General features: G+C 39.8%; 4 protein-coding genes, 2 long non-coding RNA genes and 4 pseudogenes across 6 annotated transcripts; 5 read left to right on the top strand and 5 right to left on the bottom strand.

Annotated features, from left to right (window-relative positions):
- Positions 1-33,979: 33,979 nt before the first annotated feature.
- On the bottom strand, positions 33,980-39,005 carry LOC104439974. Its single transcript, XM_039309804.1, has 5 exons — positions 38,877-39,005; positions 35,290-35,413; positions 34,635-35,141; positions 34,376-34,531; positions 33,980-34,293 (listed from the first exon to the last, which is right to left on the bottom strand). Exons 1-5 carry the CDS (start codon positions 39,003-39,005, stop codon positions 34,187-34,189), a joined length of 1,023 nt encoding a protein of 340 aa, XP_039165738.1. The 3' UTR covers positions 33,980-34,186.
- A 21,635-nt stretch (positions 39,006-60,640) lies between these two features.
- Positions 60,641-62,022, bottom strand: LOC104437819. Its single transcript, XR_724469.3, has 2 exons — positions 61,276-62,022; positions 60,641-60,891 (listed from the first exon to the last, which is right to left on the bottom strand). It is a non-coding gene; the product is annotated as an uncharacterized LOC104437819 (long non-coding RNA).
- Positions 62,023-62,083: 61 nt separating this feature from the next.
- LOC104439968 (vacuolar-processing enzyme) lies at positions 62,084-65,697 on the top strand. Its single transcript, XM_018871236.2, has 4 exons — positions 62,084-62,414; positions 62,903-63,103; positions 63,691-63,897; positions 65,253-65,697. Exons 1-4 carry the CDS (start codon positions 62,175-62,177, stop codon positions 65,433-65,435), a joined length of 831 nt encoding a protein of 276 aa, XP_018726781.1. The 5' UTR covers positions 62,084-62,174; the 3' UTR covers positions 65,436-65,697.
- A 71-nt stretch (positions 65,698-65,768) lies between these two features.
- Positions 65,769-68,053, bottom strand: LOC104430547 (annotated as a pseudogene).
- A 4,016-nt stretch (positions 68,054-72,069) lies between these two features.
- On the bottom strand, positions 72,070-75,242 carry LOC104437340. The gene is made up of 4 exons (XR_005549590.1): positions 75,033-75,242; positions 74,086-74,498; positions 73,819-73,989; positions 72,070-72,125 (listed from the first exon to the last, which is right to left on the bottom strand). It is a non-coding gene; the product is annotated as an uncharacterized LOC104437340 (long non-coding RNA).
- Positions 75,243-85,814: 10,572 nt separating this feature from the next.
- LOC108958831 (xanthine dehydrogenase 1-like) lies at positions 85,815-88,334 on the top strand. Its single transcript, XM_039308538.1, has 3 exons — positions 85,815-86,336; positions 87,213-87,968; positions 88,301-88,334. The coding sequence occupies exons 1-2, from the start codon at positions 85,902-85,904 to the stop codon at positions 87,324-87,326; spliced, it is 549 nt and encodes a 182-aa protein (XP_039164472.1). The 5' UTR covers positions 85,815-85,901; the 3' UTR covers positions 87,327-87,968; positions 88,301-88,334.
- A 547-nt stretch (positions 88,335-88,881) lies between these two features.
- LOC120291973 (probable beta-glucosidase btgE) lies at positions 88,882-92,839 on the top strand. Its single transcript, XM_039309803.1, has 3 exons — positions 88,882-89,211; positions 92,427-92,490; positions 92,598-92,839. The coding sequence occupies exons 1-3, from the start codon at positions 88,882-88,884 to the stop codon at positions 92,837-92,839; spliced, it is 636 nt and encodes a 211-aa protein (XP_039165737.1).
- A 2,343-nt stretch (positions 92,840-95,182) lies between these two features.
- LOC104438343 lies at positions 95,183-97,661 on the bottom strand (annotated as a pseudogene).
- Positions 97,662-101,894: 4,233 nt separating this feature from the next.
- Positions 101,895-104,084, top strand: LOC104440394 (annotated as a pseudogene).
- A 3,079-nt stretch (positions 104,085-107,163) lies between these two features.
- Positions 107,164-110,040, top strand: LOC120291972 (annotated as a pseudogene).
- Positions 110,041-118,815: the final 8,775 nt, after the last annotated feature.

Below are 118,815 nucleotides of genomic sequence, written 5' to 3'. Positions count from 1 at the left end.
GTAGTTTTATCTATATGTATGAAGGTGAAATTTTAATATTTAAATACAACACTCTCCTTCAGAAGTAGATTGGATTTTGGCCAAAACTAAAGTGTGAAAATATACCTAGAGGAGGCAAATAGAGGCTTGGAAATATTTGAATTCGAGATTCCTTATTTATGCTTTGACACAATGAAGCATGTTTTAGGACTCTTGCCAGTTGTTTTAAGAATTTAAATTGTTAGACGAATACAGTGTTTTACTATTTAAATATAACATTTTATTGACTTCTAGCGAAAAGATCGAAAAGATGTAAGTTTCTATGAGGATTGCGATATATCCTTTCTTTGTGGATTCTTATTAGGTCCAATGACGATGTAAAAGAAAGTTTATTCGAAATGAACTCCATATCAAAAGCATTGGAACTAGCAAATACTAGCTAGAGCTCAAAACCCCTCAAAACAATGCTACTTTTTTTTTTTTATTTGGTTCTACTCTAATCCTACTCTAACATTCACTCTTAGACTTTTGCCCTACCTCCTTGCAGGGCGTGGGAGTCGAAACCCATTCCGAAAATGAAATCGTCCACATCCCAATCCCCCCTGAGAAGGTGGGGATTTGAACCCCCCACCTCCCTCTTCCAAGTTGGAAGGGTGCAATGCAAGTTTTGAAAGCTGTAATTAGAAGTTGATAATCAAACGGTTGACTCGAACTCCTAAGTTTGAAACGGATCAGACAATGCGTGTAGTTGTCGGGTGAGTTTGCTGCATGCGAGGAGACTCATTGTAAAGGCCCAATAGGCATTGGGCCTATCGTTGCTATGGGCCCTTAAAAAATCATTATAATATGGTCTTGGTAGCTAAAATTGGGGAAATGCGCCCTTTTTTTTTCTCCTTTATTAAGATTTTAAGCGTAATACAAAATAACGGTAGGTCTTAAACGTTAACAATGCGGCTCGAGATGGAAATTTGGTGTGCAAAGACGCATTCTCTAACATCTAATCTCAATAACACGTGAGCTAACTATACTAGATTGCTGATCCATATGTCAACTTTAATCTGAATTAGGTTGTCTAAATCTACGCATATGAATATGGAGATGGCCCAAAACTACAAAACTTAGGGCTTGAAATGTTCATCAGCTTAGAAGCTGATAATCAAACAGTTGACTCGAACTCCAAAGTTTGAAACGGATCAGACAATGCGTGTAGTTGTCGGGTGAGTTTGCTGCATGTGAGGAGCCTCATTGTAAAGGCCCAATAGGCATTGGGCCTATCGTTGCTATGGGCCCTTAAAAAATCATTATAATATGGTCTTGGTAGCTAAAATTGGGGAAATGCGCCCTTTTTTTTTTTTTGGAAAATGTCATAAATGGTCCCTATACTTTTGCTTAATATGCAATTTCATCCCTGAACTTTCGATCGGCTCAATTTGGTCCATGAACTATTGATAAATGTTCAATTTAGTCCATGAACTTTTGATCGGCTCAATTTGGTCCTTGAACTATTCATAAATGTCTAATCTAGTCCTTCGTTATTGTTTTTCCTTTTTTTTTTTTTTTTTTGTTTTTCTCTCTTCCCTCCGCCGGAGCCGGCGGAGGGAAGCCGGTGTCCGGCGAGGGTTGCCCTCGCCGGCGTCGCGCCTCGCCGGCGTCGAGCGAGGGTCGCCCTCGCCGGCGTCGCGGGTCGCCCTCACCGGCGTCGAGCGTCCTCACCGGACGCAAGCAAGGGCAGCCCTCGGCTGGTGTCGGTGAGGGCTCCTCGCAGATGGGGTGAGGGAGCCCCTCACCCGATGCCGGGTGCTCCCTCGTTGGCGTCGAGCGAGGGGCTCCCTCGCCGAGTCGATCGAGGGGCTCCCTTGTAGATCCGGCGAGGAGCACCCCGGCAAGGGAGCCCCTCACCCGATGCCGACGAGGGCTGCCCTCGCCCGGATTTGGGAGGGCGGTCCTCGCTCAACGCCTGGGTGCTCCCTTGTAGATTTGGCAAGGGGCTCCCCTCGTCGGCGTCGGGCAGCCCTCGCCCGACGCCGGGGTGCTCCCTCGCCTAACGTCGGCGGGGGATCCCCTTGCCGATCTGCGAGGGAGCCCCTTGCCCGCATCGGGTGAGGGCTCCTCGCCGGGGTGCTCCTCGCCGGATCTGCGAGGGTGCCCCTCGCCATCTTGGGCGAGGAGCCCCTCGCTCGACGTCGGCGAGGAGCACCCCCGGCGAGGGCCCCTCGCCCGACACCGACGAGGGCCGCCCTCGCCGGACGGCTTCCCTCTGCCGGAGCCAGCGGAGGGAAGAGTGAAAAAGCAAAAAAAAATTAAATTTTTTTTTTAATTTTTTAATTTTTTTAAAAAAAAAAAGGAAAAACAATAACGAAGGACTAGATCGGACATTTATGAATAGTTCAGGACCAAATTGAGCCGATCAAAAGTGTAGGGATTAGATTGGACATTTATCAATAGTTCAATGACCAAATTGAGCCGATCGAAAGTTTAGGGACGAAATTGCACATTAGGCAAAAGTATAGGGACTATTTGTGACATTTTCCCTTTTTTTTTTCTCCTTTATCAAGATTTTGAGCGTAATACAAAATAACGGTAGGTCTTAAACGTTAACAATGCGGTTCGAGATGGAAATTTGGTGTGCAAAGACGCATTCTCTAACATCTAATCTCAATAACACGCGAGCTAACTATACTAGATTGCTGATCCATATGTCAACTTTAATCTGAATTAGGTTGTCTAAATCTACGCATATGAATATGGAGATGGCCCAAAACTACAAAACTTAGGGCTTGAAATGTTCATCAGCTTAGAGCAATTCAACCATGATGGGAAAGCTATGAATGGGTAGTATCCGCCAGGCCCAATGGGGTCAGAAATTTTGATGGTCGACATCTGAAATCGGTTCCCCACCCTCATGGCTTTGGGTCCACTAGCAATGCCAAAGTTCCTTTAGGTTATAGGGATGGCAACCGGCGGAGGTTACCCAAACTGGTCGAGTTTGGTCGAACCATTCGAGTCGAGTATTTTCGATTGAGAAGGAACTTTACTATAAGGTTTTGATTAGGGCCAGACTGCTATGCAAGGGGCAACCATCACTGCTCAAGATTTACTCTCTCATACTCCACCGATAGACCCTCTCTCTGCCCTCCGCGATTTCATGCACAGCCACCTCGACAACATCCTACTCCACCGATGGACACTAGCACCTCTCAGTCCCTTTTAAAATTGAGGGGACCAATCTCTATTCCCAAAGATCCAATCCCCATTTATCAAACGTACATACAAAGCAACTCAAATAAGAAAACTGCTTATTTGGTAATGCTTAACAAATCAAATCAAATCAAATTGAGGTAAATCACATAATCTCAATTTAGGCAGTTAAGTATTCAAATCAATGTCGATTCCTAAATTTTGACTATTCTATTTAGTCATTTTTTGCATAAGAAAATTAGAGATCTACCCTGACTCTAAACAAAAATACTATTAGGATTCACATTTCGTGTAAGTCATCCATCACATGCAAGTCACACGGTTCTCACACAATATTATCATGGACCATCATGTGCACAATCAAGAGTTTCTAGAAGCTCATGGCTGGCTATCTCACGCACATATCCCCACTCCATTTCATGCCAATATCTCTTATTTGAAATAAATCTCATCATTTTCACTAGGATTACAGAGAGGAATTGGGATCTCAATAATCATTTTCTTTTGGCCAGATTTTGGCCACATTCTAATTTAATTTATTTCATATTTGATGCACGAATTGGAGATGACTCTGCTCTTTTGGTCAGACTCTTGACTCGGTCATATATGGATTCGGGCTGGATATTTTTAAAAGGGATTTAGTGAGTTTGAGCCGAAAGAAGTAAGAGGAGATGAACTTGGAGAAGGTGGAGTTCTTTTGAATGGGGGGGTCGTGAACTAGAGGATCACGAGGTGACGGAGAATAAAAGGGAAGCGTTGGCTTTTGTTCTCTTACTGCAGACATCGCTTGGTGAAATTTAAAGGCAAATGTACTGAGATGAGGTTGGGCGATTCAAATAGAAGTAGAAAGCAGGAGACACGGTCAAAGAGTTGGAGATAAAGATAAGAGCGCCCATCAGCTAAGTTGGTAGAATTTGATGCTTTGAATGAGGACGAAGATGAGAACAACTAACTAACCAAATCTGATTTGAAATTTTAAAAGAGCAGTTTCAAGGACAGATTCTCAAGGGGATGTCTCTCGCGCATGACTTTTGTACATTTAGGCTGCCTTTGGTAGCTAGAATGAAAGTCATTTATCCTATTTGTGTTTAGTTCCCACTAAAGATAGGATAAACTCGGATATAATATGATATAGCTCAGATAAAAATATTCCATGGAAGAGATGGGAAAAAATGGATAAGATTTTAATGTATGTTCTCCATGTGTGATTGATTGAGTAATTTTTGCATGTATTGGAATAGTTGTCTTTGGATATTAACGATGAACTTTAAGAAGACTATGTTTGATACCCTCATAAAAATTCTTTGATTGTCATGTTCATATTGCATATCATACACACGTTTAGAAATTAGGTCACATTCATAATTCATACTTTAAGGCATTAATACTTAGGGCAGTGCATGTTAATCTTAAAATGCATATAGATTTAGAATAAGGCATAGTTTTCATTAAACAAAAACCAAACAAAAATGTCGTTAGGACCATATAGATTGCATGTAGATTTAAAATTACTATGTCTCATACCATGCATATCATACAATGCACGTCATTTAGAATTAATTTTTAATAATCATATTATATAGATAATTTTAGTTATTAATTGCATTATATGCATTATCCACATTGTATATAGTTTTTAGTTTTTTTTTTTTGGGTCGGAAGTATATAGATTATATAACATAAAAAACTCTACACAAGTTAGCATTGCATCACTTAATTGTTAGTCACATGACAATTTCATGGTAGTTCATATGTAGAGTCTTAGGTCTTAAATTTATAGTCTTTATCTAGTAAAATAAAATAAAAAACATTTGATATAGTTTGCATCATAGAATTAATCCATGGTCAGTTTTATATATGCTAATTGACTTAAAACTGCATATATCATATATCATGCATTTAAAATATGTCATCTTGCACATAGAATTTATATTGCATTTTTACTAATCCTATAGTTCTTTTTTTTTTAAGCTAAAATCCTATAGTACTTTAGGCCAAGCATATTTAATTCATGCAATTTGTAGACTTTTAGGGTCGTTTGTCTTTTTGTTAATTCCTAAAAGTAAAAGAACATAAAAAAAAATTGAACTTAATTACGTCATGTGGATTACATTAGTTAGGAATATTAATTTTTAAATCTGCACATCGCTTGTAATTTAGTAGGTCCATGTCATTTAGAATCAATTTTAATTGATATCTGACATGAGTAGAACTTGGAATTAAATTCATGACATGTAACTTAGAATTAATATCTCACACTGGTTTTGTTGAGCACTTTACTGAACTTATATTTTGTTATGTTCTTTGTATTGCTCTCCTCACGATGAACATTGTGTTGGGAGAATAATAACAATCCCAACAATATCAAATTAACACAACGGAATAAAATAATCTCACATCTTGTGTAAACCTAATAGGAATCGATATAGTAGAACAAAACAAATACCAAGCATGCAATCACAAGGCAAATCTTTTATGTGGAAAACCTCCTTAATGTGAGGAGATAAAAAACCACAGGACCCAAGTCCATCCAAAAATCCTTAATATTAACAAAATTGGGTGAGCAAAGTTCTTCTCTAGTAAATACTAGAGGTACATAGTAGCGAAGACCTCAAGAACATCATTCTTGGCAATATGCATAAATTTCAAGAGATCAAGGATAAATCTAATCAAAAAGCACAAGTTTTGATCAACCCACGAAAAACCCAATGTAGAGAGCTTCAAATGAAAATCAAATAGTTCAAATTCGGGAATAGTGCGCCACAAACACGTTGATAAAATTCCAGTTCAATCGGGTCACGAATCAACCTCTTATGCTTGCTTGATATAAATCAAACTAATTTCTACACCCCAGATTTTTTGTTTTCTATTTTTTCTTGGTTAATGCAGTTTTGCTAATTTCTTTGCAGTTACCATTTAAAAGATAGTGAGAAATCCTATTTCTCCATATGACTTATCATATGGGTTCAAGCCTTTTAGGGCTTACTATTCATTGAACTTCCTCCACATAAAAGTAAACTAGGCTAGTAAATCTTTCCCTCATGATGATGTGGAGGGATTCATTATCCCTGCTTTTAATTGATCACGTTTAAGCTTCTCCCTTGGTAGAGTTTTCGTCATCATATTGGAACTATTTGTGAAAACTAGTACGAGCACCTAGAGGGGGTGAATATGTGCAAAAACAAATTTTGCAGAGTAAAGTATAAAATTTTGCTTTTAAACCAACTCTATTTAGCAATAGATTATGAAAAGGAAATTAGACTCTAATAAACAGATGGAGTTAAGATCAAAGTAAAAGAGCTTAGGAAAGAGAATAAGAACACAATGTTTATAGTGGTTTGGCTTAATCCAAGCTTACATCCACTCTTCCGCACTGACAGCCTACCGGTTGGATTTCACTAAGAATCAAAAGAGTTGTTATAGTATAGCTCTTCCTTGATTCCACAATGTAAAGACTCTGCTGCACTTTCTCAACATCTCACATAAGTATAAACTCTCTTTTAAGTACAAGTTCACGCTCAACAATTGAATTGACAAAGAACAAGGAGCTTCAGACTTTGGAATTTCTTTATCGCGCACACACTTGAATAACTAGAACATCTTCCTTATATACTCCTCCATGCCATCATAACCGTTGACACTTACCAAAAGAGCTCTTCCAATCTACCCATTGGACATAATCAATTAGGGAGATTTCAAGTTATTTAAGGAATATGTCGATAGCCCACCAATCCTGCTCATCTATACAATTAGGATCTAGGTTTCCATAAGTAGAACCTTCCAAGTATGCTTCGTCAATCAACATATCCAAAATTCATGAATCAATCTCAAGATGAATAAAGGATTCCAAGATGCTATATCTAGTCGAGAGATATTCTTTAGTCGATAAAATCAAATCCATAAAAAAATACTTAATTCTTGATAAGTCTTATTTGACGGTCTAGAAACTGTTAATGAGGATAGACTTTAAATCTTGAATCTGGCGGTCCGGCAGTCTGAAGACTTGCAACTTTGACGAAAGAGTCTGCAAGTCTTCAGACTAGACTGATGGAAATGTTTTGTTAGCTTCAAAACACGCAAGGAAGTTTTCTCCAACAATCTCCCCCTTTTTTATGGTGACAAAACTTTCATTCAGATTTGGATATCTTTGACCTACAAAACAATACTCAAGCAAATATGGATATCTCATAAAAGATAATTGGCTTAGTAAAGACATAATCAAATCTACATCCACAGGAAATAAGTTAGTACTGTAAATAAACAGCTATCTCTGCCATGAAATACCCATAGTGCTTAAGATAAACAAACGATCAAACAATCGAAATCCAAATCCAGTCACAACCACAACCAAACCAAACAAAAGTAAAGTTAATCAAAAAGTTAAGAGTTAAATCTCAAATCTGCAACATCTCTCCCTCTTTTTGTCAGCATTAAAAAGGTAGAGACGAAAAGAGGATGGAATTAGGATTGTTTTGGAACACAAACAAGCTGGAAATTTCCCATTGACTGGACAATCCCTTCTAGCTTTTTCAAATCCTCCTTCAGTTGAGCCACTTCTTCACCCTTGGCATTTGCTTGAACTTGAAGAGCAAGGACATGAATTTGATCATGCAAGGAAATTGAAGAGGCTTGACCTGCATTCTGCAAGTTCTGAATTTCGCATCCTAACGCATAAATTTGGCCTTGCATCTCCATAAGAACATCAAGCACTCTGCGAAAGTCTGCTATATTATCAATCTGAGTATTGGCCTTTGCATGATCAGTCTGAGGAGTATTGGCAGATGATGGCATTTCTGCATGAGCACCCAGACTTGGCAATGAAACCTCATGACCTTCCTCAGGGAAATGAGAGGCATAGATGTCTTCTGGATCTACAAGTGAATGTCTAACATCTTCACTAGTAAAAGCAATTGAAGATGTACCTCTTTTCTTAGTAATTCCCCCTATTTCATTGCCTTCAGGCGGTGAGAAGTATTCTTTATGCTTTGTCTCCTCTTGTTCACCTCTGCCCTCTTCTTCTTCTGCAGTCTTTTCTTTTTCTGCTTCTTTTCTCAACGATTCTCTTTCTCCACTTCTTTGCTTTGACTTTTCTTTGTCTTGATCCCGTCTCTCCTCTGTCTCTAGAATAGGAGACATAAGTTTTTCAGTGTAAGAGCGGAAATTGTGATATCATCCTCATCCTCTTCATCCTCCAAGATGAGTGCTCTTCTTTTCCTAGATGGAGTAATCATGGGCTCCTTCCCTTTCCGTTTTGCAGCCGAAGAGATTGGGTGAGTCTTGACAGGGGTTTTCTCCTTGAATCTATCCATTGCCTTGTTAAGTTCTTTCAGACGCATTTTGGAAACCATTTTCAGTCCCACCACCATTTGATCGCAAGTTCGAACACATAGAATCCTGGGAGGCTGAATATTCAAATGTTTGAATAACTTAGTGACAAGTGTTGAGTAAGGAAGTTGGCCCTTGTCTTTCACCATCATTCTATACATATGAAACATGATAGTGTGTGAAAGAGAGAACTTTTTGCCAGCGTTAATGGCATACATCAGCTTTGTCTTCGAGTTTAAAACATCAATTTTCAAAGTCGATTTGGGTTTGAGGTAGTTGATCACTATCTTGTGAAGCAAAATATTTGAGGCATTCATCCTCAAATATGAAATTCCTCCTTTCGCCATTCCATCCCGAACAAGCTCTATCGTCACACGTCCAATAGACACACTGATTGGTTGGAATTTCCTTCTTTCTACCCCAATCACATCAGCCAATGTGTCCATGTCAACTACATAGTCCTGATCTCAAACACTGAATGAGAATCTATTTGTATCCAAGAAACTTAGATTAGAATAAAAGTATTCGGTGAGTTCAGCATGAGCCTTTGTTGTCTTAAAACAAAATTGTTCTAGTTGAAGAAGATTGATTTTCTCTCGTAGCTTAACATTAAGAGAATTAAGAAAATCAAAATCCACACTTCTAGGGTTGATCATCCCACGCTTTAGTAACTTAGAGTACAATCGCTTGTGTTCTTCCGAGCGAAACAAATCTGTCTTTTTGCTTCGAATATTTGCCGCAACACCCATTTTAGGCTTAAAATGAGTGTACATCTTATCATCATCATTCCCATTAGGTTGACTCAGCCCTCCAACATGTGGATCGCTTGAGATATTTGCAAATGCTTCTTCTGCTGACCTCGCAGGGGCAATTCCCAATTGTTCCATCGTGCGTAAAAAGTGGGTTTCATTTCGATATCATTTCTCTTTCAAGAATTCATCAATATAGTTCAAGGGAGTACCACCATTCTTCAAGGCACAGTAAAGCTTGAAAATAAAAGCGGGCTTTTGAGTTCTTATTGGTTCTGCATCTTTAATAATTTTTTCCTCTTCTCGATGATCAATATCCTGAGGTCTAGATGGAGGAGATGGACGCTGTTGAGAATGTTGTGGGTTTTACTGCTGTCTTGGAGATTCTTCTTCCTCAGTGAGGTCAAAGTGCGTAGGATCCTCACGCATGTGTTGTGGTCCTCTGTTTGCGATCCTTGAAGACTTTCTTTGGAACGACATTCTTCATAGTCTTTGAGAGATTTCAAGCTTGTTTCGCAAGAAAGGTGAGAAGTTTTCGAGGATTAAACAAGAGAAGAAAAGAGAATTTGAAGATCTGTGCTTTCTTAGGGTTTTTTGAGTAAAACGAAGAAGAACCGACAGTATATAAAGCAGTCGAAACAAGGTATATGGAACGACGCAAAAGGAAAAATAAAAAATGCATTTTAAAAAATAACCGCCTTTTTGAAAAAATAGATAACCCTTATTTCAAAAGATAACTTCTTTTTCAAAGAGGAATGATTGTAATAATCACAGTTTATGTTTTTAGCATGACAACTTTGATGAAAGAAATGGTGGAGGGAAGCGTGATAAATGGCCGATACTACTGGAAGGATTCCTCTTTGGATAATAGGTGAAAACTGGGGAAGATAACATTAATCAATTACAGATTAATAGATAAACATACAGTTTCGAGATTTTATCTGTGAGATAAATAGAAATAACTTATAGTCGTGATTCTTGATTTTCTGAGTCTGAGTATCTTTAGACTTTTTACCCCGAGTATGAACTTCTTCAGACTTTAAGATGTTGAATCTGGAATGAATAAACTCGAATTGACTTTTCTCCAAAGGCTTTGTAAGAATGTTCTTTGAGTCAATGAACTATATCAAGACTTCTTCATTTTGAATATGACCTCTAATTAAATGATGTCGAATTTCTATATGTTTGTTCTTGAGTGAAGAATTGGATTCTTGGTGAGATTGATTGCACTGGTGTTGTCGCATTTAATTTCAGTGCATGAATCTTCAATTCCAAAATCTCTTAATTGTTGTTTTATCCATAGAATTTGTGAATAACAACTTCCAAGAGCCACATACTCTGCTTCTACTGTAGAAAGAGCTACTGTATTTTGCTTCCTTGAGAACCAAGATTATGTCATATTACCAAGCAATTGACAAGTGCCCGAGGTGCTCTTTCTATCAACTCTACATTCTGCTAGGTCTGCATCTGAATATCCAAGGAGAGTAAAGTCTCATTCTTTAGGATACCAGAGACCTAAATTAGAGGTTGAAGTAACGTATTTGATGATATGTTTAGTAGCACTCAAATGAGATTCTTTAGGGTATGATTGAAATCTGGCACAAATACAAACACTAAATAGAATGTCAAGTCTAGAAGCAGTAAGATAAAGAAGTGAACCAATGATGCTCCTGTATAGCTTTTGGTCTATTTTCTTTCCTCTTTCATCTTTATCCATCTTCAAGGAACTTGACATTGGTATATTAGTTTTTTTGCAATTCTTCAGTCCAAACTTTTTGACAAATTTTTTAGCATATTTATCTTGGTGAATGAAAGTTCCCTCTTTCAGTTATTTCACTTGAACCCCAAGAAAGAAGGTTAATTCACCCATCATGCTCATTTCAAATTCATCTGCATAGACTTAGAGAATTTCTTGCACAGATTTTCATTAGGAGATCCAAAAATTATATCATCAACATAAATTTGAACAAGTAAGAAGTTTTTGCTTTCTCCTTTGATAAACAGAGTAGTGTCTACTTTACCTTTAACAAAGCCATTTTGAATTAATAACTTACTTAACCTGTCGTACCAAGCTCGAGGTACTTGCTTTAAACCATATAACGCCTTTTTTTAGTCTTAATACAAAGTCTAGTTTCCTTGGGTCTTCAAAACTGGGAGGTTGTTCCACATAGACTTCCTCTTGAATAAATCCATTTAGGAAAGTGCTTTTGACATCCATTTGGAATAACCTGAAATTCTTATAACAAGCAAAAGCAAGTAATAATCTAATTACTTCTAACCTTGCTACTAGTGTGTAAGTCTCATCATAGTCTATCCATTCTTCTTGCGTATATCTTTTGGTCATGAGTCTTGCTTTATTTCTTATGACTTTTCCTTTCTCATTCATTTTGTTCCTGAAAACTCATTTAGCTCCAATAACAGATTTACCTTTTGGTTTATGAGTCAATTCCCAAACATCATTGATACTGAATTGTCTGAGTTCTTCTTGCATAACTTCAATCCAGCTTTCATCAGTTAGAGCTTCTTTTATGTTCTTGGGTTCTATTTCAGAAATAAGAGCCATAACATTAGATTCTTCACGCATTTTGGATTTTGTACGAATTCCCTCATTAATGTCACAAATAATGAGTTCTTTGGATGACTAGACTTGCACTTCCAGTTGTTGGTTGATTTGTCAAACTATTGATCTTTTTATTCATTTAATTCTTCAATGATCATTCTTTGCTGGTCTTCTGAAGTCTGAGCTACTTCTGGAGATTTAAACTTTGTAGAATTTGGAGTAGGTTCATATTCTTCAGGTTGAATCTGAATCAATTGATTTTGCATAAAGTCTTAGAATTTGACATTCATTGATTCCTCCACGGAGTGAGTCTTCTTGTTGTATACTATGTAAGTTTTGCTGGTGGTTGAATATCCAAGGAAGATGCCTCCGTTTGATTTCTCTTCAAATTTACCAACTCGATCATTTATATTTTTCAATATAAAACATTTGCATCCAAACACATGAAAATAGGAAACAATTGACTTCTTTCATTTGAACAACTCATAGGGAGTTTTCTCCAGAATAGGCTTTAAGAAGACTCTATTAATAATATAGCACGCTGTAGAAACTGCTTCAGCCCAAAAACGAGAAGAAATGTTACTTTCAATTAAGAGAGTTCTAGCTATTTCTTGCAGTGATCTATTTTTCCTTTCCACAACTCCATTATGCTCTAGAGTGTATGGTGAGGAGAACACATGCTGAAAGCCAGATTCATCACAGAATTTAGCAAAGTCTTGATTTTTAAATTCACTTCCATGGTCTGTCCGTATACTTGAAATAACATATCCTTTCTCATTTTGAACTTTCTTAGCAAATTTTATAAAATATGAAAATGTTTCAGACTTACTTGCCAGGAAATATACCCAAGTGAATCGTGAATAATCATCCATAATTACTAGGCAATATTTCTTACCTCCAATGCTCTCAGTTCTTGTTGGTCCAAAGAGGTCAATATGTAAGAGTTGCAGTACACGATTAGTGGACACTTGATTTATTGATTTGAATGAATTTCTTACTTGTTTTCCCAACACGCATGGTGTGCATAGATCAGACTTTTGGTATGTCAGTTTGGGTAGTCCACGAACAAGCTTCTTTGCTGAGATTTTGGCTATTTGCTTCATGTTGATGTGTCCAAGTTTTTGTGCCATAAATTCGCTTCCTCTTGAATTGAGATTAGACATTGGGATTTATCTAGTTTGATATTCAAAAGATAGATATTCCCATATCTTCGCCCCGTGAAAGTTTGAGAGGAGTCTTTACTGGTTCCTGAACATATTCCTTCTTGAAAATTGATTTTGAAACCTGTGTTGCACAGCTTGGTTGATACTTAGCAAGTTGTAGTTGAGTCCTTCTACTAAGGAAACGTTACTGATCGTGAGACTTCCAATCTTTACGGTTCCGTATCTCACAATTCTGCCTTTGTTATTTCCTCCAAAAGAAACTTTTTCACCATTAACTTGCATAAGCTTTATGAAGCAACTTGAATCTCTTGTCATATGTCTTGAGCATCCACTATTCAAGTACCATTTAACATTTTTCTTGATAGTGACTTGCATTTAAAAAAGAAACTCAAGCTTTCTTTGGTATCCATACTTTCTTTGGTCCAATGGAGTTAGTGTGATATACAGTCTTTGCCCAAACCTTCCTCACGGGTTTCCAAATCATAGGACATTCTTTCTTAAAATGTTCTGAGCTGTTACATTTAGAACATTTAATAGCATTGCGGCCTACAAGTTTTACAAAAACTTTTTGGAAATGATTTTTGTAAGAATCTTTTGTAGGTCTTTGTTTAATTCTTTCCTTTATCTTAGGAAAATCAATTAGAGAATGGTTTTAGCAGTCATTCACAAACCTGATTTGTTGAAGTAAGGTCTTTGTGCTGAAAGAATCTTTTCTAATTTCTTAGATCTTATAGAAAACCTTTTGGAAATACTTGAGATATCATTTTTCAAAAATGCATTTTCTTTTGAAAGATTGTCTGCATTTTCTTTCAAAGGAATAACATTTTTATCCAAATTTTTGACTTTTTCTTTCCAAACAATCTCTTGTTGCTTCAATATTGAATTTTCTCTTTTTAGTTCGGAAATCCTCTTGAGAGAGGTTTTGAGACTAAGACACAATTCATCAATATATTTAGAGACTTTAGTAGGAATTTTTAAGTTACTTACCTCGATTTCACTATCTAAGTCTGAGTCTGTCTCAGAGTCTGAATTTGATTCTGATTGTGCCATGAAACAAATATTGGCATAATCATCATCACTTTCCTCACATTCAGTATCACTCCAAGTTTCTGCTTTAAGTGCTTTTCAATATTTCTCAGTTTTTCCTTTCTTTCTCTTCAGTAGGGGACAATTGAGTCTGATGTGTCCCTTTTTCTTGCATTCAAAGTAGATTACATCTTTGTTGGATTCATCATCCTCAGCTGATTTATTTTGTAGCATTTGAGAACTTTGTTTCTTCGAATTGAATCTTCTTCCATTTCTATTAAGTTTTCTGAACCTTCTTATCATGAGAGCAAGCTCTTCATCATCCATATCGTCTTCAAAATATGCGACATCAGAACCATCATTAGATTTTAATGTAATGGATTTCTTACCTTTGGGATCTTCATCTTTGTTGATTTGCTCCACTTCATAAAACTGAAGAGTGCCAACCAATTCGTCAACAGAGAGTGGCATGATTCTTTGTGTTTCCCTTATTGAGGTCTTTATGTGATTCCAATTTTTGGACAGTCCACGCAGTAACTTGTTAACCTTCATGGGTTCAGAGATTTGTTGACCTTGATACTCAAAACCATTTACAATTTCTGTAAAACGACTAAACATGTCAATGATAGATTTTCCTAGTTTCATCTTGAATGCTTTATATTGACCGAGCATAATATTAATTTTGGTTTCTTTCACTCGATCGGTTCCTTCATAGGTGATGTGCAATCTATGCCAAACTTCTTTAGCTGTTTCACAAGAAGATATTATGTTATATTCGGTAGGAGATAATGCACAATATAATGAATATATTGCTTTTACATCAAGAGCTTGTCTTTTGGTTATTTTTTCTTAAGTCATTTCACTGGACTCAACAGCTTCTTTTCCTCATTATGAGATTGTTGCAGCTTTAGGAATGATTTCTCTTTCTACCACGTCCCATTCCAGAGGATCTTTTGATCTTATGAATGCATTCATCTTGTTTTTTCATATGTTGTATTCATTCCCATCAAAATAAGGCGGTCTAGTGTTGTTTTGCCCTTCAACTAGACCTGGAGCCAACATACTAGCCATGGATCGTTAACTCTAAAGTAAAAACACTTCAACTTAAATGAGTACATAGGCTCTAATACCAATTGTGAAAGTTAGTACGAGCACCTAGAGGGAGTGAATAGGTGCGAAAACAAATTTTGCAGAGTAAAGTATAAAATTTTGCTTTTAAACCAACTCTATTTAGCAATAGATTATGAAAAGAAAATTAGATTCTAATAAATAGATGGAGTTATGATCAAAGTAAAAGAGCTTAGGGAAGAGAATAAAACACAAGGTTTATAGTGGTTCAGCTTAATCCAAGCCTATGTCCACTCTTCCGCACTGATAGCCCACTGGTTGGATTTCACTAAGAATCAAAAGAGTTGTTACAGTATAGCTCTTCCTTGATTCCACAGTGTAGAGACTCTACTACACTTCCTCAAGGTCTCACAGAAGTATAAACTTTCTTTTGAGTAAAGTTCACGCTCAACAATTAAATTGACAAAGAACAAGGAGCTTCAAACTTTGAAATTTCTCTATCGCGCACACACTCGAATAACTAGAACGTCTTCCTTATATACTCCTCCATACCATCATAACCGTTGGCACTTACCAAAGGAGCTCTTCTAATCTACCCATTGGATAGAATCAATTAGGGAGATTTCAAGTTATTTAAGGAATATGACGATAGCCTACCAATCATGCTCGCCCATATAATTAGGATCTAGGTTTCCATAAGTAAAACCTTCCAAGTATGCTTCGTCAATTAACGGATCCAAAATTCTTGAATTAATCTCAAGATGAATAAAAGATTCCGAGATGCTATATCTAGCCGAGAGATCTTCTTTAGTCGATAGAATCAAATCCTTAAAGAAATACTTAATTCTGGATAAGTCTTCTTCAACGGTCTAGAAACTGTCAATGAGGATAGACTTTCAATCTTGAGTTTGGCGGCCCGGCAGTCTTTAGACTTTGACGAAAGAGTCTGCAAGTCTTCAGACTAGACTGATGGAAACGTTTTGTTAGCTTCAAAATATGCAATGAAGTTTTCTCCAACATTATTATGGTATGTATGAATTTTCTGAAGTTCCAATAGCTTCTCATCTAGAATATCTCTTATCCAAAAATATCTAACATCAATGTGTTTCGATTTAGAACGAAAAGATGAATTCTTATCAAGATAAATCATGCTTTAATTGTCACAAAATAACGCATACCTCTTTTGCTTGAATCCGAGTTCTTCCAAGAACTTCTTTAGTTATAGCATCTCTTTACTAACTTCGGTTGTCCCAATAAATTCAGCTTATGTCGTAGAAAGTGCAATGCATTTATACAATATTGACTTCCATGACACAGCCCCTCCGGCAAAAGAAATCAAATAACTATGAGTAATTTACAAGTATCAATATCTCATGCTAAGTCGGAATCTGTGTATTTAACTAACTCAATTTTCCCGGTCTCGAAATTTAGTTTCAAATTAGAAGTTCCTCAAAGATACCTCATGATTTACTTTACTGCATTCTAGTGCTCTCAATCTGGATTTGACAAATAATGACTAACAACACTAATTGCATGTGCTAAGTCTGGACATGTACAGACCATTGCATACCCCGAGCTTCATATAGCTGAAGCATATAGAATACTTTCCATGTCTTTTTTCTCTTTATCAATCATAAGACTTTGCTTTTCATCTAAATTAAAGTAAGTAACACGAGAAGTACTAACCACTTTAGCCTTGTCCTTGTACAATTTCTAAATAATCTTCTTGATGTACTTCTCTTGCAACAAGAACAACTTCTTAACATCTCCGTCTTGGGTAATTCTAATGCTAAGAGTCTGTTTCATTGTGCCCAAGTTTTTCATGGCAAAAGACTTGCTTATCTATTTCTTCAACATCAAAGTTTTTCTTTTTTTTGGATGAACACGCAATTATCTGATGAAGTTTTCTTATAGCCCCGTTCTATCGTATAGGCATAAACTTTTTGTACCACTTAGTGCTTGCTTTAGACCATAGAGACTCTTATTTACCTTGCACACATAGTCCTTGTTTCCTTTCACTTTGAAACCCTCTAGTTGTTTAATATATATTTTCCTCCATTCACCATATAAGAAGATTGTTTTGACATCCGTCTACTCAATTTCCAAGTCTAGGCTGGCTGGCAAGCCCAGTACCACCTGGATAGAAGACATTTTCACCATCGAAGAAAATATATCATCAACATTAGTACCACTTTTTTGATTGAATCATTTAACAATAAATCTAGCTTTGTATCATGGTTATGAAATCTGTTTATCTTGTTTTAACCTATACACCCACTTATTCTTCAAAACTCTTTTGCCTTTAGGCAATTTCACCAGTACAAAAGTATGACTATCATAAAGTGACTGAATTTCACTTGCATAGCATCAAGCCATTTACTTTTGCAGAGTACTTTAGTTCACCTACATCAGTCAATAATACATACTTATCTTTAGAATATTTGGTGGAAGGTCGTCAGCCTCTAACAAGCTTTTGAACTGGAACTTCTGATGGAGCATCTAATGGAGCTTCTAGTTCAAGAATAGCATCATTGGTTCCAACATATTCTGGAACTTGTGCATTGTATGGAACATTAATTCCTGCCGCTCGTCATTAATTTGTGCAAGAATATGTGTGAGAGAAATTGTATCCAAGTCAATCAAATCATCACTAACCTGTGGCACTAAAATCATTTTTGATTTTTCAATATCCTGTATTGTCTGATCTTCCATAAATACAATATCTCTATTTCTTACAATTTTCTTCTCAACTAGATTATAAAATTTGTAACCAAATGTATGATGTCCATAGCCAATAAATATGCATTGTCGTATTTTCACATTAAGTTTAGACCTCTCATCTTTGGGAATATGTACACATGCCTTGCACCTAAAGCACGTAAATAATCATAAGAAACATCTATCTATCCAAACTCTATCATGAATATCAAACTCTTGAGGAACGCATGGAATAAGATTTAATACATGTGAAACTATGCTTAAAGCCTTACCCCAAAAGGGTCCGGTAACTTTAACTGTAAAAGTAAACATCTTACACTTTCAACCAGTGTCTTGTTCATTTTTTTGGCTAAGCCATTTAATTGAGGTGTCTTAAGATGTGTCTTTTGATGCCAAATATCTTGTTTTTTGCAATATTTATTAAAATGTCCAATATATTCTTCCTTGTTATCAGTTCTAATGTAATTCAACTTCTTTCCAATTCGTCTCTCAATTGAAGCTTGAAAGTACTTAAAAGCATCTAATACTTGATCTTTAGTTTTCAAGGTGTTAACCCATATTTTCCTTAAATAATCATATATGAAAGTAACAAAATAAAGAGAGTCACTAAGGGTGCGTTTAGTAACATTTATGTTTAAAAATTGTTTTTGAGAACATAAATAGAAAAAAATATTTCTGCTTCGGGAACAATTTTTTAACAAAAAACACGTTTGGTAAATTTGTTCCAAAATATAAAAAGAATAGAAATATGTTTGGTAAATTTGTATAAATTTTTTTATTTCTTTTAATTTTTAAATATTTTTATTTTATTTTTCTATTTTCTTTCTTATTTTCTTATTTTTTATTTTTTTTCCTTTTTCCTTTTTTTCTTCTTTTGACCGGTCACCGGCCTCGGCCATGGCCGACAACCGGCCGACGGGGCCGGCGGCCTCACCTAGGCCGGGAGCTCGATCTCGCCCAAATCCGGCGAGGTCGAGCTCGCCCCGGCAGCCGATGCAAGGTCAGCCTTGCCTTGGCTGGGCGAGCTCGAGCTCGCCCAACGGTTGGCGACGCCGGCTTGGCGGTGGCTGGTGACGCCAAGCCTCGTCGGCCCTTTGGGCGAGCTTGGCCCGGCTCGAGGCTCGGGCGAGCTCGGCCTCCGCGCGGCCAAGGTCGAGAACCCGCCAAAGAAAAAAAGAAAGAAAAAAAGAAGAAGAAAAAGAGAGAGAAAAAGTGTTCTTAAATTTTGTTCTCGTAAACAAGAAACAAAATTTTTTGTTTCTTGTTTCTTTTCGGATGTGTTTCGGAACAAAAAAATAGATTTGGAACAAAAATGAAATAAACGTGTTTCTCGCCCGGCAAAAGAACAAAAAAATTGTGTTCCAAGCGAAACAAAAGCCAAACAAACAGGCCAAGCCTGATTTTGTCTTCATAGGACCACAAACATCATAATGCACTAAATCAAGTATACTTGATTTTCTTGAAAGAGGGAAGTTTTTGAATGTAACTCTATTTTGTTTTCCTACTAAACAATAAACACACTTCTTCAGCGTTGAACTTTTCATACCTGAAAGGAGTTTTTTTTTTTGACAATATTGATAAGCCCTTCTCACCGATATGCTTCTTGTATGGCTCAAGGTCGACGACCCGGCCAAAGAAAAAAGGTCGCGGAAAGAAAAAAAAGAAAAAAGAAAAAAAAGAAGAAGAAAAAAAGAGAGAAAAAAGCGTTCTTAAATTTTGTTCCAAAAAAAATAGATTTGGAACAAAAATGCAAATAAACGCGTTTAAACAAGAAACAAAATTTTTTTTTTTGAAAGAGGGAAGTTTTTTAATGTAACTCTATTTTGTTTTCCTACTAAACAATAAACACACTTCTTCAGCGTTGAACTTTTCATACACGAAAGGAGTTTTTTTTTTTTTTTTTGACAATGTTTCTCAGCGGAACAAAAAATGGATTTGGAACAAAAAGCCTGCAAATAAACAACGTTTCTTAAATTTTTTTCCTTTTTTGTTCCCAGGAACAAAAGAACAAAAATTGTGTTCCAAGGAACAGAAACAAAAGCCAAACAAACAGGCCCTAAGTGATTTTGTCTTCATAGGACCACAAACATCATAATGCACTAAATCAAGTATACTTGATTTTCTTGAAAGAGGGAAGTTTTTGAATGTAACTCTATTTTGTTTTCCTACTAAACAATAAACACACTTCTTCAGCGTTGAACTTTTCATACCCGAAATGAGTTTTTTTTTTTTTTTTTTTTGACAATATTGATAAGCCCTTCTCACTGATATGACTGAGCTTCTTGTACCATAACTCAATTGTCTCTTCACTGTCAACTATATTAATTTTTTTTGTGAACAACTTTGTCTACATAATGTACAACGAAAAATATTTTTTACTTCTAGCAACAACTAGAGAACTTTTAGTGAGCTACCATCTACAATCACTAAAAGTGTTGCAATACCCCTCATCATCTAGCTTGCCTGTAGAGTTCATATTCAAACGATTATCAGGTATGTGCATAACATTATTCAATACTAACCTTGTGCCATTGCTAGTCTTTAGGCATACATCACCAATGCCTACAAAGCCAACCCATTGTTTCTTATCTTCATAAATCCAAAGTCACATGATCTATACGATATAAAAAAATTCTTATGAGATGTAGAATGAATAGATGCACCACTATTAATTACCCAATTGAGCTCATTATATACAAAATTCACCGCATCACCATTAAAGACAATGAGAAAGTCTTCTTTAAGTGTAGTAACATGGTTGCCGTTATCATCATTATCATTTTTCTTCTCTTTATCTTTCTATTTATGTTTCTCCTTTTTAAACTAACAGCAAAGTGTTTGAATATGTCTCTTCTGATGGCAATAATGGCACTGTATATTAGCAAATTTATTGTATTTGCTCCGACTTTTATCTCTCCTTTTATCTCTATTTCTTGAAGCTCGAGACTCACTTCTTCCTTTTTTCTCAACAACCATGGCATCAGAATGTGAAGAGGATAATCCATGTATCTTTCTTTTCATCTCTTCATTCAAAACACTACTCTTAGTCAAATCCATGGTAATTGTACCATCAGGGTAGAATTAGATAAAGACATTTGAAATGTCTCCCACAAGTTTGGCAAAGTACCAAGTAACCATAACGCTTGTATCTTATTGTCAAACTTGATTCTTATCACAGCCAATTGATTTATAATTTCTTGAAAATAATTTAAATGATTAGTCAAGCAAGTACCATCTTGATATCTTAGAGCCATTATTTGTTTTTATCATAAATAACTTGTTATTCCCAGTCTTTTGAGTATATAATTGTTTGAGCTTATTCCACAAACTATGTGCACACGTGTTTCATTAATGATCTAGTTCAAAACATTATCATCCACCTATTGCTTATTACAACCACACACTTGGCCATAAATTATAGATAATTTAGCATCAGTTTTATTTTTCAATTTCTCTTCAGCAAATACGGGCAAGTAATAATCCTTCACATATAAAATGTCTTCCATATTTTCTTTCCAAATATGATAATTCAAACCACTCAATATAACCATTCTACTCATATTCATTTCCATTATTTAATACAAGATAGTAACATCAAGCAATAACCAAAGCTCTGATACTGCTTTGTTAGGAGAACAATAACAACCTAAACAATATCGAATTAATGTAACGGAATAAAATAATCTCCCATCTTACAGAAACCTAATAGGAACCGATATAGTAAAACAAAATAAATACCAACCATGCAAACATAAGATGAGTTTTTTAAGTGGAAAACCTCCTCAATGTGAGGAGATAAAAAAAACCACAGGATTAGAGCCCACAAATTTTTTTTCACTATCAACAAAATCGGGGGAACAAAGTTCTTCTCTAATAAATACTAGAGGTAAATAGTAGCAAAAATATCAAGAACATCATTCTTGACAATAGGTAGGGGTGCAACGGAAACCGCCCGACATAAATCCGGTCTTAGGTTCCTATTTTGGAACCGGTGACCGATCAAGGATTAGAACCGGACCGACCGGACCGGACCGAAAACATGCATAGTTTTGATTAATATAAATGTAAATATATATTAGTTTCTAAATTAATTTACAATACCCATTACCATATTTATTTTTCCTCAAAGGTAACCCTTTTTGCGTTTCTTTACACTCACAAAAGTCACATCAAATTTTACAATTCTTATTTTTCTTTTCCCTCTTGCAGAAAAACCCTCTCTTTATTTTTTTTAGTTTATGCTCTCATATGTTATCACAAAACCTCCCTTTCCTCAAATTTTACAACCTAATTCGGACCATGAATTCTCACTTTGTCTATCTCAACTCTTTCCCTCTCAATCTCAAAACCGTAACCCTACCCCTTGCTCGCTGACGCCTTGCCCAACGTCCCCAACGCCTCACCTCACACCCCACTCACACCAACGCTCGGCTCTCTTCCTCCGAGTGCCTCGGATTTCTCTTCCTCCTCGGAGTGCCTTGCCGCAACATCTCACCTCACACCATCCGATTCCAGCCGAAGGAGGAGGAAGGAGTCAATCAACTTTTGGAAGCTATTGAAGGCCTTGACGTCGATCGGGAACTTCTTTACATGGCTATGAACCCACTTAAAATAGACCGCTAGTAAGAAACCTTGCCTCCGGTTTGTGCTCCCATATACATTTGCTCCAAATCAGCTCAAACTTTTTAGGCTTACTCCCCATGTGCATCGAGTAGAGTTCGTTTGTCGTCGGCATGGCGGCCGTGAAGTTCTGGTTCTCTATGAACCGCCGGAAAGTTGGTTAATGCATTGGTGGTCTCGGAGAAGGACATGGGGTATGATGCGGAATTTTAATTTTTGTTTCCACAAAGTGGACGTTTATAATTTAATAAAGTGTCACTTTGTTGGTCACAAAGTGAATAAGAAAACTTGACATCATAATCTCGTGCATTACTTTACTAGTAATTACTATTTTTTTTTAAATGAAATGAAAACAAGTGATGGTTCATTGGAATTGGACCGGACTCGGTTCTCGGTTCCAAGACAGCCGGTCCGGATGGGATCCTCCCGGTGTTTTAACCGATCACCCCTAGAAGATGGGCTGTTGATTTTCTTCTAGCGTCTCATTTCCTGAATCTAATCAAAAGAGGAATATGGGAGGGACACATGTTGAAGAGGGAAAGTGTAGGCGTCTGAGAAGGAAATGTGAGAAGATGTGGCTATGAGCTCGTTGGACTTTGGGTTTAAATGAGATTAATGGGTTTGAGATTAGCTAAGATTGGGAAAATTGCCCACAAAGTCCTAAACATACTGTACTTTTGCTAATTCAGTTCCAAACTTTTCAACTTTACCAATTCAGTTTTAAATCTTTTAACATTTTGCCAATTGAGTCATTTCAACCATTTTTGGTTGGAATTTACTGATGTAGATGCCAACTATCCTACATGGCATGGCCGATGCTAATGTGAACAAAATTTATTATTTTATATATATTTTTCGAATTATTATTATTATTATTATTATTATTATTATTATTATTATTATTATTATTATTATTATTATTATTATTATTTTTAATTTACTTTTCCGTTGCCGTCCTCAAGCAAGGCTTGCCTTCGCCAAGGACTGGCGAGGGTCGACTTTGCGAGCCTTAAGCGAGGGGCGACCTCGCCGATCTTGGGCAAAGCTTGCCCTCACTAGATCTGGCAAGGGCAAGCCTTGCTTGTGACCGGCAAGGTCACCCCTCCCTAGATCCCGGTGAAGGTGACCTCACCTGAGGCTCGCGAGGCCAACCCTTGTGGGCCTTTAGGTGGGCCTTAGGCGAGGCTTGGCCTCACTACACTTGGAGAGGATGAGCCTTGCTCGAGGTCGACAAGGTCGCCTCTCGCCAAATCTTGGCAAAGGTGACCTCGCTTAAGGCCGATGAGGTCGACCCTCACTAGTCATGGCCTCGGCTAGTCACCAGAGGCTAGGTGACTGGCCAAAGCAAAAAGAAAAAAGAAAAAAAGAAATTAAAAACGTAAAAAATAATTTAAAAATTCAAAAATAATATTAATAAAATTTGTCTACATGAGCGTCATTGTCCACGTTAACAAATTCTTGCCAAAATTGGCTAGATGAACTTAATTGACAGAAATTGAAAATGTTTATAATTCAATTGATAAAGTTGAAAAATTTATGACTAAATTGACAAAAGTATAATAGATTTAGGATTTTTGGACAATATTTCTACTAAGGTTGTTAAATTTGGGCCGGCTTAGACCATAGAAAGTTTGGGCTAGTCTGAATGAGGTGAATCGGGGTTGGGGCTTGCCATAAGTGAGTTTAGGCCTCCTCTCGGTTTAGGCAAATTGGACTTCGCTTGGTCCTTTTTCCCAAAAGGCTTGCTCTTATAGCCTATCTCCTGTCCGTGAGCTCATATTCGTGTGACTAGGCTTGTCCTCATCGGACTGGGCTCAAGGGCCCGACCCAAGTCCTATTTTCAAACAAAAAGATTATTTTTTAAGAAGAATTTAAAAAAATTTAAAATTTTTACAAATAATTTATTTTTTTTTAAAGGTTTTTAAAAAATCCTAAATAATAGTTTTCTCTTAAAATGCATAAAGTTCATGACAAGATATTGTGCTCAAAATCGAACAAACTCTTAGGGTTTTATCACACAATTTGAGTGTGCTTAAAGACAAATGCTAGGTCCCCATTTGCGTCTTTCCATTTCGACTATTATGTGATTGTGCCAATCTAAGATGTTAATTGTGGTTTGCCTTTGGCTTAATTAGAAATTATATTATTTCTTAATTCTTAGTGTTAGATTCTTGCTTTGTGTTGTAATTTATTTAATATTTCATTAGTTGTTGATTGTTATTTTAATCACGATCACTTCCCATGTTAGTGGATAAGCTTAAAATCAATGCAGACTGCCTGATAAACAGCTTCTTGAAATGAACAAGATTAGGTGCTGAAAAAGCATTAAATTATTAATTAATTTAATCAAGTCCTGACCTTCGATACTTTGGTGGCATAGGAAGTGAGGCATATTCACATGCCTCACTTGATTTCTAGCTAATCCCATTAGGCAGGTGACAGCTTCTGATTAGAAAATCCATACAATATCAGTTTGAAATTAAAACTCGAGGTGTGAGCTTGGGAAAGCCCGTACCTAAACAAGGGTGGTAGGCTCGCCTTTTAGGTAATACCTCTAAATCTATCATCCCTTGCCCTTTGGATAAAAAGGGTAGGTCACGACCAGTATGCATTAAACGCAGTTCACCTTGATAAAGGTCACGACGATTAAATATGCAATTTAGGGAAGCACCTTAATGGAGCCTTTGACTCCAACAGCGACAAGGCTCACAGTGGCAATGGTATGGTCTTCTCGGCGAGGTTGTTTAGACGCAACAGGAACTGGATGCAGGGGCTTGCCGAGACTATAGTGATGCTTTGGCGGTAGGTGAACAATGCCGAGGCTACTCGTGGCGTTTGTCCTTGCTGGTTTGGCGTCAGAAACTAGTACAACTACACTGGAATCACTAGCTTCGAAGAGGGAGGCTCAGAGCTATTGTTACTCATGAAAACCTACGGGGATTTGGTTAGATATCATTAATTGCTGCAGGAAAGCTTGTTGGTGCGGCGGCGTTGCAACCTGTTGAGGTATTGCAGGAGTTGCCGTGGCCGAAGAGAGCTCGCCGGGTAATCTGGACATGACGACGAGGGCTGGCACAGATTTAAAGGCTGTTGGAGGACCACTAGGCTGATTGGCACTATTGAACCTGGTGGCTGGTGGTCGTGGAGTGCAATAGCGGGGCAAAAGTGAAGGCGGAGCACAGCAATGGTGGTGAGACTACGTGACGGAGACACACGAGGGAAGCAACAGCAATGGCTTCATTCTTTCTCTTGATCGTATATGGAAGCTACTCCATTTTGTAATAGAGCTTTGTTAGCATAACAATCTTTAGGTTATTATGAGAATAACGATTTATTGTGAGTTACAAATTCTTAGAACAGTGAGCTTTACAATAAGTTATAATTATTTGTTATTTGAACTTTTGTGGTTGAGAATAAACTTTTATTCTCATAATAAATTAAAGATTATCATCCATTATTTCTCTTATAATATTGCCTTCGTTCTATTGTCTCTAACGTCCAACGTGAGAGAGAGTTTATAAGCAAGGAATTAGCTTTATTTTTTATATGCCAATTCTTAATTTGGACCAAAAGTGTATCTCTATTTATCTAAACCAGGAAATGAAAATATCGATCTCTTATTCCTATGTAACAAGAATTAGATGATTTAAAACATTATCACTTCCAATTCTGATCACAAGATCGACTTTCTTAGTTTAGACACCCCTTGTGCAATTTTCTATTACCATCATAAAATAGTAAGAAAATTCCAAATAAATGCCTGAAGTAGACCTTGTGTCAAATAAGCGCTTCAAGTGACAATATTAGTCTCAAATAGGGGCCTAAAGTGGTCGTGCTAGTTTCCAATAAGAGCTTGGCTTCTCTGGTTGATGGTTGGCTAAATATTTTGGCCAATTAAGGGCATTTTCGTCCAAACATAATTTTAATTAAAAAAAATTTATTCTTTTCTTTTTATCTTTTCTTTTCTTTTTTTTGGGCAAGGGTCAGCAGCCGTTAGTGAGGGCCAGTGAGGGCTTGACGAGCGTTGCTGATCGTAAGCAATGCCACCCTCGCTAGATCTAGCAAGGGTCATCCTTACCTAGGTTCGGCAAAGGCTTGGCGACCCTCGTTGGTTGCGGGCGAGGCTACCCTCACCTAGAATTGGCAAGGGCGGGCTCACCCAAGGTGAGGGTTGCCTCGCCCAAGCAAGGCCATCCCTAGCCAGCAAGGTAACACTCGCCAAATTAGGCAAGGGCGACCCTTGCCTAGCCCTCTTCGAACATTGCCGGTGGCCAATTGGCCACCGATGAGAAAGGAAGGAAAAACCAGAAAAAAGAAAGAAAGAAAATTCAAAATAATAAGGTAAAGGATGAAAATGTCCTTGACCAATCGGAAAGCCAGGCTTTTATTTGATAAAATGATAACACTTCAAATTCTTATTTGAAACGAGATCCACTACATACCTTTTTTAGAATTTTCCCTAAATTAATGGGCCTGACCGAATTTTATATTCTCTTGGCTTAATCCAATTAAGCTCAGAGTCTCCTTGCTCAATTCAATTCAATTCATAATATGATTTATGTAGGCTTATTTCTATTTTTTTTTTTAAAAACTCCTAAAATGCTAATGCAAATTACAAATATTTTTTAGAGGTTGGGGTCGACCCTAATTTTCTATTCAACAAATGATTAGATGAGATTGTCAAAATTTAGATGTTGATAATATAAAAAAATTAAATGTTTAAAAATTTATACTACAAGATTGCACATATTTTGGCAATATATATTTGAAATAATTTTTTTTTCTAATATATAGAGTCTATATTGAATTACCTAAAGGCTGAATATGTAAGTCGATGAAAAGATTCTTGCATCTAAATTAGAAAAGAAAAAAGAAAAGAAAAATTCCATGATTGAGCATATTTTGGTACTAAATGTTTAAACATGATTGTTCATGTATTATATATAGGCTAAAACTTTAAATTGATAAAATCATACTATAAATATATCTTTGGTAATGAGATAGCGAAGTCATTGCTCATAAACTCCATGGAAATACATTAAGCATCACACAACCCAGCTACAACCAACTATAAAGAAGACCTATACCCTCAATCAAATTCACCAATTACTTGACCTCGTCCAATAATTATGCCTGACTTCCAGGTTCCCTTGGAGCAAAATGCTAGGTCCATAAGTGGATTTGACCATTTGGAATAGCAGGGGAAGCTGTAATACTACGAATAAAGCCATAGGGAGAGAGGTCAGCAAAGCAATGGGAATGATAACCCACTCCAGTCTCTTGTCCAGCACAATTACAAGTGTTGAAGCAAAGGCCACCAGCATGAAAGCCAAGGAGAGGAAAAGCAACAAAAGGCCCATCATGATCTTCTCAGGCAACGAGTCAAGAAAGTCTTGTGGCTCATACCGCGAAGTTAAGATGGCTAGGAATAACATGATGGCCATCACAGAAGAGAGCAAACCTAATGCATCCGAAATTGCGAAAACTAAGAGAGAGTCTTGCCCTAACAACAATGGGAGTCCAGTATTGCCATTATTGCTTCCAGGTACAGTGAAAGTAGCAGCGAACAATACTGTGGCAATTAGAGTTGAGATGAGCATACACGAATTTGCTGTGTCCTCGATCCACTTCTTTCCAGTATGAAGCAACATTTCGTGCTCATCCACAAAGGTTTCCCATAATGTTTTCTTTTTATATTTGGCGGTTCTTAGGTGAGGGATTACCCAACTTTCCACGGCCTATGCATAAAAGTCACAAACATGAGTTACAATAAGTGAATAAATTATTGTAAATTAAAAAAAATGACAAGGGAACATCTCAAGGAGATTTACATAGAGGTTAAGTCCACGTCTGCTGGCAGAATGTCAAGGGTCAACTTCTGAGCTTCGATGATGATTTCGTGTTTCAATATAGTCAAATAATATATGCATGGAAAGTACTATGTTTCTACTTTCCAATGAATCAATTTTCATCCCATTCGGAATCTTCTTTAGGAATTTATGGAAAACGATACTGAGAGTTGGTGAGGAAATCCGAGAATGTGTCTTTCAGTATCTCTATGTGCTTTGTTGAGGCTCATGCATTATATTTTGTCTCTATAGTTGTTTGATTCAATAGTCTATGTTAGTATTATGATTTGTCTAGCGGTTGATTGTCTTTTCTTGGGAAATTAAAGGTTTTTATGCGGGGATTTGCCTATACTCGTAAGGTTGGTCAAGTTGTAAATCTATATGAACCCCTCCAAGGCTTTGCTGAGGGTAAGTGAGTGTTTTGTGAATTTTTGGAACTAAACTTTTGGATTAGATTTCCTCACCCAAAAAAAAAAAAAAAAAAAAAAAAACTTTTGGATTAGATTTTCGTTTAATTCGCATCTCTTTGGTTAACTCCATTGAGCGGTGAGTTACAAACTTTGGAGCCCAAGAAAGATTCCTTTAACTACCCTTTATTTGCCCTATCCTAAAGTGGATTCCTTAGGTGGTGAGCATTTATTCTATCATATGCTCTGTATCCTGAAGGGGATTCCTTAAATGGTGAGAATTTCTGATGTCGCATTTGTGCTACCTTCTAAATCTCTTAACCCCTCTGGTATGGCTGGTTATCTTCTCTGTGCACTTAATGGTGACCATCGTGATGTCAAACTGGAAGATTTGAGAAGACAAGTGCAAAAACTCCAAGAACAATTAGAGAAATCTCACTTGTTGAGATGTGACTATCCCTGTTATGACCGTGAAGAAGAAGACAAACAAAGAAGAGACTTATCCTTTCCATAATGTTTGTTCCAACACATCTAATGAAGAGCCTCGTTTACGCCATCTTCGCATAAATCATACTTCTTATGATTTCGATGTCAAAGTCGACATCTCTAAAGACTACCATTGGCTTGAGACCATTGGAAAAAAGCTTTTGGTTACAAGAAACTTGCCGAGAATCAAGAACATGAAGCAAGAAAGGAGATCCCAATTAGGTTGTGTCCTTCATTTGACGACACCTATGAGGCTATGTCCGATGTTTTTAATAATATTTGGGTTTTCAAGTTCGACAATACTCCAATTTTGTGCTTAGTGCTTTTATTCCAACCATAACAGCCTATCGAATGAGTCCTAGAAAGTGAATCTCTTCTAGGCGTGTTGGAAAAGTCCTTCCAAATATTGATGGTTCTTTTTGAGTTTTAAATAGAGTTGATGAAAATGCTTACAAGATCTAATGGCTCGATAATTATGGAGTCTCAACAACTTTCAACGTCATTAATTTTCCTCTGTACCTAGACAATGAGAATGAGACAGACTTCGGGACAAGTCTCTTCATCAATATGGGGAGACCGATAAAAGGAACAAAGCAAGGAGATTAAGACTTATTCAATGCTTAATGTAAAATTCTTTAGAAGTTAAGGGCATGCATGATAAAATTTCTATTTCCTATTTCTCTGTTTTTTGTTCCCCGAAACAGATTTAAAATAGAAATCTGTTTGATAAGGCAATTTCGTTTTTCTATTTCTAAAATAGAAAAACGAAATATGTTTCCTAATAATGAGGCGTTTCTCCAAGTTTTATACTACTAAATTACCCATTCCATATCTCATTTAGGAAAATTCACGACTAAAGGGCACGACTCAAGTTTCAAATTTTATGTTATTATCATATTCAGTTTACTTGGATCAACAACCTTATAAACCCTCCCTCCCTCCCTCTCTTTCTCTTTCTCTCTCTCTCAATTTATTATCTAATAGAAGGTCTAAAGTTCTCCACATCGCCTTCCTCACTTCTTCACCCAATTTTTATTAATTGTGGCAGCAAATTTTGTGTCACCGGACCGAGGTGGGAAGTGCACCTTTAAAATGCTCTAATGGACCCATTGAGATGCGTTAAAATTGGCTTGAACATTGCCATATACTATAAGAAAAAAGTTTTTATGTGTATTCTCGATATAATCCAAATAAAGTTCTATTTATCATGTTTTAAGAAATTTGTCAAGAAGATTGATAATCATCATTAAGTGCAGCTATTAAATGGATGGAAGGAAAGGCACTTACGTTAAACCATTGAAGTTCTCTTTGTAATAGAAAAGCTGCTCCGGAGATATTAGTTACAGAACTGGAATGAGGGTTGTATTTTGTTGCAGCAATCATCAGATCTGATGATTCTTCCAGTGTAGGCGCTGGAACTAATGAAAACCTATTCGTGGAGCTTGCCTTCAAAAAGAGTCTGAGAGTCCTTTCACGGCGACTTTCCACAGCTAGTGTCGTGAATGTAGTACCAAAAGGGGAAATCCAAATAAGCTCCGGGAAAGATTGAATGCATAGCTTCACGAGTTCAATGATGCCTTTGAGTGCAGCTTGACCAAGCAGATCCCCGTCTCGGAAAAATTGGGTGATCTCGGCGGTTTTCTTAGAAGAGAGCGCGACGCAAATTTGTTTTGCCAACTCAATGGCTGCCACGTGTCTTAGCTTCACTTCGTGAATTCTCTCTATTGTAGGAACTACAAAATGATTTAAAAAGGGAGAGAAAATGAAAATGAATAAAATGTCCTCCAGCTTTGCATCCCAAATTTTTCCATAGCCACATAATTGCATCTAATAGCTGTTTACAACTTGTCATATATTCTCACAAAACCCCACCACAATTAGAGCTCGGGTTGGTGGGTGAATGGGAAAACGATTTCATTTTTTTTTTTTTCATCTTTTAGGAAAGATCTTTTGATTTTTGATTTTTTTTATCTTTATGATTCTTTCCTCAAATGCAAAGTGTGGGTTTTGGTAATTGCAATACAATTACAAGACTTAACCTGATAGAACAACTCTGAAAATAACCACGCTAATTACGTGTGTCTAGCTAGAATATATCATAGTAATCTTTGCATACATAAAATCATCCTATATAATATAATTTAAATGTATGAAAAATTGTCCAAAAAATCCTAAACCTATTGTACAACGGCTAATTCATTCCTAAATGTGTCAATTTAGTCCTAAACCTTTTAATTATAAAAATTCAGTCCTAAATCTTTTTTATGATTTATCAATTTAGTCATAAACCTTTTATTAAATTGTCAATGTAATCATTTCAATTAATTTTGATCGAAAATCACTTACATGATGGCTTAGTTAACATCGGCCGTCTAACATAGCTCAGCTAGCATTGACGTAGATAATTTTATAATTTTTTAAAAAATTCGATTTTATTTTTGTTTTCTTTTCTTCTTCATTGTGCTAGTGACGCCATCGACCACTAGCTGAGGGTTGGTGACCCCTTCAGCCCTTGGGTGATCATAGGCAAGGGTTGCCAAATTTGGTGAGGGCTTGCATGGGTTCATCCTCACCCGGATTCTGTGAGGACCATGACCCTCCCCCGGGCCAACAAGAACTTTGTGACCCTCACCTAGTGGCTTGTAGCCTTGTCGACACTTTAAAGAGAAAATTCTTAAAAAAGAGAAGAAAAAAAATTAATAAAATCAATAAAAATAATTCAAAAATTCAAAAACATTAAAAAAATAGTCCACGTCAGTGCCAACCATATCACATAGGATGACCACATTGACTTAACTACCACGTCAGAAATTTTTGGTCAAATTTAACTAGAAAAACTATATTGGCAATTCATTAAAAGATTTAAAACTAATTTGAAAAAACTCTAAAATCTTTAGGACTGAATTGGCAAATTGAAGGTTTTAATTGAATTGGCTACCATATAATAATTTTAAGATAATTGTCCCTTTAAATGTATCCAGTAACTCGTTATATAAAACAAAAAAATCACATTGGCCATATGATTGTTTGTGTTGTTATTTATGCTCCATACAAGAAGAATTTTTTTCTCTGTTCCATCTATCCCTTATAAATTCAAAACTTTCACATGAGGCCACGCAATGGCATGTCACATTCGAGTTTGCTTGTTGCTCCTAAATGACATTGTTTGTATAGTTAACTCAATTCTTTTTTATTTTGCGACATTGTACTTCTGTTTCCTTTTTGTTCTTTGACCAAAATACAAAAATTAGGGACAAAATGATAAGATGACGGCAAAAGTTATGAAATTTTTTTGGGAACTATTGGGATTTTTATAGTGAACAGGTGTTATTCGGGCTAGAGTGCTCCACCGCCTAGAGTAATCTTAAGAGCACACCGCCCCCTATAGGGCTGGCATATTCAGGATTTTATTTTTGGATTGCTCCTGACAAGTCTTGAATACAGTATCACTAAAAAAATAAGGTAACTCCCTTGCGATTGCTCATCTAGCCTACCGCTTGTGGGTATAGGATATGTACCTTGGGGTGGAATTACGGAATGCACAGTTTTGTTGAGCCTAAGAAATTTGCTCCCACGGAAATCTTCTATTACGAGCACTCCCAAACATATTATTTTGATTTTCCTACCTGCTTTCCTCCCCCTATTCCTATTCTTCACACCTTTTTCAAAGTTCGCATCGACGACAAGCTTGTACCTTCATCTGCTGTGATCTTAGTTTATGGGGAATGACACTAGGGGCTTGCCCCCGGTTCTATGCCCAATTCCTGCATTCTCTCAACATTTTGTGTCATATGTCGTATTGAGATGAAGTGGCCATCAAAGAAAATAATTTTTAAGCTTAGGCATTTCACCCATGAGGGAGGAAACATATACATATGGATTCACTGTTCTTATTTTTTTTTAAAGATTAACGTGCTTGATAGAGATGATGAAGCCGATTTTACCAATCAAGATTGAAGGAGAAGTCTAGGTTAACATAACTCTCATTCAATATCTTCTGCTTAGACCAATTAGCCTTTCGGATGTGTGTAGTTTAACATCCAATCTCGCCCCAATTTGCAATTACAAGGATTTTTTTTTCTAGTTTTTGTTTTAATTACATGCCTCTTGTGATTCGAACTTGGTGAATGTGTGAGATCTTTCAAAACATACAAATATTGGCTAGGGAATATATAATGTTGGTTGAGTTTAAATAATTTTTTTAAGGATTTTTATTAGGTTAACTGCCAATGTAAAAAAATAAATTACACATACATCTTTGGATGGTTGGCATGTGGCAAAATTTAGCTACAAAACTAACTTCAATGTGTAAGGATTTTTCGATATAGGCACTGGATCAAATTAAATCATTTTTTGTAATTATGGCAAAAAAAATCATGTAGGAACTTCTTTCTACTTATAAAAAAAGTCAAAAACAAAGACTTTGGTTGGAAAGAAAGATAGACAGAGACAAAGACAGTGTCTTCATAAAATGGAAACGTATCTAGAACTTTGGCAGCACTGCAAAGTGATGTTGCAAGACATTGAAATGCTACAATGAGGTTGCAAAGAGAACTAGGTCAGTAGATGTGAAATCATTGTGTGTGTACGTGGAATGAAGTACTTTACTACATAGATAATACTTACTGGTGTCGTGACAGTCTTAATGCTTGATAGACACGGATATCAAAACAATCAATAGTCACGTTGACATGGGTCAATAGTCGGGATTCTAAGTGACCCGCTATAGAGATATAGATGAGGATAAAGGACCCCAATTATAGTAGCTCCGCTTCGTTTTGCGGCTCCTCCCATATTGTTTGCGTCATAAATGGTTCGTTATATTGTCCATTAAGTGAATTATACAATACTTATGCCCTTGGTTGAATAATTTGTGGTTCCCAGGTGATAGCTGATCCATAAAGTAATTTGGCCATTATTTTAGTAAAATTAGGTCAGGGAACCAGAATATATCCTACAAAGAGGCAATCATTTTCGGTTTCCTCTGCTAGTAGGGAGGGAATCAATCCAAGAAAAAAGATCTAGGAAGGTCATTGAATTAGATAATGCCCGACTGTAGAAATGCATACCCACCCGGATTTGTTAAGGTTTGCATAATCCTCGAATTTTCATCTGTTGGCTTGTGGGTCAGGTCCACCGGTATACCTTCAGTTCAAATACAAAAGAGCATGTGATGAGGCAGGTATTATCTAATTGAAGGGAATCAGTAATGAAGGGAATCACGGACATTTGTATATCAATGCTTCCCAAACATTGAGCCTGGTTCCGCTGAGGAAGTGAGACTGCATCCTCGCCAACACGCCCAGTATGGTGCAGTCTGTCTCCCGTGGGCCTTTCATGAGAAGGAAGCGAGGGTATCGCTCAACTAGATAAAGGACAATATCTATCCGAGTTGGCCAGCAAAGTTGATCAGGAAAACAAACTTAGTCTAGAAAGTAAGAGAAAAAAACAGATGGAATTGAGATAAAGAGTGATGATGATCTTACCATGATGACCTGCGTATGTGAGACCTATAATGGATTCAATTGCATGGGGACTGCTGAAGGGATGACCTGGCCCCTCATCTGTTGTATTTTGCGCCAGGAACCAGGCAATCTCCTTATGCATAGATGCTTCCCGAGTAGATATATTGAAAGGAACACGGCCTTCCTTATCTGGAATTTGCGTCAACGCAGGATTACTTTTAACTAATGCCTTGACCATCCTTATCCTTCCACACAGGGCAGCATTGTGGAGGGCTGCGCGGCCATTACAATCTTCTGTTTTGAGCACATCCAAACGTTGAGACAAGAGCTTAACCATGTTCTCAACAAATTGGTCTTGTGCATTCAAAGCCGCTATGTGAAGCACTGTTTCGGATCTGCTTGTTATAACAACTGTCTCTGAAGCAGGATCTTGTTGAAAAAAACTTTTAGCAAATTCCCAATCACCCTCGAATGCAGCTTGCAACAATGGTCGGTAACAGAGTCCATCCAATACCTCTTCCGATATTCCTGCAAAATGGACGAACTTTCCAGACCATTTTGTTGATACTTTTTCCTTGCAGAAATTGAAAAGGGTCTGAGAGAAGAACAATTCAACCAACATCCGCCCCAAAATATAAATTTCACAATGAAATTACTCTTTCGAAGGATAACGCACCTGGAGCACCTCCAGATTGAGAAGGAGAAGGAGTTGGCGTCGATCCAACAGGAATGCGAACATCTTCAATACATGTAGGAGAAAGAGTGAGTACAAAATTCTTGTCGTACTGATTTTTTTTCCCCTTTTTCGTAGCCAAGGTCAGGGCTATGTGCGTTCGATGACAAAGCAAAAAAAAAAAAAAAAAAAACCATAACAAAATACACATTCCAGCATATTCTAAGACAACTGATGCCGAAGTGACACAATTCATAACTCTCTCCACCCATAATGAACAGAATCCCATTTTTACTAAGCAAGCCACCAAGAAGTCTAACTCGACTCTATCGTATGCTTTGTTCATACCAAGTTTCAGTATAGCTTAAAATTTTCTTCCTTTTCCTCACTCTCAATTGATGAAGTACCTCTTATACCACCAGTATATTGTTTTGGATTTGCCTTCCTCCCACGAATGCACTTTGTTCACCTGCTATTATATTTGGTGGCCAAGGTTTTAATCCGTTAGCTAATACCTTGAGATAGATCAGTCTAAATTGATCCAGTTTTTCTGGATTCTAGACTTTTGGGATTAGTGTGACATGAGTTCTGTTTATCTCTGGTTGAGATAACCAGAAATAAAGAAGCGCTTCACTTCCTCAAAGACACCCATTATAATGTTCTCCCAGTTATGATGGTAGAACTAGCCACTCAAGCCATCCGACCCATGAGCTTTCAAAGCACCCATTTGGAAAACAACATTCTAGACTTCTAGTAGAGTGATCTCCGATGATAGGGCCTAGTTCATCTCATCAATAACTAAAGTAGGACACTGTTGAAGCATAGGATCGAAATTACGAGGGCCTTGTGAGCAGCACAGATTTTTAAAAAAACTCCATTGTTATTACCTTCAGTCTTGCTGGGTCTTGGGTCCAAGTATCATCTGCATTTTTCAGCATAAAATTTTTATTTCGCTGCCTTCTTTGAATGGTTGTAGCATGGAAATATTTTGTGCTTTTATCACCCCACTTCAGCCTCTCAATTCTCGATCTCAAACCCCAATGCATCTCTTCTCTTCTCCACAGATTCTCTATTTGTTTTGCAAGTTCCTGCTGTATATTTCTGTTTGTGGATAAGTTCTGGAAATTAATTTCTCCTTGTAGCTCATCTTTCAAGCCATTAATCAGCTTCTGGTTGTTTGGAAAAGTTATCCTACTCCATTTGGCTAAAGCTGATGACACAGCTTTTAATTTCTGTACCGGATCCTCACTAACCAGGCCAGGTTCATTCCAAGTGTCCTTAATGGTCCTGCTACAATCCTCGTTTTACAACCAAAAAGCCTCAAATATGAAGGCTTTTTTTTTTTCCTCTTTACCGGTTCAACTAATAGGAAGGGTAACATTGGGTTATGGTTTGAGCCTATCGCAGGCAAAGCAAACACTTCAGCTTTAGAGAACAATATTCTCCATTCAAAATTACACATGGCTCTATTTAATCTCTTTTTCAGAACTCATCTCATTCACAGTTATTTGCCCATGTAAATGCACATCCCTTACTTTCCATATCCATCAAACTGCAAGTATTTGTTGAAGCTTTTCCCATGTGTGTAGTCACTCCTGGAAAGTTGCTGGGGCATGAACAAATGTTGCCCTAAAAGGTGTTCTCTGTTCTGTATCCTCGTAAAGTACATCAAGGAATTTGTTGGTGGCTGAATTAATAGAAATTGAGACACCATCCTTCCACAATAAGGCCAAATCCCCCGTAATCCCTACTAGGTTTATCAAAAATTGAAATTGGAACTTTAACTATCTATGGACACATTACATTACCAACTCTTGATTTTTTTGTCTCCATTAAGGACACCAAGTTGGGCTGTTATTGAGCCACAATGGCCCTTAAAGCTTGAATTGTCAAAGTTATGCCCAATCCTTGATAGTTCCAAGAAAGAAGCTTAATTTGTTATCCGATGGCTTATTAGGGCCAGCCATCAAAGCCTATTTTGTTGTTTCCTCTGTTGCAGGTACTAGGTTCTCCAAAAGTTGAGTTTCATCTAAATTCTTCATGTCAAAAATCTGTTTATAATAGGGACTGTATCATCTTATTTTCTTAGTTTCTCTCACTTTTGGCTTTTTATTTTTATTTTTATTTTGCTGCAAGGTACCACTGCACTGAGATGAAAGGAGCTCCAATACTAGAGGAAGGACTGATTCCATGATTTCACCATCCTCAAATGCTTGGGTTTTTTTAAAGGTAAAGCTCTCGCTGGCTGCAATTTTCCTTTTTCCCTTGTCTTCCTCAGACCTTCTTTCCGGCATTTGTGGACTGCTAAATCCCTGTTGGAACACAGTAATTTGTCCCAAATTGTTTGGAGTTTCTGGAACACTCTCCTCTTCCATGTATTCCTCAGAAAATGCTCCATAAAAAAGCTTTCCAAAAAGGGGCTATTAGTATTTATCTTGGCTTTTAGCCATGAACCATAAAGCACGTGATCATTTGTGGAAAAAAAAAATCTTCATCATATGATATTTCCTCATAGTTTTTGGCCTAATGTCTTATCCTACCACACAAGTAACAAAAGTAAGGAAGTCTTTCATAGCGAAAATCTAACCAATGTTCTCTGCTTTTGGAGCTTGAAATCACGCCTGACAAGAGTGGGGACTTGAGCTTTAACATAACTCTTGCTTTTCCCATATTTAATGATGAGTAGCCCTTCGATTCAATTTTCACTGATAAAACTATGCCAATGTTCTAAGCTACGCTTTTAATTACTTCTTCTGTTCTGCCCTCAATAGGCAGCCCTTGAATATGCATCTAGAAGGCACAGGAATTAAATACAACACAATGCGGGGGAATACATGGCTCCCAAGATTTGAGGATCAATAGGTGACCGGAGAAAGACCAAGGCCCAGAATTTAGTACCCTGTTTTTTTACTCCACTGTTGGGAATACAAAGCTGAAGAGCCCTGGTTCAAGATGCTTACAAAAATATTGGGATAAGTACTGTGGAAGTCCTAAAACTTATCACAAAAATGCATTTGAATCCTACAACTTGCAAAAAGTGCAAATAAGTCATAAAACTTGTCAAAATGTTTCATTTGAATCCTAAAATTGACGCCGTTAGCATTTTCCATTAAAAATGCTGACGTGGCATTTAAAATTAATTTTTATTTTTCACATGGCTTTTTTTAATGATTTTTTTATTCATTTTTTTAAATAGATTTAAAAACTAAAAAGTTAGATTTATTCATTTTATTTTATTTTCAACAAAAATTAGATTTATTTATTTTAAATAAGTTTTCATTTTTCTTTTTCTTGAAAATAAGATAAAATGAATAAATCTAATTTTTTTATTTTTAAATCTATTTTTTAATGAATAAAAATTATTTAAAAAGCCATGTGAAAATAAAAATTAATTTTAAATACCACGTCAACATTTTTAACGGAAAAGGTGGCGTCAATTTTAAGACTCAAATGAAACATTTTGACAAGTTTTAGAACTTCCGCAGCACTTGTCCCAAAAATATTTTCAGATTTTCAAGCTTTCTTCATTGTTGACTGAAATGCTTGAAAGTTCACTGCTGGGCAACAATGCAGTCGGCCAAGTAAGGTACGTTCCAGTCCTTCAATTTCTCTTCAGTCACCACATTGTCTAATACTGCAATTATTCTATCAGACCAAAGGTGCCCTAATCGTTCACTAAGAGCAGTCATTCTCCTGTTCTGTTCCATTTCATTCTCCATTGCGTAAATCAAAGCCAAAGATTCAGAAAACTCACATGTTTATTCAGGCAATCTCAGACCCAGATGAAGCAGAGATGAGACCTACCTTGGATCGGGAATTGCTGCCCTTCCAAAGTCGCCATCATCAGCACAGAAAGGTTGCTCAAAAATCACCCACACACGATCAAGAGGGAAAAAGCTCGAAGACTATTATCCGGGGGGGATTGAGAAGTGGAGATGCAGAATTCAATCAGACACGTCATGCCCAGGAATATCATGGCAAGGATTGGGAAAAAGGAGGCTAGCTTCCATGGTGGGGAGATGGGGTTTAAGATAGCGTTTAGGAAAGGACATATTGTAATCTCAATTCATCCAAAGATGTACCTTGCCAATTGGCTTTCTCTATCATGCAATATAAGAATCTAAATGGGTCACCACTTCCGGATACCATTGGCAACAAGGCCAATCGTTTCACTTGCCCCAAGTTTCCAAAAGCTGCTAAATGGGTCACCACTTTCGGATACCATTGGCAACAAGGCCAATCTTCTGGATACCATTGGCAACAAGGCCGATCGTTTCACTTGCCCCAAGTTTCCAAAAAGCTGCTAAATGGGTCACCACTCCGGATACCATTGGCAACAAGGCCAATCTTCCGGATACCACTGGCAACAAGGCCAATCGTTTCACTTGCCCCAAGTTTCCAAAAGCTGCTAAATGGGTCACCACTTCCGGATACCATTGGCAACAAGGCCAATAGTTTCACTTGCCCCAAGTTTCCAAAGGCTGCTTGGACTAATGAAATTGGGCTTTCATTATCCAACAGTAATCGTGATGGAGAAGAGTCGAAATTATGAATCATAACAAATAGGCTTGCTTCCAATGACTTGATAGTGATATTGCTCTTTTGTCTTTGCACATCTTAGTCAATAAGGGTCTGTTTGTTAAAAAGTATTTCTATTTTCTAGAACAAAAATTTCTATTTTTTTATTCCGGGGAACAAAAAAAGAATAGAAACGTGTTTAATAAAACTTTTATTCCCGGGGGAACAGATTTGGAACAAATACAAGAAGTAGAAAAAAATTGCTTCTTGTTCCCGAAAATAATTCCGAGAATCAATTTTTCTCTCTCTTTTTTTCTTCTTCTCTATTCTTTCCTTCTTTTTTCGTTTTTAGCCGGTCGCTAGCCTCGGCCATGGCCGGCGATCGGCCGATGAGGGCTGGTGACCTTGTCGGAGCATCGCCCAGCGGTAGCCCAATGAGGCTGACCTCGCGCCACCTAGGTGAGGTCGAGCCTCATCGGTGGCCTGGAGAGGCTCACTTGGCCATTGAGGCCATGGGCGAGGCTCCGACAAGCTCGCCGGACCTCACCAAGTCGGTTGCCGGCTACCGCCGTAGCTGGCAACCAGCCACAAAGGAGAAAGAAGAAAAAAAAAGGAAAAATGTAATAAAAATATCGAAAAATGAAAATAAACAACAAAATTATACAAGTTTACCAAAAGCATTTCTATTCCTGGAATAGAAATTTTTTGTAATTACCAAGCGTGTTCTTATACTCAGAAATTATTTTCGAGAATAGAAAAAAAAAACTATTTATGTTCAAAAATTGTTTCCCGAAACATAATAGTTATCAAACACGCCCTAACTATTCAGGAATTTCTGCATTGATTCAGGCTAATTTGGGCAAATCATAGACTCACCAGAGCATGTTCCCTTAAAAAATTAGTATAATAAACATTGTGCAGGTATAATTATTATTAGTTGTTAGTGTTAATTAAAAGAATGTCAAAGGCTATGGTTGAGGTCAGCGCGGTCATATATTCCCTTGTTTTATGGGTTATGGAATAGGTTTTTTTTTTTTTTGGCATTTAATTTTTTATGTAAAGTATAACTAATACAATCTAATGTACATTCACAAAAATCTATACAAAAATCTTGCGAGAAATATAGTAATTGCTTGACGACATAGTGATTTTCTATCCTATACATTAACGGGGCGAAATTCATGCAACCTTATGTGCATACTATAAATTCATTTTCCCACTTTATCAATTACAAATAATTTTAATTTGGATCAAACCACTTAGAATTTGATTTGTGTCTAATCCGATCCACGAATAGTTGATCGTGGAAAAACCGAGACAAATATTATTTCGACTTTCTCTCGCCCTATTTCTAAAGATAAATATAAAGGGATTTGAGAGACTTAAAATTCTCTCACTTTTAAAGTTGCGCAAATAGATCAAACAAACCAAAGAAATTAGTCATGGCACAATGAATGTCACGCCCCGATCATCGGGGACGCGCCCATCCTTTGCAATGGTCGATTATTAAAGTGCGATATCCTAGGATTAATAATCGCCAACCCTTTCTTTTTCTTACACATGCGGAAGCAGTTATAAATCCCCAGACAATAAAACAATGGGATAGGAAAGCAGGCCATATTTTTCGTATTGAAATTCACAACCACACTTTCATTAACAGCACAACTCATAGTATATTTACAATACTATTCACAACATACTTGTCTCACACCTATCTACACTAAGACAGGTTTTACAAAAGGGATGGGATCTCAGTCCACATCCGGGTTATACTCAAGATCCCTCTCTGGATCATCTTTTTCTTCAAAAGTCTTTCTTCCCTTCAGGTTCCTCCTCCTCAGCTTCTCCTCAGGGTCCTAAAATGGTTATTCAATAACCAATGAGACCACGTCTCAGCGAGTCCTACCCCCTAAGACTCGATTAGTAAACTAATACGCCATACGGTTGCCTAAGCACAACACAAGTCAGAAGACTTACCTTGGCCTCAGTTCCAACCTGCAATTCAAGGTTAAACACATATATTCAAACAATTCACGACATCCGATCAAGCCTTTGGTCAATCGAATAAGTCGATTACATGTTAGTCGACCCTCTCTAGGTCATTCCCACTCATACCACGATTTCCCAGTGGTGTACTCATTCACCAAATCACATGTGTTTCTCGGGCGTCGTTTTCGCCAATGACATACCGATCACCGACACCGTGCGTTCTTTAAGGCGCCGTTTTCACCAGTGATATCCTCGATCACCGAACCACGTGTCCTTTCTAGGGCGCCGTTTTCGCCAAGGTGACATCGGCAATAGACAACATCGTGAGTTCTTTAAGGCGTCGTTTTCATCAGTGATATTTCCTTAATCACCGAACCACGTTTGTCTATAAGTCATTTACGTGCGTTCTTTAAGGCGCCGTTTTCGCCAGTGATACTTCCAATCACCGAACCACGTATGTCCAATAATATCGTACCCGATTGGTCTCAACCAATAATGTTCTCAGTTAGCTCTCACCATTCTCCCTGCTATATAGCCCATCAATGTACTGGCGCTATATATCCATGCTCGGCCATTACCAATCAAATACTCAATAACAAACAATTTGGGACAATTCCTCAAATTTCATAATTTAAATCAATTCCATAAAAATTGAAGCTCAATAAATAAACGGACTGCACCACGACAATCGGCACGAAATTCTAGTCACCGGCCATCCTAGTTGAATTTCCGGAAAAATAATTAATTAAATAATTAATTTCAAAAAAAATATTAAAAATCCAATTTAGGCCCATATTGCCTTATTGGAGCCCGAAACGGGTCGGGAAAAATCCCGAGATGCATTCAATAAATAACCGAACCTTTCTACTTGCTAATAACTATGTCTAACCACCTAACATGCATCATTAAGTCACTAAATTAATTGTTCTAACCTAATCTAACCACATAATTGCACTTAATTAAATCTAACCAACCCTAAGCATAATTAGCAAACTAATAAAGCATTAGTGAGTAAAACTCACTTGGAAAAAGCGGAGATCGGGATACCGCGACGGCGGCCGAAAACGGGCTCGCGATGACACTGGCGGGCTTGGACCGAGCCTTAAGCTTGGCCCCAACAAATCTCAGCCCAGCTGGCGTGAGTGGCCGACCAAGGTGGATGCAGCGCCGCTCGGATGCAGCAAGGTGGTCTTCTTTGCTGAAGATTGACCGGAAATGAGGATGAACGAATGCGTGGCAGCCTGCAGGGATCTCGGTGGAGAAGAAGTTGATTGGAGGAGCAGCTTCGGTAAGTCTTCAACGCTGCTGGAGAAGACACGAAGTAGTGGAACTGCACGCGGTCAACAATCTTGCTGAGATTGACCAAAATCTCGGTGGATTGGTCTTCGGTGCAGCTGGCGGACGAAGGAAAATTTTCGAAGGAAGCAGCTTGGTCTTCTTCGATTCTTTGTTGGAGGTGTCGCACGCAAGAAAAAGATGAAAAGGGGAGAGAAGCAGACTCACGGCAGCAAGATGGAGAGGATGAGGAAGAGGTGGGGGCCCTTTGGCATGATATTTTACAAAATATCTCCCACAAACCATTCTTAGCCATGTATAATTTACTTGGCTCACAATGGACCTCTCATGCACTCTTCTAGAAGCCAAAATGGTCCAAATGTTGTGGCTAGGTGGAGGTACACGAATTTGGGGGAGATGGCTTAAATTGCACAACCATTCTCTCTTGATTCCATCTCAATTTGATTCTCACAAATTCAATTGATCATTCATTGATCATCTCTGCATTTTTTCCTCATTCAAGAATCCACCAAAAATCCAAATTGATACCAATGTTGCATACCCCCATCTTAAGATTTGATTTTAACTAAGTTCGAACTAAATTTCAATTCCAATCTCTCCAAATTGAGGTCCAATTTTGATGTAGAAAAATCCCAAGAAATTTTCTATAAATCTTCGACACACACAGGCTCAACCCGAAAGTCAAATTTCCCATTAATTTAGCCAATATGAACTTCTGCCAAATTTCCGTGACGTCCGAACCCAATTTCCTTAAAATTTCCCGAATCTCCGAAAAATCGTCTGAGACTGAGTCGATACTCCTTAAATTTATTGTGACATGACCAAAACTTCAATTTCTGAAATCAGACTCAAATTGGCGATTAATTTTCATTCGGCGCGTGTTTTTAGCGTGACCTAGACTATCGAGTAATTTTCAGAACTTTTTAAGGCAAATGACCCGTGGTCGATTTTCTTCGAGCCAATATGAACCCACTTGACTCAATGGTGACTCTTGATTGTCGTGCAAATCTCGAGGATTCAATTACGGACACAGGGTACCAAAACAATAAGAAAATCAGTCTAGTGTCGACCGACGAGAATTTTCTAATTTAGTGGTGTCGCCCACGATTAGTCACATATCTCTATCGATCCAATCTATCTCTGATTTCAAATCGATTTTTAACTATACCGTAGTGACCTCTAAAGATGGACACGGTCAAAAAGCCGATTCCTGATCGAGTTCTCAAGTCTATTGCCTTAAAATTCCTTAATCATTTCCTCAGATAATCGAGTTATCTCGAAAGTGATCGATTCTGAGAATAACCCTATAGACGCGTTAATGAAATGCCCGATTTATTCAGTAGAATATAGGGTTGAAGAATCTGGATGTCACAACTCTTCCCTTCTTATAAAAATTTCGTCCTCGAAATTTAAACCTTACAAGACTTGATCAAAAAGGTGAGGGTACAATTCTCTGATTAACTCCTCAGTCTCCCATGTCGCTCCTTCTGTACCATGGTGTTGCCAGACCACTTTGACCAACGGGATGGTCTTTGTACGCCAAACTTGCTCTTTGCGATCGATAATCTAGACCGGTCTTTCGACGTATGACACATGGTCATCCACGTCTAATTCCTCGAAATTGAGCACGTGGGTCAAGTCAGGCTCGTACTTCCTTAACATCAACACGTGAAAGACGTCATGCACTTGCGCCAATCTTGGCGGCAACGCAAGACGATACGCTAAGGTTCCGATTCTCTCAAGAATCTCAAACGGACCTACGTACCTCGGACTCAGTTTGCCTTTCTTACCAAAGCGCGAAGTTCCCATCATTGGTGATACTTTTAGAAAAACGTGATCACCAACTTGGAATTCTAGCAATCTCCGACGCTTGTCTGCATAACTTTTCTGTCTGCTCTGCGCTGTTTTCAATCTGTTTCTGATCACTGCCACGGCATCTACTGATTGTTGAACCAACTCTGGGCCTGTTATCTTTTTTTCCCCAACTTCATCCCAACACATTGGTGTTCTGCATGCTCTGACATACAACGCTTCGAATGGGGCCATCTGAATACTCTGTTGATAACTGTTGTTGTAGGCGAATTCTACCAAATGAAGCTGATCTTCCCAACTTCCCTTGAAGTCTATTACACAAGCTCTCAACATGTCTTCGAGGGTCTGAATTGTCCTCTCGGACTGGCCATCCGTCTGAGGATGATATGCTGTATTGTACTGAAGTTTTGTACCAAGAGCACTCTGCAAGCTCTTCCAAAAAGCGGCTATAAACCTCGGGTCTCGATCTGATGTTATCGTAACTGGCACTCCATGCATTCAAACCACCCGACGCACGTATAGGTCTGCGTGCCTATCTAGACTGAGGTCTTTTCGAACTGCAATGAAGTGAGCCGACTTTGTTAGTCTATCGACTACTACCCAGATCGAATCATTCCCTCTCTGACTTCTTGGTAGTCCAGTCACGAAGTCCATCGTGATATGCTCACATTTCCATTCTGGGATCGCGAGAGGTTGCAGAAGTCCTCCTGGCTTGCAATGCTGAGCTTTTACTTGTTGACATGCCAAACACTTGGCCACATGTTTGGCGATATCCGCCTTCATACCTGACCACCAATAGTGTTGACGCAGATTATGATACATCTTAGTGCTTCCAGGATGAATGCTGTAACTGCTACGATGTGCTTCAAATAAGATTTCTTCTCTAAGCTCTACATCATCAGGTACAACCAATCGTCCTTGGAATCTTAGTGTCCCATCATCAGCAATTTGAAAATCAGCCTTTCTTTTCTCTGCGTCCTCCTGAAGAATTCTCTGCACATCTGGGTCTGTCGGTTGGAGTTGTTTAATTTTGACTTGGACATCCGGTTCAATTCTGAGGGCGGCCATAAAACTTGAAAGGCGGCCTACCTCAAATTTGAATACCGAATCTCGAGCTCTCTCGATTAAGTTCCACTCCTTAATCAGTATACGAGCCACTGAAGACTTTCGACTCAGTGCATCGGCGACCTTGTTCGCCTTTCCCGGTGTCCACGGTCGTAGTCTTTCAGTAATTCCATCCATCGGCGCTGTCTCATGTTCAACTCCTTCTGAGAGAACAGATACTTGAGACTCTGATGGTCCGTGAAGATCTGAAATTTTTCCCCGCACAAGTAGTGCCTCCAAATCTTCAAGGCAAAGATAATCGCGGCGAGCTCTAAGTCATGCGTCGAATAGTTCAATTCATGAGGTCTCAACTAACGGGAGGCGTACACAACAACCCTACCATGTTGCATCAGCACGCAACCCAACCCCTTAAATGATGCATCACTATAGATTTCGAATCCTCCAGGACCTGATGGAATTGTTAGCACAGGTGCGGTAGTCAGCTTTTCCTTCAGCTCTTGAAAACTACGCTCGCACTTGTCTATCCATATGAACTTCTCGTTTTTCTTCGTGAGCTTAGTTAGAGGTGATGCTAACGCCGAGAAACCTTCTACAAACCGTCTGTAATACCCTACCAAATCCAGAAAAATTCTTATCTCTGTCACTGTAGTCGGTCTTGGCCACTTTATTACAGCTTCTATCTTGCTCGGGTCGACGGAGATTCCTTCTCCAGAAATCACATGACCTAAGAACGCAACACGAGTCAACCAAAACTCACATTTGCTAAACTTAGCATACAACCGATGCGTCCTTAAAGTTTGGAGTACTAATCTCGGGTGATTCTCATGCTCTTCATCACTCTCAATAGACCAAGATATCATCAATGAACACAATCACAAATTGATCTAAATATTCCTTAAATATTCTATTCATCATATCCATGAAGGCAAATGGAGCATTCATCAACCCGAATGGCATCACCGTAAACTCATGAGTGACCATACCGAGTACGAAATGCTGACTTAGGAATATCCTCTTTCTTAATTCTCAACTGATGATATCCCGTCCTCAAATCAATCTTCGAGAACATTGATGCTCCTTGCAACTGATCAAACAAATCATCAATCCTTGGGAGTGGATACTTATTCTTAATGGTCACTTGGTTGAGTTGTCTATAATCGATGCACAAACGCAATGAACCATCTTTCTTCTTTACAAACAAAACTGGCGCTTCCCAAGGTGATGCGCTAGGACGAATAAATCATTTGTCTAATAATTCTGCATCGGCTTTGTCCCCCGTGGCATCCTGAAATTCGACCCGTTTCGATAAAGTGAAATGGGCCTTTCACAACGGCGTTCTAACTTATTGGGTGAAGCCGTTTTCACGTTTGATCGATTTTTAACCACGAAATTGAACTCGATTTCGGGAATCGAATTTAAGCGCCATAATTCTTATTTTTAGGATCCTGTCTCAAATTTATTGACGGGTCCGAAATTTCAATAAAGAAATTATCCATTAAATAAGGAATATGCATTTCCTTTCTTTTTCCTCTCTCTCTCCCTCTCTTTCTTTTCTTTCTTTTCTCTCTTTTCTTTCTCTCTCCTCTCCTCCCCTCGGTGCCGGTCAACCCTTTGAGACTTTCAATTCTTTCAATTCTTTTGATGCGATTTAGATAAATTGAAAGACATCAATGCCATTCTGTACGGTGCTTTTTGAGATCGGCTTGGCTTGTCCCGTGCTAGTTCAATCACAAATTCAATCTCTCTTTCTAGCGGTAGACCTTTTCTATCCCATCGGCAATTCCTTTGGAAAGACATCTGGAAATTCTTGAACTACCGGAATGTCTTCCACTTTCAAGTCCTCAACTATCGTATTCCACGACTTCCACTTTCAGTTCCTCAACCGTGTAACCTTGACAACCCTCGTCTAACAAACGAGTTGCCTCTGGTGACGAGATTAAGGAAACCGTGGGTCCTCCTCGATTCCCAACAAACTCGAAGCTTTCACCCTCTATTGGGTCAAATTGAATCACTTTACGATAACAGTCCATTTTAGCTTTTTGCTTGGTGAGCCAGTCCATGCCAATTATTAAATCAAAGTCATACATGGCTAGGACTAAAAGATCTATTTTCCCCTCTCGCTCACCAATCACTAACTTGCACCCCGAACAACCCAAAGCAGTAATAACTTTATCTTTCAAGGGTGTAGATATGCACATTGCCGACTCCAATAATATAGGACTAACTCCTGTAGAGTAGGAATAGAGTAGGACTGACCAAAAAAAAAAAAAACATATTGTTCAGCAATAAATGAGTAAGTTGCTCCCGGATCAAACAAAGCATAAGCAGGTTGGTCGTTGAGCGAAACCATACATGTTATCACGTTAGGCGCAGCTTCTGCTTGACCTTGTGTGATTGCATACACAGTGCCTTGAGCTGGAGGTCTCTGCTGTCCTCCTTGCGGCACATTCTGAGGGGCATACCCTCTTATTTGTCCTCTCGGTGGTGGCAGTGGCAATTGAGGTTGTCCTCGCTGCTTCTTTGGACAATACCTTGCGATGTGGCCTTGTTGGCCGCACTCGAAACAGGCTCCTGTCCTGGCTGGGCAAGAAGCTGTCCCGTGTCGCCTTCCACAAAAGTGACATATACCCGTGTTATTGGACATCTATCTATTGAATCCGCTCCTCTTGAAGGGTGAGGCATGGGATCTACCTCTGGGCATGGGTCTTTTTCCTTGACAAATATTCTCTCGATGAGAGTTAAATCTCGACCCAGATGAGGCTACTCAGTCATTTTGATCTCTCTCGATCATCTGAGCCCTCTCATAAAGGTCATTATAAGTCCTCAGGTTTAGGGAAATCAATGTACTTCTTAAGTCTGGCTTGAATCCTTCTCTGAACCTCCTCGCTCGGTTTACTGGATTCGCAATTAATTCAGGAGCATACTGCGAAAGTTCAGCGAACTTCGCCTCATATTGATTGACGGTTAGGGAACCCTGACGAGGACGTTGAAATTCTGACATCTTCACCTCTCTGGCAGTTTCTGAGAAATATTTGACATTAAAAGCTTATAGAAAGGTGTTCCACTTTGGAACAACGCCTTCTGGGAATATGGTTCCTCGAGTTGTCTTCCACCAAGTATCTGCAACTCCATCCAGTTGGTACGTTGCAAGTAGTACCTTTTTTGTCTCATTGCACATTAGCAATGCAAAAGCTTTCTCCAATTTCTGGATCCATGAAGTAGCAGCTTCAGGGTCTCCGGTCCCGATAAACTGAGGCGGATTCAGCCTTAGGAATTGTTCTACCAACTGATGAATTGGTCTGTTCCCGACCACTATTCCGGGTAGACCTTCAGCTTGAGCTGCGGCAGGTGCAGTGACAGGTGCGGCAGCAAGTACAACGGCAGCTACGGCAGCAATAGCAGCATTGGCAGCAGCAGCGGCGGCGGCTCCAACAGCGGCAGTAAAGGCGGCAGTTTGATCTCAGGCCTGTTGCCCCATCATCTCCCGCATAACATCTAGAGCTTGGTTGATTTCGACCGTTGCTTGCTCACCCGGGGTTGCTACCCCCGCACCAACAGGAGGTGGTGCTACTCTAGCATTTATAACAAGTGGAACCATTCCACTCGCGCTAGCCTGTGCTAGCGCTCGACCACGGCCTCCTCGGAAACTGCCTCTTAACGGCGCTCTTCCCCGAGTCACGGCCCTACTAGCCCTCTTTGCAGGAGTCCTCGGCTCCCGATCGCTCATAGTGTCACTTTAAAGAACGACACTTGCTTCCCAATTCAACACCGAATTAGAAACGAGCGATCCAAACAACAAACAATTTTAGCACTCAACTAACACAAACATGCACCAGCATGAATTTAAAGGTCTTTCCTACTAACTATCCCATGGTCAACATCCTTATCACTCCAATCTTAAACTTCACTCGATACCACAAAAGGGGATGTCACGCCCGATCCTCGGGGATGCGCCCATCCTTTGCTTTGGTCGATTTTAAAGTGCGATATCCCGTGGATTAATTATCGCCGACCCTTTCTTTTTATTACGCATGCGGAAGCAATTAAAATCCCCAGAAAATAAAACAATGGGATAGAAAAGCAGGCCATATTTTTTTTTTTATTGAAATTCACAACCACACTTTCATTAACAGCACAACTCATAGTATATTTACAATACTATCCACAACATACTTGTCTCACACCTATCTACACTAAGATAGGGTTTACAAAAGGGATGGGATCTTAATCCACATCCGGGTTATACTCAAGATCCCTCGTTCTACCATCTTCTTCTTGAAAAGTCTTTCTTCCCTTCAGGTTCCTCTTCCTCAGCTTCTCCTCAGGGTCCTGAAATGGTTATTCAATAACCAATGAGACCACGTCTCGCCGAGTCCTACCCCTAAGACTCGATTAGTAAACTAATACGCCATACGGTTGCCTAAGCACAACACAAGTCAGAAGACTTACCTTGGCCTCAGTTCCAACCTGCAATTCAAGGTTAAACACATATATTCAAACAATTCACGACATCCGATCAAGCACTGGTCAATCGAATAAGTCGATTACATGTTAGTCAGACCCTCTCTAGGTCATTCCCACTCATACCACGATTTCCCAGTGGTGTACTCATTCACCAAATCACATGTGTTTCTCGGGCGTCGTTTTCGCCAATGACATACCGATCACCGACACCGTGCGTTCTTTAAGGCGCCGTTTTCACCAATGATATCCTCGATCACCGAACCACGTGTCCTTTCTAGGGTGCCGTTTTCGCTAAGGTGACATCGGCAATAGACAACATCGTGAGTTCTTTAAGGTGTCATTTTCACCAGTGATATTTCCTTAATCACCGAATCACGTTTGACTATAAGTCTTTTTACGTGCGTTCTTTAAGGCGCCGTTTTCACTAGTGATACTTCCAATCACCGAACCACGTATGTCCAATAATATCATACCCGATTGGTCTCAATCAATAATGTTCTCAGTTAACTCTCACCATTCTCCCTGCTATATAGCCCATCAATGTACTGGCGCTATATATCCATGCTCGGCCATTACCAATCAAATACTCAATAACAAACAATTTGGGACAATTCCTCAAATTTCACAATTTAAATCAATTCCATAAAACGTGAAGCTCAATAAATAAATGGGCTACACCACGATAATCGACACGGAATTCGGTCATCGGCCATCCCGGTTGAATTTCCGGAAAAATAATTAATTAAATAATTAATTTCAAAAAAATAAATATTAAAAAAATCCAATTTAGGCCCATATTGCCTTATTGGAGCCCGAAACGGGTCAAGAAAAATCCCGAGATGCATTCAATAAATAACCGAACCTTTCTACTTGCTAATAACTATGTCTAACCACCTAACATGCATCATTAAGTCACTAAATTAATTGTTCTAACCTAATCTAACCACATAATTGCACTTAATTAAATCTAACCAACCCTAAGCATAATTAGCAAACTAATAAAGCATTAGTGAGTAAAACTCACTTGGAAAAAGCGGAGATCGGGATACCGCGACGGCGGCGAAAACGGGCTCGCGATGACACCGGCGGGCTTGGGCCGAGCCTTAAGCTTGGCCCCAACAAATCTCAGCCCAGCTGGCGTGAGTGGCCGACCAAGGTGGATGCAGCGCCGCTCGGATGCAGCAAGGTGGTCTTCTTCGCTGAAGATTGACCGGAGATGAGGATGAACGAATGCGTGGCAGCCTGCAGGGATCTCGGTGGAGAAGAAGTTGACTGGAGGAGCAGCTTCGGTAAGTCTTCAACGCTGCTGGAGAAGACACGAAGTAGTGGAACTGCACGCGGTCAACAATCTTGCTGAGACTGACCAAAATCTCGGTGGATTGGTCTTCGGTGCAGCTGGCGGACGAAGGAAAATTTTCGAAGGAAGCAGCTTGGTCTTCTTCGATTCTTTGTTGGAGGTGTCGCATGCAAGAAAAAGATGAAAAGGGGAGAGAAGCAGCTCACGGCAGCAAGATGGAGAGGATGAGGAAGAGGTGGGGGCCCTTTGGCATGATATTTTACAAAATATCTCCCACAAACCATTCTTAGCCATGTATAATTTACTTGGCTCACAATGGACCTCTCATGCACTCTTCTAGAAGCCAAAATGGTCCAAATGTTGTGGCTAGGTGGGGGTACACGAATTTGGGGGAGATGGCTTAAATTGCACAACCATTCTCTCTTGATTCCATCTCAATTTGATTCTCACAAATTCAATTGATCATTCATTGATCATCTCTGCATTTTTCCTCATTCAAGAATCCACCAAAAATCCAAATTGATACCAATGTTGCATACCCCCATCTTAAGATTTGATTTTAACTAAGTTCGAACTAAATTTCAATTCCAATCTCTCCAAATTGAGGTCCAATTTTGATGTAGAAAAATCCCAAGAAATTTTCTATAAATCTCCGACACACACAGGCTCAACCCGAAAGTCAAATTTCCCATTAATTTAGCAAATCTGAACTTCTGCCAAATTTCCGCGACGTCCGAACCCAATTTCCTTAAAATTTCCCGAATCTCCGAAAAATCTTCTGAGACTGAGTCGATACTCCTAAAATTTATTGTGACATGGCCAAAACTTCAATTTCTGAAATCGGACTCGAATTGGCGGTTAATTTTCATTCGGCGCGTTTTTAGCATGACCTAGACTATCGGGTAGTTTTCAGAACTTTTTAAGGCAAATGACCCGTGGTCGATTTTCTTCGAGCCACTATGAACCCACTCGACTCAATGGCGACTCTTGATTGTCGTGAAAATCTCAAGGATTCAATTACGAACACAAGGTACCAAAACATTAAGAAAATCAGTCTAGTGTCGGCCGACGAGAATTTTCTAATTTAGTGGTGTCACCCACGATTAGTCACATATCTCTATCGATCTAATCTATCTCTGATTTCAAATCGATTTTTAACTGTGCCGTAGTAACCTCTAAAGATGGACACGGTTAAGAAGCCGATTCCTGATCGAGTTCTCAAGTCTATTGCCTTAAAATTCCTTAATCATTTCCTCAGATAATCTAGTTATCTCGAGAGTGATCGGTTCTGAGAATAACCCTATAGACGCGTTAATGAAATGCCCGATTTATTCAGTAGAAGACAGGGTTGAAGAATCTGGATGTCACAATGAACATACCTACTAACACCTAGGTCCACTCAAACTTTTCCATCCTTATTGTCATAATTCAATTCGATCAAAAGACCAACTCCTACTGCTCCTTTAGATCCTCCTAGATCCTCCTCAATTCTTTATTACATAACATTAGCAGCCACTTCTCATTGTAAAAAACAAGAAATGCAAAAACGGTTCTCGATCATTACCTAGTTGCATTAAAAATCTTCACCCTCTTGCAAATTTTATAATGTAATAACAATCCAATCACATGATCTTTGCAATGTCAAATTGCATGGACCCTCATATCTCTACGGATAAATGCTCCATGTTCATGTGTATCCTCCATGCCCAAAGCTATTCCTATAAGCCAAAGGAGAGCAATAAAGTACAATGATTTTCATAACAAGATACTCCATGTCACGTGACCACACGAGCCAAGAAGTTATGCTTTATGCAATTAGCCCCTAATTTACTCAAACCAAAATTGGATTTGGAGACTTCGTGTGACATCCCGATTTTCCAATTCTATTTTCAATAAATTGAGACGGGCATTTCGTTGGCACGCATATAGTTCTTTTCCTTGAGTCGGCCACTCATGTGAAAGCTAGTCTATCGGGTGAAGTCATTAAGAAATTATAATGCATCGGACTCGAGAATTTGGCCAGGAAGCGACCTTTCGACCGAGCTAATCTGCAAGGGTTATTACGGCACAAATAAAAATCGATTAGAGACCGGAGATAGGTCAACTCGACAGAGGCATGTGATCGAGTGTGGGTGATTCCACCTGATCGCATAATCCTTGTCGATCGACACTGGGCTGACTTTTCCATCGATTGGGTACCCTGTGTTCGTATTTGAAACCTTGAGATTACCCCGACAATCGAAAGTCGCCAATGTTTCAAAGATGTACATTGTGGCTTAAGATAATCAACCACAGGTCAGATGCATAAAAATTTCTAAAGACTACTCGGTAGGTTAGGCCGCGCTAGTATCGTGCCAAAGTGAAATTAACCGTGAAATTGAGATCGAATTCAGAAATTGGAAGTCTGGGTATGTCATAAATCATTTTAGGATCATTGACTAATCTTCAGAAGATTTTTTCATGCAAGCCGAGTTTTTCGGAAAAATAATCAAGGTATGGCTATTTTGGCTCGAGAAATTAGTAGGCCGCCTTTGGTCTTGCTTTTGGGACTTAAGTTGGTTCTATAGACAAGTGAAGATGTGAATTGAAGTGTGGTGACATTGAATTAATTTTATGGGCTTTAATTTAATTCAATTAGAAGAGAATCGAGTGAAATTGAAGAAGTTATTGTACAAAGAATTGGACCCCGGCGGAAATTGCAAGTGAACCCATTGGAATAAGGTTGTGGGAGATGGTGGAGTATGACATCATCAAGTGATGTCATGGTGGGCCATTTGTTGAATTAAAGAAAAGGAAAAAGAAAAGAAAAGGGCCCCCTCCTTCTCTCTCCTTCTCTCTCCTTCCTCTCTCCCTTCCGTTGGTTTTCTCTATCTTCTTTGGGCGAAAGACCAGAAAATTTGCAGAGGAAGAAGCTGAAGCAGTCCCTCGCCGTCCGCTTCCTTCGCCGCTCGTCGCTCGCCGCCAGTGCCGCCGTTGTCACCACCGTTCGCGCGCGCAACCGCGCGTCCGCTCACCGTCGCCCTCTCCTCCATCGTGGGTTCTTGCTCGAAGACCCATCAGATCTGAGCTTGTCGAAGAAGCCGCAGCCATGGCCGTCGCTCGTCGCCCGTTCGCCGGGCTCGCCCACGCCGTCCGCCGTGCTCGCCCGCGCTTGGCCGACGCCCAGCCGTCTCCGTGGCCTCTGCTCGTGCGTCCCGGGGGGCTGTTCGGCCAACTCAGGCCGCGATTCAGTCACCTCCGGCCACCATGAGTCCCGCCGGAGCCGCCGCCTCACCTGCCAAGCTGCAGCCCTGCCAAGCTGCAGCCGCTGCTTCTCCGCCGTTCCTCTGCCCATTCTGGCGCCGGATCCGCCTCCTCCAGCCCTAAATCAGTGGCTGCAAAAATGGGTATGGCAGCACCTATTTGGCCAGTTTTGGCCGTCTTCCCGAGCTCGGATGCTCGGCCCACTTTGAGGAAAGTCGATCATCGCGTCGTCCTTGTCATTTTGGTTCGCTCGGCTCGCTAATCCAGTGAGTTTAACTCACTAAACCTTGATTAGAGGGTTAATGATGCTTTATGGGTGCTTAGTTTATGTTAAGTGTTATTAGGTGGTTAGTTTAATTTATTTGAGTGTAGATTATATTAAGGTGTTTGATTAACTTAAATTGTGTTCAATTTAAGGTTAAGTGAGTGGTTATATTAATATAAACTGTGATGTGACATAAAGGAATTTACTTTTGATTTATTTAAATATTTCGAAATTGTTTAATAATTTAATAATATTATATTATTCGAAATTATTAAAATATTATTATTTAATTATTTTCGGAATAAATTTAATTAATTATTAAATTCCGAAAATTTTGTCGGGACCCTAAATTCTCAAAATTTCGTGCCGGTCATCTTTGTGTAGTCAATTTTTGAAATTGATGATTGGATATTATAAATTGAGTGTGGATTGTGAAAAGTATGGATTTTATTTAGAAAATCCCAAGTGTCGAGTTTGGCATTGAAATTAGATTGTTAATGGTTAATATCGTAATTGGATTATATGAGTGAAATGTAAAGTATCCAGGGATCGGTATCGAATTGTCGTGTGCTAGTTGAAAGACTCGGGTCGCAGTAGTGGCGGAACCGACTGGACCTTTATTCTTCTAGAAATGCCGTCAATAGAATGACGTGGCTTGGTCACAGTAGTAGCGGGATCGACTGGACCTTTATTCTTCTAGAAATGCCGTCGATAGAATGACGTGGCTTGGTCGCAGTAGTGGCGGGACCGACTGGACATTTATTCTTCTAGAAATGCCGTTGATAGAATGACGTGGCTTGGTTGCAATAGTGGCGGGACCGACCGGACCTTTATTCTTCTAGAAATGCCATTGATAGAATGACGTGGCTTGGTCACAGTAGTGGCGGGACCGACTGGACCTTTATTCTTCTAGAAATGCCGTAATGTTAATAGATAGCCGACCTGCGAGTAGGCTATGCCCTTGTGTGGCAGTGAATAATAATTTGAATACGTGATAAGTGCGATCGTGATTTATATGAAAGTGATGGCGTTCCAATTGTTTGAATTATTATTATTACTTGAGATTGTGTAACACAAATTGTGCTAACCTGTAGGAAGGGATTGAGGCGAGGTAAGTTATCTGTGTGATTGTGGTTAGGCCACCCGGGTGTATTTTCTTTCTAATAGGGGTTTAGGGGGTTGAACTTGCTGAGACATTGTCTCATCCCAGTTGTGGGATTAAAATTTCAGGTTCCCGGTGGACAGAGCGGCTAGATAGCTTTGGTTGACCTTAAGGAGTTGCAGAGGTGAATTCATAAGGATTGGAGAACATGTCCGACTTGTAGGTCGTAGAACAGTTCCTTTTAAGAGCCGGTCTTTTGTAGACTTTTGGCCGTAGGTTTCGTCTGTAATTACGTTGAATAATGAAAGTGTTATGTTGTGGTTTTGCTTCCTGCTTTTCTATCCCATATTTCATTGTCGGGGTTTTATAATACGTTCCGCTTGCGCATTAATAAATGAATGGGGTCGGTGACACTACCTGGGAATATCGCATTTGATCGACTGCAATGGGATGTTGGCGCGTGCAAGGTTTGGGGCGTGACATCCCCGTTTAAGTGGTATCAGAGCATGGTCTATGTATGGAGTGATAAGGTGCGATGAGTCATATGATAGTTAGTAGGAAAGGCTTTTAATATGCTAATGCATGTGGGTGATAACTGTTTGGTAGTGTATTTGTGTGGTCACTCGAATTCTAATGAGATATTGGAATCAGAAAACAGGCGTCTATAAAGAGCCTGTAGGATGAGTGACCAGGAGTGGAGAACTCCTTGGTAAAGGTCGATAGGACCTGTATCTCAGGGTAGGACGCTGACAAGAGTTGGTACTCGAGGTATAGCGCAGGTTTAGACCAGCGTGAGTGTGAGAGTACCGCCGCAAGTCGTACCTAAGAGTGTAGCAGCACCGAGCGATCCTAGGTTTGATGGGATCGTTCAGGCGCTAGTGTTCCTTGGAAGCTCGTTGGGTCAGTAAGCTCAGGACCGAGCCGCCGCTGTTACCATTGTTTCTACCGCTACTAGTGTTGTGACCGTTGTTGTTGCCGCGCCTGTTGAGGCCCAATCTGGAGTTGTGATCAAGGATCAAGCCGTTGTATCTGAGTCAAAGGTTTAGTTTAGAAAGAGATGGAAATCGATTGGGGAGAAAGGCCGATGTTAGAAGAAAGGTACCCTGTTTCACACAACCAGGAAGAGTAGAGTTGGAAAGTCAGTGTTCAACTCGATCGATGTGTGTCGTGTCTGTAAGAAAAGAAAGGGATCTGTTCCGTGCTGTAAGAGAGAAAGGATTTGTTACAAGGGTTGCCAGTATAGTCATCTGATCAAAGATTTTCCGTATAGACGGATGGAATCACATTTTTTCTGTCACCGCCGTTGATAAGACAAATCAGAGGAAGCATGCTTCAGGATGTTCAGTGGAGTACTTGGAATAGACCCCAGTGCAAGGAAGGGTGCATGATGTCACTTGATGGGAGGTAGAGGACTCACCGATTGTGTGTCAAGTTTGTGGAAATGAGGCGTGAGTCAGCCCAGTGTTAGAGTAAAAAGGGGAACATGTTTTGAATGTGGCCAGCATGGCCATTGGGTTAGGAATTGTTTGTGTAAGTCCAGGAGAGCATAAGTACCGTTATTGCAGATAGAACGCCACTAGGATGGCTGAAAGAGCATGAATGGGTCGACCAAGCATCGACCAAGGGAAAAATGTTTTTGAGATGTTTTATCAGAGTAGCGCCACAGGATTTTGAGTGAAGGTTGTGGAGTTTCCGTTGCTGTAATGAAGTAATAGGAAGATGAGTCTCTGACTATAGTTGTGCCTGATGAGTTTGCTTATGTATGACTTGGAAGTCATTTATGAAAAGGTTTGGCTCGAGGAGCTTTCTGCTGTTATGAATCGTGGCAGAGATATAATTCAGTTTGTTCGGTCGGCGTATGAAAGTTTTGAATTACTGAGAGTCGAAAAGGAACTTCAGTCCTTGTTATTCGTCATTGAAGATGACCTGGTTCTGGTTGTTGGTTACCGAATCTGCATGGCAACTGTAATAGATGCGTCAGTTGAGGAGCCGGATATGAGAAACTTAACCGTGGTGCGGAAGTTTTCTGAAGTGTTTCATGAAGATTTGCCAAGTCTGCTTTCAGAAAGAGAAATAAAGTGTGTGATTAAATTAGCACCCGGAACAGAGCCAGTCCCTAAGACTCCTTATCGGATGGTGTTACCCGAGTTAAAAGAAATGAAGGTGCAGATGCGGGAATTGTGGGATAGGAGATTCATACGTTCTTGAGAATGTTCGTCTGTCTCACATATTGGTCTCACCTCTAGCCATTAATTTGCGTCCATTTAAATGATTATCATGCATGGACATTCCCTTCTATCAAAATGGAAGAGCGATCTTCAGTTAGCTGACTAAATTTTCAAACTTTTGCTGCTAACTTAGCTAACTCATTTTGTGTTCTGCTTTAGCTTCTCTATTCAGATGTGCTAGTAAAATTATCCAGGTTTCAACTACGTAGAACATCTATGGCATCTAACCCATTAATCAGATTATGTCCCTTTTATCTTGGCCAGTAAAGTTGTGTTTCCTTGATGGCTGTTTAATCGTCGCATGTAGAATGTTTTCCCCGGCTAGGGTGTGTTTGTTCTGCATCTGATTATGATAGATTATTTCTCATGTTGACGTTCATTCTGACCATTATAGCAACGATTTCAGCCTTGGCTTGGAGAAGGCCTTCGACGATCACATGAGCCGTTCCATAGGCCTCGATCAGGCATCTTTTTCTTCTTGATGTCTTCAGCCGATAGCCCGGTCGAACTGCTCTATGATCGTACTAAATGCTGATGAGGTCAACGAGATTACATTGGAATGCATTTGCTTACATTAGGCTGAGCCATAAGCGTGGCTCCGCTTTGTAGAGATCGAAACATTCTTCTAACAATGGCACGAGATCATTGAACTGATGGTGGATGTCGTGTTTTGAGAGCACTTGATTTCCCTTTTTTGGTTGGCCCATAAAGGATTGGTTGGTTGAGTGCATCATTCACGTGCAGCATCCCCGACATTCGAATCACTTCACCTCCCACAACTTTGGAAGCCAAGGCATGCTTGCCACTCTATACCTATTACACTTTTACCATTTAGTTTTAAATTTTTTAATTGTGCTAATTGAGTCATATTTTGCTAATTGTGTTTATCTGACTAATTTCAATTTGAAATCATTGACATGGATGTTGAGCATATGATATTGTGTGGTTGATGCTAAACGTGGTCATTTTTAACAAATTTATTCAAAACTAATTTTTTGATTAGAAAAAACCTCAAATTGTGTAAATTTATGTTAAATTTATTCTCCATTAATTTCCATAAAGAAAAATCACAACCCAGCACATATATGACAAATACGAGGTAAAATCCTAAATTGGTGCAGCCGTCAACTGCTGTGTGTCATTCAATTTAGCAATTTGATAGTAATATTTAATGAAAATTAATAAATGGTAAATTCGTGCAGAGTGTATCAATTTGGGGATTTGAAGTAAATACATCACAAGTGTATGAATTTGAAGTTTTTTGTAGTAATAACCCATATTATAAAGATATTCTTAAAAGATAACAAGGGTGGATGTGTAATTTTGAATTGTCAAAATGCTAATTTCCCATTCTCGTGGCTCATCCTCTCAGCTCTCGCTCAGTCACGCTCACAACTCACTTCTTCGGTCTCCCGCGGGTCACGCATGGCCTCCCTCATTCCCTCTCCCCCATCTCCTGTTCGGCCCGTTACGGCCCAACGGGCCGCGGCAACCCAATTGACAGCCACGGATCATATGAATGTAACCGAATTACCCAAACTCCTCTCCCGTCAGCCACGGTACGGTTGAAAAAGAGCAAGCCCGCAGCCCAGCCGGTCTCTGTTTCTTTGAGGCATAAACACAAACATGTTGAGGCCACTCTGCACAAGACTCTCTCTCAGGCCGACCTGCCATGGCCGCCTCCTCTTCATGCTCAATCCGGGAGTACGCAAATTCCAACATATTCCTCTCCGGCATCCTGCTCTTGGGTTCTTCAATGGGCTCATTTTTATTTTTTTTCTTTTGGTGGCTTTGACAGTGGGACATGCACGGAAGGAACAAGACGGCCATGGAGCTAATCGCAAAGGGTTGGAGCACTCTCAAGGAGGTCGACCGAGTGATCGACTACGAGCTCAACGACCTCTGCCTCATTCCTCTCCTCCGGGTGAGCTCAGACTTTTGGGGATCATTCAGCTTGTTTGTTTCGATTTTTGTGAGATGAACGTGATTGGTTAGCGGAGAAATCTTGACCGCATTTCACAATCCCTTAGCAGCTATACCATGGCATGCGCAAAGATCAGAGGGGCACGATAAGATCACTTCAACACACTCGTGATTGAACATAGACCATTCAGATGAGATGGATCACCACATCAATTCAAAGTGACTACGGAACAGTCACATTGGAGCTCAAACGTGTAAACTATTAAATCTCTCCAACAAGAAAAACGCGCACCCAATGCAGCAACTCCTACGGAAAAGGAAATCCTCAGTAGTCGGTTCATACTCCATCGGAACTGCATCATCGTCGTCGTCGGAAAATGGCTGACCAGCAGCAAAAGCAAGTCTGCAAGCACAGTAGCTGGCCGTCAGACGCAAAAATTAAACCAACAGGAAGTTGGGTAGCAATGCACCAAACGGAAGGATAAAGCGAGATGTCTAATCAGAACTCGTGTTGTTGGGCAGCAATGCACCAAACGGAAGGATAAAACGAGATGTCTAATCAGAACTCGTGTTTTAAAGGCAATCCACCAAATTCTGGCTGCATTCGAAGTTTCAACATCTGCGCCAATGTGAATATATAAATAAGCAAATGAAATTTTAAACTCCAAGTCTACATTCTCATAAGCACTTGAGGAATCAGGATCCCATGGCAAGCAGCTAAGATGATATCTTAAATATCACATAAAATTCCAACGAATGGGAGAAAATAGAGAGATGAGCTCCGTACGGTTGCTGGGCAGCCAAGTGAATGTGCACTTCTGGACGAGCAGGAGACTCCACAAAGTGAAGGTTAGGGTCCTACAGTTCCAAAAAGAACCTGGCGTTACCTCGACGCAACAATCCGGGACGTCCGATCCTGCCCACCCTCCAAGGGTTTGCTTCCATGACTTGCTGTTTGTCGGCCGAAACAGACGATGACTTGCTGTTCGTCGGCCGAAACAGACGAACGACGGAGAAAAACCCCACTGACTTGCTGCTTATCGGCCGAAATAGACGAACGACGGAGAAAAACCTATCCGCTCCACCTCAGCTAATGGAATGGGCCCAGCGCGCCCGAATGATGGAGCGCCACGCCGAAACAGCATCGACCGTCCCAGACTCCAAGAGCTCGCGAACGGCGATCCACCGGCGACAATCGGCCGAAATAGACGAACCACGGAGAAAAACCCCCACTCACCATGATCAGTCCTCCGGGCGGCGGCGCGAGGTTTCGAAGGGACGCAGCGGAACGAACGCTAGCGAGCGAGATGGAGAGGGGGCTGAGACGCTGAGGACAGCTAGGATTTGTGGGGCACACAGAGGGATAGAGAGAGAGAGGGGAGCGTATTTTATACGAACTTCAAAGTGGCCTTAGCTCGACGCAACAATCTGAGCCGTCCGTTCCGTTTCCCATCGACGAATTAGACGGAGAAAGCGATCCCGCGGCCCGTCGTCGAAGGAACCTTTAAGGTGGGCCCCGGCGCGGCCCCGATCGCAGCCGTCGATGCGGCAAATGATGAAATCCCACCAATCACCGCTTTATCCAACCCTATACTCTCTCTCTCTCCCTATCTTTCTCACTCTAAAATATAACCATCGGTTCGAGGTAATCGCAAGCAACCCCCCCGGCCCACCAGCAGCGCCGCCATGATCCGCCTCTCCTCCGCCGCCATGATCCGCCTCTCCTCCGCCGCCACGATCCTCCTCGCCGGCGCCACGCTCCTCGTCCTCCTCTACGTCACCGCCGGCCGCAACGTCGCCGGGGTCGTCATCGGGCTGCCGTCCGACCCCTCGAGGTTGTTCCGCTCCGGCGACGATGACTCCGTCGGGACGAGGTGCGCGGTCCTGATCGCCGGATCCAAAGGTTACGGGAACTACCGTCACCAGGTGATTCTCCCGATTTGCTGCTCCGCACCTCGAATCCGACGACCTTTTCCCCTTTCCGTCGGTCTAATTTAATGAGTGTGATCGTGGATTTGACTCGATTCGGAGCTGAATCGCAGGTTCTGAATCGGTGTTGTTTTTCTGCGATTTTTGTATGATGTTGTGAGGAGTAATTTTGTAGGTAATATCTGTGAAGATGAAAAAGAATGAACTGAAAGCGCTCTACATAGTAGAACATTGAGATGTATAGGTTTGTACTACAAATAAATTGGAATTGACCCGAATTCTGAATCAACAATAGGATCTGGAATTTAAATCGGAAGCAAAACTGACGCGTTTACTGTTGTAATGATAACTTTTGCAAATCGAATAATGATTTGAATAGAAAGTCTTGTGGTCCGTATATCTTTGCCTGGACTGCCTCAGTTATTTTCACTTTCTCTCTGTGCTTCTTCTCATCTCATGGTATTTCTTTGGGCTGGCATATGCAGGTGAAAAAGAGGACAGCTAAGGACAACACTGCATACGGTTCCCATGTCATGCAATTTGGTGACATAGGTTTAAGTAAGGAAAATCTCTTCCTGTACATGGGCACAAACTCTCCTTTTGTGGATGACAACTGCCTAAGGCCTCCTCAGAAAGGTGTTGACCTTGACCAGCAGGATGCCAATCTGCTTTATTTCTGGCTTGAGGTTTCTCTCTCCCTTGTCACGAATTGCGTTTGCCATGCCCACTATTCTCGGCCTCGTCATGGTCATCTTCCTGGCAATACCCACCCTAATGCCGCCGGAGTTCGAGCTCAACTCGGGCTCTTCCAATGTTTGAGGCTGCACGCTTTAGATTTAAGTCATGGCACCACCGGATGCTAAATGTTTAAGGATAGATTCTTGAGGGTTTTGTCATGGTCAATTGCAACCTCTCTTAGATTGTTTCCCTAATGAGAATCACAAGATCAATCGAATGAAGAGTTACTTAAAGGGATTACTATATAGCATTTTGAAGAGGTCCGGCAAAAAATGGTTCTATCAAAGGATTTCTAATAATAAAAAATGGTTCTATCAATGGATTTCTGATAATTGAAGGTTCTTACATCTGCATATTACTTTACTGAAAGTGTTAGTAGAAGTAAAAGGACTTCCTTAACTAGAGAAATTACCTCTCTTCCTTTCAACTCATCTTCTTATTCTTCTTTCACTATATAAAGAATAAATTCGGTATTGTCAATTGCCCTGTGAGCCTTGTGTAACCAAATCTGATTTTGCGTCCGTCTTTGTTTCAGTTCTTTGAAGCTCCCGAAGGCTCTTCTAGGAAACTCGAAGCGCAGAAGCAATTTTTTGAGGCATTGTCTCATCGGATGCATATAGATCACAGTGTCAAACTAATTGGAAAGCTCTTGTTTGGAATTAAAAAGGGTCCAGAGGTGCTGAAAGCTGTTCGACCTGTGGGACAACCTTTTGTTGATGACTGGGCTTGCCTAAAAAGTCTGGTAATTACTCCCTCATGACCTCTGAACTAGAGGTGTCAAAATTATAAATTGCTCATATATGGGTCATTTGTGTTTGACAAAAAGTAGTTAAATGGGTTTACTAAATGGGTTTTAAATGGGTTTGGTTTTAAGTGGGTCGAGAGATTCTCTTTTCTCTTTAACTTACAAAAATATTTTTTATGAATACTGCAATTATAATTATTTTTTATTTTAATTTTTTTCTTTTTATTTTTTTCTTTCATGTTCTTTTCTTTTCTTTCTTCTTCTTTTTTTTTTTTTTTTATCTTCTTCTTCCGGTCGCCGGCACCCAAGCGAGCCTCAAGTTCGCCGTCGGGGCGAACTCAAGCTCGCCGGATTTGGTGAGGTGGAGGCCTTGTCGACTCCCGGTGAGGCTTGAACCTTGTCGATCTCGCGAGACTCGAACTCGCCGGGGTCGATCGCCGACATCCAACAAGGCTCAAGCCTCGCCAATCCGGCGAGACTCGAGCTCGCGGGCGTCAAGCAAGGCTCCGCCTCGCCGATCTGGCGAGCCTTAAGCTCACTAGCCTCGGGCGAGCTCGAGGCTTGCTTGTGGCCGGCTGCCAACCACAACGATGGCCGACGGCCAGCCAAAGAAGAAGAACTAAAAAGAAAAATATATATATATATATATTTTAAAAATAAAAATAAAAATCCGCATGCGCTACTACTGCCTCCCTTGTAGTCACCTCTGCCTCCTCTATTCCATTTCTAGTGCAATATCTGACGGTAGCAAATCCCATAATTAAAAAATTATTTTTAAAAAATAAAAAATAATTAAAATTTGATTTTTTTAAATAATTATTTTAAAAATTATAAAAATTATCCATTAAATTTGTGTTGTATAAAACTATTTTAGCAATATCATTTTTAAAAAATAATATATATATAATAAGTTTGGAAGTTTTTTAGTAATATAATTTTTAAAAAACATAAAAATAAGTTTTCTTAAATTTGGTTAAATATGAAAATATTTTATTAATATGGGTCGGGTTGGGTATGAGTCGGATCAAGTATGGGTCGAAAAATTTATATTAGGCTTAAATGGATTATAAATGGATTAATGGGTTAATTTGAATCGACCCATTAATGACCCGACCCAAACCTGACTTGACCCACCTGTTTGACACCTCTACTCTCAACCAACACATGTTTGATATATTTTTGTGATGCCGACATTTGCATTGACATTGTGAACCTTTTACTATGTCAGTTCGATTTGTTCTTTATATTATTGATCTTAAATCTTACACTTTGGGGGAATGGGATTTTTTGACACAACGATTGAGTATTCTTTGCCGTCTTGACTAGTGTGATGATGACAATGCTTAATGCAGGTGAGAACATTTGAGACTCATTGTGGATCACTCTCTGAATATGGGTTGAAGTACGTGCGCTCCTTTGCAAACATGTGCAATGCTGGAATCCAGACCGAGCAAATGACCGAGGTATCAGGCGAAGCTTGTGCTCGCAATCCATATGGTCCCTGGAGCTCTCTTAGCAGGGGATTCAGTGCATGAGTGAAGTGGGAATCATTCCGAACTAAGGATCCACTTGAGAATAAAAAAATAAAAAATTTGCTCCAAATAAAAATTTTACCAAACAAATTTATATTCCAAATCTATTCCCAAAAAAAAAAATACATAAATTGTTATTATTTGGCAAATTACTGGACACAAACTTGGATACAAAACTAATCACACCAGATTTTTTTTTTCTTTTACATGTCCCAGTCCTATCTTGCCATCCATGGTAAAGCGTAAAAACAAGAAGTCTACAAACTATTCAAGGTCGCAAAATGTGAGCCCCATCCTTCCCATCTCCAGATCTTGCGCTGTTTGGCGGCTAGGACCCGCTACTCGAGCCACATGCATACAAGCCATATTCACCTGTTGGTTCCCTGTAATTGCTGTTACTCGGCCCAGCTCCGGTCCCATCATCAAGGTCAGTAGCAGATTGATGCCCTTCGAGGACTCGAGCAATCTGCATAATTTTTCAAAAGCTGATTGTCAGAGTTCCTATTTCCAGATAACCTAACATATCTTTAGATCAACGGGACATGAGTCCTCGAACAAAAATAGCTGTCGCTAGTCATGGATGTAGCAAGTTAGCATCTATTAAAGAAGATTAAGCTCCGGCTACTGAAATATTACCAGACTCATTTTTGGTCGACACTGCACCGATTCACACACGCAAGCAGCAGCTCAGGCCATCATTCGAGCCATCTCAATGGGGTCATAATTGTTCCGCAGCCTAGAATCAACGAGAGTCTAAGTTTGCCACTCTGATAGGTCGGGTGAGATGAGGCCTCATCTGTAAATCATGACAATGTCTATTTCAGTATTGCGACTTCGACGAGTGAAAAACATCAAATTCCGAATCCCACAGTAAAGTAGCTTGGGCTACGATCGTGAACATGAGAATTGCCCAACTTACCGAATAAACCAGATTATCATCCAAAGAATTATGTCTTGAACCCACAGGTTTGCGACCAGTAATCAATTCCAAGAGCACGACCCCAAAGGAGAAAGTATCTAACTTTGGGGTCAGTTCCCCACTTGAGGCGTATTCTGGAGCAACATACCTGCAGGGAAGAACATAAACTGTGCTTCAACATGATTGAACTAGTCAAGCCATAAAGAGTACCTCCCAAGAAAAAGGAAAAACCATGAAAGTACCCAGAAAACTGTGATTCAACAAATAAAGCACGAGGTGAACTAGCAGGCAATGGCTTATTTTACAATCATTTGGAAACATCTAAAGACCGGTTAATAACCAGCTCACATCCCTGTCCTCCGAATCAAAATACAAATGCAGCAAATCTTTACCCAAAGGTGCCCACTGGCCTAGATTCACCCTCATTCAATTCAGAAGCCAATTTTGCAAGTCCGAAATCTGCAATCTGAGAAACAAGCATTCGGTATTCAGCAATCTACTTGCTCCGAGAGTTAAGCAACTGAGGTTGGAACTATCAACTTTCCATTCTTAAATTTATCAAATAAGTTTGTTTTTACCTTTGCCTCAAAATCTGAGTCAACAAGTATGTTTGCTGCCTTGATATCATGATGTATGATTGTCGGATGACCTGCAAAACGAAAGTTTCTCATATATACAAGAGCAAAGCTCTATGATTCACAGTTTTAAATTAACTATTAATCCAATAAAGATGAACGGCAAAACTACATCTGAAACTTACAATCCTCGTGAAGATATGCCAATCCTTTGGCAGAGCCAACAGCAACTCCCATTCTGGCCTCCCAAGCTAGGGTTGGCTGTCGACCTCCTGCAGTGATCACTTTCCATCAGCATCCTTTCCATGAAACACAAAAGGCGCCAAGTTCTCTGATTAGTGTTCCCTTTCTTTTTTTCACATAGCCCCAAATGCTAAATCAGACGCCAAAAAAAGACTAATAAAGAAAGAGGGGGCAACATAAAAGCTCGCAGCATGAATTGGTACTGAAAATGCGAACTAACCACGTAAGTGTGACTCCAAGGACCCGTTAGGCACATACTCATACACGAGGATGCGCTCGGACCCCTATGTGCAGTATCCAACCAAAGACACGACATGCTTGTGATGAACTCGGCTTATTTTTCCAACCTCATTCAGAAACTCACTCTCTCCCTGTCTGCTCCCCACGTCCAGTCGCTTCACTGCTACCTCTTCCCCGTTGGGAAGGACTCCGCGGTACACACACCCATAACCACCTCGTCCGAGTAGATTTCTCTCTGCGAAGTGGCTGGTGAACTCATGCACTTGTTCAAAAGTAAAATGGCACATGGGGGAACCGAGAGGAATGTTAGGGGATGCAGAGCGAAGCTGCATTCTCCGGTTCTTCCTATTTAGACAGTATTTCAGCACCACAACCAGCACCAGCGCCAGCACCAAAACCGCCGCCGCCACTGCTGCCATGTGCTTCGTCAATATGGTGGACCAAGACGAAGGAGAATTGGCCGAAGGGGACCCAGAAGAAGCTGGCGGCATAGGAGATGCCAGGGTGGTGGTGGTGGCAAGCAGCAGCGTTGTCGTGTTGGTGGCTGCCGTCGGCCATGGCCAGGAGCCTGGAAGTGGGGTTAACATTAATGTAGAAACTCAGACTGAGAGTGAGCGCCAGAGAGGAAATAGTGTAGGATTTAAGGAGTGCTCATAGGAATTATTAAATAGAGAAGGGAGGGAGGGAGGGAGGGAGGGAAAGGTTGGAATGGTTGGCGTTTGGGTCACGTGGTGACTTGGTGAAATTTAATTTGCTTGAATGCAGAATTCTCCCCATAATTCGGGTTCTGACGCATCGCGTGAAGATTAGGTTTTGTTCTCTAATCTTCTCTTTTAATCATCTTTTTTCCCTCCAATCTTCATTCAATCTTGACATAAGGATGTCACTCCCAAATAAAAGACAAAACAGCAGGCAACAAGCAAGCAAGCAACAGTTCGACCAGAAAAAAGAGGGGGGCAGCGACAATATCCTCAACGAAGATGCGGACACCGCCCCCTAAAATATCGCGTCTTCCGACTTGCTTCCTACTTGCTTCCTACTTTATAGAAGCCATATAAGGGGTGATGTCATAGTCATTCATACACATGTTAAGGTTTGACCGTGATATACAGCACCGAATTCGTTGGGACAAATAATCTTACTTTAATTCTCTTGCATGAACATGAGTTTAATTGACAATTCTGGGACAGTTAAATATTAGTTTGACAAAGATGCGAGCTTTAAAGATAAGCTAGGGCATTTGGTTACCTTTTTGGTTTTTTCCAAATAATGGAAAACATCTGAAAGTGAGCCTACTTTGTTAAGTCAATAGCATGCCTAAAGTCAACCCTCATGTTTAGCGCCTAATCCTATACTTTCTCCTGCTACAATTAGACACCGATGGAAGAGTTAACCCTAATTTTAGTTCCACCGGGTATGTTACATACCCAAAAAGTGTCCATATTGCCATGAAATAGTCTTTTATAGCTATCCTTCGAAAATATTATAGATTATTATATGATCACAAGTCATATCTCTCAGAAGATTTTGGAAACCTATGCTATGAATCTTGTAGTCAAACAAAGCTACCGCTAAGATGAATTTTTCCCATTCTATAAAGCAGCCGAACATCCTACTTTAGGCCAAGTTGGACCGCCCTTTTGTTGTTCATTCTTTACTTACAGCTAATTACCCATTTTCATGTCAATTAGCATCCTTGTGAGTTTATGTCATCATGACATGTTGCAACCTCACATTGACTATTGTACTCTAGGCACATCGACCAAACATGGATTCCCACATAGCAAGACCATGCTCTGAGCTTGCATATTGCTTTCAGACATCTCTCATCCGCCAATTATTTCAAACAACATAACACCGCTAGCCTGCAGCTGCTCATCCTATCATAGCCTTTCTACCTTATTCCGCTTATCGTGTTGTGATTGCCCGTGGGCAACGCTATTCACTCTGGTTTCGTACACCATTTGACGTGCGAACCCCACTAGATAGGGGGTGATGTCCCACAACTCATCACGCCCTTCGTAATTTTCCTCCTGGGATCCGCGCCCATCACGACTTTTTCTTTTTGTCCGACCCATCTTGACTTTTTTTTTTTTTTTTATCAGTTCTATTTTATTCATATTCTAACTATTACTCTTTTGTCCTGTCTTGTAGGGTGTGGGAGTCGAAACCCATTTCTGAAACTAATTCGCCCCAACTCCAAACTCCCTTGAGAATATGGGAATTCGAACCTCCACCTCCCATTTATATGTTGGAATTTTATGTTGAAAGAGAGGCCACTTGAATAAACTAGACCTCATCTTGACTTGGATAGTGAAAATAGACTCAACTAAATTCAAGATTCTTACCCAAAAAAAATATTAAAAATAATTAAGTAAAGATCGGCCTTACGAAATTTTAGTTAAGTCATGATTAGGTCCTCTACGCCTTGCGAGGACTGCTCGTTTACTCTCTCACTTTCTTTCCGACATGGTCCAATTGACGTTAATTATTATATGCAACACTTTCGAATTCCACCAAATGTCTCAGTTTTTTAATTTTTTTCTTCTTTTCACGTAATTTGTACAGGGGAGGAGGCGGCAAGAGTCCTTGACATCTAATAACAGAGCTTGAATTTGAGTTCTACCTAAATTTTTTCTTTCCGAGATTAAACCTTAATCCCCCGTATCTTCTCACATTTACAAAAACAAATCTTTCTCCATGGCTACTCTTTCATTAAACAAATCATGAAACCCTAGCAAGCTTCCTTCTTTACTTCACGCCAAATAGCTAAAGCAAATTGTGAACAAGCCAAGATTCCTCCCTCAAGAAATCAGAACACGCTACTTCTACGAAGCATCTAGATGGGCCTCTTGCATGGTTCTGAAGAGACCCCACTGCATGCAGGGGGGAAACATGCCCACTGCACTTTTCCATTGCCCAAAAGTACAATAATTTTTTTATTATTTTTGGTAAGAAAGTACAATAATTTTTTGAAATCAGCATACTCCGAGAAAAGAGAATAAAACGAACCCATAGTATCTTTTATGCTTTCCAATTAACATAAAGGAGTGTAAATTCCAACTATTGCTTTTGAAGCACAAGCCAAGATTTTCTGTCTTATTTTGGGCTTCACAAGACGTTTTCCTTTTGGTCTTCCCTTAGCCTTTCTATACTGACAACAAGAAGCCACAGATGTGTCATCTTAAGGAGGTTCATCCTAGTCACACTTTAATCATTCACCGCATGTATATCTTTCTTTGTTCGGTTCATAGCTATACTGCGTATGATCTCATTTATCTTATAATACCTCAGATGATAAAGAAACTATTTTAGGGAATATCTTGTATTCATGTCATGTCTTTTTGTTCCCTACTCTTTTCATCTAAGTTTTCGTCTACATAACTTTTTGTCGCATCGTCCCTGTAAAAATGCTTAAGACCCAAGCAAAGCAAATGAATGTAGATAATTTAATCACTGAATTGTCACGACCTCGTATTGGTGCTTGAACACCGCCTGCGAGATAGATATCACATCCATCTTGGTGGAGAAGTGAATCGGTCCAAAGATGCAATTCAACCGTTGCAGGCATATCATAATCGCAGTTCCACTCATGATACCGACGATCGTTGAGTTCGACAAGAAGTCCACAACAATCCCCATTCTGCTAATAAATTTGATGAAGAAAAGAGGAGATTAGTTTTTTTGGCGATTAATGAAGTAAAGGAGAAAATTTGTGCGATAGGTCCGATATATACCTTAAGAACGCTAAGACTGACTGGAAGATTCTGGTGAAGATAGTGGCTATGAAGATCAAGTTGAGATGCAAGCGCAGGTCAGTGTCCAGCAACATGTTCTCTTGAATGGTCGCGGCTAAAAACAGTGAAGCTGCAGCCACGGTTCCAATCGCTATATGCTTAAAGCTCCCGGAGATGGCGTACACAATTGGCGGTACAAAGCTCAGACTCTGCAATAAGTCAATATCTTAAGTCAGAAACATTAAGATTTGTTAAAACAAAGGTATAGTTATTATTATAATCATCATCATTTTGGGTACCGAAAGGGACAAAGCCCAAATGTTACACTAGAACTCACCCATCGAAACTTGATCCAACCTGATCTCCTATTGAGTCAAACCACTCAATTGCTTATCTAAAATTAAGGTGAAATTCGCATCACATAAGGGAGTGACTCGAACCTGATCTCCTATTGAGTCAAACCACTCAATTGCTTATCTAAAATTATGGCGATATTCGCATCACATAAGGGAGTGACTCGATTTCTTCCCTAAAATTACGCAGTATCTTTGACCTGCTGAAAGTGTATATAAAGGTTTTTGAATCTGAGAAATCAGCGTATTATTTCAAACTCAGACAGGAGCTCACTCTCTCCCTGTCCGCTCCCCACCTTCCAGTCGCTTCACTGCTGCATCTTCCCCGGTGGTAAGGACTCCGCAGTACGCCCACCCAAAACGACAAAGAGCGAGCCTCCCGAGGTAGAGAAATAGTTGCCTTTCTCCTCTCTCAATGAGAAGGAAAAGGTGAAAGGAAAGGTGGAGGGCCTCTCGAATGAGGGAGCCAGATAGAGATAGAGAGGAAAAGGAGAAGGCGCCGGTGACAAGTGGGCCAACCGTAACGTGCGTCTATAGAAATCTCATAATAGCTGTTATTTTCCTTTTTTCGGTTGGGAGTAGGAGTAACGGTGCCGTTTTACCACTGGAATCCCGCTTGGTGGACCCTTTCAATTAAAAAGGAAAAACCAATAAATCAAATGGAAAAAAAATTAAGGAAGGAGAAAAGATACTTAAACTCCATCAATTCAAAACATTTTTTACGTTCATCGTAAAATGATGTTGCCATGGAGAGCTCTGAGCTTGCATATTGCCTTTAGACATCTCTTATCCTCAACTATTTCAAACAACATGACGCCACGCACCTGCCACCAGAGCCTACTAGGATTGCTCGCGCATTCTCACTTCCTTTCTGAGCCAGTCCAATTGACGTTAGTTACCACATGCAACACTTTAAAATTCTACCAAAACTTAGTGCAAATCTTTCTATACATGATATTCATTGATTCAATTTTATGAATTTTTAGTTGGCTGATGATATTTAAAGACCTTGATTCCCTATCTATCTATCTATCTCATCCTTTAACAGTCTCAGTTTTTTTTTTCCTCGTGTAATTTATACTTGGGAGGAGGTGGCAAGAGTCGTTGACATCTAGATGGCCTCTTGCATTGCATGTAGGCGTCACCATCCAAGGGGACCCAAGTGCATTGCACTTTTCCATTGCCCAAAAGTACAGTAATGTTTTTAAATCAGCATGTTCCGAGAAAAGAGGTTAAAAAAAAAAACCCTTAGTATCTTTTACGCTTCCAATTAACATAAAGGAGAGTGTAAATTCCCAACCATGGCTTTTAAAGCACAAGACTAGGGCTACGCACGGTAACATTTCTTGTCCGGGAACAATTTTTTTTTTTTTCAGAAATAGTTCTTTTCTATTTCTATTATGGGGAACAATTTCTATGTAAAAAACCCGTTTGGTAACTACACAAAATTTACTCTAGAAATAGAAAAAAAAAAAGAAATGCGTTTGGTAAAAAATAGTTTCTTTTTTATATTTTTTTGTTTTTTATTTTTTGCTAGTAGACCGCCGCCACCGCCGGACGCCGCTTGACCGGCGATGGCGTCCGGCGATGACCGGCGGCGGTTGTCCCGGCGGCGGCGGCAACGGTCGGTCGGCGGCGACGTGCGGTGGCGGCGGCGACGACCGGTGACAGCAGCGGCGGGCCACGACAGGGTGGCGGTCAAGGGCGGTCAATGGCGGTCAGCAAGAGAAGAATAAAAGAAAAAAATTCACTTATTTCTTAAACTTGTTCCCGGAATAAGAAACAACTTTTTTTACTTCTCATTTCTATTCCAAACCATTCCCGGCTAACTTTTGTTCCCGAGAACAAAAACTAACTTGCCGTTATCAAACGGGTTTCTATTTTTTTTTTTTTTTTTTTGTTCTGGGGAAGAGAAGAATAGAAATTATTGGGCTGGGGAAATTTACCATGTGCATAGATTTCTGTATTATGTTGGGCTCGACGAGACGTTTTCCTCACGGTCTTCCCTTAGCCCTCCCTTTATCGACAACAGGAGGCCAGCGATGTTTAAATATGTGTTTCGTTCTAGTCACACTTCTATCATTTTCTTTGTTCGGTCCATAACTATATTAAGTATGATTTCAATACCTCTGGAGATAACGAAACCATTTAAGTGAATCTCATGCATTTAATTTCATGTCTATTTGTTTCCTGTTCCTTTCATCTAAGTTCTCGTACACAGAACTTTTTGTCATATCGTCCCTAGTAAAATAGTTTAAAACCCAAGAAAAGCAAATGAATGGAGATATAAGATAATTTAATCACTGACTTGTCGCGCACCTCGTGTGGGTTATTCAACACAGCATGCATGACAGAGATCATGTCCGTTTTGGTGGTGAAAGTAAGCCAGTCCAAAGAGGCCCTTCAACTGCTGCGGGCAAATTGTAATCGCGGCTCCACTCATGATACCGACGATTGTCGAGTGCGTCAAAAAGTCCACGACAAACCCGTCTGCTCATAGATTTAATAAAGAAAAGATGAGATTAGCTTCTTCGCTAATTAATGACTTAAGGAGAAAATTTGTGCGATCGCTCCTATATATACTACCGTAAGTAGAACCGTAAGACTGACTGGAAGATTCCGGTGACGATAGTGGCTGTGAAGATCAAGTTGAGATACAATTTGCGGTCAGTGTCTGGCGACACTCTCTTGGACGGACGCAGCAAGAAGCAGCGAAGCTGCAGCCACGGTCCCGATCGCTATGTGCTTTGAGCTCCCGAAGATACAAGGATCGAATCTGCTATAAGTCAAATATCTCAAGTCGAAACATGAAGATTTGTTATTAAAAAAAAAAATCGGTATAGTTTTATACTTTCAAATGCGACCAATTGAGGTCTGAAACATCAATACGGACTCTTTAAAGTATATATTAAATAAGTTTGTTTTCACCTTTGCCTCAAATTCGAAGTCCACAAGCAAGTTAGCTCCCTTGATATGGCCATGTATGGTCATAGGATGACCTGCACAGGGAACGTTTCTCATGTATAATACAAGAGGAAAGCTCTAGGATTCACAGTTTTAATCAACTATTGATTCAATAAAAGACGAAAGGCAAAAGTAAATCTAAAACTTACAATGACCTAACTTAGAAAATGCTAACCTGTGCTGGGCTACGTGCCTTATAGTATTTGCCTTAAGCTCTCTTCAAAAATAAATAAAATAAAAAATCACGGGTAGCAAAAAATGGGTAATTTTAAAAATTCTTCCGAAATGTTTTCAACACCTACAGAAATCCATGCCTAACTATTTCCGTAGGAAAATGAAAAAAAAATCCATTTATTAAAATTTTTAAAGTCATTATTTTTTCGGAAAATATTTCCCAAATCGCTCATTTCCTTCCAACTAAACATTAAGCATTAATCGACCAAAAAAAAAAAAAACATTAAGCATTAGAACCCCAAAAACTGGCTTCCGGCGAAGTGGTTGCCGAACGGAGGCAGAGAAAGAGTTTGGCAAAGGAATTGCCAAAGGAAGAGGGGGGCCAACATGCTCACCATGTATGTGGAACTCCAAGGTGTTGGTGTTGTTAGGCACCAACTCGTGCGTGAAGTATCCAAACCAAAGACACGGCATGCTGGTGATGAACTCGGCTTCGTTATTTCAACCCCAGTCAGGAACTCACGCTCTCCCTGTCCGCTCCCCACCTTCAGTCGCTTCACTGCTACTACCTCTTCTTCCCCGGTGGTATGGACTCCACTGTTTATGCGCCCATAATCCTCCACTGTTTACGCGCCCATAATTCCCTTCTTCTCCGAGCAGATCCGCCTCTGAGAAGGCTAAAAATGGCTTAGGATGAAGTGCGCATTGACTAAAAGTATTGATGCCGGGCAGTGCGCGGAGCTTGAAAGAAGACGGTGCCAGGCACTCACAACCCGAGGCTCTCCCTCAGCCACCGCAAGTTTTCTCTCGGAATCCGAATTCCCTTCTTGAGGAGAAGAGATCTCTTCTTAGGAATGGTGGAAGAAGAAGAGATCTCCTTTCCTTTACATTGTATATTAACAGATCACCTCTTTCAAGAATAAGTGGAAGAAGAGTCTTCTTCCGGGAAGAGGTGATCCCAGGGATCACCTCTTTTCTGGTGATTCTTCCTTTCCTGCAGGATTGTCTCAATCCGGCAAGGGAAGAGGCGATATCGGGCCGAAACTCGTTTGGAAGGAGTGGGCCTAAGGTGCGTCCTGCCATCGAGAGGGCGAAACTCATTCGGATGGAGTAAGGCTTTCGTTGCAGGGCGAAAGTCGTTCGGATGGGGTGGGGCTAAGGACGATGATGGAGTGGAGCTAAGGACGATGGAGTGGGAACGATGGAGAAAGGACGATGGAGTGGGGCTAAGAAAAGGACGATGGACGATGGAAGAAAATATTCAGTGGTTCAGGAATAACGTGGCACTCACGAAACTGATATTTAATTAAAAATTGACACGTGTCATTGAAAAAAATTAAATTAAAAAGTTAAGTTTTTCTCTTTTCCCCTCCATTTTCGACCTCTGCTCCACCCGGGCTCCGCCATCTCCACCGCCCAAGTCACCTCTGCCCCTCCTTCCGCCATCGCCACCGGCGGAGTTGGAGTTGCCGGCGCTGCATCAAACCAATTTGGTTGTCTCCTCCGCTGATGGTTTTATTAAAGTGATGGGGCCTAAGTTGGCCGTCCGCCCAAGCGCCTAGGGCTGCAGCCCACAAGACAGTGCGTGGATGGAGGAATATGATGAAGGGGCGCGTTTTTTTGGAGGAGCATATATAAGGGAGAAAAGAGAGGAGGAACGCACCTTTTGGCATTTTTACGTACGTTCCTCCTTCCCCGTTTCCTCAAAACGCTCCAAAAGAAAAAAAAAAAAAAAAACAATGAAGGACAAGGCGACGCCATCTTCCCTTTAAGGCCAATTGACGTCATCAGATCGAACGGGATCAGTTTTCTCTTCCTCATATCGGCGTTGGTGTTTAATCTGTGGCTAACAAGGTATGCTCGATTCCGTGGTGTGCTTTAGGATCGATGATACATGTGTTTTTCTCGGGCTCGTCTTCCGCACAAGTTTAGGGGTTCGATTTAGTGTCGAATCCAGTTTTTGGGAATCCGACAATCTCAACATTGGTATCAGACCGTAGTTCTTGTTTCCCGATCCTTTTCCATGTTTTTCCCAACCCCTTTCATGTTTATGGATGATTTCTTATTGATTTTTTCGTGAAAATAATCGGCCGACACCGATCGGGGCGAAAATCCCGACCCCGAGCACTGTTCATCAACTTTTTCGAGTTTCAGTAAGTCGAAATCGATTTTTGATAGTGTAGGATGGAAGGTCTCGTTGAGATGATCGCGACGAGTGGCGGAACGCCACCAACGGCCGTCGAACGCGCCCCCACGCGCAGCCGGAATGAACCGGTTGCACACGCTGATTCACTAGGGAAGGCGCATGCGCGGTTGCACGCGCATTTGAGGCACGTGCCGAGTCAATCTGTCCGACCTGGCCCGACTGGCCTGACCAGCCAGTCGTCTGGTTCGACCGATCCGTCCAGTCCAACTGGTTCGCTCGACAACCGTTGACCGTTGACCGTTGGCCGTTGACTTTGACTGTTGACCTAAAAAAAAAAAGGAGGAGGAAAAGAATATGTTTCTTTTTTTCCAATTAAGTCTATGTGGATTATATGTGATCTCTTATTTGTTCTGCATTTGTTCCTGCAACAAATGCCTCCCCTTAGGTTGCGCACACCTATTCGCGCAATTACCGATGAATAAAAGGAAAGGCTTTCTAAGTTAATAGCTGAGCTGATTGATCATCGATAGGAGAGTGGTGACTTAATTGATCACATCCCTGAAGTCAACGGAAAAATTCAAAAGATAATATGGAATGGTCGTCCCTTACCACAGTTTGAAATGGTGCGATTTTTCATGAACACCCTTCCACCAGAATGGCAAGAAGCGTTGAATCGCATATGGGATGTCAAAAGAGCCGCTTCATATAAGAAAATTATGATGGATTTTATAGATGAATATTACTGGATTGTTACAAGGGAAAATATCAAGAAATTGAACAAAAGAGGATCTTTCCCAGTTCGTGTACTGACTTGGTGTTAGATGTATTGGCTGGCCTTTGTTAAGTGTGCTTTGTGAACGTCTTATGTAATGTTTACTACCTGATTGTTGTTGATGTAGTAATTGATATGTTAGTTGTATTATGTGAAAGCATTATTATTCTATTAGATGTCAAATATTATTTATTTTTTGTTAGTGTTGACTATTGTGGGTAGTTCATAGAAGTTTTTATAACTTCATAGAATTTATTTTGCATAAGACAATTATATTAATGATAGTTTTAAGTTAGGATTTTTGGAGGATGATTGGAAACATAGTGACCTTTTGATTCTAAAACCTTACTTGAAATTGTTTATTAATATGATGGGTCTGTGCAAAATGGATGTATAAATGATATGCATTAATAATTCGTGCATATATGTCTGATGTGTTCAGATCAATGGCTTCAGCCACAAAGAGCATAGTTGCCGAGCTGAACAAAGGTAAAAAGCTCAATGGTGACAATTATGATATCTGGCACATGAAAATCCAATATGTGCTGGAAGAGCAAGAAGTACTAAAAGCTCTTAACCTGACCATGGTAGAACCTGAAAAATGAAACACTACACAGCACAAGAGAGATAAGGAAGTTTTTGCTGCATGGAAAAGAAAGAACTCTCTTACTCGCATTACGTTGCTGAGTAGCATAGAAAATGACACCATGCGAGAGTTTGGGCGTTTTGAGAATGCCAAGGAAATTTGGGAAGTATTGGCAGCAAGATTTGGTCATACTTCAGTGATCAGACTGAGGCAGCTCACTATTAGGTTTGACTCTTATAAGAAACCTCATGGTCAAACCATGAAGCAACATCTTAGAAAGATGTCAAACATGATTAATGAGCCGAAAGATACTGGCCATGTCCTCACTGATGAGCAGCAAGTGCAAGCAGTGATTCGTTCCTTGCCTCAGAGTTGGGAGCATATGAAGGTGCACCTGACCCATAATGAAAATGTCAAAACCTTTGAGGATACAGTGCGTCATCTTGAGCTGGAAGAGGATTGCCTCTTGGCGGCTAAGCCGGAAGCTGAAATCTATCATGCTGGTTTAAGCTCACATGGAGCTTCGAGCTCCAAGCGCAAACGTCCTAACTGGTTTGATAAAGGGAAATGCAAGGAAGTAGGTCCTTCAGGGAAGAAACCTAAGTTTAACCAACATGAAAGAGGAAAGCGTCCTCAAATGAAGAAGTTTACAATGATGAAATGTTACAACTGTGACAAGAAGGATCACTATGCTCGCGATTGTCGTGAGCCAAAGAAGGTATACACCCCTTGTGCTTTTAAGAACTTTGTCTATGTGTTGAGTTCTGTATTCTTAACTGAGTCTAATCATTTGTGGACTGTAGATTTAGAAGCGACAAACCATGTAGCGAAGGATAGAGGATCTTTCGTGGAATTCCGACGAGTACCAATTGGAACTAAATGGGTATGTGGGAAACAACTCCAGAGCTCAAATAAAAGGAATTGGCACTTGCCAACTGAACATGCGTGGTGGACACACTTTATTCTTACATGATGTATTGTATGCTCCGGAGATTCGTCGAAATTTAGTGTCTGTCTTAGTGTTGGTCAAGTTAGGTTTTAATATGAACTTCCATAATAGAGGTGTGGATTTGTATTTGGATACAAACTACTATGGTTGTGGTTATTTTCTGGATGGTTTTATTGTATTAGATATTGACTATGTTAATGCAAATGTTTGTTACTCCCTTCTCACATCTCCTAATTTATATGATAATGATGTGAATGTGTGGCATGTTAGACTTGGTCATATTGGCCAACAACGTATAAATAGACTAGCCAAAGAGGGCTTGTTGGGTAACATTGAAAAAATCGATTTGCCCATATATAAGCATTGCCTAGAAGGGAAAACGACAAGGAAACCATTTGGAAAATGTCAAAGAGCTGAATTTCCTCTGTATTTAATCCATTCTGACGTCTGTGGTCCAATGAATGTGAGAGGAAGGCATGTGGTTGTTTATTTCATCACTTTTATAGATGATTATACTCGATTCGGATATGTCTATTTGATTTCTCATAAATCTGAAGCAATAAGTTGTTTCAAAAGGTTTATAAACTTGATAGAAAATCAATTAAACAAGAAAATAAAAGTATTAAGATCCGATCGAGGTCGATAATATTTATCTGATGAGTTCAGAAAATTATGTGATGAAAAAGGAATAGAAAGACAGTTGTCTATTCCATTCAACAAAATGGTGTTGCGGAGAGAAGAAACATAACCCTACTAGAAATGGTTAGGTCCATAATGGTGCATGCTAACTTACCTATCACTATTTGGAGTGATGCGTTGTTAACTGCTGCCTATATACTTAACCGGGTGCCTTCCAAATCAATTACTTCCACTCTATATGAGTTATGTACAGGTAGAAAACCAGACTTAAGTTTTCTTAAGCCATGGGGCTGTGCTGCCTATACTTATGAGTCTTCTCACAAGTTTGAGAAATTGGGTCCTAGAGGAAAGAAGAGTATTTTCATAAGATACTCAGAACACTCGAAATGGTATGTGTTCATAGGTGAGCAAGAAAGTGAGAGTATAACTGAATTTGAATCACGAGATGTCACATTCTTAGAGGATGAATTTCCTAAGAAGGGCGAAATATGGGAAGATTACTCCATATTCGAAACCTTGGATCAAGATAATGATATTAATAGAGTTCATCCAAGTGGGAGTAATATGAGAAGTGATGAATTGAATTCAACTCATTATCAATTACAACCACATGATGAGACGATGTCATCATTATCTAATCCTAGTGGGAGCATAATGGGGAATGATGTGCAAAATGTACAATCTCCCATACGGCGAACAAGTCGCCAAAGTATTCCCCGTCGACGTTTTGACATTGAAGGGGAAACTTTTATGATTGCTCCACAAGATAAGGATGAGCCAAGAAATATACATGAGGCTCTAAGTTGCCCTAGTAAGGAAAAATGGATTCATGCAATGGAAGAGGAGATTGAGTCAATGAAGTCAAACCAAGTTTGGGAACTGGTTGGTCTTCCAAAAGGACGCAAAGCTATTGGGAACGAATGGGTTCTTAAAATAAAGCGAAATGCTAATGGCTTGATAGAAAAACATAAGTCTTGCCTTGTGGTGAAGAGGTATAACCAATAGGAATGAATTGATTATGAAGAAACATTTTCTCCTGTAGTGAGATTTACCTCGATTCGCATTATTCTGGCAATAGTGGCTAGTATGGATCTTGAGTTACATCAAATGGATGTAAAGATTGCTTTTCTCAATGGAGAATTAAAGGAAGAAATATATATGAAACAACCTGTTGGTTTCATAGTGAAAGGCCAAGAAGAAAAGGTATGTTGACTTTTGAGGTCAATATACGGCCTTAAGTAGTCGTCAAGACAATGGTATATACGTTTTCATAATGCCATAATGGCATATGATTTTACAATGATAGATGAGGATCATTATGTATATATCAAAATATCCAAAGATCAATTTGTGATCATATCATTATATGTTGATGATATACTAATTGCCGGAAGCAATAGGGAGTTTGTAAATGTTGTGAAGAGTTGGTTATCTTTCAACTTTGAGATGAAAGATATGGGTGAGGCTGCATACATTATTGGAGTTAAAATTTCAAGAGATCGTTCGAATAGATTGTTATCTCTTTCGCAAGAAACATATATAAATAAGGTTCTTGAACGATTTCGTATACAAGATTGTAAATCCATAGACACTCCTATTGCAAAAGGTGAAGGATTAAACCATAGACTGTATCAAAGGACTCCATAAGATAATGAATAAATGAAACATGTTCCTTATGCTAGTACTGTTGGGAGCTTGATGTACGCTATGATGTGTACAAGACCTGACATATGTTTTGCAGTTGGAATGGTGAGTAGATATCAATCCAACCCAGGTCAAGCACATTGGAAGGTCGTTAAGAGAATACCGAGGTATCTAAAGGGAACTGCTGATTACAAGTTGAATTACCAAGGAAAGGATCTACGACTTGAAGGCTATTCAGATGCTGATTGGGGAGGAAATTTAGATGAAAGAAAATCTACCTATAGATTTGCTTTCTTACTGAACAATGGTGCCATATCATGGAGCAGTAAGAAGCAAATGTGTATAGCTTTGTCCATGATGGAAGCTGAGTTCGTGGCATTATCAGCAGCGGTATAAGAAGGAGTTTGGCTTAAGAGATTTTTGGATCATTTAGGTGTTATTGAAAAAGCTGCAAATCCATTATTTGTTAACTTTGATAGCCAAGCAGCTATAGCGTACACCAAAGATCCAAAATATCATGGCAAGACCAAACATATAAATACCAAGTATAACTTTGTCAAAGATATGGTTGCACGAAAGGATGTGAACTTATAGTACATATCTACGCATAAAATGGTAGCAGATCCTATGACAAAGCTAATACCTAGAAATGCATTTTGTGGTCATATAAAATCTCTAGGATTGCGTAGAGTCTGATGTACTGGATATTGTAATTTCCCTAAGTTGTTCACATCAATGAACTTGTGTTTTTTCATTATTAATGCCTATGAATCTTTGTTTGATCTTTATGTATCTTAATGCTTAGTGCATTACTTTAAGTTGAGAAAGTATGTCGAACAGATATAAGATTAGCCCACTCACACGGGTAATCGCCTCTATTTACTGTGTGATAAATAAAGATAAGACTGTTTTTAAGCTTATTATCTATGTGATAATCGAGAGCTCAAGCTTAAAATACATAAGTCGCCTTAACTGAGTGTTAAGATGATGACATTATACTTACTATGTCCGAAAGTAAAATAACCCACATATTTTACTTTATCTGTCTATGATGCCAGATATGAGTTCTGATGAATTTTGTGAATGAGTAGATTTGTGAACTTGAGTTAGACATTGGATATGTCTAAACTATCATCTGTATGGTATTGAAGGTGTAGACATACGCTCAATGTGAAATGAGTTAATACCGTAATATGTATTTCATACTGCATATGCATGAGACGACCAATAAGAGTGGCAAAAGTTTGATCTCAACTTTTATGCTGTGTGAGACTCTTGAGGAAAAGAGTTCCTCAATTTTAGTACCCTCGGGACTCTTACTTATTCTCAATATTTCTATTTAGTATTTATTATCTTAGGATGTTGCCAATGGTCATGAGTTGATTCGATTTAATGGGGCATTTCTAGAAAAGCAAGCTGAACTGAAATTGAGAGTTTGAAGGAAAGAGGAAGATCGAATTTGGAGAATCACATTGTGGTTTTGTATTCACCGGTCGACCAATTATGACTGTTTTTGGGATAATTATAATTGTGAATACAATATATATATATATATATATATATATATATATATATATATCATTGTTTAAAAAAGATCAAGAGAGATATAAATGTGATCGATCGATCTAGGGTACTGCATACTAAATCTACTCAGAGTGTGATGCCCATTATGAGCTACTATATATTCCTAACAGATGTATAGCAACGAGCTCTCAAAGTATGTTGGTCGCACGGATTATTCACCAGTATGAATGTTGAAAAGAGGTAAAGAGAATCATGTTCGGCCCACCATGTGCGAGTGGGAGATGATGGTTTTATTAAAGTGATGGGCTTAAGTTGGCCTGTCCGCCCATGTTGGGCCTAAAGCTTGGCCCACAAGATTAGGGCCCACGCATTTTTACGTACGTTCCTCCTTCCTGTTTCCTCAAAAACGCTCCAAAAGAAAATAGTAAGGACAAGGTGACACCATCTTCCCTTCAAGGCCAATTGACATCATCGGATCGAACGGGATCGGTTTTCTCTTCCTCATATCAGCATTGGTGTTTAGTTGATGTTTAATCTGTGGCTAACAAGGTACGCTCGATTCCGTGCTGTGCTTTAGGATGGGTGATACATGTGTTTTTCCTGGGCTCGTCTTCCGCACAAGTTTAAGGGTTCGATTTAGTGTCGAATCCGGTTTTTGGGAATCTGACAATCCCAACATCCGCCCATGCCTCAGTTCCAAATCCAGCGAGACGACGGAGAGAGTGGATGCGGAGATTATCTCCAGATCTGGTTTGTTGCTCCAGATCTTGGCTCGTCCATGACTGCCGGCGAAGAGCTCAACAACTTTGCCGCAGATCGAGAAGCCTTGAAGTGTGCTAGCTGGAGTTGCAGGCACCTCCCCTCGCCGCGGCCACCAGTGGAATCGTTGTCGGCGGGTCCCTCGCACCTAGGTCGAGCCGCCCCAACTCGTGTTGACGACGGTCGTGGACAAGGGGCGCAACACTGGCGAAGGCGATGATGGCCATTAAGGAGCGACGCGTGCCTGAGGCGGTTGGCTCAAGACACCGTCCATGGCCGACCACAAGCAAAGAATATGGCTCTTTTTTCAAGATCTGAGGCCCGGCAAAGAAGATGGTTTTCGTCCTTAGATCCACTGTGCATCTTCCTTGTTTGGCTAATAAATAAGAAAAAAAAAAGGCACCTCTTTTTCAAGTAGATTACACTCAACATCTCGTCTTTGGCTGGTGACGCTGCTAGTCCGTGGCCTAGACTCAGCATTGGTGATTGGAGGGAGGAGGAGCAAGAGGAGAGCTAAGGATAGAGAAAAATTCGAGATCTTTCATAGGGGTCAAACAAGGTGGAGACGCGTTCATTTATGAGGGTATGAGTAAAAATGCATATCTATAGTCGGAGCTTGGAGAAAATATTAGGTGCGTCTTATGCTCCAGCCTAGCAAATAAGAAGGCAGTGGGAGCGCGACACGTGTCATCGTGGGATCCACATTCCGCAGAGAAAAAGAGGCGCCAATTCGAAAAGATTTCAGTCCTGGTTTTCTTTCTTCACGCCTCTCTCTCTCTATCCTCGCTCTCTCTGTCCGAGGAACTCCGTCTCTCTCTCTCCACCCTCCCTTTTCCGACCGGCGAACCACCGCGAGCAACCGACGAACCAGGAGGATAACGGCGAGACGACCGCGAGCAACCAACCGGCATGCGACCTCCCTCCCTCTCTCTCTGCCCTCCCTCTTTCCGACCGGCGAACCAACGCGTCACCTCTCCGGCTCTGGATCTGGCCCCGACTCGTCTGTCCCTTGCTCTTTCTCTCCCCTTGCCTCTCTGTCTACCCTCCCTCTCTTTGCGGCGAACTAGCGCTTGACCGGCGAACCACCGCACCCCCTCTCCGACCCCAGATCCAGCACCGGCTTGTCCAGGTAATTTCTCGCTTTCTCTTTTCTCTCTTTCTCTCTGTCTGACGGGGTGACGGAAGGGATTTTATAGGAGTTCAGCAATGCCTGAAAAGTCATTAGTTATGTTGTTATCACATGGGTACCAATTTTTACCATAGGCAAAGCTTTCACTTGGTCCCAAAATTGCAAGTTTTCATTGTTTTTTTTCCTGGTCATCATTCTGCATAGTTGCAATAATTCATTTCCATGCCTATTTGGAAGCTAAACTCTAACGCCCCTAGGTTGCCATTTTTGCATGTGAAGCTTCTTAGGAGCAATTTGAATTGGTGAAAATCTTAGAAGGGGGTAAGGTGTATATTAATTGGCGTTTTATGGGCAAGCAAGAAGGTGAAAGTACTAACCACTTGTTGCTACAGTCTAGTGTGACCAGAGAGCTGTGAGAGCTGCTACCATGTGTGGTGTTCAATAGGTCATGCCGTACTTGGTGAAAGAAGTTTAGGGTTTAGCAAAGGACTTTCTTAGGTGAAAAATAAGAGAACCTCTTGAAATGGAAACTTTGGGAAACTTTGGGAGTGCTTAACAAAGTGCTGTTGTAATCTAGTACTTTAATGTGAGTGTGCATTCTTTATTGGTCTGAGGTGTACATATATCATGTTGATGATGTAAAGTTAAGAGAGTTTGGACTGCCTATTGTTTTTGCTGTCATAAATATATGATACAACTAATATATTGCGTGACTTTGTCCATCTCCTCTCTTTCTGTCAATCTGATATGCAGCACATTATTCACGTGCATTCTTTATGATTTGCAGCACGTTATGCAATGCTTTTGCTGGTCTATATCAAGGATAATGTCCTATTCAGAATGTATTAGCTATAGTTTAAATGGCTTACGCCTGGAATCCATTTTCAGTATGTGCTGGTTATTTGCGGTGTTCAATAGGTCATGCTGTACTTGGTGGAAGAAGTTTAGGGTTTAGCAAATGACTTACTTAGGTGAGAAATAAGAGAACCTCTTGAAATGGAAACTTTGAAGTGCTTAACAAAGTGCTGTTGTAATCTAGTACTTTAATGTGAGTATGTAAAAGAGTTTAAGCAAGCTCACAGGAGGGATGATGATATTGCCATTGTAAATGCTGGAATGCGTGTTTTTCTTGAGAAAAAAGATGATGATCTGGTTGTTGCAGATGCTTCAATCGTTTATGGTGGAGTGGCTCCTTTATCTATTGCTGCAAGGCAAACCAAAGAGTACTTGATTGGAAAGACTTGGAATCAGGAGCTTTTGCAAGGAGCTCTGGAAGTTTTGAGGAGTGACATAATCATCAAGGAAGATGCTCCGGGTGGGATGGTTGAGTTTCGAAAGTCTCTATCACTTAGTTTCTTTTTTAAGTTTTTCCTCTGGGTTTCTCAGGAGATGGATGAGATGAGATCCATCAGGGAAGAGATACCATTGTCACATATATCTGCCATAAAACCATTTGAAAGACCATCTGCTGTTGGAAGTCAGGATTACGAAATTGTGAAGCAGGGGACTTCCGTGGGATCCCCTGAGATCCACCTTTCCTCAAGGCTACAGGTATCTGTACTACATCTGGGAATCTAACGGTGAGACTCTTGCATCTTTTGCGTGGTTGACATTGCATATTTTCATTTGAATCATGGGACTTAGTTCTACTTTCCTCAAAACCAATTTTAGTTTCTGTGATTGCCATCAAATCAGGTATTCAGTTGCACCTTCCTTTCATCCAATAGTATGAATTCGGGGCCTACAAACATGTTGAAATAAAGATATACACACGTAAGAATGCATGAAATGGCTGCATCCGTTTCCCAAAATTTAGTTCACAAACTTTAGACTTCTATTTGCTTGCTACAACAAATTTAAATAAAGCCAGAATGTTCAGTTAGTCTTCGCTTCCCATATTGACGTGACCAATCTTTAACCGGTGACAGTTCTTGATGCTTATTCAACCCAAAATTCCAACTATTATTATTTTTTATTTTTTTATAACTTCGCATTAGTTTGTCACCGGATAATATTTAAGTAAGCTCATGAAGGATGGCCATTTCTGATCTCGGGGGATATCTGTTTTGCATTCTTCAATGACTATCTCTAACTCTTCCTTATTTCCTTTTTCTATTTCCTTCTTTGCAATTATGTTTTGTTTTCTAGGCGGGACATCTTTGTTTCTTTGTTTTGTGAATTATCCTGCTGCAAATTCTCTGATGTATTTAGTACGCTAATATTGCACATGGTCCTGACTGATGTGCCTAAAAACTTTTGTGTCAATTGTTTAATGTGCGAGCAAGGTTTTTCATCTTACATTTTATATAGTTGTGCGATGAAGATGTCATCATGATGTGATCTGTAAATTTTTATTTCCTATCAGTTGCTTTTTTCCATATGCTGAGAATAACTGTTTCACATTCTTATCTGCTATTATTTCTTCAGGTCACAGTTGAGGCGGAATATGCTGATGACACACCCTTGCCGCCTGACGGTCTGAATGCCGCGTTAGTGCTAAGCAGAAAACCCCATGCCTGTATAATTTCGGTAGATGCTTGAGGAGCGAAATCTTCTCCTGGATTTGCCGGCATATTTCTTGCAAAAGACATCTCAGGAAAAAACGAGATGGGGGTTGTTATATCAGACGAGGAGGCATTCGCTTCAGAATCTGTCACTTGCGTTGGCTAGGTATATCATAGCAGTCAATCTTTGTATGTTGTACATGTGCTTGGGACTCCCCCGAACAAATCGAACTTATGACTTAAACCGGGACCCTCATATTGAAAATTCAAGAGTTAACCACCAGACTAGGAAATGTTTTTACAGTTTTTTTACTCTTCCTTGCCACTTTGTATGTGAAGTCTTCTTGTTTCCATATATTTGTCGCAGGTTATTGGGGTAGTTGTTGCCGATACATGAGAATGCGAAACTAGCCGCAAGAAAGGTTCATGTGGAGTATGAAGAACTTTCGGCTCTCTTTTCAATAGAAGATGCCATCAAAGCTGAAAGCTTTCATCCAACACAGAAAGGTCTTTGCAAAAAGGTGACGTGGATCTCTGCTTTCGGTCGGGCGAATATTACGAAGTCATACAGGGGGAGGTTCAAGTGGCAGGTCAGGAACATTTTTACTTGGAGACACATTGCACCCTCATATGGACAGTGGATGGCGGAAATGAAGTCCACATGCTTTCCTCCACTCAAGTGAGTGAGGCCTTTGACCAACATTCTTTTTGCTCTCTTTTATGTTGAATTTTTCTGCAGTCAGATTGAATTGCCAAACGTGGATAGCAACTTGCTTGATAACTGAAGTCAGTTGTAATGGGTTGCTGTGGGATTGGATTTAGCCATTCCTTAGTGTGGCTGTTTATATGATGAGTGTTTTGGACAGAATTGTTGCTTTGGACTCAGTTGCTAAGTTTGATTATGAGAGATTTATATGCATGTTTTAGTTACCCTTGTTCTTTTATAAGCGGAAAATGGATTCCAGGACTTGACTTTGTAAATAGTAACATGATAGTATTCTTCCTCTGCAGTGCCCCAGGCACCATCAAAAGACTGTTTGTTGCTTGTTAAGTTTCCTTTATTATCAGAGTTTTATTTCCTTTTTTACTTACATAAGAATATTATTGTTATATACAATTTATATTCAATATAAATACAATGGGTGTAGGGTTTCTGTGATTACGTAAAACTACAGCCCTCTTTTTCTTTGTTTTACGTTCTCTTTCTCCTCCTTCTCTCTTCCTTCTTTCTCTCTTTCTACTTGTTGCGGGTTCTCTAATCAATTTTGTGACATGGTATCAGAGCAGGTCTAATTACCTGATTACTTGATCCTATTGCTGGTTTGAGAGTCCCCTAGGGTTGGTGCACAGCCACCTAAAGCTGTAATTTTTATCTGTTTTCTCTTCAAGTTTTGATACATATGAGATCGGAAGATATCAAATTCATCAGGTTTGGTTTGTGAACATGGATTACAACACTTACTAATAAGCGGATTCAAGAATCGGAGTACTTTATTGATTATGGTTGACTGGTCTTGCTGGGTTTCCATCAAGCATATAATTATTTGAATCGAGATTTCTGTGGTAGATATATTTATATTGAGATTATCGTCATGAGTGATACTACTACGACTCCTGCTCTTGCTACTGTTGCTGTTATTGCTGCTATTGCGGCTACTGCTACTACTACCGTTGTTGCTGCTGCTGCTACTACCACTACTAGGGTTGCTGCTACTATTGTTGCTACCGTTGCTACCGCTGCTATTGCGGTTACTGCTACTACTACTACTACCGTCATTGCTGCTGCTGCTACCACTACTACTGTTGCTGCTACTATTGCTGCTACTACTACCGTTGCTGCTACTATTGTTGCTACGGCTGCTCCTACTATTACCGTTGCTCCTACTACCACGCTATTGCAGCTCTCAAGCACTACTACTATCGTGTTCTTTCTTTTCTCTCGCTGTTGCTCTCATATCTGCAAGCTGCTACCACTATTATCGTTCTTTTTGCTACTACCGTTGTTCTTTGTTGCTCTGCCGCTACTACCACTACTACCGCTGCTGCTATTCCCGCCGCTACTACCGTTGCCGCTACTATTGTCAACTCTTTGCTTGCTCCTACTACTACCCGTTGCTCTTCTTTGCTATTGCGGCTACCGCTACTACTACTACCGTTGTTCTTTGCTACTTTCGCTACTACCACTACTACCGTTGATGCTTTCTATTCCTGTCGCTACTATTGCTGCGCTCTTGCTCCTACTACTACCCGTTGCTCCCGCTGTTATTGCGGCTCATGCTACTACTACTACCGTTGTTGTTCTTTGCTACTACTATCACACGTTGCTACTACCACTACTACCGTTGATGCTATTATTGCTGCCATCAAGCATCGCTACTACTACCGTTATCGCTCACGCCGTTGCCGTTGCTATCAAGCATCAACTACCGTTACCGCTACTCTGCGGTTGCTCACTGTATCATATCTTTGCTGCTACTACTATCGTTCTTTGCGACTACTACTGCGACTACTACGACTACTACTACGATTGTCGATTGGGCGCTACTATCTATAGGAAGAAACAAACTAAGAGGCTTAATATCGTGCTATGGCACATACGTGGCCGAATTGTTGTGGTTGAAATCTCTTCTCCGGAGCTTGGATTTTCAATTAATCAACCTATTGATATGATATGTGATAATCAAACAAATATTTATATTGCTTTGGGAATCCTCTTTTCAAGAGCAAACTAAGCATATAGAAGTTAAGTGAATCTTTGTGAAGTAGAAGTTGGTTGCTACTTCTTATGTTGCCTCTAGAGATCGGTTTGTTGATATGTTTACCAAAGCATTATTTTGTCCCGCTTTTGTTGTTTGGTTGTTCCAAAGTGGGCATGGTGACTTATATGCTCCAGCTTGAGGGGGAGTGTTAAGTTTCCTTTATTATCAGAGTTTTATTTCCTTTTTACTTACATAAGAATATTATTGTTATATACAATTTATATTCAATATAAATACAATGGGTGTAGGGTTTCTGTGATTACGAAAAACTACAGCCCTCTTTTTCTTTGTTTTACGTTCTCTTTCTCCTCCTTCTCTCTTCCTTCTTTCTCTCTTTCTACTTGTTGCGGGTTCTCTAATCAGTTTTGTGACATTGCTCACGTGCTCGGCCTGCCACTCTCAAAAGTCGTTTGTAAAACCAAGAGAATTGGTGGTGGGTTTGGAGGAAAAGAAGCAAGGTCGGCGTTCCTTGCTGCTGTAGCTTCTGTCCCATCATATCTCTTGAACAGACCAGTGAAAATCATGTTGGATAGGGACGTAGACATGATGATAAGTGGGCAGCGCCATAGCAGCAAAACTGAAGAAAGAAAATCCTAGATTGAAAATTGAAAATCTTGATTGTGTTAAGAGATTTGGCAAACTTGAAGATGTTGCTTGGGTTGTTCATGAGTTTTAGTTGTTGCTTGTAAATGCATGTGTATTTTATTTGTAGGATGAATAAAATGAATCTTTATGTTGACATCATTAACATTTGTTTTGCTGTTGCATATTTCCGATGCCGCTAAAAAGATGTTGCTGAAGCTTTTGGAATTTTCGACCAAATTCTAGCTTGAAATTATAAATGTTTGATTGAGGATTCTTAAATTCAAATTATAAACGTTTGATTGAAAATTCCTAACACTATATATTCTAGGTTTTGCAAAAAGTAGCCTATGGGGCAAATGAACCACACACTAAAGAACAAGATTGGTGTTTTTGTGGGTTATTTGGGCCTAACCATTATCGAGCGTCACTTAAGGGACCATTATCAAAGAAGCTTCAGCAATTTGAATGAGAAAATTCAGAACTACGACTCCCGTTCAACATGCATCCAATTATGTCATGTCCGAATAAGTCTGCTTGAGCAAATCAAAAGTGAGGATTTGGATATTGATGCTAACTTGACCAAGGTTCATCCGCACTAGGTGAAGGGCCAATTTGGTTGGCACTAGGTGAAGAGCCAATTTGGCTGAAAATTGCAAGCTCATCCTACCATGAAAGAACAATTGCCTATTCACATGTATCCAAAGCAGAAAATATTGTATACACCATTTCTATACATGAGCCACAGATAAACCACAGTTAAACATCTTGTTTTAAAGCGCCACATAGATAAAGACAACGACTGGCTGTTGATTCTACAAAACTCTCTAGCCTTTGAACATGCAGGGGGGAAGAGAAATTAGTGGAGAGTGCAACATCATTGCTGAGAGGAGTCACCTTCATTACTCATAATGATCTTGTGTCTGTACAAGAAGATAACAAAAAGCGCACAACCATCTAACATCACATTTGTGCAATGTAGGAGTCAACGATCTATCACCATAAGCTTCATCTTGTTGCACATCAATGAGTCCGTAACTCTTCAAAACCTGTCCACATCATATGAGAAGTCATCGACTGAGAAAATGATCCAGAAAATCAGAAGCACTTTTGATATGGCTTCACTTTAGTACATCTAATGTTGTAATTATTGTATTATATACTTGAATACCAAAAGCTTGCCAGAAAGGAAATTGTGTTAAGCAAATTAAGATTTGCCAAATCTTAACTAGTAATACTTCAAATCACAAATTTTTACAACCAGAATGACACCATCCATCCGAGATTCCGAGTGGCACGTCGTTAGAGACACAAATTCCGTACCCAACAACAAATAAATTGTGCTATCATGAGCTGTGTTGCAAATGCTGTTTACATATGAGAAAATGTCCTCAATGCTGAAGCTTCAAGACATGAGCTAGCTAGCATGCTGCGCTCACAGGAAGTCATACTAGCATCAGGCTAAAGTCTGAGACCCTTCAACGTAGCTCCCACATTCTAAGATGTTATCAAATTCTTATTGCCTTGATAACGGATGGGGTTTCCTTTAGCAATAGCATCCTGGGCAGCGGTCCAGTGATCAGAGGGGCAGCCATGCATATCAGAATAGTGATGCTGATGCACCATCTCGAAGAGCAACCGGAGGTCATCTGTCTAATCTCATCTATTTAGTGCAAACTGCTTTGGATTAGGGCCACCTGCATAGGCCAAAGGTCTAGATTTAATCAGTTCATGAGATTTGTCTTTATTGCATGGTCTCTAGGTAGCTGGATCTTTTCATCTGTGCTGAATTATAGGAAGTTGCTGCACCTGCAGTTGAACCCGATCAAATCCACCTGCTTTCATCAGGCAGTGCACCCAGTAGGTCCAAAACTTTTGAATAATATTATAGCTGAATTACCAGTTGCATTGGATTTTGGTGAACTCCGATTGAGGAGACTTTGATATCTAGCGCAACCCTTGCACAGCCCTTGCACCAGCAACTGTGTGCTTCCCACTCTTGCCAAAGCTTCCCGTGACAATGATGCTACCAGGACAAGCTGCAAGCTTAGCTTGTTCTTGCCTCGGCAGCATGTCCATGTGGCACTTGGAAGTTGGGAAATATATTGGCTGTGGTGGCACTTCCAAAAAAGCCTCAGTTATTGATGGAAAGGATGGGACCTTTTGGAGTCTGGCATCTTCACTTGCCATAAAGATTCCTATAGAGTGAGAGAGATAGTAAACAGGGGCTTCTGCATTCTTAAACCTGGATAATTCAGGGTGCGTTTGGATGGGCATTTAGAAAGCCCATCCAGCCCCCAAAGCTCCTTCAGCTAAAGAGAGGGTGTTTGGCAACCCCTCCAAGGAGCTTTCAAATGAAAGCAGAGTACTTGGAAATGCTGAAAGCCCAAGGCTGGTAGGGACCAGCCTTGAGCTTTCAGCATTCTACCAAATGCTGAAAATAGTTTTTTCTTTCCTAAACTACCCTCACTGATTTTTCATATTTCCATTATTGTCCCCGTATTTATATTTTTTTAAATGAAAAAGGAGCAGCCTTCGCCGGTCCGGCGAAGGGCGACGGCGACGGCCGACGGCCCGAGCTAGATCTCGTGCCGGCGGCCATCGGCCGAGGTCACCCGACCTCGGGCGACCTCCGGCGAGGGTCGCGCGACCCAGTAGAGGGCCGGAGGTCGCCCGACCTCGGGCGACCCTCGGCGGGGTCGCTCGACCCGAGGCCGCGCGACCCGGGCGACCGCCGCACAGGTCTCGCGGCCGCGGGCGAGGGTCGCGCGACCGCCGCCGGTCGGGTCGTCGCGCGACCCTCGCTGCGGCCGCGAGACCCCGGGCGGCGGTCGCTGGGTCGCGCGAGGCGGGCGACCTCCGGCGACCTCCCGGCTGGGTCGCCCGACCTCGGGCGACCTCCGGACCCTCGGCCGGGTCGCGCGACCCTCACGGAGGTCGCCCGACCTCGGGCGACCTCGACCAACGGCCGCCGGCGCTTCGATCCGGCTCGCCGGCCGCAGCCCTTCGCCGGCCGGCGAAGGGTTTAGCTGATTTTTCAAAAAAAAAGAAAATAAAATAAAATAAAATATATATATATATATATACATTATACCCATCAAAAGCTCATTGCAAATGTTCTTCTTACCAAACACACATTCAACACAAAGCTCATTTGCAAAATTTTTTACCAAACACTATCGCATTTTCCCAAGTAGCTTTGGGCTTTCAAGCATTTGCATTGGACTCAAAGCCCATTGCAAATGCTGAACCAAACGCAGCCTCACTCTGAACACAAAAATCATTGATCACTCAATTCCCCTTGACTAGATTATATGACAGTTTCTTTTATATGTACAATTTCGAGTGCTCCATCTCAAATCATAGTGAATTCTTTCATTGGTCTAATCATTAAAAAAGGCCCCACCCTTTCGCACAGATCATTGATTGGAAGAAGACAAGAAGTAAAATGAGTTTTTAACACGTCTCTTGTGCATTTTAGCATGTGAACTGGCCTAGGCTCTGCAAACAAAATCTGCACAAAATGGATATCTAATTCCCAACTCGTTGATCGTCCTTGCGCTGGACACCTAGTTTCAACTGTCTCCAGCTAAGTCAAGTAGGACACATTGCTCCTAACCCCAAGATGTGGCCATGGCATTATACTAAAATCTTGATCGGTTCTAATCTGATTAGACAAAGACATTGCTCTGAAGTTGTAATCAATAATTTTGACTGAATCGCATAAGCTTTCACCTTGTTCATCTCAGAATTGAGAGTTTAGTGGAACCTAAAATTGCTTGATGCCTACTTGTTTTGTGGGAAGCATTAACAAGTTTTGTTTTGCCGAGCTAACAAAGAGATTTGAGAACAAGTCAGTCTTATATACTTAAAATCAGGCTCCACTGTTTTATGACAATTGAGATGAAGTATATTGAGCAAGTCTTCTGCTCAAAAGATCATATGTACATTCCCCCTCTATTCAAGGATAGCTTAAATATGGAATCAACTCAAACTAAACTAATCTCTCAAGGATAATCAACGATGTCTTGAGTTCATGTTAAAATAATATTTACTACAATTCGTTCATGCCATCACCTTATGCGATAGACCAAAATTAAACAGGTGGCGTTGATGAAATTAAGAAAGCAGAATGAATAAAACCATATTCATAATCCAAAACTTGAGCTTCTCTAGTTTTTCTTCATCTAGAAGCTGCTGAACATTCATTGGCGGTCTTTTTAATGTTCAAATGAACCCTGGAGAATGATCAGCCATTTGGTAGAAAAGTAGTCCAATCCCATTTGGGAAAGTAAAGTTCCTGTAACTTAAGCATGCACAAAACTATAGGCAGCAATTTCCAGTATTACAACAAATGTAGTTCTTGCGCTGCCAGAAGATAAGGAAACAAACCAAGAGTGCATTGAGCATCTGTCATCCCAAAATATCATCCAAACAAAGGGGAAATCAAACGCACCAATTTTGGCTACAGAAATTGGGAGCATAAGAGAGTGCTCAAAGCACCAAAGCTATACACAGTTAATCCAATCAAAAGCTACATCACATGTTCTTTTTATTTCTGCCTGGACTTTTTGGCAGACTTTCGGCTCTCAAGTTTCTTTCTTGCAGCCTCAAACTCTTCTTCACTGGGTTCCTAACTCTGCATTCCACCACCATATTTATTCACCAGAGATGAAAACATAAAATCAAAATGCTCCTTCGCTCGCTACGGTGCTAAGATATAATTGCAAGAAGATCCTCTGGCTTCTTCTTCGCTCTATCAGAAATGGGAAACAAAGGTTAGCATTCCAATTCAAAAGAAGAACATACTACTAACAGTACAGTCAAGAAATCGAAGCAAAAATTATGTAGAATAGAAAGCCCAGTGCAGCTGTGTCACTCACTTCCCCCTCTTTGTAAGAGGATCTGTAGGTGGTTCAGTTTTGGAAATTTGCTTTGCCCACTTCTCGCATGCCTTGGTTGTCTTCAACGTTCCTGTAGGACACAGAGAAACAGAGCATGCATTAAGCACTATAACAGGATAGTGCACGCTACATTATCAAGCACGCATAAGATCTAGGCTACTAAACACCAGTATCCTCAGACCAGCATTATTTAGAAACATAAAAAGACAAAAAAGGATGCTGTCCAAAAAAGTAAATGAGCAACCTGTGCTAAATTTTATCACTGTGAAAGAAAATTGTTTTTTACATATTGACCTCACTGTTACTAAACTCTATAAAACACAATGAAGCCCAGCCTTGCTTGAAGTCTCAAATTCTGACTGAGGTTTAAGAGTAAATCTAACGGTCAAGAAGAGATCAAATTGTCAAAAAACCAACCTGCTGCTATTGCATCATCAATGATATCCTTAAAGCGGTGGTAATTAAGCTTGGGATCTGAGCAGAGCATCGAACAGAAAAACCTGTGAAGGAAAAAGTACAAAAGATTTCAAATACTTTTATGTCAGATAGGCATCTATAAGAAAGGAAAAAAGAGAGGAAAAAGGACATATCAACCCCACCTGTTCATGTTACCCTTGAATCTAAGATCATTCTTTTCAAAATCAAAACCTCTATAGTTTGCCTCAAACTCTTCGATGTCTGCTTCAGTAACCACCTGGATGAAGCCATGTCAGATAACTTCAAACCTAGAGATATTCATGCAAGATAATGTCATTCACATCAGAAAGATGTCATTCCAGGTAGAATATGATCAACCTTGTATACAGCTCTAAAATACTCGTGCAGATTCTGAGCGACTTCCCCTGCAAGGTCCTAAGTACCAGGAAGATAGATGTGAGAAAAAGCACTCGCAATAATGAAAGAAAACTCTAATTGCCCAATAATATAAACTATTATACTTGGGCTTAAAATATATCACAATTTGATCATCTTTCGTCACATTTTGGCTAGGCCATTTCAAAGCACAGAGTCTATGGACCATGCTATCTTAAATATATTCAACTAGGTAACATAATTTCTCTCTTTGCTTGGAGCAGCTATTTATCTATTGAATAGAGATCAAGACTTAATTCTCTCCTCTTTTTTGTGACTATGCTTCTGCAGAGATTCAGGTAGAACTCACAGCATACAAAGTGCAACTCATGTCGATTTTATTATTCGTCCAACATCACTTGAGATGCTAATTATATCTCATAAGCAACTTAACTGATCATTGGCTGTGATCTTTATTTAAGATGAGAAGCATTTCATTCGAATAGACACAAAGCAAATGGACTAACCCTACTACAAGCATATTATTATATCAATTAACTAGATTAAAACATCAGAATGTCTATACATACTCCGACATTCTCGGTCAAAATATGACAATTCCTTGGGGTCAAATGCACTCGCTGTAACAAATCAGAATGCCTCTGAATTGCAACAAGAGGTAGGAAACCAGTCCTTCAACCCAGTCGTTCCGTGTACTCTTCCCACATGCTTTACGATAACAATTTACAAGCCTCAGAAACAACCATAGAAAGACAAAAAAGGACTTACAGGTTTCGTTATCATTTTGAGAAAAAGCGTGATGCAAAAATTTCATTTTCATAAACAAATTGCTCTTTGTTGAAGGCAAATTCTCAAGACCTCATGGTTTCCATCAGTAATATTCACTTCCCTGCTCAATAATCTTCCTTGCAAGCATCAAATAGAAAAACTTGATTTTTGCTTACTGTAAAGGTTACGTAGGAAACACTATAACGACTATCACACTTGCAACTAAAACAATTCATCTCCACCTCAATGTAGCTCTCAATTCGTGAAATGTCATTGCCTCAATTTTGGCCGGGTCATTATTAGGCAACACGACTTCACCAATGCTTGCACCAGAATTTTTCTGCAGAAAAAATGAATGCTAAATGGTCAAGTCCCCAAAACAGGGGTGGAACGATAGGTTTGATTAAAAGACAATACCTTGACATGACTTTTGGTAGAACTAGGAACTGAAGCCAACAATCCTTTCAATTTATTCCCTTTCTTGTCCTTAGAAGTCGCCGCCAACTCAGGTGTCGACGAATTCGACACGCCTCTTTTGGACACCATTTCGCTCGCTCCGAGAAAGACAAATGACCAACCCAGAATCTCGGAGCAGCCGCGAAGCTACAACGTGCGAAAAAGTCAGCAACTTTTTAAGGAACCATAGCAAGGCTTAGCATCACAGAGCGAAACCCAGGATTCGAAACTGCCTTTGCATTGTCGCTTAGCAGTCGCTTTTGCTGAAGGACTGATCGAAGTGAAAAGGGTAGTCATCTGGAAAGAAAGACTATAACATTCACACCGGATTCACGCAAAAATGAGAGGTACCCGGACGAACCTCAAAGAAGGGGTGGCGTAACCCCTGAACCCTAGTCAAAATGCTTGCCTCGTGGATGAAAGAATGCACAGAGACACACTCAGAGAGAGAGAGAGAGAGAGAGGCAGTATGATGTTGCTGAGCAAGGAAGAAGAGATGCAGTACGAGGGCATACTCGAGACCTCACCGAACCGCGAAGGCGGATGCACCCATTTGAGGCACCTTTGGTCGAACGAAAACCATGTACAACATGGATTACTGACTTTCAACGCTCAAAATTTCTCGAGTCATGCCCCCTCAACAACCAAGCGGCCAAGAAACGATCCAAAACATGTGCAGAACGTCACGAGAGGAAAGAGGGAGAGAGCGGAGCAGAGGTCACGAGAGGGAGGTGAAAGGGCGTCGGCGACGGCGTCGGGGGCGAAGGCGGAGGGGCGTTGGCGTCGGAGTCGGGGGCGACGGAGGCAACGGGCGGGGGCGTCGGCGTCGGCGGAGGTGGAAAGGGCGTTGGCGTCACGGGCAACCAAAGTGGAGGAGAGAGAGCAGAGGCGTCGGCGGAGGGGGAAAGGGGGTCGGCGTCGGCGTCGCGGGCAACTAGCGGAGGAGTGAGAGCAGAGGCTACGGTGGAGGGGGAAAGGGCGTCGGGTTGGCGTCGCGGGCAACCAGCGGAGGAGAGAGAGCAGAGGAGGGGGAAGAGAATATGGAGAGAAGCACCTGCGTTTTGTTCTCCCGCAACGGAACGGAGAACGGGGAGAGAGAGAGAGAGAGAGAGGAGAGAGAGGATGAGTCGACAGGTCGCAGAGGAGAGATAGCGTCAGAGTGGTGAGTGAGTCCCGGGAGTGGTGCGCACAAATTTTGAACCTCTGACGCCGTCGTCTACATGGAGCCACGTGTCGATCACGTGTCGATCGCTGAGTGGTCTTACATTTGGCCTACGGGGAGGGTAAAACCCAGCCAATATTTTTCTCGGGAGGTAGGGAAGTGGGACCCATATGACGCGCTTCGTCCACTTAAAACATGTATGATAAAATTTTTATTTCTCGATTTCTCTGTTTCTTTGTTCCTTATAATAGGTTTGGAACAAAATCCGTTTGGTAATGCAATTTGATTTCTCTATTTCTGAAACAGTTTCTATTCCGAAATAGAGAAATCGAAAAATCGAAAAACTGAAATTTTTAACTTCTCGTTTTGAAATAAAAATCATAAGCTGAAATTAAACCATATAAAAGAGCCTTGTGCTTTTTTGCTAACTTAATTCACTCATAACCACAACTTCACAAATTATTGCTAATTTTCTTTTTCTTATTTTGCTCATGTTTTTTTTAAATTTTTTTTCAATTTTTTTTTTTATAACTTCCTCTTTAGATTGAAAGGCAATCGAATGGGTCCCCAATTTTCATAAACGACCAAAGTTCTTAAATGCTTACTTAAAAACAATGAGGCTCTTTCCTCCTAGAAAGAGCACGCGCATGGCTAGTTGGATAAAAATTTCTTACGCAATAGATGAATAAAAACGTGTCTAGAAATTTAACCTTGTTTCTTTACGGATTCAAAATTTTTGCAAAATCAAAATAATTAAATTGTTACACAATCTTGAATTTTAATTCGAAGGCAAGAGATCCAAGAGAATCTCTCTCTTTGCTATGCAAGGGCCATCAAAGGTTCATTGAGCAACAATAAAGAAATTAGGAATGAGCAATGGACTGATTCAATTTGATAATCAAAATAAACCAACCTTCCCCCGATTGGTTCTTAACCATAAATGTTACTTCAAGGTAGAATTCTCATATATTTCTTTACACCATCAATTTTATTTTATTGATAATCTTGTATAATACTAGTCTTTGATCAAATGATAAGGCTATATGGATGCCATTGATGGCACCCATATTCATGATTCCGCGGTACTTGTCTGAACCTACGCAGGATGAGCTTGCAAACAATACATTGACCGAGGATGGAAATCAAATAAATACGCTTAGGAAAACCATTGCCAATAAAATGGCAATGGATAATAATATGTCGTAATTTCCATGAAATTGTATTTTCAACTTTTGTAATGTATTAGTATTATTTCGACTATTATTTTGTATTTAAGGATTTCCTATATTGTTATCTAATCAATTTCTATTCCTATAAATAGAAATTTTATTCTGTTATCAAACGGATTTCTATTCCGAAATAAAAATTTTGAATCGTTATAAAACGGGTTTCTTTGCTCAAAAACTTGTCCGGGGAATAGAAATTGAGAAATCAATTTCTGATTAGAAATGAATTTCTAGAATAGAAATTTTGTCATGTGCGCCCTCAATGGGCTGGCCTACCCATAATTACAGGCATGACATTTGCTGTTTTGACTGAATAAAAAAAGCAAAAGATAATAATAATAATAATAATAATAATAATAATAGAAAATTTTGATTCTAGGTTAGCTCAACCCAGGCTCTAGCTGTACGCGTTTTTTGCTGTTTTGGCGGGTCAGCGAAGAGCCCACAAAAAGCCAAAAGCAAAAGGAAAATTATTTTTGATATTTGAATAATTCAATATTTTAGAGAAAAAAAAAAATCACTGAAAACTCTAAGTCATATTTACCTCAAATTTTCTTTTGTTCACCCCCCAACACATTTACCCCCAAAAAATTCTATGACATCAAAATCCTTGCAACATATTTACCTCAAATTTAGGTTAAATATGTCATATAAGTACAATGTTACGGTTTTTTGCATCATAAAAAATAATTTGAAGTAAATATATTACACAAATATAAATTTTAGGATTTTTTATGTCACAATTAAAATTTAAGGTAAATATATTGTAATGAGCATAGTTTATAGTTCTTTTTGACATTTTTCCCATTTTTGGAAGTTCGCTTTTGACAGCTCTATTAACATGTTATTAACTCATACTAAGTTAAAGTTATTTTACATATTTTAGGCTACAAATAATGCAATTTTTGTGAGAAAATATTTGGATTTCTCTCTGTTGACATGGATAAATTAAGAAAAATAGCAAAAAAAAAGGAAACGAATATGCCTCTCACACAAGCTTTAGAAGGTGGATGTCAAATTAGGAATACTATGATTTATTTCCTATTTTTAGGCAAAAAAAAAAAGTAATTACGGGAGTTTTAGAGATCATTCCATAAATATGAAAATATTGACAACTTGGGGGACGGTTAAGTTTTTATTTTTAGATTTTTTTATTATTTTGGGAGTTTTTTGAAATATTTTGAAAGGAAGATAGAAAGTGATGACAGATGCGAAAGTCAATCAAACACGGCTTAAGCTCCTTCAGACCTCTCGCGTGGCCTGTGGCGCCCGAGTTTGCAGGGATTGCTCTCTTATCTTCACACTTCCTTTCTGGCTCGGTCCAATTGAGTTTATTTATTGTATGTAACAATTCCGAATTCGCTTTTTATTTGCAAATTCATTAATCTCGTTCCGTAATAGTCTCCTCTTGTTTTTTATTTCCTGTAATTTGTAATGGAGAGGAGGCGGAAAGAGTCTTTGACGTTTAATAACAGAGATTAAATCTAATTTTTACCTAAACTTGTTCCTTCCAAGATCTACCCCTTTTTTCTATCCGAACACAGGAACAAATCTTTGTCGATGGCTACTCTCCCACTAAATAGATCTCAAAACTTTGACAAACTTCCTTTTTTTCTCCATACAAGTGTGAACAAGCCAAGGTTCCTCCCTCGATAAATCATAAGATAATAGCTCTATGAAGGATCTAGATGCCTCTTGCATAGTTGGAACCTACCTAATTAAGAACCTGAAACCTATCCAATTAAGAACCTGAAACCTATCCCTTAAACAAGTTTATTATTTTTTGGAACCTGAAATCTACCATGTATATCTTGGAACCTGGAACCTACAGATTCTTATTGATCCGGTTCTTAAGTTCTAAATTCTACCCTGGAATCATGCTCACCCCTAAAATTTACCTAGTTTTCTATACCCTATTAAGTGTGCCACAACCAAATGAGGACTCAGTGGCTATATCCAATTGTTGAAAGCCAAATTAATTCAGGTTTAAGTAGCAAAAAGGTACTTGTGAATAGAAGGTGAGCAATTTCAAGTTCTATCAAGTTTCACTTGAAATCTAAAATCTACCCGTTGGAATAAGTTCTCTAATTCCCCATTTATTGAAACTTGGAACTTCTCTTGTATATCCTACAATCTAGAACAAACCCGCACCGGTCTGATTCTCTACTTCCAAGTTCTACAATAAAACTATGCTCATCCCTACAATCATAGCCTCTCTACTTTGTTTAGCTTATTCCTGTTACTCACGTGTAACACTAATAACCTTTCCTCGACATGAGAATTACATATAAACTCCTTGACCTTCCGGCACTAAGCAGGCGTTAGCCCCCATACATGGTCTTACAACTTTGTAGAGACTTGTATTTTTTATATACAGTCGGCCTGGTCACCGTAAACCCCTTTGTAAGCTCTTTCTTCTTGTAGCAATTTATCTCTTGTGGCATTTCAAAAGAGACGAGTCTTGGAACGAAGGCCGCTACGATCATGCTAATAGCCAATGGATTTTGAGCCCTCTAAAGTCTCTTGAAAAAAACTAGGACATTTGAGTAATATTTTTTTGTACCACTTTGAAGAAATGCCAACATTGATAAAGTTAAAAGCTCAAGATAAGTCCTCACTTGCTTTGGGCTTGTAACATTTTCGGAAGGCAGCTTCCAAGGTTGATTCGCTTTTTTTCATCCAAAGTTGCCTCAACTGGTATTTTCATATTCTTGGCTTGCCCTTGCTCATGATTGTTCTTCTTCTCCAACCGTTGAAGTTCTGAGCTTTTTGTGCTTGGTTTTCTGCCAAAGGTCGCGACGCCTGGGTTTTTGCTCGGTTCATCATCTCCAATGTCACCCTCGCTTGCGACTGTTAGATGAGATCTGAAGGTAGAGTGTCGATGCGGTCTCGCTGGTTGGATCTCTCGCCTCTGGCTGGACCTCCGATTGGATTGGCCAGCGATACATGATAGTCCCTGCAGTCTCCACGTTCCTAATCGGTGCACTTCTGATGGACCTTGCTCCATCCTCCATGTTCCTAATGGCTAGGAGGGTGGTCGCGGGAATTGATGTTGGGTACGCCCTCATGATCCCCCAGTCTATACCACCAAGATCTCTCCAGCAATGACCCGGGATTCCTGTCTTCGTTGCCTCAAGTCTTTATCAATGTTGGGATTTTACTTGGGTATGTATCCAACTATGCCTTATAAGCCTACCGGTTGATATAAGTTGGAGGCTCATGCTTGGGTTAGCCAGAGTGCCGGCAATTGCGATCAGGGCAGGCGTGATGACGATACCAGAGTCACCAAGGTGGCTAGTGATGGAGGGCAGATTCGAAGAAGCGAAGAGGGTGCTGACCAAGACATCAAAAGAATAAGATGAGGTAGAAGCTGAATCGAGGCTAAATCAGATGAAGACCGACAAAGGGGTCGATCGATCCACGGGCCCGCTTTGGCCTGATGGCTCGGGCAGGGCTTCGGAAGGAGGTCCTCCGGAGGCGCATCCGCCTGATTCTCATGGCAGCCATTGGACTTAACTTCGTCATGCAGGCGTTAAGGAATGCCGCCGCGTGTACTTTAGCAATAACCAACAGCCTTTAGGGGTGACTATCATAATGGGACTTGCCAAGATATTCTTTGCCTTTGCTTCGGCTATTTTCTTGGATCATTTTGGGAGGAGGCCTCTCTTGAAGCTGGGCTCGGCTGGAATGGCGGTCTCCCTGGCGGGCCTGGGCCTGGGCCTGGGTTCAAAGTTCCTCAAGCGATCCGGGACCAAGCCGATGTGGGCCATCATGCTGTGCGTGGAGGCCGTCTGTGCGGACGTCTCCGCTCTTTTCAATAGGGCTCGGGCCCATCACTTGAGTCTACTCGTCCGAGATATTCCCGACAAGGCTGCAGGCCTGGGGCATGAGCCTGGCCACAGCGGTGAACCAGGTGGTGAGCAGCACGGTGGCGATGTCGTTTTTGAGCATTTCGAGAGGGATAACGTTTGGCTTATATTAGTTCCGGATAATTGAATGTGCCTCAACGAGGAAAGTCCGTATTTGGACTTGGATCGTTGTTGACTCGGAGAAGTCCGAATTTTGTTCAGAAAAGCAAGAAAAGGAAATCCAAGTAAGTCGGTCCAAGGAAAATCTAAAACGGAAAGTGCTGACCATTGACCAAATTTGGAATCTTGAACGCGATTTACGTGTCCATGCTGCAGTAGGCCTATGTAGGCTTGTCTTGGCAGTTTATATAATCTGATTGAGGGAGCGCTCACACGCCATTGTTGATACGAAGTCTTGAAGTGCTGAAAGAGTGCTTGAGAAGCGTGGGTTATCTTCCTGTCATTCGTGCAGCAAAGCTTATTTGTGCAATTACATCCGAGAAGAATTGATGTTTAAGCCGATTAAATTTTGTGTTAAGATTTGCGTATAATTCTTTTATGTGATTAAGTGATAATTTCGCAAGAAATTAGAGGGTTAAACTCCACGTGAGTTATTAGGTGTAATTAGGGCTTGGAAAACACTAAGAGTGTTTAAGTGACTTGAGTATATGATCTTCATTGTATCATTTGATCTATAATGAAATTCATTGATACTCTCCCCATGGATATAGGTCATTATAACCAAACCACATAAATCTTGAGTAAGATTTAATTTTTTATTTTGTATATTTTATTATTTAATCGCTTGCTTTCCACTATAATTGGTATCATAGCAAGACTCGATTAAGTTGAAACAAATCGATGACGAAAGAAAAATGAAAAGTGAGAGTTGACAGACTTGATAGGAATGATTTTAGATTTGGGAAGATGCAAATTAGAGATTATTTCTACCAAATGAAACTACCATTGCCCATATTTGAGGAGAAGCTAGAGTCAATGAAGCAAGCTGACTAGGAATTATTCCTTACTAGATAAACGAGCTATGGGTGTAGTTTGGCTAACGTTGGCTTGTAACGTTGCGTTTAATATCGTGAAGGAGAAAATCACAACCAATTTGTGATGAAAGCACTATCGAATATATACAAGAAGCTCTCTACGATCAACAAGGTCTATTTGATGTGACATCTATTTAATTAAATATGAGCGAACATGCGTTAGTTACATATCATATTAATGAATTTAATGTGATTATTAGTTAATTGAGTTCAATTGAGATTAACTTTGAAGATGAGATACCTACTTTGATTCCGTTAGCTCCATTACCTGATAGTTGGAATACTACTGTTATCGCTATTAGTAATTCCCCTAGGTCAATAAACTTCATGTTTAATTGGGTTTGAGATTTAATTTTAAGTGAGGCCATCCGTAGAAGAGAATCTGGCGAACTTGTATTTACTCCTTTAATAAATGAAAATAGAGGAAGAATTAGTACTTGTGTTAACAGGAGTAGTATAAACATAAACAAACATAGTCAATCTAGGATTAGTGATGCTGTCTATTGGAGCTGTGGCAAGAGATGACATCTTAAAAGGAATTGCCTTAAACCGAAGAATGAAAATGCTAAGAGAATTATGGTTGATTTTGCATATGATGTTGCATCTGTAGTTAATGGTAATTCGAATAATGTTGATTTTGTCTTGTTAATATCTAATGATTCGTCATTTGATGGACATATTATTAGGTTATGCAAAGGAACCGGGACTCGTCCAGACCACCGAGAACTGGCTTGGACCACTCGGAACCGGACTAGAACCTCCTAGAATTGGTGGTTCTTAAGAAAATCAGCCCGGATCCCATTTCCAATTAATGGGAACTTGTAAGTACTGATCTGGTTCTAAGTTCCATGGGCGATCCGCCCACCCGCCCACCTAGATCGAACGGGTTACATTATAATAATATTAATTTTTAATGTTAATTTTTTTTTCGAAACTAGCAAACCCAATCTCCATCTCATCTCAGTTCCTTTGACTCCATCTCGTCTCTGTCTCTCTCAGTTCAAACTCTCCTCCAGCTCCCTCTTCCTCTCCGATTAACCTCTGACTTTGCTCATCTCTCTTCGAGTCCTATTGCCTCGGCGAAATGGTGAGTTGATTCTCTTTTCCTCCCTCAAACTTGAACTCTCCTTCTCCTTCTTCTTCTTCTTGGTTTCTTTAATTGAGGATCTTGAGGCTGGATCGTTGGAGACACAAAACCTAAGTGGGCGGTTAGGTGGGTTGTTTCAAGTTCGCAATTCGAGCTCCTCATTCGATTTGTTCCATGAGCTAAGCTTGATCTTTGAGCGCGTTGGGTCGTCGGCATCAATTTGGATTGATCGGTTGTTTTGGCGAAGGGGAGTTTGTGTATGTTTTTACATGGTACTTTCTTCATGGGTAGCGAGTGTCAAGGTGGTGTTTTTGAAAGTTTGATTTCGAACAAAAATTTCTGTCTTGCTTCCCATGTACCCCCACTTTTTGTTGCTGTTAATCTCATCTTTTCTTGGTTCTTGTTTGGATTCATTGTTCTTTCGTTCCACATTGCTTCCATTGATTCTTTTGGGTACTCCACAATCTGTTCATCTTGCTTGATTCAATTCTTATTTGGATAAACTATCTTCTTTTGGTGTGGTGTTTTGATGTTGAACCCTGAAGTAATGTGCTTCAACGAAAGCTAAAAGTGATGAACAGCATAGATGGCCTCCTCCCCTTGCTCTCTTCTTTCCTCAGTTTTATGTGTTTTCTTATCCCTATTGTAAATGGTTCTTTTTCTTTTTAGTTTTTTAGAAAGTTGGACTATATATTGAGCTCCTTATTGTACCATTTTATATCTGTTTTCCACTATGAGTGAAATATGATTTAGCTCCATGGGAAGTTTTCTAGTGTTGGGGGCCTAGGGTTAATGTGATTGCTGGAATTTAGTAAATTTTGTGGTTTCTAAAGATTTTATTTTGAATCTCAATAATCTGATAAAATTTCTTTATTTCTTTGGTCTATACTTGTTTCACAGTTGTAACTGTGATGATCTATTTGCAAAAGTTATTTACTCTTTAAATGCAATTTGCGAGCACTTAAATAGATTATTTGTTAGCCAAACTATGCCGAGTGGTTTCTTCTACTTCAATGCCTTGGGAAGATTAGATGATCAAGTAGTAACTTCTATCGATAGCAAGTTCTTCAAGCTTAAGCTTTTTACTTATCTCATCAGTTACATCATAACTACATATGTTGTATAATGCTAGGAAGGTAATGTTCTGAGCGTCTCTTTCGGAAGATCCTCATAAATAGGCCAAATCGGGAGGCGCAAGTAGTTGAAAAAGGCATATGGGTATAGTGTGGTGGATTGGCAGTTTAGTCGTTGTTTGAGACCCGACATGTTTGGTGGTGCGCAGATCCAACGTTTGATCCGTCAATGATTTTGTTTTCTTTTCTTAAAGGGACATCTTTTATGGAATCTTGAATTGCTTAGGGCGGCCCTTTTGTCCTTTCTCTTTTTGGTTTTAAGAGGATGCATTTGGATAGAAAAAGAGGGGATCAGCGGTTATAAGTGGTCCTGGATTTCAAGATAAAAATGGGCCTGACCTTGCAGCTGGAAAGATTTTTTTTTTTATAAATAAATTATGTTTGTATGGAGGGGACTTTATCAGAAGAGATCTAACTATTTCATGGAGGGGTCGATGATGACGAGGAGAGGCCCACCTTCAAAATCAATTTTCATCCCTACTTTTTCATATGATATATTTCTATTTCATGTTCTTGGTTGGACCTTCATATTCTCGTACCCTCAAATTGAAATTGCTTCAACAATAAAGAAAGGAATAGAGTGCTTTAACTTCTGGGCAATAGCTAATCTTTTTTTAATGTCATCCGAAAATAAATTTGGATTCCATTCTGCCTTCACTTGTTTCATTTGTCTACTTCTTTTTTCTTTTTTTTTTAACAATTGTTGATATTGTGCACTCTTTGTGCATTTTCCTTTCAAGCCGATGTTTGTCGTGCATATCAGTTTTTGAAGAAAGGAGGGCTGAAGGATGAAAATACTGTTGTTTATATGTCTGATGACATTGTGTACAATGAAGAGAACCCCGGGCTTGGAATTATTATTAACAGTCCAGTTAGAGATATGCTCATGAAGGAGTTCCAAAGGTCTGTTTTCAAATGCCTAGTCTAGTCACTAGTTTAGGATAAAAAGATTTGTCTAGATTTGTCAAAGGTCTGTTTTCAAATGTTAAGTCGCTAGTTACTTTTCTGGTGGTAGGATTACACTGGAGAGGATGTTGAAGTTTACAACTTTTTCTCAGTCGCCCTTGGAAACAAGACCACTCTTACAACAGGCGGTGGGAAGGTTGTGGACAGTGGTCCCGATGTTACTATCTTCATCTCCTAGACTAATCATGGTGGCCCTGGTGTGCTTGGTTTGAACTTAGTAGTTCCTCAAGATGACTTCCATTCGTTGTAGATCGTCTTCATGTGTTTATATGGCACATGTTGAGCTGAACTGAGATATTTGTACTAAAGTCACAGAAGTTGGATTGGGCTCCATATCTCATTTGCATCCCTTCCCCAATTTAGAATTGATTTATATAATTGTGTTCATATCATAATCTCACATCTGACATTGACGTTTAACAGCCCACCAGTCCTTTCTTATATGCTGATGATGTCTTCAAAAAGAAGCACGCGTCTGGGACATGTGAAAGTTTGGTAAATTTAAGTCCACTAAAGTAGTTTCCTTCATACATGACGTTGTCAGAAACTTTTCATTTTGTTCCCTGTGTTATAAACACTGGTATTTTACCTTGAAGCTTGCGAATCAGGAAGTATATTTGAGGGCCTTCTTCTATAAGATTTGAACATATACGCAACAACAACAGCTAATGCAAAAGAGAGCAGTTGGGGCACCTATTGCCCTAGAGTGCATCCTAGCCCTCCAGCAGGATATGAAACATGTCTCGATGACTTGTATAGTGTCGCTTGGATGGAAGACAGGTGTAAATCCTTACTTTCTCATTCATGCCTTTGGATGAGAAACACATGCCATTTGGACTCTTATTCTTTCTAGATTAGGGGTCCTTGTTTCAATAGCGACATCTTCTCCAATTTGAGACTGAGAATTTTCATAAGTTGGATCACAGCAATGTGTATAATTATGGTCCATGTATTTCCAGTTGTTTAGATTTTATCAAATGATCTGATTTTGGACTGTTTGTCTTGCGAATTGAGAATGGAGGAATCGAAAGCACAGTTGAAAAGCCATGATTGGGTCCATTTCTCATTGTTTTATTGCGAAGATCAAAAGAAAGATCAAAATAATTTTCATTAGCACAATCTCCTTTTATATGATTTTGAAGATGTCAACTACAAAATTTATTGGTTAAAGAGGCAGTCAATTATGCACTATATCCTTGGCTTGGTAATAAATATGTATCTTAGTTGCTGTTTATATGGATTTAAGATCTACATTTTTTGGTGTTGGGCGTTCGACTGGTATAAGTTATCCTTTGAATATTCTAGTTGCTTGTTTTATAAGGACTCATCCATTGTTTGCCTTTTTAGCCTGTGTTCTGTTGTCTAAATAGGAAGATTTTCCCCGTGTTAGATTTTTAGGGCTTGCTGATTGGTATCTTCTTTCCATGAGTATATGGTTACCTACTAATCTAATTTCTTAATAACTACTACATGATTTATTAATAAAAAAATTTAGCTTATAGGGACGTTGAGGTAGCTCTCCGTTTTTCTAAGCATGAACTTTGTGTACTTGCATTAAAAAGCATTTCCATTGCAGATAGCTAATCTGCCGGCAATCAAGAATTCTGATGATCCGACGTTTGCAAATTTAGACAGCTGAAAATAAAGAAAAAGAGAAAAGAGGAAGGACATAACTTCAATGGTATCAGATGGAACTTGACTGAATATTTCTTATATTTCAAGTCTGGATGTGCATATCAAATTTATGCTCAATGTGACTCCAGGTGTACTTGGTACTCGTTTACAAGCCTCTTTTCCATTGAAATGGTTGGATCAGGTTTATGTCTTTTGATTGGCTCTTTAGATATCTAAGCTCAAGTTTCATAGCTATAAAGCCAGTCATAATTTCTTTTTGTTTATGTCTTTGTGAACAGCGAGGTACATAACCTGTGAACCGAATCTCTGTGCCTGCAATGCCAACTGGTAAGGACCTTGCTACCTTCATTGTGTTGAGCAATTAGGAAGAAAGTAATGTTTATTCTACCTCTCATTTTTTAGAAGATTTGCTTCCATCAGGCAACTGAGCTCCCAAGTATGTTTTCAACAAGGGAGTAAATTTTCCAGCATGTGCAATGCTGGAATCCGGACTGAGCAAATGACCGAGGCATCAGGCCAAGCTTGTGCTCGCATACCATCTAGTCCCTGGAGCTCTCTTAGCAAGGGATTCAGTGCATGAGTGAAGTGGGAATCATTCCAAACCAAGGATCCACTTGCCATGCTTAAATCTGCCACATACATATTCCTACCATATATCTTGAATGGGTTGTTTGTCATTGCTTCGCTGTGAATATGACTCGGAAGCACATATCTCGACTTGCTTGTCACATAACATGCTTTAAATAATGGATGATCTCGTGCCCGTTTCGCACGATTTGAAGTACTGTAGCTCTGAAAATAACTTATGGTGCATGTGGACTCCAGCCTAATTCTAGTATTTGAAAGTGGTATAGATTGTCTGCAAAAGAGCCCTCCATCCTGTATGAAATTAGACAATTTCCCCCAAAAGCTCAAACTGTTCTATTAAGGTGAAATTTCGTTCTTTGTTGACCAAATACTTCATGAAATTTTGTGGGATCACCATCAATTATTTAAAAACTTGAATTATTAGATAAAAATATGATTAAATATTTAAATATTATAATGTTCCCTCTCACATGTAGGCTAGATTTGGCCAAGTACAAGTGCAAAGGTATATAGCAAGGGAGGCAAATAAGGAGTTTGGAAAAATTTGGACTTGGAGCTCTGATTATGATATTAGGGGTGCATTTGGTTCAGTATTTTGAAAACCCATTAGAGATATACAAAGCAGTTTAGCTTAAAGGGTTTTGGGTAAATGTAAAGGTCATTTGATAAACTATGCTTTGAAAAGCAACATTGAGAGGAATGTAGTTTAGTAGAAAACACATTTAAAAAGCTAATTGGGGTGATTAATGTTAGTTTTTAATTATTATTTTTTTGGTAAGGTAAGTATGTATTAGCTTTAACCAAACTATACAAAAGGAGGTCCTGGCACCAAAACTTACACTCAAAAGACAAACTAGTTATATATATATTTTAAATTGAAAAAATATATATAATTAAAAAAAAAAAAGATCAAACTCTTTGTCGGTCACTGGCGCCTGACAGCTCTCAATCGAGGTTATCCATGGTTAGGCAATGCCGACGAGGTCACGCGACCTTGGCAACGGTCGCTAAAGGTTGCCCGAGGTTAGGTGACCCTCACATGACCCAAGCGAGGGCCACCTGAGGTTGCAAGACCCAGGCAATAGTCGCCTGGGTTGCACACTGCCTGGGTTGCTCGAGTTTGTGTGACCTCCGAATGTCTCTCGCCAAAATCACGCGACCTTGACCAACGGCCACCGACATCAAATCTAGCTTGCCAGCAACCATAACCCTTCGCCAAACCAGTGACGGGTTTGGTCACTTTTTAGTAAAAAAAATAATGAGGGACAAAATCGGAAATTTGAAGAATTGGTGAGGATAGTTTTAGAAAAAAAAATGGGTTTTGGCATTTGGTCAAATGATGAAAATCTAATGCTAATCCCTACTAACATTAGACTTTCAACCTTACCAGTGTTGGTTATCACTTGAAAGCTCATTCAAAATGGTTGCCAAATGGTTCAACACTTTCCCAAGGGGTTTTGGAAGTCGAAAACCCATTAGAAATGCCGAATCAAATGCACCATATGTAAGATATCATAAACCACTACCTAAGTTTTTAGATGAATGCGTGATTTCACATTTAAGCATTGTAACAATCTTAGGAGAGAGATAGTCCAAAATAAAAATTAAAAAGGAAAGTTACTCTATCTCTCAAAATTGAAAGCAAAAACCAATTATGGGTGCTCAATTATTAACAACATTAAACCACAAATGTAATGCCCAACTTGCATAAGGTAAAATTTTGTTCTTTTTTGATCGGATACTTTGTAAAATTTTATGAGACTGCCATCGACTGCTTACAAACTCAAACTATTATAAGAGGGGTTAAACACTTAAATATTATAATGTTCCCTAGCCCACGTAGGGCAGATTTTAATCTAATATTGATCACGAAGATATATAGTAAGCAGGGCACATAAGAAGCCTAAAAGGATTTCGACTTGGACCTACTACTTTAATATTATATAAGATCTTGTAAGATCACTACCAACTTGAGCCTTTAGATGAAAATGTGGTTTAATATTAAGCATTATAACAATCCAAAGAGAGAGAGAGAGAGAGAGAGAGGGAGAGAGAGTCCACGATAAATAAAAATTAAAGAAAGCAAAGTTACCATATCTCATAATTGAAAGCAAAAGCCAATTCCGGGGCTCAATTATTAACAACGTGAAACCACAAATGGAATGCCCAACTTGCACTTTATTAAGGTGAAATTTTATTCTTTTTTGTCCAAAAACTTTGTGAAATTTTGTAGGATTGCCATCGACTATTCTTAAAACATTTAAATAATATAACGTTACCTTACACGCGTAGGCCAGATTTTAGCCTAGTATTGAGTGCATATATATAGTAAGGGAGGCAAATAGCCTAGAAATATTTGGACTCGAACTCACTACTCCGATACTATGTAAGATTTCGTGGTACCATAGTCAATTATTCTAAAATTCCAAACTATTACATAGAGGCATACTTAAAACAATTAAATGTTGAAATGCTCCCTCTTGTGCCTAGGTCGGATTTTGGCCTAAGCACGAGAATATATAATAAGGGAGACAAATACAAGGGCTAGAAAAATTTGGACTCGGACCTCATACTTTGATATATATAAGAATTCATTAAACCGCTGCCAACTTAAGTCTTTAAATGAAAGTGTAGTTTGTATTTTAGTATTGTAACACTTTTGAGAGGTATATCGACTCCAAATAAAATATGAATAACTAGAGATTAACTTTGCCCCTTTCTTACCGTCCGGGGTGTGGGAGAGAGATTTTTAGGGGTTGTTTTTGGCTTGATGGGAAGTAGGTTCCCTATGATGCAAGTCCAAAAATTAAAAATTAAAATAGCAGTAAACCAAAAACGGTTTAGTTGATTTGCCTTCATCTCTCCATCAATCACATTAACTTTACTACTTGCGATTTAACTATCAATTTGTTTTTCCTTGCATACACGCCATATATTAGTGACAGAAAATAGATATGGATTTTTCAACCAATTAATGTGGGCTAGAACGTGGATTTGGAGTCCTTTCGAGTGATGGGACCGAAGGATGGCCGACTGAGAAAATGGATTTGTATGCATGTTTTTCTTTGGAGAATGTCTCCGGTGCTAGTAGGCCAACTTGTTAGCATTCTAATAAAATAAAAGGGGTAAACATTATAAATGTAAATTAATTCGAGAGGAAGACCCCCTTTATATAAAACTAAGAAATAAATGCTGACAATTTACGTAAAAAAAATTTTATGGTAAGTCTGTAAAAAGTTTTCTGATTATGATTGAAATTTTTTTTGGTAAGGGATTATGATTGAAATTGTCGACCAATATTATTAATTCCTGACTAAACATGGAATTGCGATCATTATTTGTAAGTTTTAGTAAGTAGAGTTGGTAAAATAATACTTGGCTCCCCCTTTTTCACCATCTAAATGGCTATAACACACCTTGATTTATTGAGTTAACAAGAATAACCTAAAAAAAAACTAATTAATCAAAGCACAAATGGAATAGTGAATGCTGCTATTCACTAAAAATGCAAAAGCCGCACATGAAAATACAAGACTGTTCGTATTAATTGGAATAATATTTTTTATTCCAATCCGTTATGTTTTTTGTTTTTTTTTTGTTTTTGTTTGTGTAAGAATTTTATTTCCTCTTTTCTAACCACTGATGAGCTCAAAGCTAGAGAACTGTATATCACTAGAAGTTGTTAGAGATTGAATTTTAGAGAGACATTGTAAAATAAGGTACTTTATCAATTTTTTGAAAAAAATTGAATCCTAATCATTTAATTTATTAAAATACTCGAATCTTAAATGACTATTGTAAAAAAGCAGCTTCTTCGATTTGAACACAAAGAAGAATAAACAAGGGTTTACGAAAAGTTGATATAAATCAATATATTGATTGATCTACATTACAGGCACATTTTTTTCTCCTTTATCATTTAAATATTAATGCACGTGGAGCTATTCGAGGGGTAGAATTATCGAAGCCTAATAATTACGGCTCACTAGTATTTCTACTGAAAGAATTAAGTAGCTCCTTTTTCAGTTAATGCATGAAGTGAACTTTTTACTCAATTGAATCTATTGAGCCAATGCTGAATAGGATTATGAGACGCTCGATCCCATTATATGTTCAATTCTTAATGTTTTACTGCTTAATTGTGGCCCCGGGCTCATAGTCTTTGGAAAATGAGTATCTCTATCATTTAATCAAAAAGTGTTAGCAAGAATTCTGGAATAGATCAAGGGCTGTTTGGCAACGTGCCAAATAGTACTCGATTCTGATTTTTTGTTCCCGAGAGTAATTTTGGAACAGAATTGCGTTTGGTAAAATTTTTATTCTCGGGAACAATGGGCTCCGCAAATGTCATATATAATGGGCCATGGCATCCATGGTGTAAAACCCAAGAAAAATAATTGAGCAACTGCTTAACTATCTCCATTCTATCAATCGTTCAATTTTAATTATTACTCTCTCTCTCTCTCTACTAGGCATTTCACATTGAAGTGGCCCCCACCAAATAGGCAAGAGAAGCGAAACGAGAGTGAGAGGGCCACTCAAAAGATACGAGCGAGGAACACAACAGACGACAACGGCATCGATGTGGATAATCATACACCTTTTTCTTAAAAAAAATAAAAAATTAATGGTGAGCGCTGGAGCCAGACCAATTCCAGAACTGAATCGAATCAAGGCGGCTCCCAGTTGCTAAAATTTGGAATTGGTAATTATCAATCTGGTTTTGCCAGGTATGCCACCCGAACTGATTTTTTTTTTTTTTAGCAAGTCAATGATACTTGATCATATTTCATTATACCTTTACCATTTTTTCATCGACATTTTCGAAGATCAAGAGTTTAAACTATACAACAACACTTGTAGTTTTGTGGGAAATAGGAAAAAAATAAGAAAGATATCATTGTTGGTTCCTAGACTTATCTGAGAATTAGACCAGACCGATTTTAAAATCAAGTGGGGCTGATTCCCGTTTACACAAATGGGGAAGGAAGCCATTCTAATCTGATCCCTAACTCCAAGGTGAGAATCAACTCACCCTAAAACGAACTGTCCCTAGAAAACATTTGCCATTTTAGCAAATAATAAATTATTTAATATTTCTATACAAATAATCATTCGTATCGCTTGAAATAATTTTTTAATGAAAATTTTATATCAATGATAATAATTTATATCTAAATGTTTTTCTAAAGGATGGAAATATTTTTTGTTTGTAAACTTTAATAGTAGCACAATTGATCATGTATCGTCAAATATTTTTTAAATTATTTATTTTTTCAAAATAAACGAAATAGTAATGAACTCAACAAAATGCACTTGAGGGAAAAATAAGGAAAAAAATCATTGGGATTTGCTCCACCTTCCCACATGGGAATGTGTGAAGCTAGAGAGTTCAATTTCCTACTTTGATAGGATAAAAGTTTAAGAGTGAATTAAAAATTAGACTAAAATAGAACAAAGAAAAAAGCAAAATAAAGAATATCCCAAGAACCAAAAAAGAAGAAAAGAGAAGGCAAATCCTATCTACTTGCCACGTTAGAGAGAGAGAGAGAGAGAGAGAGAGAGAGGGCGCTTTGATTATATTGTTCTCGTTGCTTCACCTCGCTCGCTTTCTCGCCGACGCACCGGGGGGAATCCTCATCCGCCAACCACGTGGCACGCAATGCAAGTTCAAGGGACGATCTCATTGTATAACATCCCCCCTCCACGTAGGCCAAATGTATCACCATACAAAAGTCGACACGTGGCAAATTTGGGCCCACCTGTCAGCGCCCACTTCTCCGTTAACGCTCCGTCTCTCTCCCCTCCGTTTCTGCCAACACCTCTCTTTCCCTCTCCTCTCTTACTTCTCTTTTTTCGAGAAAATTTCCCCCGTTAGTCTGACACACGCAAGGGAAAAGACAAGAAAAGCAGAGAGAAGAGGTGGGGTGGGAAAGAAGAAAAGAAAGCGAGGGAGGAAGTCTTCTTCTTCGGTCATCTTCGATCGAGTATCCCCCAGCTGTTCCACCGAGAAGATGCCCAAGCTCCCGAAACACAAGAACACGACGCTCCCTTTTGGCTGCGAGTCCAGCCATGTCAGACAATCTGGAGATCCACCATCGTCGTCTCCTCTGCTCGAGATCAGTGGCCTGATGCAGTAAAGCGGTGGGATCCCGACTGAAGTCTGCATCTTCGAGGATGATTCCAAGAAGCCCTTGTGGGCCTCATCGTAGCGATCCTGCATCGGATCTGCAACATCGGAGGGCGGTATTGGCGGTGTGCCGAGGACATCTATGGGGGTGGCAAAGTCTTTTAAGCTTTTGGCAAACTTGTCGTGAAGAGTTGGGACGTATAGGAATAAGTTGAGGAAACCGGCCCCCGAAGTGAAGAAGTAGTGGCAGGGGATGTTGAGCTCACGCGCGACAGCGACAGCAGCGACGCAGAAGAAGTCGATGATGAGGCCGTGAACGACATGGTTCTGGAGATAGAGGTGAGGGCGCGATGGATGTTGGGGTTGTTGAGGCGAAGGAGCTCGAGGGCGAGGGTCTCACGGTGGGGGATGTGGTGGAGAAGTCCGGGGGGAGTGTTTTGGCGGGGAAGTGGTGGAAGGCAATGGAGGGGACAGTGTCGGAGATGGAAGTAATGTAGGTGGTGGTGGAGCTGGCGTCGTAAGCTTGGAGGGGACAGTGTCCGAGCAGCTGCCCACAACGGAGTTGGAATCGATGCCTCGGAGGAATCCTCCCGGCGGCGGCAGCGGCACTAGCGACGGAAGGAGCGGAGCGATTCTAGGAGGGAGAAGCATAGGAGGAGAGAGAGGAGCGGCGGTGGTAGCAGCAGTAGCGGTAGGAAGAAGGAGAGAGGATGCGTGGATGGAGAGAAGGAGCGGAGTAGGTCGAGGAAGGATGAGAAGAGGAGCGGCAGGAGAAGCGCTCGCGATGGATCTTCCGGCGGTTCCGATTCGGAGACGGAGAGAGTTCGCGTTGATCCGAAATCGGTTCTGAAGCAGCCATGAGCCGACTCGAGCTCGAGTCATGGCAGACGTAAGAAAAAAGAAAATAGAAGTGGAGAGAGAAGAGGGGGAGAAACGGAGAGAGAAGAGAGAGTAAATGGGAGAGAGACGGAGTTAATGGAAAGAGTGGGCGCTGACAGGTGGGCTCAAATTTGTCACGACTTTTGTATGGTGATACACACTAGCCTACCTGGAGGGTAAAACTCACCCAATATTTTCTCCTCTCTTTCCTCCACGATCAATGACAGACGTGGCGGGCCGCATGGATTGTCCGCACCAAAGTAGGTGGGATTTTTTTTGGGTACAAAACTAACAAAAATTAACATCTTAAATCTATAATGCCAATTTTATCACTAAGCAAAATATAAGATAAGTCTTTAGGAGGTTGCAAGTAAAACGTAGTATTCAATCGTTTCGCTATGCCAACATTAGCAAGCATATCAACAAGTTGATTGCATTCTCAAAAAATATAATGAATTTTGAACTCAAAATGGGAGCTTAATAGCCTTCTAATATCCTTAAATAGTGTTGGACCAGTGTATCTACTATTCTCTTTGGGTTAACAAGTTCAATAATAATTTTGGAGTCCATCTCAATGATGAGTTTGTGGAAACCTTGTTGCTTTACAATGGTAAGTTCCATCCATAATGCCCATAGTTTAGCTTGTAAAGACGAATATATTCCGATAAAAGAGGTAAAACAGCCCAGCCAGTCTCCCTCTTCATTTCAGAATAATCCTCCAACTCCTGCAAGTCCAGGATTATCTTTAAATGCTCTAACTGTTTTCAATTTAATCCATCCCGGTGGAGGAGGATCCCAAGCAACCATAATGGGAGAAGTATGTGATCCACTTGTAGACAAGTTGATCATGGGCGAAGGAATGATTTCCTTCACGTGTGAAAGGATTACTTGTATAGGGTTGGAAGGAAAAACCAAACTTTCTTGGAAAAGAGACTTGTTTTGCCATTACCAAAAAAGCCACATGCTCACACCGAAAGTAGTACTACAATCATAGTGGGAATTAAGTCTCCCTTGTCAACTAAGTTGAATTAGAAACATTCATATAGAAGAACTCTTCAAGACAATTTTGTGGGACGAGATCAACTCGAATGTTCCTAATGATAGACAATCTCACAAAACATGCAACATTGTTTCCACTGAAGATTCACAATGCGGACAATAAGAATTACCTCCTAGATTGCTAGACGTCTTCAATTCATTGGTTTATAAATGCTTATGCACCACTAGCCAAGGAAAGGTTCTATTACGTTGAGGTCCTCTCGATTTCCGTATAAGGGGTCATATCCTATCAATTTCTTAAGTGTTGATCCATGTGAAAATTTCACAAGCTGACTTAATGAAGAAAGATCCACCGCTATTACCTTCCCACAATAGAGTATCTTTCCCATCAAATGCAAACAGAAGTTTGATAGCCCGAATTCTAAGGATTACATCTTCTAGTAAGATTCATTGAAAAAGCGAAAAGTTCCAATTCTCATTCCATACATATTCATGAAGTTTTTTGTCCGTCTCAAATGGAGGTAGGTGGGTAGAAA

This window comes from Eucalyptus grandis, chromosome 3, assembly GCF_016545825.1.
Source record: "Eucalyptus grandis isolate ANBG69807.140 chromosome 3, ASM1654582v1, whole genome shotgun sequence".
NCBI lineage: Eukaryota > Viridiplantae > Streptophyta > Magnoliopsida > Myrtales > Myrtaceae > Eucalyptus > Eucalyptus grandis.
This window is presented reverse-complemented; position numbering and strand designations above follow the sequence as displayed.

Excerpts from the sequence above, each read along its gene's own strand:
- LOC108958831 (XM_039308538.1), top strand. The coding sequence starts at position 85,902 with ATGCGTGTTTTTCTTGAGAAAAAAGATGATGATCTGGTTGTTGCAGAT. Across the intron at positions 86,337-87,212 it reads ACCTTTCCTCAAGGCTACAG|GTCACAGTTGAGGCGGAATA; the intron begins GTATCTGTACTA and ends TTATTTCTTCAG.
- LOC104439974 (XM_039309804.1), bottom strand. The coding sequence starts at position 39,005 with ATGGAGAATGAAATGGAACAGAACAGGAGAATGACTGCTCTTAGTGAA. Across the intron at positions 35,142-35,289 it reads TCAATCTGGAGGTGCTCCAG|GAATATCGGAAGAGGTATTG; the intron begins GTGCGTTATCCT and ends TCCATTTTGCAG. Across the intron at positions 34,294-34,375 it reads GGAAGCATTGATATACAAAT|GTATACCGGTGGACCTGACC; the intron begins GTCCGTGATTCC and ends TTTGAACTGAAG.
- LOC104439968 (XM_018871236.2), top strand. The coding sequence starts at position 62,175 with ATGATCCGCCTCTCCTCCGCCGCCATGATCCGCCTCTCCTCCGCCGCC. Across the intron at positions 63,104-63,690 it reads TGCTTTATTTCTGGCTTGAG|TTCTTTGAAGCTCCCGAAGG; the intron begins GTTTCTCTCTCC and ends TCTTTGTTTCAG. Across the intron at positions 63,898-65,252 it reads GGGCTTGCCTAAAAAGTCTG|GTGAGAACATTTGAGACTCA; the intron begins GTAATTACTCCC and ends TGCTTAATGCAG.
- LOC120291973 (XM_039309803.1), top strand. The coding sequence starts at position 88,882 with ATGAGTGATACTACTACGACTCCTGCTCTTGCTACTGTTGCTGTTATT. Across the intron at positions 89,212-92,426 it reads TCTCAAGCACTACTACTATC|GAAGTTGCTGCACCTGCAGT; the intron begins GTGTTCTTTCTT and ends GCTGAATTATAG. Across the intron at positions 92,491-92,597 it reads TTCATCAGGCAGTGCACCCA|CCCTTGCACCAGCAACTGTG; the intron begins GTAGGTCCAAAA and ends ACCCTTGCACAG.